The sequence below is a fragment of the Struthio camelus genome, chromosome 7, assembly GCF_040807025.1.
Source record: "Struthio camelus isolate bStrCam1 chromosome 7, bStrCam1.hap1, whole genome shotgun sequence".
Classification (NCBI taxonomy): Eukaryota; Metazoa; Chordata; class Aves; order Struthioniformes; family Struthionidae; genus Struthio; species Struthio camelus.
The window spans coordinates 30,672,000-30,799,782 of record NC_090948.1 but is presented as its reverse complement, the minus strand read 5'-3'; the positions used below and the strand labels follow the sequence as shown (position 1 = coordinate 30,799,782).

At 38.6% G+C, this 127,783-nt stretch overlaps 1 protein-coding gene across 1 annotated transcript; it reads right to left on the bottom strand.

The window, feature by feature from the left end:
* Positions 1-12,666: 12,666 nt before the first annotated feature.
* Positions 12,667-100,733, bottom strand: RET (ret proto-oncogene). The gene is made up of 20 exons (XM_068950583.1): positions 100,669-100,733; positions 54,066-54,317; positions 52,112-52,405; positions 51,350-51,591; positions 47,952-48,153; positions 47,279-47,478; positions 42,394-42,652; positions 41,260-41,385; positions 40,256-40,366; positions 36,394-36,513; positions 34,581-34,837; positions 33,761-33,908; positions 29,422-29,529; positions 27,619-27,833; positions 27,408-27,530; positions 24,719-24,789; positions 20,347-20,484; positions 18,391-18,490; positions 16,457-16,604; positions 12,667-14,524 (listed from the first exon to the last, which is right to left on the bottom strand). Exons 1-20 carry the CDS (start codon positions 100,712-100,714, stop codon positions 14,367-14,369), a joined length of 3,318 nt encoding a protein of 1,105 aa, XP_068806684.1. The 5' UTR covers positions 100,715-100,733; the 3' UTR covers positions 12,667-14,366.
* Between the last annotated feature and the right edge of the window lie 27,050 nt (positions 100,734-127,783).

Sequence of the window (127,783 nt, the reverse complement as noted above, 5' to 3'; positions counted from 1 at the left end):
GGCCGTTAGCGCGCGGCCGTTAGCGCGCGGCCGTTAGCGCGCGGCCGTTAGCGCGCGGCCGTTAGCGCGCGGCCGAGGGGGAGCGCGGAGCTCTCGGAGGGGCCAGCACCCTCCCGTCCCGTCCGTCCCGTGGGCCCCGCCGCGGCCTCTTCCCGGCCCAGCACCTCCCGGGGTGCGGGGAGACGCCCCCCCCCCCACCCTCCCTGTATCTTCCGCACACGCTGAAGTAATAAAAAGGCGGATTGGGCTTTGATGCGCCTTGGAAACGTGATGAAGATACGACGTTATGTAAGTTTGGGAGCTAACTAGTGAAGACAGTATGTTCCCACGGGGGATCCCACTTTCTGTCTTAATTAGCAATACCCCGTATTAGGAATGTAAAATACCAATATATAACTAGTAATATGTAACATTCAGCTCTACCAAGGAGCGTTCATCTAGGTAGTTTTTATTCATATATGTGTTATCGCTGTGCTACAGAGCAGGTATCATACATATACACCCCTTCCGCATACGGGGAGCAAGTTGCGCTTTGATCACCTGTCTCGTCCAAGCGCAGGGGACGTCTGAGCGGAGGACCACGTGCACCCACCACCTTCACAACGCGCTTCTCTCAGCTGGTTTTCACACGAAGCATGCCGAGCATCTAGTAATTGTGCCGCCGTGCACAGAATACCTGGAAATAGCTGCGCTGCTGAGGACCATATTTGTTTTGTGCTGTTTTGTACCTGCTGCCCTCTGTCTTATAAAGCTATTCATTTTGGGCAGGTGTTTTTTATTCTTTGGCACAGCACACTTGTTCTCTCTTTGTACATCCACAGCACTGCATAAATGCTAACAGCAGAAGCTGTTGCACCGGCCACAAAAATCAACTGCTAGTAAAAGTACAACGATAGCGCAGCTATGTTAACTTCTCAGATATTAACAAAGCTATTGAATTGTGTAGTGTTATGGCCTTTATGGTCACGATGGCGGATCTGTAACAAGCAGATCTGCTTGTAATTAGTTTCCGCTTACCCTAATAATTATTTACAGTTCTATATTTCCAGAAGAACATTTTCATTACCTTTTTAAAATTTTTTTCCTGCAGGGCTCAACCTGAGGATGCCAGGTTTAGGATCTCATTCAGCTGTCTTACATGAAGAGTGCTCTGTAACAACTTGGTAAGGCCAAGAACAATTCAGGAAATGGATTAGATAGTAATGTGGTTTCATAACTATAGATCAAATGGTTCTAAACCTCTAAATCAAAAACTGACTCATATACAGTGAAAAGCTGCTAAAGACATCCTATAAAGATTTGTGCTCCCCCATTTAACATCACTCAACGACTAGTAATGCTGATTTACCTGTCACTGCTTTACAGCAGCTGTTTACCTGCATGAGACAAAGGTAGGTGTTAAGTGCTTTCAGTAGCAGAGCCTTACTTGCTCTCAACAGGAGAGGCTGCCTTTTCTGATGCATTATTGGTATGCCAAGTCATCTGCTGTATCCAATATGGAACAACCTTTTGTCTTTAGGCACGCTTAAACTAGTTCATTCATAAATAGCTACACGCGCTGTATGCTGCACAACCTGAAAGAGGATTTAATGTTCAAGGGACTGATGTCTGTTCAGTCGCGGTTCCAGGCCCTCAAAAAACATGAGCAAAGATGGCCTTTCCAGAGAATGCCTTGGATGAAGTGTGGCTTTAAAGAAACAGGGGTTTTCCATATGGACTGAGAACTGCCTTACTACTCTTTGCTGTCAGGGTCCACTTCATTGCTCTGTTCTATTAGCATCTGATTTGCTATAGACAGCAAACCAGCATATAGGAAAAATACATGTTCACTACTGCTGGAAGAATGGCTTGGCTGGCGTGACCAGCCGTTGATGTGGGTCCTTTACTATCGTTTGAAGCTTGTCGTGAAGCTAGGTTCTCAAAGTTAGATATCCATCAAAATAAAAAGAGGCTTATGGAGAAGAGACACATCAGCAAATTTTAGATTTCCACATATGCTCTCCTGAAACTAGGTAAATGTGGGTTCACTCTTCTTTTCTTAAACAGCATGTAAATACCGTACTATTTTAAGTCAGACCTCATGCTAGGTTTCAGTATTACATATTACAGATCACTAAGCATCTCCCAGCTCGTTTGTGTTTCTGTGTGCTGATAAGTGGATAGGAGTTTACTGGACGCTTACCCGTGTTACTTTACTGATACTGGAGACAGCAAAGTTCTCTAGACATAATATTCTTTGCAAGTACAAGGAGATAACAGAATAGAAATAACCACTGCCACCAAGCCAGTTTCATTAACTATTGCTCTAACGTAGGTCTGAAGCAAACTCTGGCAATCCTGAATCACCTAGTGGTTTGTCTATAAAGAACAACCAGACTGAATATTGTGCCTCAAGCGTCTCAGCTGCCAGTTTGCTGTGCAAGGGCTAGTTTACCACTTATGTGGAGAGATCTCTATAGTGACTTACAGGAGATTGTCCATAGGATACATTTCTTCAAGTGCCAGCTTCCTCTAATTTACGGAGTGTTCTTCCACTTCCAGAAAGATTATTTCTTTTTTCTTCAGATCAAGAGAAGGAAAAAAGAATAGGTTTCTTATACTCCCGTAACAAGAAGTTGGGTGTTCATAGCCACCTCTGTGTGAGGTCTACCCCGACATGAAAAACGATGCCACTGCAGTTACATTAGGTATAAGTTCCAGACTCTTCTATCAAATGAGCTATTCAGAGATTAGACATTCCTTCATAACTCAGACCTATGTTTATGCTGACAGATGGTGCAGTTTCTGTTTGGTCTTAGTCTTACAGGCCGACGGGGGGAATTTCTAGTTTGTTTGTGAATAAATAATGCAATAAAAACATTTAGGAAATGCCTGTGTTTTAAGAAGCAATTCATTTTAGCTGGGAATTCTCCTTAGAGGGGTATTTGCAGACCTCCTAGCATCTGAAATCAGTAAGTATGGATATAAGGGTGACACAACTTTGTATTTAATTAAAAATATTACGATGGGATGATTATTTCATAGACATAGAGACAGACTTTAAAAATGTTTTGCTAAAACTTTAGGCAATGGTGTTATTAAATTGCTACAGTTAGGAGAAAGGAAGTGGCTAGCAATAAGTGATTCTAAAAAGAAGAAGAGTTTTCCAGAACGGCATTAGCTGCAGCCTCTAGTGGTTTTGGGTTTTGTTTTTTTTTTTTTTTAAGCGTATGCGTGGGCTGGAGGGGAAGAAACAATAGAAAAAAGTGAGAAGAGCTCATCTGAGAACATGATGCCAAAGTGAAGGAGTAATGTAAATGAAACCAAAGAGAAAAAAAGCAATCCTTCCACACTAGATATTTTTTGCTCTCTTATCCTCTTGAGTCAAAATGAAATGTGTGTGTGAAATAAGAAAAATGGTCTGTTATTTTGCCTGGGATTTTAGAGCTTTAATTGCCAAACAATAGTCATTAGTTTGCCTTGACTTAGGGCTTTTTGTCAAATACCACGGCTCAGTCTTACTGATGGCACAATTCCAACATCGATCCCATGTGAAGCTGCTTTCTTTATCCTCGTTTTAATTCTTGCACATTATTTATAACAGAGATACTGAACAATGCAACCAAAAGTATAAAGAATTTTAAATATTCTGAAATAAACCATCCTACCATATTCTGATCATCTTGGATTCTATTTTGTTCCCTTAAAAAATTATATTCTATAACTCTTTTGTCAGTGGTCCTGTCCAAATACCTCTTGTTGCTATGGGCTATGAAATAAGGGGTCATAGAAGAGGTAAAGCATTACGGGAGAATTAATTTATGCCTGAACTGCAGAAAGCTAAACTCTACCCCAGGCTCTGCTAATGACTTTGAAGCATTGGCCTCAACCAAGTCACTGAAAAGCTAACTTTGCTCTTTATACATGCGTTCCTCCCAAAGTAAAAGGGACGCTATTGCTGTTTTCTCCTCATCATGGGACAGCTATTGTGAATACTGAAAGTTCTTTGAAGCTCTGGATATTTTACTTCACAGCTTTAGAAGCTGAAATTATCTCTTGAGTTGTGAACAGATATAGGAGACAGAGTGAATATGTAAAATTACTTTGTACCAACCCACCAGTGTAACTACACTATGCATTAATCTTTCTATATTTAAAGTTACTGTTCCCTCTGCATTACTTCCACATTTTGATCTTGGCAGACCTCAAACTTTTGGCATATACATCTTTGAACAATGAAGGACTGCATTTGTTTGCACAGTGTTTTGGTATCAAATAAATGCCAGTTCTTTGGCAACATAACACGCCAAATTTTGGACCCAGATGCTTAAAATTCATATCGTGTTTGGCAAATGAACTGCTATAGATTGATTTTTGTTGTGTTTTGGGATCAGAGTTGCTAAATGACTGCCTTTTAGAAATTCCCATTAGAAAACAGAATCTGTACAGGCTTGCACCTGTATCAGCTAACTTTAAATTCCTGTGTAGTCCTGCTGTACATTAAAGCAGACTCATCAATTTTTATACTCCCTGATGAAAACAGAAGAAGTTCTGTTAATCCTTCTTAGGGAGGATAATTGATACGATCACAGTTCACTCTGTAGGTTAGTAGAAGCAAGAGTGAATAACTCTTTTTCTGCTGTCTGAAAAGGCTTCCTTCCTGGTGACAAGAAAGCACATTGCAGTCCACTTGATTCTTCTTTGAGTAGTGGCAGTTTAGTTTAACTTCATCAATAATATGACTGGCAACTTGAGAAGCTTACAGAGCAATGTATTAGAATTGTTGAGATCAATTTCTTAAAATAACTTTTCCTTTGAAACCAATATATAGTTACTGTTTACAACTAGTGCTTGCTGAGCTCTTTGATGGTAGAAAATGGATTCCAGAAACAGTACTGTATGCAAAGTAAAGGTGTTTATGCTGCAGAGGAACAGGAACGTACAGCACTAATTCCAAAGTGTTGTATTAAGAGCCCAGATGCTACTCCTTGTTCCAGCTGAAAGCAATAGGCAATATTCTGCGATATTCTGCAGTATTCTGCAACTGTAGCTGATCATTTTCCTGGCCACATGGCATTGTTTGTTCTGGCAGGCACAAGGGGTCATGTGGTGAAGGGTTCCACCCCTCATTTTCAACTGCACTAGAGTATTCCCCCCAGAATAACCAGTAAAGAGCATGTATAGAATGTAGTCCAAAGATGTAGTGCTGAATTTCTGTAGTGGTTTATTTAAAGATTCTAAGGTGCCTTTATTATAGAGCCTCTTTCTTATGACACCAAAAAGTACTTTGGGCATTTTTTTAAAAGGAGAAGACAATTTTGTTACAAATATACTGACTACAAAGCAGTTCTGGAAGAAGGTCCAAGCAGCTGTATTCTGTACCTAGAATGGAAAACAAATTAAGAGGACTTTGACTAAAAGATAAACTCGCTACTAGGAAAAACATACCAAAAATGATATATTCTTTTTTGCCTTGTCCAGAATTATGGAACAGTAACCCATTAAAAGTATAGAGTATTATATTTTATAACAACCCACTCTATGAAATATATATTTTTACCTCTTAAATTGTAGAATTCACTGTCAAAGATGCAGTTGAGAAAGAGTGTGATCATTGCATACATGAGGCAATATCAGTCACATTTAGAATAAAACAGGATACATGAAAAGAAGATTTAAGCCATACAATCTGTGGTGAACCATACTAAACTCAAGATAACAGTATAAATTATCAAGATCTTTTGGTTGGTTATCTGCTTGGGTTCCTTCTCTTGCTTAAAACTTATGTACCAAAACTTAAGTTATTATGATAACTATTAAATATCTAAATTAATTCAGTACCCTTACCAAGGGAATTAATTGTGCTTTAACCTGAGATGCTTCATTTTTTAATACAAAATACTCAACGTATCAATATTTAATACACTTTACTGCATAATCTGTGTCATACCCTCTACATCTATTCAGCAGATAGAAAAAAAAACAGTGCCTTCCACGCAAAGCAAAGACAAAACTACAAAGAGGTACAGCATAGACACTATCATCCATGCTGAGAGATTAGCCAACATCTGATACACAAGTTATGGTTTTTTTGTACAATACAGAGGACCAGAGACAAAAAAAACTTCTCATGTGTTCAGTAAAATGGATTAGAAATGCCAGACACTGTTCTGTACAACATTGGCCCATTTTTGACAATATATACATACTCCACTCTCGCTTTTGGCTAGTGTTAGCTACAAGCTTCTCTGCAACCGCCTACAAACTGCTCCATTTCTTTGAGTCCAAACTCCAGTCAGTTCATTTATAAACTAAGTTGTAATGTTCCTGTTGTTACTTGCACCATTCATTGTTGCATACACATCATTAAAATGTTTCTAAGTGGAATGTCTTCAATCTTTTTAAGCTATTACTTCCATAATATGGAATGGAAATAATAAATTCACATTATGACTTTATTAGTAGTAGTACTTTACTACCAAGGGTTGAAAAATTAATCTCCGTGTTAAAACAGTGTAAGATAGAGCTACAAGAATATAGGATATAGCCTGCTTGGGTTCTGTATCAAAATACAACCAGAAACTACCAACATCATATCTCAGTTTAACAGTTGAAATCACTGTATTTAGATTTTTGTGGAAATCAGCATCTCATCATACGTGCATAAAAACAGTAGCTGATTTTGAGAAACGAGTTCAAGCACACTGTTGAGACTTTTCTACTATCATTGTAATATCCATTGGTAAAGATGGACTGATCTGTAAAGCCACGATCACATGTTCCTGCACTGCCTTCCTAACTGTCTCACAAGCTCCTCTTTAATTTGTGACTTACAGTTTTGTCTTTATTTTTTTAAACAAAAATCTCACCCCTGGCTCACCAATGTAAATAAAATAGAGAATCACATCAAATTAATTCAAAGGCAAGATTTTACATTAGAAATGCAATTTAGAGCCGATAATAGGACAGTTGAATAGCAAGATGCTTTCACATTTTCTCGAATTTGTTCCTGCTTCTCCTCAAGAGCAAGGAAAATTTGTTCCTGCTTCTCCTTTCCCGCTTCTGTTTTTAGAATAAGAATGACTTGCTCTGCCAGCCTGCTACCCTTTTAAATAAAGGTATATATGAGTTCAGCAGAAGGAACTGAATGTTTATAAATGACATTTTTTTGTTCCATGATTTAAAAAAAACTGGCATTTTCTCTTTAATTTAAATGGCAAGAATGTTCCAGTTACCTTTGCTAGACTAGCAATGATTTGTAGCCTTGAATAAACACGTTATACCTCTGAAAGCATAAACACAGAGATAAACAGGTTTTTTTATGTTGATAGTGTTTCTGCAACTCATACATCTTAGAAACTGAGCCATTAGTTGCCAGGTTGTGTTACAGCCACTCACACATCCTCAGAACATAAGGATCTTCATAATAAAGACAGACTGATGTTTAATAAAATTTGGCCCAGTGTCTTAGGCAAAAAGCTAGCAGGCTGCTGATAGTTGTATATATGTGTGTAGGGGGGGGGAAATGTTCAATATTGAAACTTTGAACTCTGAAGCACGAGCCCACTACACAATAGATGCAACTGGTACGGGCTGGTTGTACATTTTGATAACAACTGAACTGAAGTGGCACATCCTGAATCCTGCAATTAAAAAAGAGACATGAGACAACCAACAATTAGGATGCTGCTCACGTGTTGTGCTTCTGCACATACGCTAGTCAGATTGGGAAAAACTGGGGGCTAGGATTCAAGAGGTGGTGCTGAAAAGCAGGGGTCCCAAAAAGAAGTGATTTTGGAAAGAAGAAGGGAGCCCAGAAAGAAGAACGTCAAGATTTAGGCTGGAGGAAAGATCCTGGAAGCGGGGGAAGATCCTGGAGATCAGGGAGCTGTGTGGAGACAAATGCTGGGGGATGCCCAGGGACTTCGGCCAGTAACACGTGAGACAGGTAAGCGCGAGCAGTGGCACAGCACGAACTCACACCACTGTCTGCCCCATCTTCCCAGGCCAGCAGCGATCTCCCTGCCGGAGAGGGAAGTTGAGACAGTAAACGCAACGCTAGGGGCAGGGAGCGGGTGAAATAATCAAGTAGGAGGTAAAAGCTCTGATCTTTCTGGTCCTTAAATAAACTCCAGTATCCAGATCCACTATGGGTTGTCATTTACTCTCCCATAAAGAGAGCCTGTGACACTTCCATAAAGAAAGGCTGCTTAACTGCTGGGAGGAACGTGTGCTATTTTTCTGCACTTGCTGTTGTAACGTGGATTATAGGGTCAATAATATGAAGTACAATACCTTCTCCCTCTGATCCCCTGACCTATGTTCAAATTTTGTCATGCAAGATCTTTACCAGATTTTTAAAGCCTTTTACAGCAACAGAGATAATATGTGGCCTTCACATTAGCGTATTTCCAAGTCTAACAGTGCTATGAGTAGTGTTCTGTGTTGCCTAATATATAAATCATTATCATTTGAAATGGCAACTCTTACAAATAGTCTCTTATTTAAAGCTTAGTTTTTCAAAATATTTATTTAAAAAATAGTAATTTTAGTAAACCATATGGAGGATTCAGTTAAGCAAATTAAAATGATTTAATAAACATTTCTTTTTGGTTAAAAAGTTGTCTCTAATAACAACTTGTTGCAATCTAATTTGATTATTTACAATATCTTTGCACCTGTAAAACTGATGATAAATATCTTTCAGTACAAATTAAAATATTTTCAGTAGTATTTTTACAAAAACTCCCATCATCTGTTTCTGCTTAGAATTTAACTAATCGTCACAGTTCATTTTAACAAATGATCCTGGAAGAGCAACACTGAATGAGATTTTCAACTGTCATTTCTAAAATAAAAATCCTTTTAATAGCATCAACTATGTGCTATCTCTGGACCAGGCCACTGTTCAGAAACCCGCTCCATACAGGAAAATCAGTTAAGTGTTTAAATGATTTCCTGACTCAAGGCTAACATCTCTATCAATTATTTATCCTACAGCAGAAAGAGTCATTCTCGTCTTCCACTGTCAAATCAATCACTGACGCTCCTGACCAAATGACATCTTGGAGAAATCTTGGAGAACAGTGAAGACTTTGCTTGCCTCTTGCCAGCTGATTCTTTCAGCAGCATACACACTTAAAAAAAAATTGCATCTGGTACTTATCTACCCCATATATGTCCATGGTCTTTTTGCACTTCTCTGTCTTTACTATGCTCTTGTAAGCTTTTCAGTGGTCTTAAAGAACCAACTCTTTGCCAGCTTTCTCAGGGAATGTTATGGCCTTCTTGCTGACTCAGGATTCCACCCTTTTAACGTTTTCATTCCCAATAGTTGTAAGATTGCAATGTCTATGTGAAGTTACTCCAGATCCCTTCCTCATTATTTTAGAACTTATGTGAAATATTCTGAATACATGGATACTATTCTTGTTATTGGCAGTGCTTGCTACCCAAGTAGGATCAGACAATCCTCTAGATTTTTGATTTGAGTAGGGCTATGGCTTACTTCTCTCTTAATGAAATCTGAAACACTGAGAAGTGGGATTGCGGGTTTTTTTTCTCCTCAGAATAACTCAAAAAAAAATCCTCAAATCTGGGCAACCAAGATTTTTAGTAGGAAATTACATTGGCAAGAAGTTATGAAAGTGGCACATGTAGAAAATAGAGTTTGATGTGTATACTGATTTACTTTCAGCTAAGATGTAAGGAGGGAAAGCCCTGTTCCCAAAGCCGAATAGCTGAAACATTATATAAGGGCTTTAACGAGTGCTTATGTGACTTGTGGAACGCTGAAAATTCAGACTAGAAAGTGCAACGTTAGAGAGAGATCCACATCTAGACTGAGTTTCTAGAGGAATTCAAACCACAGGCTATATCACAGCAAGGGCCACAAATTCAAGTTTAGCAGTCCAAAGTTTCTCAAGTTTTGAATGAGATGTTTACCAATGTAAGACAAAAACTTACGGAAACACCTGTGTTCTACCAAAATTACCTCTATTGCATCCAAACACAGATTGGATTTTATTTACATTTCTGAAGCTCTTAAAGATGTAGAAGCTTTATTTTGGCATTTCTAAACCTTCCTTTTGCTGCTGGGAATTTGTTGAAATTAAAAATCCAAATGTTTTCAGCCAATGATAATTGCATTTTAGGAAAAGTCACAAACTAAGACGGTTAACAGTAAGAACCTAGCATCAGAAGTGCCAAGTGGTTTTAATAACTGCAGCTTTTAATGGGATGTGTTAGCTACAACCCCACAGAAGGATAATGCTGTGTTTTCATAACAACATCACAGCTCTGAGCGTATGCAAACACAAACCATAAAGCGTAATGTCTTTTAGCTGAAAGTAAACTGAAAACTAAACAATACTTAACATGCTCCAACCACTAGTGTGTTTTCAGTCTGAGACCCCCACGGTATGTCTTGTCTGAAGTAGAAGACATACTGTGAATGTTAGATTGCTTCTACTGCATTGCATGGTTTGCTAATGTAGACACATGATGAGACTAGACTTGCACTTCCCTGCAAGCCCTGAACTGATCGCTCCTTTGCGGCCTGGCTCCACTGCGTCCATGTGCCTGGGAGACGGGATATTTGTCTCCAGCCTATTCTGTCTGTAGCTTGTCAGTTCACAGGGTTAAAGAGTGAGAAGGCAGAGAAACCCATCCTGCAGAATACGAATAAAAGAAGGGATCTCCATTAAAATCAAGAGAGATTTTATCAGGGGCTTTATAGGAGATTATCTGGCTAAAGCTGAAGCTTTTTAAAAATCCAATCTTTTTTTTTTTTTTTTTTTAATATTTGGGAGCCAATAAGAAAACCCAGAAACACCTACTGTAAACATCAGTATATTTATTCAAAATAAATCACTTACTATCAGTGAAATGGTTTTAACTTCTACAAATTTCTGTGCTTAACTGATTAAGTGGAAACTTGTTTCTGGTAGCAAAGTAAAATGCACATAAAACATTTGTCTTGTATGTTAATACACGCTTGCTTAATCAAGTTCTCAGTCCTATGCCTACATTGTCATTCACTTTAAAAACTACAAATTTTATAACTATCTTAGAAATGAACACACTCTTCTTGCATTCTCTTTTTTAATGCAGAAACTGAAAGTTATTTCCTGATATGTAAAATGCAAATGCAGTACTCTTAAATTGTTCATACAATTTTGGATTGGCCTGTAATGCACATGAAACAGCTTCCAGCTGAGATGAGGCTAGATTATTATGAAATGTACCTTATTAGCCCTAAGTAAGGAACTAATTATTTCAGATAAGCTTAAGGTGAAGTGTAATTGTCTTCACTTAGCTAGGGAAAATGATTATAGTTAATTTCAGGAAGTTACCAGTAAAATGAGTTTCCATATCAGCCCAAAAGAATGTACTTTAGCAAGAAATTTGTTGTGTTAAGAAATCATGCAATCCTTTATAAAACAAAGCAAAATCAAAAAATACTCCATGAAAAACGTCATCATCTTCCAAAAGTACATTAAAAGTATGTATGCATCTATCACAACTGGAAGACACAGGTTGCTATCCTATAGGATTAGAAACGAGACACAAACATGAAATGCTGCTCACAGCTAATCTTTCCTGAAGAACTCGGTAAATATTAAAAAATATTCATTCACTGTCTCTTCTGGATGTACATTAGAGATATATTTGTGTTTACCTGTCTACTTGGGTGTACCTACTTCGAGATACTGCTTCTAGATAGGCAACTTAAATGCGCTGGGGATGGGGAGACCTGTGCTATTGCTTCTTTGTCTATATTATCAAAGCAAGCACACTAACAGCGTATTGCTAAGCTTGAGCCTAGACCTGCAAATATTTTTACTGAGTGGTCCCACTAACTTCAGAGGGTCTATGAAGTGAACTTCTATGAAGTTAGATGCCATGGATGGAACAGCTAGGCGCTTTGGAGTTTTTTTTATTAATAATCATATACTTTTATACATCATTAGGGAAAGAAAGAGTTCTTTTTTAGAAAGACAGATTAAGCTGAAAAGGTCATATTGTTCATCTCATTATGAACAATCTGCCCCTTGTTTACAGGGATTGCTGCCTGCCTATCCCTAGGACCTGGTGCCACTAAAATTAATGTCTACTATTCTGTTATAAATTTATCATTGTGCACTTCAGAGTGCAAGTCATTGTTTATGGCACAACTGTAATTATGAACTGTGTATGCATTTTATATGTAGAATCTATGTCAGGTGTCTAGGTACAAAATAATGATTAGTGAAACTTTTCTACAGGAATTAATGATTAAAACAACCTTAGATCATGTTGAAAGTCTGAAACACCATGATACATTTTCTTCTTATACTGATTATTTCAGTATTAATTACAATGTCACTCACCTATTGTTGAGCAACGCTGTCATAGGACTTTTCAGATTAGAAACTGTGTACTTCGCATCTCCCAGGTGAATACTGTTGCTGGAGATAGCTGATGAAAACAAATTCTTAACTTAAGAAAGAATAAAAAATAAAAATAAAAAATAAATCTTGGTGCCTTGACTGCTCATAGCAAATAAAGAATTCTCATTTACAGATAGAAAATACAGGAAAAGGACTGGACAAAACAAAAGTTACCACAGATGCTGTTTGTTCTTTCCCTTTTTCATAGAGTTCTCTCAACAGAAAAAAAAAAAAAAAAAAAGCCCATTTAATGGGCTTAATTTTCAGTGCTATTTATTTTAAAGGTATGCATTCTTACAGTGTTCTGAGAGTTGTGTCATGCCAGTGAAGATCACCATGATATCACAGCTGAACCCTTTTTATATACACAGCTAAATATGTTTTCTGTACAGAAGTTTTACACAACACGGTAATTGTTTGTACCAAAAAAAAGCCACACTTAGTGCTTGTTGAAAACCAGGACAGACTAAAGTATGATATACAGCAGTGAAGTTGTTTTTAAATTCCAACACAGCGCTTTATATCCCAGTTTTTGTCATATGAGAATCTGTGTTGAGATTTTGGCAGTCTGACTCACTTTTTTCTGGAATCACAGACTTTAATGGAAACATAAATTTGACACACAAAACAACATATGAAAACAGCTAAACTGGATTGTAAGTGACAGGAGCAAGCTTTGGCAGAACTTGATTATTTAGAATAACCATCACATTGCTAACAATGAGTCATTCAGGATTTATGCCCCAATATTTTTTGGCAAAGAAAAAGTTATCTTTAACCATATTAGATTACAAATAAAGACAAAAATAGTGCTGATCATTTACTCTTCCACATAGAACACGTGACCCATAGGCAGATCATTTTCCTAAATATCAAGTCAGTGTCATAGCACGACATTTTTATATTTCACTCTATCCTTTACAAATTTGTATGGGTTAACTAACAACAATAGTATCGGACCAATTTTGCTGTGCAAGTGCTGCTTACTCATGACTTCCAAGACAGTAGGTTTATTCGGAGCTATGTCACGGCAGTGTCCTGTATATGGCAGTGCATCCAATTTTGAGCTGAGAGGAGGACTCCAACCCACCGAACATGACTGCAAACAAAATCTCTTTACTATAATTCAGTCTAAAAATCCTGTACAGTCTGTATTGAACTCATAAGAGGAATTACAATTGTACAAGATTGTACATTTTAACGTTAGTAAGATGTATGTGATGGAAAGTAAATTGTGTCAGATGAGCACGGTTGATTGCCATCAGTCTATACAGCATATCTTTTATCAAATTTATCTCCATTGTGCTAAAGGTAAAAGTAGTTTAAGACTAATAAAACAAACTCTCTTCTCATTAAGACAAGACAATACATTTTACAAGACTTCAAATGTTGAATCTCAAGTTCTCTATTGAGTTACTTAATGTTTGCTTCCAAACCAGGATACAGGCTTCATTAGCGCCAACATCATTGTAACACTTCTCATTCGATAACAAGCTCAGTAATTTGGGAGCATACTCTCCCCACCCCCATATATTGTTTGTGCTTCCTGCTTAGATCAAGTGGTCGGTCATATGCCAACAGCCACTATAAAAGTAGCAGTTCAAGTACCTTTTCCCATCCAAGAAAGTTGTAATACAGGATGGTTAATCTAAAAAACGTTGAGAACAAAGTGCAAGGCCATTTGCAGTAAGCAGTTGCCAAATGGAACCATATGCAAAATGGCAGTCTAAAACGAAGTACTGGAACTACAACTCTTATCCAGCTTGATATGTTTTCTGAAAGGGGAAATTACCAAGTAGAGTCTTCAGCATGAATAACACACTTTAGAAACTATCAGTAAAAGAGTTTGCCAAATTAAAAGGTAGTTGTTGATTGTACAAAGAACGAAACAATGGACTTTCCATTCTTTGCATATTTGTTCCCCTCATGAGTCCATTACCTTTCACAAAGAAAATTTTAACTATCAAACTTGTCCATAAATTTTGCCGCTGAGTGTGAAACCATCCAGTTAGCATATACACTATCATTTGCATATCTTGAAAACACAGAGTTAGTGCCATCGAATCTTGTGAGTGGAACGGGGCTCTCCTCAGGCCAGTTCGGGTATGACATGCCTAAAAATGAAAACAGATAATTTTCTGCACTGAAGAACCATAACTTCATGTGCAGACAGTAAGGCCCTTGGCAAAACTCCCGTCAGTATTTTAAGCTAGTCCACTGGATTTTGTCCCAAATCAATTGATATAAATGGTGTTTCAAAGTCCCTGAAGCACAAATTCAGTTGTAGGCAAAAACCCTGAAAAATTAAAGTGCTCTCTTAAAAAAAAAAATAAATAAATTGTGTGTGTGCGCGTGTGTGCGCGTTGTGCATGCATTTGTGTGCATGCACACCTGCATAATGAAAGCTAGTAATTTTTCTTCAGATGAGCCTCCAGCTTTCCGTAATTTTCTATTTTAATGATCATGTAGCAATATATTGCTTTGCAAGAGGAAGTTCTTGCTGCACAGGAAGTACTCCAAGCATTAATAAACCTCTTTGGGACAGGATTCAAAGTCCATTCCAATGACAGAGTATTTCCGTTTACTTAAATAGGTGCCTTTCCTTAGCTTCAAAGAGTTTTGGGGGACACTCTCATACCCTCATCAGGGATCCCCTGCTTAATTTTAGGAAATCTTGGGAGCACAACTGAGTCAAGTCCAACAAAGTCCTGAGCACTCTTGTCCTGATGCAGCATTTAAGTGCATTTCAAACATGTAATTACTTCCATTGAGTCTCAACTTCTCAGTTTAGGTACATGTGATCACCAAATTGGAAACAGAGTGCTTAGCACCGCGTTGATCCAGCTGTACAAGCAGAGAACCGTACCAGGGTCAAGATTTTCAAAAACAGAAATCCGATTTTGTTTCTTATTTAAATATTCAGCTTCTGCCATCAACCTTCTTGGCAACTTTTCAGATACTTCATTCTTTTGACAATCTGGCCACTAAGTGCCTGAGTTGGGGGAACCTATTAAAGAGAATTATAGCTATGAAATTTCAGCTAGGGTGTAGATCAAAAATAGACCCCCAAGCTATATTTTAATGACAACTTTTAAGCTAAAAGATCCAGCTTTTCAAAAGTTATACTGCTTGAAGAATAAAAAAAAAAAAATCTGTAATGTTAGTAAATATCTAAAACCAAGTAGAATATTTAATCAGGAGACAAAATGTAGGAGTTTTGGCAAGAACCATTTTTACTGTCCATCTCACCATCACAATATGAAAGCATATGTTCTTTTTAAAAACACTTGCTACATCATTCAATCAGGATTTAGTACTGACATTTTCATAATAAATCAAAGGACGTGAAAACAGTTGAGTGCATTTTCAAAACGCCCATCGTTAATTCAATTTCCAAAAGACTTTATATGTTGATTTTTCATCTGTATATAATAGTTATATACAGGTTTTGTACCTTCTGTATATAATACTCTAATTTCATTCTATGACACATTAAATAGATCTTTCAGCTTATGACTCCAAATTGCATTAACAAGCATCTGAACTTCAGGAATCCATCTTGATAAACTAAAAATGTTGCAAATGGGTCCTATCATTGAATTGTGGCACAAATGGTATTAAAAAGCAAAGTCTATTGCTTAAATTAGAGGTGCAGAATCTAATATACGTTAAATGTTCCTAGCCCCCACCCTCCAACAGGATAATTGAATTAGACACTCATTAGCATTTTATATTTCCCCTGAGAATACTTCCCTGATCTTTTTTCTTTTACTGTATGATATCTAGTAATTTTACTTATTTTCACATCCTTTTAAAAATATTTTAAACACAGCTGCAAAATGACTAAAGGATGATCCTGATGCAAACTTTGACATTTACCAAAAGAAAAAACAAACAAAAAACCCAAAGGAAGCTTCCAAGCAAATTTTGATTGGCTTCATTCAGACAAGGAACACTCTAATGGGGTTACAGAGTCTGAGAACAGTGCAGAAGAAAAATCATTTTTTTGTGTTGCTAGAATCTAGTAAATGCATGTGAAATTCTACCATAGAGTTTGTTTTCAATCCATGTGGAAGGGAGGGTTCGAGGGAGGGGAGCATTATTACAGTCCACGAGTGGTGTCTCCTCTTCTGAGAGCCCATCATCGTAAAGTAAGGAATCAGAAGGTGTGGAAGCCGCAAGATCTAAGTAATCCTAAGAAATAAATACATAAAAGGTGGGGTTAGAGTAAGTGGAGGTGTTACTGGTCAGGTATAAACGCTAAACATGCATCTGGTTTCTCTAAGCCAAGTAACTAGAGGCGCCACTGCATTTGTTTTTTGATAGTACCTGCAGCACCCGACTACCTTCTCCTCTTCTGCAAGCATAGCATCTTCAGAAAGATCTTATCTACCTAAACAATAGGCATACTGCATACATATTAATACTTCCCTTACTTACCTCTGCACATCAATAAGATAACCAAGTTAAAGGGTTGTGCTAACTGATTTGTTTGACCTTCAGTTCCTGTTATGCCTGATATATATGTAAGCCTGAAGGAGAATGTATTCAGATCTTCTCATCATGGTAATCTATTACAAATTGCGTATGAAATTAGAGGTGTGTAAATGCTTTCAAATAAAGCTGTTGCTGTTGTTCTGTTTTGTGTCAGCCATAAAAATCTACAAGTTCTCATCTATGCTGCTGAATGGCTTTGATAAAAAGGGAAACATTTTCAACTATTCTGAATTTTACTTTTTCCTTTCAAAATGGCTTTTCATTTGGAAATTTACTCAAATTTAACTTTAAAAAGACAAAATTACCCAAATGTGTTTGTAAATTGAAAAATATTTTTTAGTCCAGAAACCCAAGAAAAAATGACTAATTTATAGAGCTTTGTTTAGGATTGGCTTTGGTTTTAATTATGATGTTTATTTCAGAAACATCATCAACCTCTGTATTACGAGTCTGTCACTGGATATGCACATCATTTCCATACTGAATCACAGCAGCTATAAGGTACTACTTGACAAGTTAGAGTGATATAATTTAATGTACAGACTAGACCTCTGACTTTTGCCATTTTTAACTTAGAATTTATCTTTACATTCACATTTGGAACACAATTATTCCCATTTGTTTACTAGTCTATTTTGCACCCAAAGTAAATGCCATCACATTCTCAAATCTTATAACGGTTATTTGTAACAAAAAGAAAACTAAGAAATAGATTTTTTTCTAACATTACATATGTATGTGCAAGTAGTGCACATGCATGTATGCATTTTATACATATATGTAACCTGGGCTTATTTTTAGACCTCAGCATACATTTGTGCATGCTCTTCTCATGGGCCCAGAAAAGGAATTATCAAGCTGAAGCTCTATTCAGTCAGAGATTTAATGACACAGCTAGGTGTCAATTTTGGAAAAAAAGACACAATTTGTATATGTATGTGTGCGGTATGCATATAGGATTAGAGTTTATCAACTGGTATGTGTAAGGGATAACCGAAGCCAAGACTGTATTGCTGAGCAAGCTGGAAGGACAAGCCATAGCTGAGACTCTCTAAAAAATATCACGAGTGATTTGGTGCTTGAAAATTCCAAGATAAATCTCTACAGAATTCTAACAGCTTTAAAGTAGCTCAGATTGGTGGAATCACACAGCTCTCATTCCTCTGTTGCTATCATCATATTGTTAAATCACATTCAAAGCAATATTGCATTGTCTTAGTTCAAGGCTTCTCACTCATGTCAGATTAAGGACAATTCATCTCATGCATTTAGGGTTGAAATCACCAAAGCCAATGTACGAGACAGAGCTGCTTTCAAAAAGCTGGATGCATTTGGAGAAAACTAGATATTTACATGGTTTAAAACCTGATGAAAATTAAATTACTTAAAAGAAAAAAAATCAAAAAACCCAGATCTTTATTTCTGTCTCTGCAAACTTAGCTGAGCAGAAAACTTTCAAAAACTTAAGCTTGCATACACTTACCCTACTCTTTACCATCATTTTCTCTAGTTCTTTGCTGATCTCAGCAAATGTTGGTCTTTTATCTGGCTCTTGCTTCCAACAGCGCAACATCAAGTTGTACCTGAGAACCCCACCGTCATGTAGGGGGAAGAAGGGGAAAAAAGAAACAAAACAGTATTTGCAACTGGATCATATTTCTAATGCTTCTACTCAAGTAATTTATACTACAGAAGTTCAATTGTAGCTTGAGGGCCACTCACAAGTAAATGAATGTCTTCTTCATTTCTGTTTTTTTGTTTAACACTCCCCTGAATCAAGAACTGACATTCACAAGAACGGGCATTTATTTTCACATTTTCATGAACTCTCGATGAGTTCAAATGATGAGGCACTCGGCTCTCCTTGAAAGACTGGGGTCTTTGGATTCTTTCACCATTTTCATTTTCTCAAAGGACTGTCTCACATGAAGGCAGCATGCCAGATTTCAATTTGATTGTGTTTGCATATGACTTTGAAGAAGTCTGTATATCACCAGTGCAGTGCATCTCATAATTTGATTATTATTCTGCCTTTAATTTCGTAATTTTTCCACAGTCACCTTGCCTCCTCTCATGTACAGCATGGAAACAAAAGGGAGCAGAAGTAAAGTTTTATAGTAAAGTGAATATCTGACATTTTCTAAATTTTGGTTCTGTGTTTCTCAACCTAATGCTCTGTTTACATTACTTTTCTAGCTCAAGTATATTCAAGACTAAGTAATCTAGTTGCAAAAGTGTTCCTAATTGGGGAAAAATTGGCCACAGGAACAAGCTCTGGAAGAACATCATGTTTTTTGCCATTATCCATGATCTCTCCCTTACTTGACTGGATAACGCAAAACATGCAATTTAAGAAAAACGGTCCTTAAAGTGGGCTTTCGAAGACTGTCAGATAAACGTCTAAGCAAAACAGAAAAAACATCTAAACCAGTCAGAAAGTCATGATGTGGTTTGAATAAAAAAACTTCAGACGTCATCAGCTTGCCTAACCTAAAAACTATCAATGTTACAATGTATGTTGGAGGACTGAGGTCTTGTTGAAAATTTTAAATATTAAATATTTGCTGGAGGATATTTAGCAGTGAAACTTTTAAATTTATACTCTGTTCCAAAATCAGAAACCTGTAATGTTTTTTTCTCTGTATATGGTATACAAAAAAAGATTAATTATATTATTTATGCTGTATTTTCTCAGCCCAGATGTGACTGAAGCATCCTTCATATTGAAAATAAGTCAAGAGAGGCTTCATGGCGAATCTAGCCTGGTAACCTTCTACTAAATTGGCCATAAACAGATGTGCAGGCTGAACATAAAACCAAGCCTCATTTGCAAATGCCATGGAAGAACCATGGAGATGAGATACTTCCTATCGAGGGTGTTTTAATAAATAAAGCCAATAAAACATGAGCCATCTCCAAATAGTGAAGAAATTGCAATGGCTTATAAAGTTGGAGGAATCGTGTCTTGCAGGGTATAGACTTCTGGGTCAAAGTACCTCTTCTCCTGTGTAATGCTAGGACAATCAGACAATTAACGATAACTTCAGTGGATAGAACATCTATTTCATTTGCAGAAAAGTACTCAAAACATTTTCTTTCATGTTTCAGCTACCACTATGTTTTACGAAATTCTCCTCTTCACCCCAACCCTAAAAATTCTGAATATTCAAGCAATGTTTTTATTTTTTGCCGAGTATGTTATTTGATATCTTACAAGTATTTTGGCTGTAGCTGCAAGCATTCAGCAGGTAAGTCTTCTCCTACACTTTAATGTTCACTGCTTTCATTTCGTTCTTTCGAGTACTACATCCTTTGATTACATTTCTGAGCTATAAATGCAAGTTATATGGAAGAATATCCACGTGGTATTTATTTAAACCTTTTTTCTTCCCCATTCAAGAGACGTTTTACGAATCTGATCAAAACAAGAATGACTTACATTTCTTCACTGCAGTTTTCCGGTCTCTCCATTCTGTAGCCTGTTTTTAGGAGGTTAAAGAGTCTTTCAGGAGCAATACCTGGGTAGGGATTGCCTCCTAAAGTTACAATCTCCCATAGCAAAACTCCAAATGACCACCTGAAAAAGAGGAAAATGAGCTTTCATTTAGAGTGGTAGGATTCAAGAGCGTAGCGTGGCCTTCATTCAGCAAATCTCTCTCTAGCATTTTAAGAGTCCAACCAAATTCAAGACGCTCCAGAAGTAGTGGGGCTCTACAGATGGCTACAGGGCCGTCCCTCTTTCCAAATACTGCAATATAAAGAAACAAAACAGCCTGGGGTAATATAAAAGCTCTCACCCATTTGGTAAAAAGATTAGGAACCAAGATAGGAGAGATGAGGGATGCCCCTCTTTGATCCATTTACAAAGACTAACTGTATCCTGGGAAGGCCTATCTTCTCCAGACAGCGGAAAGGAAGGGTCCTTCATGTAGAACCAAAGGCTGGTTCCTGTCCCGTACAGCGCTCCAGCAGGTGCCTCTCTTCCTCCACTGACTATAGAGGGAAGCCAACCTCCTTAATTAGCCCTTATAGTTCTCTTCAAAATGAATTGTCTAAACTTACAGAGGGTGGCTCAACCAGTTTCCAAGGGCCTGGTTTACTGTCTTAACTAAGGGGTTGCTTCCTTATATGCACTAGGTGTTTATTTCAGTCACAAGCAACACCTTTGATTTCAGCCGATCTATATGGCACGTTCAGTGGTTCAGGACTTGATTTACTTCTTAGAGATGATGAAAGAAGTAGTAGTGATTTATTCTGGAAATGTCAAACGCCTAAAGAATAGTTTAAAGTTTAACTAGGACAAAAAACAGAAGAAAATTTTTTTTTTTTGCAATAAACAGAAGAAATGACTTTTTTTTTAGACTTGCGCTACTGAAGAGCTCAAAAAAAAAAAAAAGGCATTGGTCAACGGGTTGGAAACGTACGTTCAGACAGACGAAATTAGTCAAACTTTGAAGGGCCGGCCAGGAGAAGGGAGGCAATAATATTTTCTTTTCCTTAGTGGAGGAAGCCTTATTCCAGACAGAGAAAAGCTACAAATTACTGTAAATCTCCTTGACTGATAGGACTTGCCAAAATTTAGATGTTCACAGTGAAGGAAACCAGCCAATGCTGTGTTTCACTCAGAGATGCTCAATAGGATGCATCTGGAAGGAAAATTATATACAATTTATGACAAATGTCAGGTTTTGTACTTTCATGGTTGGGTATTTTCTGTGAAAACTCCACTTTTAAGAAGGCTTTTGGAAGTATTACACACCTAATGTCAAACTAAAAAGCAGTCTCTAATTCCCTTTGAAAAATGTCATCTCAAAATTTTAGCAAAAAAACCCTCAGCTCTTTCTGACTACATGCCACTGGTATTTCTCACATGTTAAAGAAGAAAATTGGTAACCCGAAAAGTACAGCAATAAAATCTCCAAAATGACTGTGCAGAGAAGCCAAACTGCCAGTCTCACAGTCTTAAATGGTATGTAGCAGCTTTTCTCCCTTACGCCAGTCATTGAATTCATTTTTCTTAATTTGCACATTCTTGAAAGCTAATGAATATTTATAACATTTTGATATACTTTATTAACATACCTCCTCATGCCCTTTACCAAGCCAATTATGCTCTGCCATCAGCTTATAATTCTGCCCATGATCAAGTCAAATAAACTTCGTTGTGCTGCAGGTTTTATTTTTAAAATCCACCTCTTTTGCTTTAAGAGGCATTTTTCAGAATGTGGAAGGAGGCATCAAACGAGTAATTTCTTAATTAATTCAAATTGTTTAGTAAATAGGCATCTTAGAATAGAATGCTATAGAATGCTGCAATGTTTTCAAAACATTATACAAGTTAAGTACTATGGAAGAAGAAAAGGGAGATGAAAAAATTCCCATTGTGCTATGCTTATTGAGGAATAAATGTGTGATCAGAAAAAGCCAGAAAAGAAAAAAAAACCACTAACAGGAAGACAGTAGGCTAGCTTTGCACTGATGTCATCACCCTCTGAAGCAAAAAGGAATTTTGTAAATGCTGGCAAGTGGTCCTGCTATTAAGCACTGCTAACCACTAATTATACAGAAAGGTTTTAAAAGGAAGAAGCTGGAAAATAGAAACACAGAGAAAAACAGCATTCTGGACTGGTTATTGAGTATACTATTTTATGTTCACCTAAAAGATAATTGTGTCAACACAAACAACAAAGAGTATTCCTAAAATATTTCCAGTGAGTGCAACTATCTAAAATAACAACCAGTACTGCAAAAAAAGTTATTAATTTTTCAGTTTGCTATACTGCTGGAACGGCAGTTGAGGAACCTAGTACTGGAGAGGATTTCCTTTACAGCTTTCTGTATATGTCTCAGTACTGCTCTGGAGGGACTTCGCGAAATGAGGAGCTGCTTGGTAACAATCTTAGATTACGGACATGTGTAATGACATGAATAATGAGGGTGACCTCACCAGTAAGTCACAGGCACTGTTTAACCCTGGCAGATAATTAGACTTCTTATGCAACTGCACAGTGCAGTGCTCAGTTAGGAATACCTGATGTATCTCCAGGTCAGCTGGCACTTCAGCATGGCCATACACAGAGGTACTAATCTGGATCTGGGCAGCAGTAAAGCTGCACAGACCAGTATGCTGCCCAGCACTTGGAGCTAGCTTGTTTGACACCAGGAGGGCAATCTCTGTGCTATGTTGTATCACATATGTGAGAGATGAGTTCCTGAGCTCAATAGCAGCCCACCAGGAAAACAAACAGGATGCATGGCAGTGGATCCAGAAGATCTATCAGCAACCAAAGAGGAGGCAACTACATGGCAACACAATCTGTTTTGGCCCCAAATCATCGTGACACATCTGCTTTGTAGAAAATGAAGAAATTGAAATTATGCTAAGACTTTTTCTCGAAGAAATTTACACATTCTCTGGGAAAAGTCACTGCAGAGAAACAGGTCAGCACAACAGATGCTTTGAGGAAGGATGCAAAAGAGATCCATCAAAACCTGCAGACAGACCTAAGTAAAAGTGGTATTTTTCTGGGAATTACACTGTATTTCTTCCTACTCCATATGAAACAAAGTAAATGGGGATGCCCCACAAAATGAAATTCCCAAATATTTTGAAGTCAAGCAATAAATTTTATTTCACTAAAACATTCTGACCTGCAGAGAGAAGAGTATAAAGCGAATAAAAAATAACTTCAAAGGTAAAAAGCAAGAGGTTCTTCTTTGCACTTACTGCAACAGGATGTTATCAAAGCATTGTCCTCCAAAGCAAAATGTCCTTGAGATTTGTACGTGTTACACCATTTGAGTTTAATGAAAACATTAATCGAGTCAAATCATCTTTCAAGTGATACGTGGAAGCTATCAAAGTGCTACCTTGGGGAAAGCCAGGCATAAGTATTGCTACTTTTGCCATCTCTTAGATATTTTTCTCCTAAATAAATATTTTGTTTTACAGTGTCTGCCTGGTCACTAGTCACCACCATCACTGGTGGTGAGAGAAAAAGGAGCAGCAGTATCTGATCCTCAGTTGAGCCTAACACAGATACAGCATTCAGTCTTGGGCAGCCCTGTGTCTTAAGCCCCCTCCCACCGTGTGTGGGAGCTCTGTGGCCTGACTGAAATACAAAAGAAGCCAGTGAGTGCTCTGTGGAACTCTTAAATGCATCCAAATGCTCCCCTGCCTGGCTCCCTGCTCTGTGCATCGGGTAACAAAACCAGGTTAGCTGTGGTGGCTTTGCCACCTCATCACAGGTGAAGAAGGAGCACATCTTCAAGAACTCAGTTTTCCTAACTATGCAAATGAACTGGCATCTTGGCACTGGAACCAGACTGTTCCCCTGAAGTCTGAGCTGGCTATCATTAAAATTAATTGGACTATGTCATCGATTTCAATGGGAGCAAGGCCAGACCTTAAATTCTTCCCCCACCCTGCTTCTTTGTCTGCCAACAGGTATTGCAGACAAACGAAGAACAACAACTGGACAGTTTGGGTACAGTCATTATCATTAGCAAAGGCTAATGATTTGTATCTATATCTTCAAAGGCAGCTAGCTCCCACTTACAGATCCAACAGTCATTGGTTTCAAATAGAATAATGTACCTAAATACCTCTGACAATCTTCCTCTTAGATTTAATTCAGTAGCAAAAATTCCATGTATCCCCTCAGTACCAATGAATGATTCCATTCAGACTGTGTTCTTTATGTTCCCATGTAAGTGTAACAGCTTTTGCTTCTGGGTACGTTATTGTACTTCCTGCCTCATCTCCTTGAACAAACACATAAACCATAAGGCATGCAAGAATTTACACTTACACATCACTCTGTGTTGTATAAATATGATCAAATAGGGATTCTATGGCCATCCATTTGACAGGTATCCGACCCTAGGAGATGAAAAGCAGCAACATAATTACTGGTCAGAAAATTAAGTTTCCCTGTGGAAAATCAACATGTTTATCTTCAAAACTGTGACAGATTCTATAGTCAAGTATACCTCTCATCTTTTCCAATGGACTGAAAGACTTGACATTCCATAAAATAAGCTAAAGAACAGAACAACTGTAACAATCAATGAGCTTCATTCATTCATTTCATTCCACCCACTTAAGTTATCTAATTATAAAAAAACAAGTTTTTTTTTTTTCCAGATAGTCACCAGTTAAAGGCAGGTAAACTCAATTCGCTTCTACTGCTTTTGGAAAACACGCAAGATGATGGAGAATGATGATTAAAGAGGAAAAGCCATCTCATTCATATGAATAATGATGCAAAAATCGAAACATTTAGATGTTAGACAACTTAGGTTTCTGAAGGCTACTGTACCTGGACAAGTATATTCAGCCACTAGGTACTAAACTGAGTCTACAAGTTGCTGCTTTCCACTGGCAGGAATTAACTGATAAAATCTCAGAAACCTGTCCTGGATATTCATGATAATCTTGGCTGTGCAAAATATCCAAGATGTTTCATTACATTCACAATATTACTGGCATTCATATTTCATAGATCTTCCTTGTTCTCATGAAATTCACAAATATGCAACAACTGTTTTAGCAGAATTTGAAACATCCTTTTTCCTCCCTCTCAATTCTTTCTCTCTTATTCTTGTTTCCCTATGCAAGCAGATAGATGCTTTTTATGCTCTGAAAACTGTTACGGTGATGACGGTCTCAGAAGTAGAGAATAGTTATTCAGTACATCCTCCCTCCTCCTCTCACCTCCACTTTCATAAAATGAAAGGGCTTTCCATCCTCCCCCTTCTCCACTTTCAATCTGTCTCCATGAAAGGCAAAACTTTAAAACATCTAAGACCCAGCCAAATATCACTAAATTCTGCTGATTTGACAAATCAGCAAAGAATTTTTCAACAAAGCTTTTTCAAACTTCTATCAATATCCTTTTTAACTTATCAAGAACATTATTACATAAAAGCGGCATTCTTAAAACGCAGAGTAACTGGTACAGACAGCTAACAATCAATGTAAAACACGTATCAGACAACTAACTAAATATGACAAAACTTTTTTTTGCATATGATCGCATCTTCCAGAGGGTTTTTTCTTAGCAACTTATTTTGACTTATGAAACATTCAAACAAATAACATTACTAAACTGAAAAACAGAGAAAGCTAAACTTCAAAGTCATAGTATTTATGGAAATTTTTGCATAAATTTATAAAATTCTCACATGCAAAACATTCTTTCAGCAATTCTTCAGCGTTAAGTCATAGAAGGAACTGAACCAGCACAACTAATCTTATAAACAATCAATATCTGGCCTTGGACTGACATGCAAAAGTTCCACCGATGTCTGACAGGTGGATGCATACATGCATGCAGAAAATAAGATTTGGCTTGCTGTATTTGTCAGTATTTTTAACAAGAATACATACATGACAAATTTCAACTTGTCTTCTTAGTCTCAAAGTTATTGCCCCTAAGTGTTTCTTTTCAGGCAAGCAGTGATACGACTCAACAAGAGGAGGAACTCTCCTAATGCCACAGGAGAGTCTTTTCCATCAGATTTCCTTTACACAGTCCTACAGATGAAACATTACCACATGCTGAATTCTGCCAGGAGCACTGCAAGCAGAAAGAACTGTATTTCTGGACAGCTGATCATAATTTACTCTGACAGGTAAAATACAATTGCTTTAGAGACTCTCTCGCAGGTAGCGCTAGCAGACTCCCTTCTTTCCCTTTGGATGGCATTAGAGATGGGCCTGTGATCTACTATTGTGATTAAGATTTGGTATTTTTCATATATCTGGAAGCGTTTGTCAGAGGGCTTTGCTTCAAAGCAGGGTCAACTAGAACAGGTTGCTCAGGCCTGTGTCCAGTCAGGTTTTGAGCATCTCCAAGGATGGAGACCTCACAGCCTCTCTGGGCAACCTGTTCCAGTTTTTGAGCAACCTCACAGTAAATAAATAAATAAAAATAAAAATTCTCGTATTTCAGTTTGTGCCCCTTTCCTCTTGTCCTGTCGCTGGCCGTCACTGAGAAGAGTCTGACTCTGTCTTCTTTACCCCCTCCTAAAATCAGGTATTTATACAGATTGATAAGATCCTCCCTGATCTTCTCCAGGCTGAACAGTGCCAGCTCTCCAAGCCTCTCCTCACATGTCAGATGCTCCAAGTCCTTAATCATCTTAGTGGCCCTGCTATAACTTTTATTAAGTAGCTTTCAACATACTAGAAATCAATCAAGTTTGCTGATGAGCAGGAAAGTTAAAATATATAGCTATATTTACAAATGAGGAGAATGAAGAGGGGGAGGTGATAATGGTGGCCTAAATATGATATATTTTCATACTTATGTTATTGTCTCACTACTTCAACTCATCATTTTGCTTCATCTTCATGTGTTTTCCTTTTAAATAGACAATTATTCATAGTTAATAACAATTAGCTATTATTTTTCTTCTGTGCTTAAGTCCTGCAGTATAAATTAATTCTCTCAATTAGGAAATAATTCCCAGTACTGTTGTCAATATGCACTATACCTTGCTCCTCTTGACATATGAATCTTCTTCATATACATCACGGGATAAGCCAAAATCAGAAATCTTCATTTTGCGTCCCTCTGCCACCAATACATTTCTGGCTGCTAAATCACGATGGACAAGCTTTTGGAAGAAATCAACAATAGCGTTTATTCCTCTTGTGGAGGAACTGATTGCTGATATGTACGTCTATCACAAGGGCGTGCTCTACCTTCATTTCTGCGAGGTACTGCATTCCCCGTGATATCTGCCATGCAAATGATATCAGGTCTCCCATTGTTAGAGCTCTCTCATCAGGGTTATCCAAATAACTTGAATTTCTGTTGCCGTCACTACCCACGTAGCTTGGTCCTACTTTTCGACTTTCCCTGAGAAAACTGCGCAAGGAACCATATTTAGCATATTCCACAATTAAATATAGAGGACCTGAAATAAACAAAGAGATAGGTTAATAAACAAATACATAGCCATTTCTTATTTTTTCAAAAAAGTCTCTTCTAATCAGTACAGACCGTTTTTAACAGCCAGAGTCTCCAGACACGTCTGTCCTTCAAATATAAGGCACTGAATCAGCCATAGAATAATTGTAGCCTACATCATCCATGCAAAAGTAAGCAAGTTTCAGCCTAAATCAAAGCAGAACTCAGGCTGTAACCTATTCCCTCAGCTGGGTAATTTGAAACTAAAAAAAACCCAACAGCCTAAACAAAAAAAATCAGATCTGTAAAACCACCTAATTTAGAGAAACTTAAAACAAACAAACAAACAAACGACCCCAAAGCCCCCAAATCAAAATTCTTTTCTGGAGTGTGTGACACTGAGCTCACAAATCATCTGCTAATTCCAGTGTTTTATTTAAGGTGACTTTTCAAAGCACTTAAAAACATTCTGACATTTCAATCCATTAGTGAGTTGCTCCTCCCCACTATCTGCATGAATAATATCCACTCAGTGCTTAATGCTGAATACATTTGTCTGCTATATCAAAGCCCTCCCACTCCATACATTAATGAATTAACTTGATACTTATTAAAAGCCTGTGACTCAAACAGCTCACTTTCCTAGTGATGGAAAAAATATATGGTACTGAAAAGAAAAAACAAAACTCACTGCTGGTTCATTACCTTCCTAAGACTCAGAGATGACTCAGTCCTGAATTATATTCTCTGTCTACCGCTAACACTGCCATCTGCAACACAACTAGGTGGGCAAAGAAGTCAGGACCCAAGTTTGTAACATATATACTGTGATTTTAGGCTGCAAAAATCACAAACTATTTAAGTGAGAAGGACTAAATAATTACAGATACAGTAGGAAAAAAAAGGAAGTTGCATGGCAACATCCTACCATGAACAGAAATTATCCAGATAAATCCCTAAGCACAGGAATGAAAATTTGCCCTGTTAGCTGTTTATAAATCCACCTTTCAGAAAATTACTTCTCCAGTAAAATAAACCTTTCAATGATGATGACTTTTAGCAAATATATCACAACAAGAGAGATACGGATATCGTGACAGAGCAGGAAAATGGAGTATCAATCTGACTAGCAAGCTATATTTTAACAAAGGGATCTGCAGGGTAGAGTTCTCTTTTTAAAAAAGGAGATCCCACTCCTTGACTTAGGACTCAACGCCTTGTTATAGTACAAAGAATAGCAATAATGAAAACCCCATTAAACTCGAAATACAATCCATAACTGAAAGCATTTACTGAGCATCAGCAAAATAAAAAAATATATATTAACTGGAAGAGAATTAGTAATACAATGGTTAATTTTAAAACAGCTGCAGAATCAAAAGGCATATTGAAGATATCCATGAGAAAAACGCTCAGTTACACCGCATTAACATTTCCCCTTCCCTTCAAACATTGCTTGTCCTTACATGACTTCATTTTTCAGCTAGCAGCAAATTTATAAGGTGTTCTGCATTTTTAAGCACTGCTTAAAAAGAACTGCTATTTATTTCCTTTTAATTAAAATCTCATCTTAATAATGAGCGTCTAATATTTACCATCTTGACTGCAGGCTCCATACAGCTTGATGACATGAGGATGGTTCACCTGTTTCAAAAGGTTGAACTCTGAAAGTAGATCTCGCAGCTCACTCTGGGAAGCATTTTCTGCAGAAAATGTCAGGACAAAATAGTGTGGTTAGGAAAGCATTATCCCAGAATTTTATACATAGAATCTAAAGAATGAGATCAATCTTTTCTCTTGGAATTAGCTTGGTATCCTGCTACAAGCCTTGCTCTGCCCTGATACAAATGATACACAAAGAGCAGGTCATGGAAGAATCAGGACCAGAGTCTTCTATGCCTTGCAGATGTCATCATGAAGTTATGACAGACTTTTTCTAGTGCTCTACAATAAGTTTTTGGGGGTGAATCAGAACAATCTAAACCTCAGAAGTCTAAGAAAACCAAGATTTTTCTGTTGATCAAGCAAAAAAGGACTTGGTCAGCTGTCTCCTCATGATATAGCACTCTTCCTCCCAAATACATTTTCTGATGAGGTAAAAATGCACTTATCAACTAGTTTACACTTGTAGCACACATCCACATTTAGAGTTCAGAGGCTAAACATACAGTTCAGATTGATTTCACTGGGACATATGTATGCAGATTTTGCTATGCCTGTGGGAATACTATGACAATAGTATTGTCCCCAGAGGTTTTCTTAGTCTGTCAAGGATTTTGGTTTTGCGGGGTTCTTCTGACTAACAAACTTCCTCTTTGAACACACCGGGGCTCCAGGGAGATATTTAGTCACAGGACACCAGATTTCAGAGATAAACCTCTCTAACTCATCCTTAATCTCTCTGACATACAGAACCTGCCTGCATAGTTCCTAGAGCGTTACTACCAGGCAACTGACAAATACGTGGTAACCCTTACTTAAGGCTAATTAAAAAAAAAACTCAACTTCTGATTTTTCGTACCATACTGTTTGTTAATTAATTTATTTGAGGATAATTGGTATATTTATCCATGAAGGCAATTTAGGCTGCAAAGAATTTATTTACTCTTTAAGTGAGTATTTAAAATACATGTGCTATTTAATAGCTTGCCCTGGTAATGACAGTCTTTGATTCTGTTCATATATGTTGACATATGTTCATATATGTTGATATCAGCCTGCCATATCCTGTCTTTGAAATGTGAACACAGGTTCAGACTATGAGTCTCCCACCCCAAGAAGTGCAATATCAGATGGTTTAACACTACTGACGGTGACTATGAGAATAATACGTTTTTATCTAAACAAACGAACAAAGTCAACAATATGAACTTAATGACTGTGGGAAAGTTCTGGTTTTCTAGCTTTGGAAATGTGAAAGCACTTGCAAGAAGAGAACAAAGCACCCCATGCTCCCCTGCCCATCTTCTTCTGGAATAACTACTCTCTATATCCCCCAAACGGAGACAATTAGCTCTGAAGCTTTATGACCCTTTGTTTTTAGTGCATTGGCAGTAACGTCTAATTACCTGTTGGTTGGTGTTTTCCCTTCAGTTTTATTCTGATGAGACCATTCATGTTATGCAGGAAGTCAGATAATTGGATTCATGTGAGAAAAGTGATAAATAACAGGCTGAAAAAATTCTCGTTCTGTTCCTTTAAACTTCAGTCCATAAGTCCAACCCTGTTTTGCCTTTGTGGCAGCTAGTTATTTACTCTCCTTGTTCACTCCCCAGACTGTTACACCAAGCTGACAAGCTAGAGACAGTCCTACCCTGTTCCATCCGTAACTACACATGGTGCCAATCTACACAGTTCAGGCACCAAGATACCTTTATGCAGTAAGCAGGAGGCTTTCTCTATACTACCAATGTGCTGGTATACGCGCCATTCCTGTCTAAAGGTCAAGCAGTATAGAGTCCTTAATCTGAGGTTGAGCTACCCCTACCATCTCTTCCTACGTCTCATTCTTTCAGTAATTTTAATACAGAAAGAACAGGTAAGGTTGGCCTGATCCAAAATAAGTGTCCTTTACACTTCCTAATAGCATTCTAAAGACCACTGTGAACTAATGTAATATTTCTTGTACTTGAGTTGCTATTTGTTAACAATAAAGTTAAAACAATAACAGTATATAAATATTTGCAGTAATGAGAAATGTTCTCTGCAATCAACTCAGAAAATGGAATTTTTCAGGTGATTGCTTGCAAAGAAATTTACGTTACAAAGAACTCCTTAGCACCTGAAGTATTACTCCAAATGTCAGATCAATTTATTAAAATAAGGTTCTTAAAATAAAAGGTTATTCTTTCCTACTATCAATTCTGACCCTGCTATTATCTAGGGAAAGCTGAATGTTAAATCATCTGTGAGTAAAAGCAACATTTTTACCAACCTATCTTGGAATCTTAGCTCAGTCACCTGTTGTTGATGAAAACGTGCTAGCAAATCATTGACACGAAGCACACAGATAAATATTAAATAAAGCAATGACTATGACCATTCCATTCAAAATGACATACAGGAATTTACTTGAGCATCACAGGTAGTGCTTGACTAGTCTTCATCTCTGAAAAGACTTAGGACCGAGATCTTCTCCTTATAGCATATCTCCACTGAACCTCTTAGACTCGAGGCATGCACTTCAGAATGCATTTATTCCTTTGGAAAACTGATGGAGCATGCAGCAGCTTTGCTCTCAAGCAGCAGATGATGGATCTTTTTTTAAATGTGCATGTAATAGAAATGGTAATAAGATATATAACACTTTCTTATAATTACATGTGTTTATTTATAAGCAGCACATGGATGGGATCATCCAGCTAGACCTAGTTGCCTAGCAGAAAGAATCTTCTAGTATCCATAAGGTTCTAGCATTTGAAGGTTCTTGTGTCTCATCTTTGTCTCATATATTCCTAGGGGCTTGATATATAGGGATGACACGCACTTAAGAATTAGTATACAAGACTACAGAGAAGTGCAGCAAAGGGCTACTAGGATGATGAAGGCACGAGCATCTCTCGTATGAGGAAAGGCTGAGAGAGCTGGGTCTGTTCAGCCTGGAGAAGAGAAGACCGAGGGGGGATCTCATCAATGCGTATAAGTATCTGAAGGGAGAGTGTCAAGAGGATGGGACCAGACTCTTCTCAGTGGTGCCCAGCGATAGGATGAGAGGCAACAGGTAAAACTGAAACACAGGCAGTTCCACCTGAACCTGAGGAAAAACTTCTTTACTGTGAGGGTGACTGAGCACCGGAACAGGTTGCGGAGTCTCCTTCCCTGGAGATATTCAAAACCTGCCCAGATGCGATCCTGGGCAACGTGCTCTAGATGACCCTGCATCAGCAAGGAGGTTGGACTAGATCATCTCCAGAGGTCCCTGCCAACCTCAGTCATTCTACATTCTGTGAATCTGTGATATAATTGCGTTTTCATATCTGTTTCAACTTTCAGGATGTGGAGACAAACGACTTTTTGAGGGAACAGGTTTAAACATTTCCATTGACCTTCCTCACTACCATTGGATGTCCAGTGATGTCACTATTAGAAATCAAGTCCACGCATTAGATATAGTTATATGTGACTAGAGATTTTACATAACAAATAGCACAAGCTGTGGGTTTCAACAGCTTCTACCTGAGAAGTACAGTAACACTGGAGACTTTGTATATTGGAGAACAAGCAAAAAATTCATTTTTTCATCTTTTTCTTTCAATATAATTTTCTTTTCAGTATGGGAAAGCAGCAGGCACATGTGGGGCTAAACACAGTACTAAACAGAGATAGGACAAGACCACAAGGTCTCACACTGTCATCTCAACTTGTCTAGGTATACAGCTTTACAGCCTCAGAAAAAACTGAGACACCATGAGACAGCGCTGGGCAATGCAAGCCAGTTTGGAAGAGCTAGTAATTGAATAACACATCAAAAGATACAAAGGTGGCTGGTATTCACAATCAGGAAAGTAAGTGGATAACTTGATAGGTCTATCCTATCTCTGGACATGAATATAACAGGATCTACTTTAAAAGCCATCTCAGAGAAAACTGAGGTAGAGGAAAAAAAAAAAGTCAGAAAGCTTTAACAAACCCTTGCAATGTTTCCATCAATACCAAAAAAAAATTAAATGCATTTGCTACATTAAAGACAGATCTGGTCCTTGCATAATATGAGTTAGAATTACTTGTGGAAATTACTTCTTTCTATGAACGTGCTGCTAGCTCCTACAATCAGAAATCTGACAGAACATAATGAGAACGTTGAAAGAAATGGAGGCTATGGCACTGGCTGTTTTCAGCTGACCTTTTACTTTCATGATAGATTTTACTTTAAAATCCTTTCAGAGGATGTTCCAAATAGTTTCTAAATCATTTCAGACCCAGATAGAAATGTACCTTTTAGCATTTTCACTGCCACAGTGGTATAGCCAGCTCTTCCCTTGAGTCTGAATGCTGTTGCCTTAACCACCTTTCCAAATTCTCCTTCCCCTAGAGTCTTGCCCAGAACCAGGTTCTTCCGAGGGAATTCCCACTTTGGGTCCTCCTGCAGGAGAGAAAATGAGTCCTATAAGATGAAGCAAGACAGAAGCAGCTAGCTACACATGAACCATTAATGTTTAATAGGATGTCATCCTTCAGGAGCCGGCACGCGTTGGTGTTAAATTTTTGGTCGCTCTTTTTATCCATATCAATGTATTCGTACAAAAACTTCTGAACCTCTAAGCATTTGCAAATGTTTTTTTCATTACCTTGAAATCACTTCCTCAAAAACAGGCCTGTAAATGTAGCCTAAGGGTAACAGATGATATTTACAGGTCTGGGAAACAGGGTATAAACGAAACATGAAGTGATACAGAATAAACATTTGCTTTCAGAACAACTACGAATATGTGACCTTGGACTTCACAGACAAGTAAATCAGTTTTACCTGGGAAAGAAGACCTTCCCTTAAGAGTTCATCAGAAACAACAATCCTCTTATGAAATGAGTGTTACTGAGCCTTACAGTTGCAAAACGGTGACAGATGTACAAATCAAACAAGAAATTAAAGGAAACGGAGCACAAGGTCCCCCCACGTACGTTATTTCTGCTTCAGTATCTGAGTTGGGTACTTCTACGAATAGATTTCCATAACATTTTCTGTCTGCAATAAACAACCTTCCTTAGAAACAAGACAGGCATCCAAAAATAGCATGCAAAAGAACATCAAACTTACTGGTATTTTAAAGGTATCTACAGACACCTGGTTCTCCATGGAATCTAAAGAAGGTCGACGGACATTAGTAGAAGAATAACTGATGGGATAAGACTGGGCTGGGCGCCGGAAAGTCATTTCTGCCGAGGCAATAGGCGGCTTTGGAGAATTCTTGTGGTAGCGATGAATAAAATAAGAAGAAAGCAGCACAGAGATGATGAAGGACAACAGCACTGCCCCTGCTATCACAGTCTTGCACACATCATCACATAGTTGCTCTGTGGACCAAGAACAGCTTATTAGAACTTTACCGGTTGTTGCCTCCTTCCTATTTGGCAGTTCACATGACACACACAGCTGTCACAGAAAAAGAAATCAAAATTATTTTAAAAGCCAGAGCAAAACCTAAGTAGCTAATTCTCAAAGAAACGTAGAATGGGTCTATGCCCACTGCACCTGCCAATTCTTTTTTTATTTTGGACACCAGGTAATTGCTTCCTTATCTGCTGTTGAAGTGTAAGGAGAGCTAGCGAGCTTGACCCCATATTTCTTAGTTTTATAAGTGCAGGCTACTTCTGAAACTCTTCTTTAAAACTTAGTCTCCTAGATATTGATGTTTTGATAACACTTACGTCTCTTAAGACCTATGACTGGATTTTGCATGTGAATAACAGTTTATGGCTGTAGCCGTTCAGCCCATCAACTAAAATCTTCTCTGGGTGTGATTTTTAGTTTATTATGATAATTGCTAGATGTTAAAAAATGCTTCTCTTCATCTTTTTAGATTCAAAAGAAAGTGACTTAGAATATTTCTGCTTTGTGTTTAACAAAATAATTGTTTCTGAAAATATTGCCTAATGCTACAATCGCTTCTAAAGTGATATTAATTTTTTTCTCTCCGTTTACTACTTCCCCTTTTGCAGAAACACTTCTAGTGTCTTCCTCTGGAAACTAAGTGCCTTTAAGTCTAAGTGCCCCAGGACATCATTCCTAGGACATCACTTCCTGAAAGAACTGTGAGATCCAAAATACTTCCCGTGCACTGTTGTTCATCAGATGATCCTGACTTCAGGTACACAGCTACCTCAGATACATCAGTATGCCCTAACTCAGAAATTAAGTGGAAACAGCATAATATACGTAAGTCTTTTTGGGAAGAAAAAAAAAAAGTCAGAAGCTTTACGCTTCCTCCTCCTTCTTACGCCACAGAGTAGAGTAAGTCAAAATATATTAGCAATATATTATTAATAACTCAGTTTTAGAGATGCAAAACACTTTACCTTATTATAACAATAATAAAAACAATTTACAAACACTTTAACCTCCATCAATGTGTCTGAAAGGATTATATAGAAGCTTTTATGCTTTGAACAAAGGCCAAGGAATAAAGTAATCCACTCCTCCTCCTAACACAATAAATGCTGGCTCTGACAATTTGAAGCGGAGATTTTCAGAAACGATAAGGAGGCTGGAATTTCATGAAGGTAACAGAAGTTGTTATTCTTATTGTCCTAGCTATCTTTGAAAATATCAAGTGAGTCCCACTGAAACGCAAATGCAGTAGGAAAGCAAAGGACAGCTGACCTGTTTGTCAGGTAGTAACGGATAAAAGAGAAGCTTTAGCCAAGGAGAGAAGGAAACCCCCTGGAGATTTTTAGTTTCCACAGTAGAAGTTAAGGTGTCAGTTCTTAATGAATTTTATATTAGCAGGCTCTGACCAAAGATATTGCTCATTAACCTGTCCATGAGTTTAGATTGTTGTATGCATTATACAGGGCAGATGCAAAGAGAGGGAAAGATTAATATGACAACAGAAGATAATGTTGAGGCTTACCCTTGATATCAGCTTTCTCACAGTAACAGTTCTGTCTCGGGAAGCAGTAACAAATCCCATGTCCTGACTTAATTCCAAGATTTCCAATGCCTTTCCCATGACCACCAATAATGTTTCCACCTAATCAAATACAGACACAAGCTCAGATTCGCACGTGCAGTTAAAGGAGAAAAAAAAAAAGGCTCAGAGTGTTCCATGTGCTTGTCCTATTATGCAGCTGAAATTTGACTAGGCGGCACAGCGTAGCAACAATGATGATTCCTGAGAATTAGGGGAGATCCTTAATTCTGAAATTTCTGAGATCCTAAAATGAGGGCACCTTGGGCTACTTGAGCATTAGCCCTGATTAGCAGTTATTCCCATCATGGAAGAGGTAGCTTAAATAAAAAAAAAAGTAATAGTTTTCTTTGTATAGCTGGGATACCTTACGGTTTCAGATACTCCTTAAACAGTTATATATAATCTCATTATTTAATGCTAAAATTCTACATCAAATGATCATCTCATACCTTACCTGGATGTCTCTTCCTGTTACTGTTTTTTATTAGTGAAGTGGTCTTACATTTTAAAATATTCCCCAAAATATCTTCTATTATTTTTTTTCTATTTAATTTCTCTCTACCATTGTCTTAAGTATTTGTTATGTATACGAGATGATTAATGTTTCAGTGGTATAGAGCAGAAAACCAGCCATCTACAGATCTGAGTTCTGTTCCTGGTTCTGACACCAATTTCCTCTTATATTGAAAAAGCCAGCATAATGTTCTATACATCACTTGTTTCACTGTCAAATGGAGATAACGATACTTAATCGCCTCTGTAAAATGCCGTGGCATAGTCCAATGAAACCACTAAGAGTAAGTACCAAGTATAAGGGAAAAAATGAATCTTTTACTATCTTAAAGGATGCATTACTTAGTATTAGGAAAAAAGTGTAGTAACTCACATAAAACTACTCTTGATTTCAAACAGTTCCCCATGCAGAGTGATTGAGCAAAAAAATAATTTTTTTCTGCATATAGTATAAAAATGACTATTAGTTGTAATATTTTTCACCTGTAAAGTATCTCTGCTCACAAACAGCATTTTACAGACAGAAATTGCAAACAAACCAGTCACGTTCTATAAATTTAGTTGTGTTTCAGAAAGATCCTCTAAACCATAAAGGGATTCAAATGGTGAACAAGATATTTTCAAAAGTCTTCTTTTTAAATTCAGCTCCTTTTTCTCCATCCCACTTACTTCTGTAGCAGAGTGAACGACTGTTTCTTTCATATTTCTTTGGATGTGCAACAAAAATTGAGGAAGAGGACGTTTTTTAACAACAGGAAGGCAAACATCCTTTTTTAGACAAAGTGAAACAGGGACTTGAGTATCCAAGCAAAACAGATTGTGACCATTTTTCCAGAGAGGCTACACCTACTAAAATTGTCTGCAGCTCAGCTGGTTACAGTCCAACTTTCTCTCTTCTGTAAAGGTGATGAAAAAAGTGTCCATTAGCCTCAGGAAAAAAATACATATTTATCTGTTTATCTATCTATCTATCTATATTTGAGGACCTGGAGGTAGGGGGAAATGGAGGATGAGCAGGTTCTATCTAAATAGCTCTTGAGTGAGGGATTTGAAGACAAAGGTCTCTTGTATAGCAGGGAAAGGAGGAACACAGTTTCACCTTGAGTATACACTGGAAACATGGAGATTTCTATCCACGTTCCAGAGACCAAGAAATGCACGTTTCCCCAAGGAATTGCTATTAGGGAAATTTCATGAGCTACCAGCATTGTTCAGAACTGTGTAGTATTTTACATACTCATATTTTAAATCGTCAGCTGTTTCCATTGCCCTGTGACGGAAAAGAGCTTTCCCTGCTTCAAGATCATTTGGCAAAAGGAACAACAATGGTCCTATCCCATACCATGTAGAAACTCCAAAAATCCAAAAAGCAGAAACACTGGTTCTTGGAAAAAAACAAAGAGAATAAGACTGATTACTGCTGAAGATTACTGGATGCAAAGGCATGCAAAGCAAGACAGAGTCCTAAAAACTGTATTTTCTTTCCACTATTAGAAAGCCAAAGTTCAGGTGAACCTACAAAGATTGGTCCTTTACAAACGTTTAGCTAGATCACACTGTGCAACCAGCCCTGAAGCAGTCACTACAAGAAAGTCTCTTGCTTAGAATGCAGTCAGGTTGCCTCTATTTGATAGGCATAGCCACAGCACCAGTTGTTTCAGCTCAGTGCCTTTGAACGTAATATTCATAGCTTTAGTGGGAGAAAGCAATTTTGGGACTCAAGTACATAGCCATCATAATGACAGATGAATGATAAAAGTAAGTATTTTAGCAAGTGTCTATACTTAAAGAACATCTTTGATTTTAAGGCAACTGGAGCTTTGCTATTTATTGCTTGCCATTTCCAAAGAAACGTCCTCTGCCAGTAAAAGTTGATATAACAGTACTCCTGCACCTTTGAGATCCCAAAATACACTCGTTTCCTCCATCTGTAAATATACTGGCTATAGGCAGCAGCCTGGGTTCTGAATTGCTTCATATAACATATAACATTTTCCAGGTCAGACGTTAACAAGGCATACATAACATCTTGAAAGCTTGTCTTACTCGCCTGCATCCATAATCTAATACGACAGTGTTTCTTTCAGGCTTCTGTCAAGTAAAACATCTGACGCTACATGTGTTGCACAAAACACGTTATAGCACTGTAGCCTCTGGCACAGAGATTTCCACTTGTGCAATGACAACTGATTCCAGTTATCGCCAAGGAAGAATTCTTTTCAGATGGTTACAGAAGTTTCCTGCATTCGCTTCAAGCATTTCTGCCACTTTAAAGATTGTTTTTTATGCGCTCTAACGAAATAGTATTTCTTTGTGACAAAAGTCATTTAGAATACACAGTCACATACTTGGATGTAAGAAATACAACAGTTCCTCTTTGTTATTTCATATTATGGAGAGACATAAGTCCTAGACCATAAAGAAAATACTAGTTCCTCAAAGACTCCATTTTAAAATGTAAACTTGGAGTATACAATGCCAGAGCCAGGATAATTTTTCAGGGAACCTTAAGATGTTGCATCTTCATTTCCAAGTTAGATCCTGGATGCTGCCTAAACAGTTCCACTTAAGAAATAATCATCTTACGGAAGAATGAAATTGCCTAAATACACTACATTGTTTCGCTAACCTTTATATCTTCAGGGTGATTTGTGACCTTGCAGGTATGAGCAGGTACGAGTGAGTGGAATGAAGACAGACACGTTCGAGAAAAAACACACACATACGTTTCAGTTCTTACTTGGTAAACGCTGTTCATATGAACCTCTGCCTGTATCTTCCAACAAATATGGCATTGGATCATTTTGATGGTCACCTGTCAAATAAGGCCAGGCACATTTCCCACCTAAAGAGACCCTTTTTTAAGCGTATTTATTTTAAAATGAAATTTGCTTCTTTTTACCTAATTTAAACTGGAGTTCCAACAGGCTCGGTTTCTATTATATTGTGCTGAATTTAGGAAATATGGCATTAACTTTCCTAAAACCTATACTTGGTTTCAGCAATTACCTCTGCTGAACAATGCTACCAGAAAATTAATAGGGGGAGCAGGAAGAGAATTACTGTGCAAACTTCATCTTTCTGTCATTGAGTATCAGCCAATAGGCATTGGCTGGCTGACTTCAAAAAGAACAAGATAAGTCCCCACAACCTTAACTCTCTTGCATGATTCAAATGCAGGTATGCCAATGCCGAGCCGGTAAAATTATATATAGGATCATGAAAGTGGAACTTGGTGAACAGTGATTAGCTGTGACACAGAAAAGCCAATCCTAAAACATTTCCTCACTTGTGCAGTCTTGGGGGCATACAGCTGGATCTCTGCTCTCAATCACATCACAGATGCCATCCGGACAAGTCTTGATACTCGGTGTGCACGTGGAATAGTTTGTAGTGATTCCTGTTAACACAGAAACAGCCAGTTGCACAAATATCACAAGGCTCTGAAGAAATGCTTATTGAATTCTCAGTGCTTGCTGATACACCGAAGCACAGGTCTCTCTAAAATAAACATCCATGGGCTTTATCTATAAATACTTTACCATTTGCTACAATAGCAGACAAGACAATAGCTAAAAGAAACTGAGAAGAACGTACTTTTCACTGTGATTTCTGCTTTGTGCCTTTGACAGCCCTTTAGGCATGTCACTTGGAATTACAATGAATATTACTCGAAAAATAGCTAGCAGGCCATTTTGAGAATACGAGTGGCTTTCGCAACTGAGGATATCTCCACACAATTTCACACGTATTTGAATATGAAGGTTACAGGTAGCTGAAGAGAATTTGTGATACTCATGCAGATTGAAGGGATAAGGCATCAACACAGAAGCATTGCTCTGGAACAGTCAAGGGTGCCATCACCCATTAGATCTGTGTTACAGGCCACCAAAAACAGAGAGACTACTTCTGTGCTAACTCTATCTGCCCAGTCATATCTGCTCACAGGCTTATTGGTATGCTTCAAACTCAATTCGTGTTTGCAGAGATTATCACTGCATGCTGTAAGACATTCCTTCCAGTTACGATGGTACAAACCCAATAACAGGGAATTTAGTATCTTGTATTGTATGTATTGTATTCAACGTCACCAGGGACAAGATTAAGAATGACCATTCCCACTTCCTAGTGAAGATTTCCTTTGGGTATCGTCACTACTTTTTTTTCAACTACAGCTTCTGTGTAGTTTACAATACCATGTTGTCCAGCTGGAATAAATAGGTGCATGTCCACCAAAGTCAAAAGTGCAATAATGGCTAAATAGAAGTTTGGTTTCACACAACAGAAACATACCTTTTCCACTCCCCTGTCTCCACTGACATCTTCCTGTCAACACTCCCAGGCCACCACACTCTTCACATTCAGCATGGTGCTTACTCACAGCACAAGAGTCAGGGCAGTCCTCTTCTTTTTTTAACACTGTTGGGAAGAGGGTATGCTGTCAGTACAGTACAGGGGAGGTGAATACACATGCAAGTCAGCTCAAGTCAGAAGAACAAAATCCTTTCTTGGGAAGGGATAGGAAAGAAGAAAAGAGAAAGGAAAAGTGCACAACCATGAATAAACTTAGAAAACAATTGAAGAAAAGTCTAGATGTTTTTCGCCTGTGAAATAAAAGATCAGCAGTATGACCACAATAGCACTGTTATCTCTGCTTGATGGCAGGCTGTCAATACCTGGAACGGTAGAAATACACTAACAGATTAATAACAAAAGGAAAGGGAATCCAGGTACTTATTGCTTTGTACAAAAACTTATAATTTAAGGGAAAAATTTAGTACATGGGCCACTTGGCAACAGAGCTATGATGTGATGCAAGGGAGCTGAAGCAACTACCAGGTAGAATTTTAAGATTCTGCACAAAGTGCAGTTTGATTTGGGAAGAAAGGATTATAAGTTTCTAGTGTAATCCTCCTCTGCCATGGTTCTTACAGAATTTCTTATATTTTGCTCTCGTGAACTTTTCCGTAAAATGAAGTCAGTGCAAGTGCTACACGAACGTTGAGCAAAATTTTTTTTTTTAAGTAACAACGGGGGGAAAAAGTGATGAGAAAAAGATTGCTGAATAAATATATTTAGGTAGAAGAACTGTGGTTTCGTATATATTATTCCATAAGAATACGTGAAATACAAAATAAAGGACACACACAACAATATTCTTCTAAATCAAATGTCATCATGAACATTAGAGGAATTGTACATGATCCACCAGCTTTACGTACATTAGTTATTCAAACAAATATCTACTGCAGATAAGTCTGACTCAAAACTCCAAATGAAAACACTGACTCTGGGTCTGTATCTTGTAGCTCAGGCTCATTTTCATTGCTATCATCATCAAGTTCATAGATCACCCTACTAACGCACCACCTAATACTGGTAACACTTGTAAGCAAGTAAATTGTTCTAATTGACGCAGATACTTACGAGTTCCTTCCAACACAACAGTGAGAAGGGTTTTGGCATGTTTCCTGCTCTGCCTGTCCGTAGCTTGAATAGTGTATTGTATTTCCTTGCATTCAGGTCTGCGTAGCACAGAGGAATCATTCACATAAAGGCTTCCATATTTGTCTTCTCGGCCTTGAAGTATGCTGACAGCATAGCAGCTTACATTGGGGGACAGTAACTTGTAGGTGATGTTCACACCACAGAATTTCATACAGTTTTCAATGCAGATTTTTCCTATCTAGGCTCAAACACCAACAAAGAAATCACAAACAACAGAAACAAAACTATACAACAAAAACACTCTGTGCTTCTCAAAAGTATCCTAAAGAAAACTAAGTAATGCTCAGCTTGCAGAGATCACATGATATGCTATTTTACCACCAATATAGTACCTGAATGCTTCAAATGTGACTTATTCTCAGTAAAACTGAGAGGTAAAGTAGTAGCATTGTCTTCAGGTAACAGTGCAGACATCAAAAGCCATGACCGGAGACTCGGTGATATTCAGGTGCCCACTGCTGATAGTAAGCAATAGCAGTTGGAACACAGTCTTATGATTTGGGAAAATGTGGGCTCAGTCCCTGCTCTGTCCCAGGCTAATCCATGAGAAAAGCTTTGCTGAGAAAGCAAACAGTTCAGTGTGTACAAAAGGGAGACTCTTTTCAATAAGATAGAAATGGAAAATGCAAATACCTATGTTCCACAGTATTATAGTCAAAAGTTTCTGGCCAACACAGTTCTCAGAAAGCCTTAAAAGAAATGAGAACCTCAGTGTCTCCCACAGGCATTTGCATCTAAAAATGAAAATAATGTGCGGACTTGCCATATATGAGCATCCAGCTGCCAGAAAATCTATGCTAGAGCACTTCCCAGTCTGAAAATGTTTATCTAAGCAGCACAGGAATGTAAGGCCCTGACTCCTGTCCAGTTCCTATACGAACTCATCCAAAGCTCACTTTGCTTTTTCCATTTGCTAGAGTGGGATTCGGATCAGGTCCAGAGGCACTGGCTTTCCTTATGGGGAAAATCGTAATGGGAAGGGTGGGGTGTTATTTAAGGGGATTTGGTGGTGGATTCTTTTCAAATGCTGCAGTTAAGAGGTCTTTCCAAGTAACATCACTGCTAATAAAAGCATATCTGTACATTTTAGTTTTAGCATTTTTATTAAGGAATGTAAAAAAAAAAAAAAAGTTTTCTGTATTAAGCCTTCTTCCTATGGACTTGGACTATTTAAAGTCAGGAGGAGCTTCTTGCAGTTATAGAAACATCCTTTGTCCCATCATAGGCCCAATTCATCTAATTTATTCCTATTCACATCACTGGCTGGTCACCTGGCACCATGTGTTTTTTGTGTCAGGATAGCACATAGAGATAACTAACGCCATCAGAAGCTAGGCCTTTTCTGGTATTTAGCTTTGGGGCTATCTCTTCTCCACAGCACTCCGGGACTGGCAGGAAGAAAAAGTAGTAAATAAAAGATGGCAATTGTTCATAAACTCTTGTCTCAACACAAGAAAAGTAAGGTCCCTTCCAGAACCGAGTCATCTTAGCCTCGGTGTTGCATTGCAACTGACAGTGTCTTGCAGCTCTTGGCTTCTTCGATGCAGTAAGAGAATATAATGACGTCCCATGTCACGTTAACCACTGACATAGACTAGACTGAGACTATCCTCTGTCACTGTCTACTCTGTCCTACCTGCTTTTTCCAGGCAGCCTTTCGATCAACAAAAATTCTCTGCAAAGGGGATGGGGAAGACCATGGGAACTGGGAGTTCCTGAGCAGCAGATTATCCTTAGTGTAGAGCATATGTCAGTTTTGCTTTCATCCGTATCATTTACGGAGAAGCTAAAAATGCCCCTCTCAAGTAGTTTGTACAGGAAAGATAAGCTTTCTCTTTTTGCTCAGTTCCATTAGGAAATGCCAAATACTGTAACTTTGTTCTGTACCGCAGGTTCGGGAAACAGCACAGATCTCAAACGCAGGGGAGCATAGCCTCATAGGAACGCGGCAGAAAGCCAGTTCCTCCTCCTCATCGAGGAGGGTAGAAAATAGCATAGTAATCAGGACTGACATTAACATAAAGAACCAGCAAAGATGCATTTTGCAAGACACCCAATATTTAACACAGAAATATGATTATCAGAAACAGGAACAGAAAAATTCATCTTGTCAGCTCCAGAGTTTAATAAAGTCTGGATAATGATAATGTTCCTCTTCACTGAATTCCAGAGGCATTTGGACATCTAACCTCTTTAAAAATCTCAGCCTATATCATCCAGCATTTGTCTCAGGAAATGTCAGTAGGGGTCTAAGTCCTTTGATAAGTTAAATGCCACTGGGTGAGCCTGCACCGTCAGACCATGCTTCTGTTATTCAATTCATTTAGCTGCTCAAACAGACAAATGGCATCAGCCCAGCAGTTAATCATTTCTTCACACTCCTGTATTTTCCTTAGGGCAAGAGCCAGTTCAGCATTCATATTGATTTGGCCCTGTGCTTTTTCCTCGCTGCTCTGGCACATCATAGCTAATTATGCAGAAGACTTTAATAACAAGGAGTGCTGGGGCCTGGGCTGCTTGCATTGACTTGTGCTCCGGTCAGACCGCACTGAAATTCAAATTCAGTCTCAGAAATAAGTGGATGACACCTTAATTGATCAAGAAAATCATCTCCAGAGCGAGGATGAGTTTTGCATTTCCTTGGTTGAGAATAAGAACAAAATCTCTTGGTGATTTTGCATTTAGGCAGCGTAGAAAGAGATCTCTTCCCACAGGCTTGGAGCTCTTCGTGTAAGTTCTTCCCTGCTACTACTGCCACCCAGTGAAACTACACAGTTACTGTAAAACAAGCAGCATTATTTCCAGAAACCCTAAACTCCATTTCAAATGTTTGATTGTCCTAACAAAATGCAAAAATGGCAGCTTTAAAGCATTAACTTTTGGTTTTCCAGTCTGGAATGAGAAAATCGTGTACATCTAGACTTCAGATGCATGTGTGGAGACAATCTAGGGTATGCACCACGTAAACACGGCTTAACCGAATTTGGACAACAGAGAATTCATATTATTATTATTATATGCACTCACACACATGCATAAAATGTATGTATGTGTATAAATGTATAGACATATACACACACACAAATTCTACTAATTCATACATACTTTTATGTACACCCAATAGTCAAGTTTCCACATTTTTTACAATTAGTTCCTGGTCACTTGATGACATACATACAGCCAGGGCCCATTTCTAGATATTAAGAGTTAGACTGTGAGTGCCTTGCACATCCAAGTTATTATTTCTATTAGAGGAAACCCACAGGTTTCACCCCACCTCCAGACAAGAGTTTTCTACAGCACTGAGAATAAAGTATTTATAATCTGGTGCTACAAAAAAAAAAAAAAAAAGAAATCTAATGCTGAAAGTAGTGTTTGTCTGCACAAACAGCACAGATGATGTTCTGAAGCTTCTAACGAACTGATGTCTGCAAATTTAGAAGTTGCAGCAACAAGGAATCACACCAGGATGAAAATGACATAGCTTCTTGCAGGTAGTCCACTGTTTGAGCTCACTGGATATCCTTCTCTTATTTAGGATATTCAGTGCAGACTGTGGGTAAAATGACCCTTGACTGAGCAGTGGCATTTAATTGGTTATGCAGGGCCTGTTCTGTACTCTCAAGAGCTATCAGTCTATAGTACATTTCATCATATTAAATACAAGACCATGGAATACATCTTTCCTTTTTCTTTCTTTTTCTTGATCAACCAGAGGCTTAGAGATGAGTAAAATACAATTTCTTCTTAAAAGATGTATAATGAATTGGTCTTCTCTGCAATCGGGTTGATCAAATTTTAGTATCAATCCTTTTCTGTGCTATAAATACAGCAGCAGCCTTATAGCTCTATTTAGTTATGAAGTGTACATTCCAGCAGCTCCCCTCAAATGCCTTGTGACTGATTTTTTTAATTTTCACTCTCATAACATTAATTATCTTGAACTAGTTGCCTATTAATGTGCATGTTCCATAAGAATTACATTGCAATTTTCACCTGATTAATGTCAACCTGTTGGAAAGTGTTTCTGGAAGGCATTATTAATGGCAATGATGGTGATTAAGCTAAAATGAGGGTTAAATTAGGAAACACATTAATTACTAACTAACCATTATCTAGGGAAAAGCTATTAACATACTGGAATGTGTAGAGCTGGGACTTCAATAGCTGGGACAAATTCTTTTTTTGCCCTTGATTTTTCTTCCAGTTATTTATACCTAAGCTGCTGAAGGCTGCAAGTCCCTCTCTTTTCCTCTCTACTAATACTTCCGTGTGTGGCCTCCCTTCTGTGATTATATGATGGGAGAGGCTAGTGTCCAGTCTACCTGGAATCCTTTGTGGCTACATCCAGCAAAACAGTTATGCTGATGTCACATTTTTCATTTATTCTACTTAATATAGCTCAATCCAAAGCTTTATCCATAAGCATATCGGAGAAAACATTCGTGTCTGTTTAATTTGTAACTTCTTTAGGGCAGGGACTGTCTCCTACTCTGTGTTTGTGCAACGATGCACATGGAAGCTCTGATGCATAAAAATAACATCACTGCTTAGATTTTCTGTAAGGCTTTTCTTTAGTAGATCTTTAAGCAATTTAAAGAGGAGAACATAACAAAGTTTTACAGAGGAGCCCGAGTACACAAGACAGACTGATTTGCTGGCCAACGTCAGAATCAAGGAACAGAACCTACACTTCCTAGACCTCACTGTGGTGAGGTCTGTCTCTGACAAAACCTACTAGCTCACAAGATCTACTAGCTCTGTCTCTAACAAAAAGTAAAAATATAATTAACACAGTTCTTACTTGTGCAAAACGTTCAGCATTTCTGTTCACTGTGAACTGGTAAGTCACGTTTGGAAACTGAATGCTGACAGGGAGGATGGAGACATTGAAGTGAAGCATCACCGATCTTTCTGGACCATGATATTCTGTGTCATTCACCAAAACATCCAATTGGAAGGAACGATGCTCTGTGACTGAAATACTTTTATTCAGTACTAGTTCTGCAAAAGAAAAGATTAGTCATATCACACACCTACATTATCTGTAAGTGCATTTTTTGATTCTGCAATTCCAACCAAATTATAAATATCAAACACTTTCCTAACGGGAAACAAAAGGAGATAGTTAACTATGAAAATATAGCTTCTACACAATTATACTGTGTACCATTCAAGATGTTGTGTACCATTCAAGATGTTTGAAGATATGTTCTTCCCTTCTTATTACTGTTCTGAGGATTCTACAATCAGAACCTCTTGCTTATTGGTACACAAAACATCATCCCATACAGTCCCTATCTTAGGGATGCACAAACTCCATTTTTTCATTGTATGTTTAAAATTCACTGTTCTGCTATTGTGAAATTGCTCAGTTTTCTTCTAATCAGTATTTATATAATGCTTGGAAATGCAAAATGATTATTGATCGACTATTAACAAGAAACTTCTCCTTTATTTAAAGGAAGAGACCTTACTGTATTCATGTAGAGTTCCCCTCACTTGGCTGCCATTTGGACTGAAGTGGATTTCATGGAAGATGTGCTCCACCCGAAATGTTTCGTTTATCCATGGATCATTTGTAATGATGGTTCCTGTGTATTTCTTTCTGCTACTTTCAAGGGGATAAATAGGCGTGGTGTCTGCATCACACACAGTTAGCATTGCGAGGACAGTTCCCTGGAAGGAAATCATAAATAACATTGCTGAATGACCTTGAAGCTTTCTTCCTCTGATACATGATTGCAGGATTAACATATTGATCTGTAAGCCTTCTAAACTTTCATTCAAGTCCACTTTGATTCAAATTCTTTTTAAGCTTCAGGATACCACAATTTCACACCCATTTGGGCCTGCACAATATTTGTAGCAGCATTTTAGAAAGACAGTTATTTGTCCCATTCACTTTCAGCGCTTAAGCAGAGACAGCTTACCCAGCCTCAACATCAGCTTGTAGATACAACAGTCTCCAGCTAATGCAGTTTAAATATTGCCAAATGAGTAAATTTGTGAGGAGAGACACTCAAGCCTCAGAGCAGATTGTCTCCAGCTTGTGCAGCTAGAGTACTCTGAGTTAGCACAGTCACTTTTTTACTGATGAAACATATTTCCAAACAAATGTCTCATGACATAGACAATGCTTTTCTGGTTTAAAAAAATCAAAACAGAAGTGTTTAAAGACAGAACATACTAGCAGTGTACCCTAAATGTGATGGAGATTTTGCTTAGGTCATTGCAACTAGAAGAGTATTGCCTAGGAAGGGAATGCAGGGGCTCTAGTTGCTGTTTTGCATCAAGTCCATCACTTTACAGCTCCCAATCCTATACGTACGTGGTAACAAGACTATATCCACCAGAAATTGAGGGTCCTGTCAGTCAGGTATATAGGATAGACAGGTACACATGCTAATGAACCTCCCACCAGAGAATCCTTAACTACTTATACACAGGTGACAAAGAGTTAGAAGTCTCAAAGGAAAATGGCAATCACCAATGTAGCAGTGAAAAAGACCTTGTTATATAATCATTTCTGTCCATGTCCAAATACAATGCTTAACTTTAGAGGTGCAAAATGAGTTCACATGCAGCTCTTGCTTTTTTTTTTTCTTTTTTAAAATCAATAATATTCTGCAACACTACTAACAAAGCAGGTTAGTAACATGTGTAATTAAAAGACAACGAAGCACCTTTAGACAAGTCAGACTCATTACCCGACCCAGCACTGAGTAAGTGACACAGGTGGCCTGGGTTGTCTGTCTTCTGCTTATTCTACTAGACTGCTGTTCTCCAGCTGGACACTGAAACCATCAGGCCTTTAAGATTTTTATTAACATTAATTCTGCTGTTTCAAGCTTATCTAGTTACTAGAAAAGATTGAAAGTTTCCAAACATAATGCTTACTTTCACTGCAAAACACCAGTGAAATTCACTAAATTATGAATGCTTTGTGGGCACAAAATTTCAGAGAGAAATGATCAAGGTTTAAATATTGCATTTAAGCTTTATCATCTCAATTGCATGCAAAAACATCTCAAATCAAAATAAAGCAATTAGATTACTTTTCTTTATAGGACACTTTTATGAGACTTTCCCCTCCTCTCATTCAGAGCTAAATGAAATTCACAAGTTTCAAAATTTCTGAAAGGAAAAAGGAGTTACTTTATACCCTGACAAATGTGTTCACAGGTGTCTTGTCAATGCTTGTCTGCAGGTGGCAGCAAACTCCCCAAATCATACCTCTCCCTACCAAATACAGCATGAGCAAAAAGGGAAAACTGACTGCAAAAAAGTACCGCTGCTATGAAACAGAAGTGCTCTCATAAAAGATGTATAATTTAGGCCCATAAAGATGTGCCTTAACTATAACCTGACTTATTAAGGGTTGGTGCTGAGGGGTGAAGAGCTGGAGAGCCGAGCTGCAGACTTCTCTGCTGGGGCAAGGGGCGCGCGTGTGCAGGGGGCGCGCACAAAGGCATCCAGAGGTTTAGACCTCTTCAAAGATCACCTCGGCGTACTAAGGGAAAAGTGGGAGGTCACCTGCAAAGCAAGGTCCTAAAAATTTCCCTTAATGGCTTGAACCTGAAAACATTAAGTGAATTCTGCATAATCCATCATTTTGACTGGTTTCTGAAAAGGAATAGTACTACAATAGAAAACTCGTATTTGAAGAAAACTTCTCTTTCAGGATTTTTGGCTAGCTTTGTTTCAGTGTTTTGCTTCCCTGAGTGTTGTCGAGAGTGCCTGGAATAGCAGAGAGAAGCTGCTTCTGTTGACTTATAAATCAAAGTAACTGTCTCTGTACACGAGTTTAGGTAACAAAGGAAGCTTGTAGCACCCATATTTTTAGACTGCTTAAGATTCTACATAAATGAAAATGAACCCTTACAGTCTTTCCTTTGCATCAGTGTGTTGCTGGGGCTGGCGGCTCCCTGCCTGGCAGTGGTGGGGGCTCCCGGTGGTGCAGGGCTAGGCTTCGCTGCCAGGGCCTGTCCCACAGCTGGGGCAACCCCAGCCCGGGCATCGGGCACCTTGGTGGGGGTGAGCTGAGGCCAGGCAGGGCTGTTGCAGGGCTGGAGCCAGGCACCACTGCAGGGCCAGGACTGACAGCCCCAGGCTGGGCTGGGATGGGGGGAGGCCTGGAGGAAAGAGGTTCCCGGGGAGGGCCAGTAAGAGCTCATGGTGCCCTCAGGGCCCTGATGCTTTGAGAAGCTCTTATATCGCTTTGGGCTTTGATAATCTTGCTTTCTCTCCATTCTGTATATGTTTTGTGATCAGGTCTTTAATAACAAAATTGCATACTATTTTTTCTACCAAATATATTCCTCGTATAACACATGAGATAGAAGTGTGCATACACAGAATTAAGGCTGCAGAGACAGCTGCCTCTCATAACTTCCTGTTACTGGTGCAGCATCCTAATAAATGTTTGTAATGTATTTCTGATATCTTATATAGATTCTTATATATAGGAAGAATACATACATACATCTGGTCAATAACACTCAATTTCTGGTCACCTAGTGGAAGCAATCCTGAATAAATCCAGAGCAGAATTCAGTCCTGCAAGATACAATGATCCCTGCTGGGATATCAGCAGGGGTCTGTCCTGATCTGAGGAAATGCTCACTTTTTTTTTTTGCACTGTTTACTTCCTGACCTAAACTCTTGTCTATTTGGGATGTAAATAGATAGAACTGAGGGAAAAAAAAAAAAATCTTTTTATTCTACACACTCAGCACAGTACAAACACAGCTTTGAAGAGTAGTGGTATGATCATAAGTTTGATGTCGAAATTCGTTATACAGAACGTAGTTTCCCAGTACACGTGCCTCCCACTGCTGTGTTCCTACATCAGAGACTAGATAAAGAACATTACCTCTTTTCTGTTGAACTCCACAACAGCATCTGCAGTATTAGTGCCATTGGGAAGGAAGGGAGCAGAGTCATCTTCATCTAACACATTCACCAGGAAGGGCACCTCAACCTGCATTTCTCTGAAGCCCTCTCTCACGGTACATTTGGCAATCAGTTCATATCTCTCTCTTTCTTCTCGATCTAGACGCTGTATCACACTCACCCCCGTGGTGTTCTCATTGTACCGAAATGGCAGACCTTCAGCTGAAAAACACAGTCATAGCATAAACAGGGACAATCACTTCCAATTATAGGACTCTGGGACCAATTTTCTTCTTTAATGTTCTTTTGCAGTCCAGTAAATCCAACTGGACATAGCTATTACAGCTTAGAAAAGACGGCCATGACTGCATGATAAAAGGCAGACTCAGAAGCGAAATGGAAGAAAGTGGTAGAGCTATAGTAGGGTAGGCAAAAAACATATGGAACTGATAAAAAGATCCTACAATTTAGAAGAAGCACAATTTAAAGCTCAGGACATTGCCAACCTGCCCTTGCCAGGTACAACTTGTAAAATCAATCTTCTCCTCAGGGAGGAAGGTAGTCTTCCTTCCCATCCTCTCTGTATATCTCAAAGGCAAAATCTTCAGGCTCTGCTCACACTTACAATGGGATTTCCTTGTATATGATCAATTTAAAGCATCTACTACAAGAGAGATCTTAACAGTGCAGCTGTTTACAAATATTGCTGGTACCTGAGTGCTCGTTTTCAGTCCCATTTTACCTGCTAGAAGTTTGTAGGAAACACTGACATTCTGACACAGATGATGAACTGAGGGTAGCTGGAGCTGATGAAACGTGCCAGGTGGTTTATTCTCCTTGATATGAAAGGAAAGATCCATTTCTGTGAAGCAAAGTTGCCTTGCTGTCAGGGTGCTGCACGCTGGTGCAGTAGCATTGATCAAGGAGAGGTATACTGTGGCACGAGTAGCAGAGTCACATTCCTTCTCTTGGAAAGGGTGGGATGAAAGGAAGACATACAGCATCACTTTTGATAATGACATCCAATTTCCTACAGCTACAAAAGCGAAAAAAAAAACAGAGCAAAGGAAATATTTGACAGAAGACTAGCAAAGATTTCTTCTACACATTTCATGGTTTAGTTCGTTATTCCACAAACAGCCACATAGTTCTATTATGTAATAAAACAACTCTTGAGTACATCGCTTACTGACTGGAAGACTTTAAATCTTAATAACCTCAATAAGCCAAAATATAGGTGTTACCACCCAATTTTACGTTGTAGAATCCCACTGAACAACGCCCATGTTCTGTCTGTAGGACACTGACATAAAACAGGTCACTATTAGTAATCAGCTTTTTGACAGGACTGTTCTTGGATGGACTAGAGGAGAGTGGGGTGGCAGGAGGAAAAGAAGAGTGAGTGAAATAGCAACCAGGATCCCAGCATCCAGGATACACTCACAACAACTATTAGCTGTCTTTTAAGTCATATCATTCTGACAATTTATACCAGTTGAGAACATGTGGCAAACTGTATAGGACACACTGTTGCATCACTTTAAAATATAAAGAGTTGGCAAAAGATAACACAGAAGCTAAAATCAGCTTGTGGCATCTAGTAAGACATCCTCAAGTCCAAATTGATTTTATTATCTTAGTTCAACTACAGACAGAATGATAGTATCACTGAGACAGATCTAATTCACTTGAAAAGACTCTCTAGGTCACTTTGAGCCATATTTAAAAAAAAAAAAAAAAAAAACTTAAGACACTCAAGTTGTGGATAGCCATTCTTCCTCTGTTCAATTACAAATAGCTATCATATTCATGATTCATGAATTTCAAGTACCAACAAATACAGTGAAAATGGGTAAGATAGCGAGCATTTAAACTCTTAAAAACTAAAGCAGTAAGTGCCTGAATTTGAACATTTAAGCATTGTGGAACCTAAGTCAAAGGACAGTGTTGATATATGGCCCTTACAAACTCCACAGATACTACAGACTCTCTTAGAGCAGAAATTCTGCAACTGATCGCAGTGGTATGCCATTAACTTCTCACCCATTTCCTCCTCCACCACCTAATGATATTTAATTTCCTCATAGATCAAAATCACCAAAATCAATTTACTGCTAGAGCATAAAAGAGGGAAAAAATTGAGATAATTCACTTCTGTAGTTCAATAGTAAGGTTTTTTTTAAAGCTAAATCTCAAGAGATAAAGAGAGGTACACTTAACCATTTCTTCCAAGAACTGTTCAGTGTTACATGCAAACATATTTTGTGAGTCCATGTTGCCAGAGTTCAAGGACCTGATGAGAGTTTGAACCAATTTAAATATCTTGATCTGGCTGCTAAACCCCCAACATTACCACAGTGGAACTGGCTTCATTTGGATCCGGCAAATCCTAATGTGAAGCTGCGACTTACTAGAGCTGTGGATGACAGAAAATTTATTTCAAGTAGTACAACTTTCCTGCTATATTAGAGTCAACAACAAGAGTGGCAGGATCTGACCCAGTTTAGCATTTACTTTGGCATATGACCCCCTGCATTCACAGTTGGCTTTGCCGGGTCTGGCTCCTCTTTTAAAACAACATAGACGGTTTTTCCAAATTTGATGCTCACATGCTGCTGGATAAATCTCACGATTTGAACATACTTTGCTTTAACAAGAGATACTTCAACAAGAGCAGCTAGTCTTCTCATACTTACACAGCATATTAAAGTCTTCTCTGTCTAGGCTCTTGCTGAGGTACAGAAGTCCTGTTTTTTCTCTGATTTGAAACCAATGGTTTTCATGGGATCTTGCTCGAGAAATGATGAGATTCTGGCACAGATGGAAGTGGGCCGCTTCCCCGTGTGAATCCCTCAAGGCATGGATGTGCAGGAGTGGCGTACCAGCTGCCTGATCAATGTAGACATTCTCCGAGTACTCTTTCCTGGGGAAGTACAGACCAAAGGCAGCTGCAAAGGAAGCCACACAACAGGAGAGTTGCTCCCAGTTAAGAAAATGTCAATGCAAAACTCACTTAAGAGATGCATTTCCAAAGAACTGCAAGCTTCATTTTGTAAGTGCACTAAAGACGACATCAAAAAAGGCAGATCCTCATCCAGCGTAAATCAGTATGGTTTTACTGCATTCAGTGCAGAGAGATAGCCATCACAAATTTGGCCCATTTTATGTTCAAGTTACAAAATCTCCTATGTTTTGGAAGTAGAACTGCTTTACCATAAACATGGCAACAGCTGAAGCAGAATGCTTAATGAAGCTCCGCTTGCCGGATTTTACTCAAGTTAATGTCTGCAACCGTCAGCTGTTCTTCCATTATCTCACAGATTATATTCAGAGAAGAAGAACTCTACGATGAAATCACACGCTTTCAAAACCTAAAAACACTTTCCATTCAGAGAAAACATAGAAATGTATCAATGGTTCTCAAACATTGTACTGGATTACATAGAACCTCTCTTAAATACAAATTCTTTTGTGGCTCCCTCTCTTTAAGTAGGCCAACCTGATACTTTCAGTACAGAAAATAGGAGTTGTTTACATAAAATTAATATTATAGTCCTGTAAGTCCTTTACATTTTAGAGATGGGGGAGCTCAGAACTGATGTGCCTGAGCAAGGCAGGGAAAAGCACATGTATTTTTAACACAACGGCTAAGACTGACCCATTAATATTCTGTGATTTTTTTTCCTCTCTCCCATTGCAGACATTTACTTTGAGTAAGACTCAACTGGCCCTTAATGCCTGTCATTTCAGATACTCTCATCTTATCAGGTCACTTTGCGTTTGCTTCTCTACTTCTTTCCTACACCTCTCGTCCAATTCTACTACTTGCAAGTCTGATCACAGTGGAACAGCTGATATTCAATGAAGGAACAGGCAGTAAAAGCACGCACAAAAACACAGTGCAAGCAGTCTGACTGAGCTGTCAGAAACAGTAGCAAGCCTGGCAGAGCCCTGCATTGCGTTATCACCACCAAACAGGACCGCCCTTCAAAATTAAAAAAAAAAAAACAGCATTGCTGCAAAGAAGGCCCACAGATTAAAAATAAGTAAGGTTTGGGTGGGATTTTCAGAAATACAAGAGATAGGCCAACATCTGTACCCACTGCAGCTGACTGAGCAAGGTTTAGCATCTTCCTTGGGTGCACAGGCAGGCCACTAATGGAACGCATCTCAGTGAAATCTCACTTGAAACATATGTACACAGGGAGACTCATTGATATGTGCCATGCGCTCTGAGATACTGGAACAGACTGTCGCTCTTGTTCGTCGTCTGCATTGACAGCCAGCACTTGCTCCCACACAACAGAACACTTGCATTTTGCAGAATTTTGCATCATTTTCTCTGATATGATAAAGTGTAAGGCATAAAAAAGGTTCACACATCTGCTGAACAAATGTAAATAAAAACAATTTCCATATATTATTAACAGAAGACTATCTTAGCTAAAATAAAGCCAGATACAACTGGAAATGACGATAATACAGCAATAAAATGGGGGATATAATGCCAAAACCGCTTCAAAATAGCATCAGGCTATGGCATTTGTTTCATATTATTATTATTGGATACATGCACTATTCTGCAGAAGGGAGAAGACCACTAACAAACTGTAAACAAGAGACCTCTAATTTCATTTGGAAATACCACAGAAGCCACTGTACCTTGAAATGACTCATGACATCATCAGTATTCTTGGATGCAATTATATCCATATGATTTACAGCTGCCCATTGCTTGTTTTACATGTACTTTGCAATATACAAATAAAGTGCGAAAGTAAAACAATAAGTGAATTTTCTCCAAACTAATTAACTCAAAGAGAAGCCAACAACCATCTCCTATTTAAGAGTTTTAGAAAAGCAATTTGACCAGTGACTTCTGAAGGTTTTCCCCCCTACCTGAAGAAAACTTACTTGATTCCTGTCTCATCACCATCTTGTTCACAAGTTAGATTCTTGAATTTCAAACCTGTTTCCAGTTACACATCCTGTTAAAAGAATCTCATTCCAACTGCCTTTTTTAAAGTGTAGGAAAAGTTATGGAAACTGTACCACTAGAAATCCTAAGAAACAGGTTCATTAATAACAAGGATAAGATGATGTCCAAACAGCAAGTCCGGCCCTAGCACAAGGGAATGGATTTTCTCAAGGTACTTTGTATAAGAACTTGAATCTAGAATTACGAAAAAGACTTATTTCCTCACAAGAAATTTGACCCTGGATATTCACTGCTCAGGACAAAAAAAAAAAAAAAAAATCACTTGTAACCCACCGATATGTACAAGTGAGTTTTATGCAACATTATCCACAGGAGGAAAATTAATTTATTTATTTGCTTATTCATAAGATTGGGGTGAACAGTTCCTAAGGTCAGTGAGGAAGGAGAGACGAGACTGTACAGCATTAAAAACACATCATGTAGTGGGTGAAAGGCCACCACAGGAGACACACAAAAGCCTTTACAATAAAAGGAGTATACAGAAAGTGGAGTACATATAAACAGTACATCCGCATAAAGGCTGAAACTGGGAAAGACAAAGAAAAAAAAATAAAGGGTATTTTAGAGTTGTAACTACTCATTTGCTTATCTTAAACAAATGCGTTAATCTTTACATGCACAAAGACACAGGTAAGATCACTGTCTGTCTGTATACTAAATGTCGACTTCATATCAGGTAGAAAGCCTTCATTGAGAAGTGCACACAGAGTCAGTCCTGCAAACACTAATGCACGTAATGGGGAACAGTGACATTGGAGTGTCTGTTTGGATCAGAACGAAGCTTTTGAAGCGAATCTCCAGAGAGGCCCCACTCACAGAGCTTTGGCTCTTGTTGCAGAACGGTCTTGGAGCACACGAACTCAGGTCTTTCTGGATTAAACCAAACCAGAAGCTACGCCCCAACCATTAACCACATTCAATCCGTGGTGCCAGAATAGAGCTAGTCTAAAGTAAAAAGCTCTGAAATGTTGACAGTGTGGCCTTCAGCTCCTCAGTGCTGGCTGCTTTGCTCTACAAATCTACTCCTCTTAGTCTGTACTACATGTTAATGTATACACCACCGTATTTAACTTTGAGCACATAAATAATTATTACGGGCAATGCAATTTAAATCTCTGGAACTCTGCAACTACATTTCAGCACAGATCAGCACCCTGACTGCTCAGCATTAGGGAGAAAAAAAAAGAGTACATATGCTGCAGAATCTTCTTGGCAATTCTTTGGCATGGGTTCACAGGCTCAATCTTCTCCATTCTCAGAAACCCCCTCAGAATTTTCACACACCATGCCGGGGAAAAAATCCTGTAACATAAAAATCTGATTTGTCCATAGATAATAGAAATGGAAAACAATGCTTTGTATTTTGAAAAAAGAGGAGGATTCCTTCACAAAATTATTTAGAAGCTGCATTGCTAATTAACCTGCAATGCCCTTCACAAATATAAAAGCCACCTTGCTAAGTAGAAGTATGCTTTTTTTCCTCCCTGATTCAACTCAAACGCTGCTCAAGTTAAATTCTGCCAGTCAGAAGCGTTAGTTTTTAGTTCAGAGGATGCTTCTGTTCAGGACAACACCTAAGGATACTGTCAAGTGACAGCAGTAGATCTTACATGCTTTCACATTTTACTTAGTTATGGAGTCAATGCCTGCAACATTTCAAAGATGGTAAAACAGCATTTCAAAAGAAGAGACATTACAACACAGTAAAATCTTAGACAGTAAAATGAATAAAATAATTAGAAAATTATAAATTTGATTCTGCCTTCCTATTGTAACAAGATTCACCCAGTGTTGCTGATCTTTAAGTTACTGGGATTTTGTAAAGTGGTCACTCTTTAATTGCATTTCAAGTACTGAAAGAGAGGTATGCAACAGACTGCCCAGGTCACCACTTCACTATGCATATAAATCTACTGAGGACGATCTTAAAGGAGACCTTTGAAGTAAAAACGTAGCACCCACTTCGCTGAGTTGCATTCATTCCTTTAAACCCTAATAAGTTAAAAATAGATTCAATAAACTTCCCATCTGGCAACTATGCTGCAGGAGGAAGAAGTTCTAATCCTGGACACAGTCTCTTGTGTCCCGCAAAAAAGAAAAAAAAATATCAATTTTCAAGAACTTATATAAGCTTCCTATGGAAGCCAGATGGAGCATTTATTGAATCTGCCATTTAAATAAATAGGAGTTGAGATGGTTAAGCTCAAAACTGATGGTCAAAGTGTTTTTTCCTTATGAATTAAAAGGAGAAAAATATTTCACAACCTTGAAATATACCATGAGAACGTTTGGCCCTAAAACATACACCAGTAACATGTATGTGTATACATACACACACATATACATATATACAGTAGCATTTCAGCTTCTCTGAAGTATTTCCGTAGGATTATTTATTTACTTTTGCAGAATGCTCCAGTTCTCTATTCTGTAAACAATCAGCACAGAAACATTGCAAGCTCTGATGGATTAGCAATATAACATGGTAAAAGCATATCAGTAACATACAGATGAGAAAAGTGATCACATTTAAACGGATGTAATGCAACTGACTAATAGCTCCTACAGGAAAGAGATACGGTTATGACGGCATTATTCCAAGCCAAGGAGAGAAAACAGAAAAATGAGAGTGGAGAAATGAGATTTGAAGCCTGGACATAAACAGAGCCTGTGAAACAAAGCAATTTCTCATGTGGCTTTTCTCCTTGATGAATGAATAGGTAAAAAATGACTTTTTTGATACAGAATTTTTTTTTTTGGTACAAAATACATAGTGGAAAACTGTAGTGGAAAAACATGTTTTTAATGCTTTTTATTCTTGCCACTATAGACAGGAGTTGAAAATTACAAAAACTGATTACAGCACCATTCCTCTTGTCAGCAACTATGAGGAAGAAAAATATAATTTTAACATTTTAGTCATGCCATGAAGTGGCATGAAATATGTTTTTATTTGTAAATGGGAGGACTTCACTGTGAAAGACGGTCTCCGAAAGTAAGCAATCATCTTTCAAGGTAAAATTGCTGACTTTGGATAACACATTTTGAAGTGAAATAACCCAGTTACAGGATTTGCTCAGGAAAAGGATGTGCTTAGATAACTGGAAAACTGTCTCAGCTCCTTTTGGATCACTTGCAGGGTGATCTTTCTCTCAAAGAAAACAGGAGATGGTGACAAGACAGAACAGCCAGGGCACCGCCTGACCACTACTAAGAAGCATCCCACTGCTCTGGTCCACAACACAAAGGACCCCCAAAGGCAAACATCCTCTTCAGAAGAACTGAGGCAGGCTGTGACAGTGAGCTGACAGGCAGTGAAACGGGGCAGCCAACTCACTTCTGAAACTGGGATTTAGAAGGTAAGAGCTAAAACCACAGAAAAGGTCAAAGCACTGCAATATTCAACTTTACAGTCCATTATTTAGCCCAATCATTAGCTTCAGATTAAGCAGGCAGGTGTCTTATATCGCTCACAGAAGAAAATTAAGAGCTGAAACGACCAGGAATTGGCTTAAGTTACATGTATTTGAGAAAGAGGTCCAGTTCTGACCTAAAGCCTTCAAGCGACTGAGAATCTAATGCGCTGCTTGAGAATTATTCTGGGTTTAATTACCCTAATCAGCAGAAAAATGAGTTCCGTCTCCAGCAGGAACGCTTGTGACTTTCAGCTTCTTTTCACCAGCTCACGTCATACCCCTTTCCACTAAACGCAAAACCTCACAAATCTCATGGGGTGTCCTGGATTAATATGCATTTTCCACACAAACACTTGTTTGCATGTTAAAATCATAAGAAAAAAAAAACAGCAAAATGGAAATGGAATGAGGATGTGTTTCCCTTCGACAAGTAATATACATCTACATAACCCAAACAATAATCTTCAACAATCTTTACTCAGACTTGCCTCAGAGTTCTGGAGGACAACATGACAATTTATAAAGAATGGAACAGACCTTTCTCTCTTGCATTCAAAATCTGGAATGAAGAATTTGCACATATATCAAAGAAAAAGAGTATGTTTTTAATGCCACGATAACCCTATCATTGTAACATAAAGGAGATAATGATGTAACAGATGAACATGGGAGTCTGCTACTAATAATCCTCCAGTTGTGGCACAGCATCAGATTTTAACAAGCAATTATCTGGCAAGGTTAGTTTTGTGTTCCTGAAATAATTATCTTCGCTCCTGATGAGTAGCCATTAGGTTCCATTGCAAGTATGAATATACCCAGTGTTTGATTTATTGGAAAACAAGAGCAGCAATGCACTTGTGTATTTTCAATTAAGGGACTCACCCACTTGATGCCATTCTAGGCCTTCCAGAACGAAGAAATAAACTTATCCTCAAAAACCAAAAAGTCAGTCAGTCAGAAAAAATACCGTCACATGATGGAAAGGTGGCACAAAATAACATAGCTGGAAAAAACATTATGTGGATCAAATACCCTATAAGGATATTCATTCCAGAAGAGGAGCATTGACAGTACCTGCCACTTGACACAAACATCAAAATGTTCCTGCCAGCACGTAGATGAATGCCTCTCCAGTCGCAGATGGTTTAGCAGAGAGAAAAATCTCTGTCTTACACAGGGAATCGCTCCAACCTCACCTTTAGTTCTGCAGCAAGATTTTAAATGACGGACTCCTCACTGCTCTAGCCATCATTGGGACTGATTCAAAAGATAATCATAGAAGTAGAACTACTGCCAATACACCTGGCTGCACATCACTAGAGAGAACCAGGCAGAGAGCTAATACTCCTAAGGGCAAAACATAACTGTTTTAGCAAGGAGTCTAGTGCCCAAAATCCACCAAAAAGAGCTGCTCTGCAGCTCAGCTAGTACCTACAGTATATGCGAGGACACAAGTTAACTCGGTGCTGGCAAGCACCAGCTCCTGTGTCCCCTCTACCTTCCTGCATGGCCGGGCACCGAGGGTCGCCTGTCTTCCCCTGCCTGCGCTAGGTGTACAGGCACCACCCATGGAGGACTGTTACTCAGGCAAGTACAGTTATGCCTGTAACCTTTCAGCTGCTCTTACATGCAGTGCCTAGGCAAAGTATTAAAGAGTGCTCCTGACTTCACATAGATGGATGTCCAGCCAAACTCTGCCAAGCCCAGGCTGCAGCTTTACTGCCCCACCTACAGATGATTAAAGCATCTGTACCTCTCAGATGATTAAAGCATCTGAGAGCTACCAGAGCACTGACAAATACAGGAACCAGCAAACACAGCATCAACTAGTAAGCCATCAACGCAGCTCAGCAGCACGATATTACCACTTTTGGGTATGTTATCTTTAAGATAATTATCACAGAAATTGTAACAGATGTGAAGCAGAGAACATAAGAAACTGTTTTAAAGTGCAAATGAAATGAACTTGTTTTTTGAAAAGCTGCTCTTCTGAACCCTCAGCAGAGCAGCTTGGGGGAGGGCCACTGCACAGCTTTATACAGAACTTTCGGAAAGTATGCGCAAATTTTATGGAGCTGGGCAAGTAACTGCTAAGTTTCACCTGTTGTGTACATTTAAAAGTAGCACAATTGTTAGAGAATGATAGCATGCATTTCAATAGGAGCAGTATCAGCGGAATACATGTGTTTTTTAGAATATGATACTTCCAGAGGGAACAGGTCCTTACAAAGTGATGGTAAGCAGAAATAGTACTTCACCGGAAGATATTCCAGACTTGATAAACTGGCCTGCTTTAAGTTAATTGCCTCTCTTGTGAGTTCCTAACTAGATTCCCATGCCTATATTGAAAATAAATTCAAATTTTGGATTGAAAACATGGAAATTAAATAGATACAAATATAAATACTCCATCAACCACCTGTATTAACCTGCTAGTAAGGAAACTCAGAATGAATTCCACAAGATATTAAGAAAACAAACATGGTAAAGCAAAAAGGTAAGAAAGAAAAAACGTTTTGTTCCCATATCAGGCATTTTGAATACAAATTTTAAAAAGTCAAGATCAAAGACAGCCCCTAAAAAGTCGAAAAGGAAACATTTCAATTGGATTCTGAATTTGCAAGAACTGTCAACGCTTTGATTTGTGTCTCAGTTCAAGATGGGTAAAAGAGGTGCAACACAGTCTTCCAGGGCGCAGGACAAGCATTCTCCTAAGGCTCTACTGCTGGTTAACTTATGCCTAGTTCAGAGCGAGGGTCAAACCTGTGCTACACTTTCTTTCCAAAGCCCATGTTATTAGGTGAGTTTTAGAAAGGCATTTCCAAACTTCTGTAAATGATAGAAAGGCTGGATGCTTCCTTTCTGTTGCTTTCTTATGGTTTGTTATTTTTTATGTCAGCAAGATGGCAAATTTCTGATGCTTCACTGCTTTAAATACCAATGTTACTAAAACTTAAATGTTCTCAATGGAATAATTTTCAAGGCTTTATTTTATATTGAGAATTAGACACTGTCACAGGAAGAAAATGCCAAAAGGGGAAGATTAGTTGGTTTTAACCAATAACCAATTACTTGGTTTTAACATATGCTGTAGTCTGTATGATACTCTTTTGTGACAAAGGAACCAGAATTTTATAGAAAAATTGGCATTAACACACAGGCAAGGCTTCTCTGAGAGATTTCTGGGGGTCTCTGCAAATCCTTCAGATCCTGATTCTACTACTCCTCATTATTTATGGGATTAAAGTATGGCTTAATTGCTTGGAAATAAACAGGTATAACAACTCTCTGAGTACAGAACTGCAAGACTCTGAAGATCACACTGCAGAGTTCAAGTTACATTAATAAATAGTTTATGGAATTTACTCGCATCTGGGTCAAATTCAGGGGGTTTACAAGGCAGCAGAAAAAAAGTGAAGATGACATAATGTTTCATTTCGATACCACTCCAACTTAGCTCTACAAAGACACATTTTTTTGTGTTACGTACTTCTCAATTTCCAATGATCTGTGTGTGTTTTGCTCTGACAACTAACCTTAAGTTCATGAGTGTGGGAGAAAAGATCTTACAAAGGGAACTCATGTCAAAAGCTGCAGACCTTGAGGCTTCGTTTGGGTTTGCTCACAGTATGCCACAGGTACAAAACTTCACTTAAAACCTGCAAAGGTAGAGTGAGCGTGTGCACACACACATACATAGATATGTATGTATCAAGATTAAAATAAGATCCTAAAATTGTCAAAAAGAAAATATTTGTGTTGGATTATGAACATGCGGGAATGTATACACAAACACACAGAGCTATGTTTTCAAGTTACTCTTTTCCTTTCAAAAATTCAGCTAGAAGAACTGTCAGGACTACCCAGAGGCGTGTCTCCGTCTGTTCATGCAGACAAAAGCAAGAGGAAATAGTTACATTACAGTGCCAATATAAAAGGTTTTTCCATGCATCTCAGCTCAGCAGTCATCTGCACAATCATAAAGCCTGTGGTTGTAAACATAAAAGAAATGCTAATTTGCAAATTCAAAATGTCAAGGCATTATTTCTTGTATTATCTGATGCAGAAAAGATGTTGCACCTATATGGGTCTAATAGTTATAGAAACAATAAAAAACATGATAAATCCTAGGTTCAAATTGTATCCCCTCAGATAAACCATAGAGCCTTATCTAAGGTTAATCTGGAAGGTCAATCTGAAATATTTAAAAAATTGATTTTTCATTTTTACATGAGATAATGCAAATCATTTTTTGTCAATTAAATAGCACCTTATTTAGGTTCAACTTCCGTGCAAAGCTGTCTGAAACAAAAGCAACATCAATAGGAAATAAATTTATTTTAAAAAATAGTAGCTCAGTCTTTGGAGGTAGACAAAGCTTTCAGCAGTTTCAAGCATCGGAAATCAGGAAGCATCTCTACCAAGACGGCTACCCCTGGAAACATCTTGTATAATTCCACATACCTCTTTCCCCAAATATTAACAGCACTTTTTGTTAAAAGTATGTTGGAAGATTAGCGGTTCATAGCGCGTATTTTCTCAACATTGTCCATCCTAGCAGGAAAGAGAAGGTGAATAGGGCTAGGGGGCTGCACTAGCATAGGTGGTGATGCACAAATAAGAGAATCAAGAATTAATTGAAAGTTCTTCATTTTATAATTTAAATGGTCCTCTCTTTTCTGTATTACATAGGTTCATAGAAAGTGGTTAAGATTATCGAGAAAGAAGGCAAAACAGAAGACGTGTCACAACAACAAGTGTGTAACACTCCCAGCTCTGTTGTAGACAGGCTCTGCAAGCACTAAATCACCTTAGTCTACCATTTCTTTTTAGTTATTTTCTTTTATTCTCACTAGTTCCAATGAACTTAGACAATCCACCACATTCTAGGTTCATTCATGGTGCTCTTATCTCTGGCAAGGGCAATTATTCCGACTTATATGACAAGAGGTCCCAAGACAAGACTTGGTCTGCTGGGTTTTTTTTTTAAAGGGTTTTTTGTTTGTTTTATTCTCACATTAACAGGCTCTTTTCTATTCACCCTCTATGCGCCTCCTGGAGTGTGTTTATGCACTACCTACATGCAGAGATCATGACGTGTGAGAAGTCAGAGCAGACAAGCAATGTAGGTACCACTCACTACTCTGTGCTAAAACCGGCACTTTAGTTGTAAATCTCAAAACCATAAAATACTCAATAATGTGGTGAGATATAAGTGCTCTAAACTCCTGCTATACTTCAGCTAGCTTTCTCATATATGTACCCCCAAAAAGCTGAGATCATATGCAGGGTAAGCATTTTAGCAGTGTTTTGCAGAATAAACTACTGAAAAACTAAACAGATTATTAAATTTAATAAAAAATAAAAATAAATCATACGGCCACCTCATCCACAGGAACTGGGCAGCATACTTGGTGAAAGGATCTTTGAAAATAAAGACCAATAAGCTTAAATTATCTTAGTTAAAATGACATCAGTATTGCAATGCATTTCCTGCATAAGATATGGATTTAGACAACTGCGCTGCTTCCTTAATAAATACAAAATACTGAATTTTCACAATCATGAGACATGAAAATAAATGAAAAAAAATTAACTGCACATTATCTGTTGACTTATGACAGAAACTTGTATATGCACAAACTCCTGAACAGCATTACTACCTTATTTCAAGTTTCTCTATTTCCTTTCCTCCAGCTGCACCTGATCCAGAATCATCAAAATAAATGCAGGTTTTCCTGTCGATTATAAATAGTTGGAATCAGGCACCACAGGTAACTTTCTCACAGCTCACTGCAATTCTGTTGTTAATGGCCGCAAACACCTCAGTCTTTTTCCTTCTCCTAAGCCATTTTGACATGACAAACACAGCCCAGTGAAACACGCAACGATGTTTCTCAGAGGTAGCTTTTTCCCCCTCCTTGTCGCTGGATTTCAATAATTAGCCAAAAGGTAATCCTTGACCAAATGGTAACATTTTTAGGTTTGGATTTTGGTTTTGGATACAGTGGCCAATTCTTCTGATAGGAATCAACAGTGGTGAGGGTTCTCTACTCGACTCATGGTCAAAGGGGTCAGATTCTCAGAGAACAGGTGCAGGTGGCACCTTCTCATCTGCTGAACAGCGGACCACTTTAGAGCATCTCAATTGACTATACTTTGGATTCTTCACTGTTTCATAGGAAAACCTATTTTCTGTATTTAATGCAGCTGTGTAAAAATTATCCTGCTAGACCTTATGCAGTGATATGGAAAACAGATCAGCCTGAATTGTGTTTTATCCATATCTTAACATCTCTAGCTTCTCTCATTTTCTCCCACTCATGCAGTTCATGAAAGACAGACAGCCATATCATTACTTCCTTAAAATAGGAGGCAATCAATGAAAACTTTGGCTGTTGGCTGCTGAAAATTTGCCAGACAAACAATAATGACATGAATGTGCACCTCTCACAGAAAAGTGCTCCGTTATTAAGAGCTGCTATTCTCCTTCCAAACACTCAAGGGAGCTATGAGCCTGCAATTCAGTTTTTCAATCCAGGAAGTGAAGTATCCCTGTTACTTAGCCTTTTTTTTTTTTTAATTTAAAGTTCTGCTATTATGAATTATCTGAACATTCTGACTTATATTATATATTAGGTGATTTATGAAATGAAATACAGGAGAGAATGTGTTGTTGTTTCGTTATTTTTCATTTTTAATTTATATTCTAAGACATGCAGATGTATCCTTCAAATGACAAGATATGCAAAAACCTTAAATTATGTTACAGCACAGCTGTATTTGAACCTTTAATTCCTCCACACACTGTGGCAGAGAATACATTTTCTTAAGTGCCTTACAAAGCAGACCTGCTTTTAAAGCAGTTTTGTAAAAATTTATATTACACCTGCCATCATTAAAAAACCAGAAACTAAAATTGATATGAAAAACCCCTATCTCAGCTGTGAACATCACTGCTTGATTAAACAGAACAACTTTTCCTTTGGGGACGTTTAATCATTACACCATAGTAGTTCGCCATTAAGCTGTTGTCTTAAAGCATAAATAACATCAGCAAAATGGCAGAAATTGTATTGACAAGGCTTAGGGAAGGGCTGACATAATACTAATGATAAGCATTTGACACTGACAGTTTCTCTAGATTGCTCTTAGCAATTGACTTTAAGATAGATTGCATTTTAGACAAGTTATAAGGATAAATTAGTGAAGTGTAAAAGAAACAGAGTAATATTCAGAAATAGAAAGAACTGCCTCTACCTCTTCATACCCAAGGTAAGAACATTCACGCACTCCGATACGCAGTTCACTCTCACAGCACAGTAACACCTGGAATAGTGTTACTATACCAGGGCCTTTACAAAAGTTTTATTTTCCTTTAAGTGAACTTCTGGGTACCAGCCCAGCCCAGCCCTGCCCTTTTCTACTGGGCATGCCAAGACCCAAAACAATCCTCCTTTGATTATTAAAAACCAATTTTTCTTAAGATATTTCTTAGCCATTTCTAAGACTTCTTCATTATATAGTCCTATAAGTTAAAACTTTGTCCTACATTTATATCCTCTACTGCCAAAACAACAGAAGACAATTATTTTATATCTCTCGCATCTACGTTTTATAATCCCAGATAGCAAACTGAAAATGAGTAACAAGTGGGTTTTTTTGTACAGTCACTTTCCAAAATGGTTTCACTGATTAGAAAGAAGCAACATTTCTATTAGGAAACTGCTGATCACTTATCCTTAATTATTAGTAATTTCTACCACATATAGCTCTGAACTAAGTCCTGAACTGCTCTGATACACACAGATAGTCCCTGAGGTTGATATTTATTCTGAATTGTAAGACTAATAAAGCAGTCATTTTGACCACACTATTCGAATGGATAGACAAAGTCCAAGTGACATTCCCAGAGTCAAAGAAAAACTGTAGTAATTCAGTGACTTAGCCTCTGGGAAACCCTACACAAAAAGAAAACTGAAGCATAAAATTTATACCTTCAGATTTTTCTCAGATGGTGAAATTAACGACTTGTAAAGAGAGCAGAAAGACAAAACACTTCAGGTGGCATCTCTAGTCACAAAGAAATAATCAAGTCTTGTTTCAGCCCAGTATCTCCATTCATATTTAACCAAGGCATTTTGTTTTTCCAACTCTTCTGCAAAGGCGTTTGCTGCACATTTCACTTAGAGCTCACATTTTTAATGTAAGCATCAGAAAAATACCTCATTTCCTCCATTTCCCCTCTTTCCTATCAAGGCAATAATATAGACTGAAGGACAATAATGCATAATGAAAGTTCAGTGTTCAACTGAATACAGTAAATTCAAAAACTTAGGTCTGCTCAGAAACTTCTACCTGTTCCTTAAAAACAGACAGTGGCATGAGCACACCAAATATAGGCTAAGACTCAAGTGCATTGACTTTTCCATGAACACTTTTCACGAACAGCGTTTCCCTGGAGCAAGGATGAACAGCTGGCTGGCTTGATGCTTTTTTCCAAGAGTAAGTATGTATTGTAGAAGCTTAACAGAGCTTAATCTTAAAATGTGAATAAATAAGAGTATGTCCTACTATCAATGATAGTACTAAATTTCATACTAGAGAGACATGACAACATACAAACATTTATAATTTTCTTGTTTTTTTTCTTCTGTGCTGCAGTTACCAATAAAATACTTCCACTAGGAGGTACTCTTCCTTTCACAGATCTTCTCTCCTTACAGTTTCAGGACTCAAGACAAAAGCTAAATTTTCCGAGGATTTGCTTAATAGGTGTGACAGAAAGAAAAGAATTAGGAAAAAACAACCTGCTTGACTAAGCTCCCAGAATTCTCATGCCACATTGGATTAAGCAATACTGGATCAGGGAATTTCTGGTCAAACTTGCTATTTGCAGTTAAAATTAAAAAAAGGAGAGAGGCAAGCAGAAGGGACTCTAATATGATCTCTGCAACACACTGACATGTTCATAATAAAACGTTACCTGTATTTTTGTATTCAAAACTTGAGAAGATTTAGAGAGATGATTCTTCCGGAAAAAAATCCAACCCAAGGCATCATTTGGCAACCAAAGCCTTATGGAAAACAATGAAGTTGTTGAAGTTTCCAGTGTCAACTTTAACGTGGATTTGCATTGACTCCAAACACTGTCACTGTATGTATGATGCAAAAAGCATACACAACTGCAGACCAAGCCAGGTACCTGAGAACTTTTTTGAATAATATACTACTAGTTTGGGGCCGCAGAGGGAATGTCCAATGCATAAATCAATCTTCATGACTCACAACTGAAGAAAGCACCTACAGTCGAGTCCTCTGATGAGCATTACTGATGTTCCCTAGAGCATTAGCCAACCACACGGCTCAGTTTTTACACATATTTGGTGTGCATTTCTTTTGCTGATGTAAAAATGTTTCCCTGAGGGAAGGACAGCAAAATGTACGGGACAACTACATACTTTTCTAATGAGACTTCAGTTTGTGAAAAATAATGATAAAACTGCTAAAAGTATTTACGGAGCTCTCCTGCTGCTCCGTTCTGGAACAAACACTGACAAGTTTGGCTGACGCTGTGGGAGTTCCCATACACTGGCTGGCAATGATGAAAGAGGTCAAAAGGAAACTAACTAAATAAATGTCAGTCACTTGCTTATTTCTCCACTTTTAAAACACATTACCAATCTAATAAACATTGATCTCAAGGAATGAGATACAATTCTGGCTTTAGGCTTGCATGATCAGCCCAAAGGCACTGTAGTTTCCAGCACACGTTCCCTAGCTTTTATATGTTTTAAGAAAGGTTTTCACCTCCTATCTTTTTCTATGCACTGGAAAAGACTTTGCTCAGCTAGCTAATTCAATTAACCCCTGCATTTGGAACACAACACAGAACTCAGAACTTGGCTTCTGGTACAACGGCATTATTAGCTAAGCCTGGCACCTTCGCGACACCTTGGCCCACATCCTCTGGAGGATACCTAGGTCTATGTACAAGTATTTCAGCACATCCGTTCCATTTAATTCTGCAGGCACAGCAGTCCATTGAGAGACAAGACAATTGTGGGAAGCAATTCAGATGAAGGCTGTCGTCCTTCCCCCACTCCCAAGTAACATTTTTAGAGATAACATTACATGTACAACAGCTCTATATTACTCAGAAAAACCCAACAAAAAACCAAGAGCACTGAAAAGAGCCTGTGGCCTCATTTCCTGTATTGCAACTGCAACATGCCTCCTTTCTTGACTGCATGGCCTTTCACATACATTGTACACTTACACATAAAACTCGGTCCTTAGAAGCACAGAAAACAACCAACAGACATCAGGTGCTTACTGTTACATGGATTATAGTTAGCATTACATTAGGGATGTAAATTTTGGTTACTACCTGTAAGAGTAAGCATAAGAATAGGCTTGCTATCAGCCAAGACTTCTGACTAATTTTCAAGACCACCACCTCATAGTTTTGTTGGAAGAGAACCACCTTCAAAACCACAGACTGATGGCTATGTCTCACTGAAGGGCACACAGCACGCTCAAAAGCTTCCTTAAACGCTTCAAGCTTTAAGGATCACATGTTTTTCATCAGCACTCTTGGCTCTCAGACTGAAAATAAAAGAGTTTGAGAAGAGCTAGGTTGAAGCTGTATGCTAGTTAACCAGGAGATAACATAGCTGGCATTGCTGCGCCAAGAGCGTTCAGACTCCACAGAGGAGAGGCTGGGCACAATCCACTTCAGCTCTCCTCCTCAAAGAACACGGGTTAAATCCACATTTGAGTTCATGCTTCTGTGTAAATAATGCTGAGTATGGGACAACGGTATGGGATGCTGGACTCGGATCATTCTTAGCTAACATTGCAAGCACATCTTAAGAAGCTACCCATTTAAAAAAAATTACAATTGCTGGCCCTCATTCGAACTTGCTGAGGTCAAGAACGCTATAGACTTCACCAGGTTTGAGACTATAGGCAACACTTTGCAAATAGGATACACTTTGCAACAGGATATGAAGACAAATTTTAGTATATCTGCAGTGACATCAAATGTGCATGTGTGAGCATGGGTGGCACCTGAGGAGGAGATACGGATGCTTGGGGACTGTCACATAAAAAAGTTCAGTCAAAAGAAGAGAGAAAGTTCTAACTTTTAAGAACTTATCTTAAGAAAAACTCACGGCAAATTCTCAGCTCCTCATTCCTACTCCCGGGGAAGTGATATATGTTGTTTTAAACCTCTTCATCCAGAATTTAGTTTCAAAACGGTATTTGGACTATTTGCACTACTCTGAGAGTTTAATGTGCTTAATGTGTCTCTCTGAGGCTGAAGTCAGTAATATTTCGTTTTTAAGGTTGGACAATATTCTCTTCTCAACCAAAATTAATGCAGCACATTGATTATAATTCTTTAATGATCCTTATCCATTTGAATGAATGTTACTTTATCAAAAAGCCCAGTGGAGTCAGTCAGTCTACATATAACATTAAAAACACCATTTTTTTTATTGGCTACCATAATGACTTTGTGGACCTACCCAACTCAAAGCTCTTTGGCTGACCTAATTTTGCTAAAATACCACTTTTAACACAGATTACATTGCTCTGACTCTCAAATGCTGCTCTAAAATAACCATCTGATGGGAATGCCTAGTTGCATAAATTCTATTTTTTATTGTTCTTTATGCATTTGATTGGCAAACCTCAGAAAGGATCTCTCATGTTGTTGCAGTGATGATCAACAATGTAATTTTAAAATTAGATTTATTCATTATGGGTTTAATTCACTTTTCTCTGAATAAAGTCAGAGTAAATCAACTTATACAGCTGTGTGAGCAAAATGTAACTCTCTTCTGGAGCAAGAGATAGGGAGTGGAGCTATATAGAAGACTTCCATGGCCATAAGGCTAAGGTCTGGAACAGAATAGGAGACCTCCCACGGTCACAAGATAAGGCCCAGAATAGAAAGGCTTGCTCACCTGCAGACCATTTCTCCGTTTCTTCAGTACTGCCTCAGTAATGGCAGAGGGGTGTATTTTTGTCCATCTCTTAGGCATATGCAGTTGCCAGTATCTCTTCCACTTTTACAGGAAAACTCAGAAGGCATAAACAGATGGCACTTATTCAGTAAACGTTCTCTTGTGCTACAGATTTTTCAGAACCAACTGTTATTATGATAATCTCCTTTACCGTAAGTCCAAAAGAATGCTAAAACAGAAAGACATTTTGATCACATGGACTTATTTACAGTCACAATATTAATTCCTAGACTTCACCTTTCATTCAAGAAATTTAGAAAAGCTATATGGTAGGGACAGTTGACCTTCCTTAGAAATGTTTCATTTTATGAAGTAAGAACCACCTGCCAAAGATATATCATCATGGTAAAAGATGAAAAGTAACATCTCTCTCATGCAACTCCAGATTTAATATTTATACATGGAAACATATAAATAAAACTCACACTTAATAAATACCTATGATAATAGAGACAGCATTACATAGATCTTAATTATAAGCAAAACGATTTACTGAAGCGCTTCTTTACAAAGTAGTTACATTTCTTCTGGAGCAGATTGGATTAAATCTGTCTCTTCTTAAACATCATGCTTTCTAAAACAATTCATTTACTCTGAAAAGTTCATAAATGAAACCGTTAGCTAATATTCAGCACATCAGAGTCCAATGTCTAACATACGGAAACAAAGCAAGGGCAGGATTAACATTGCTTATATTCCAATTCTAAATTTCATAATTTCATAACTTAAATTTCACCTCTGTTCCCACACACTAGACTATGTGATAATACATGCTCATTCATGAACGTGAATCCACATCTGGGAAAAATCAAACAAAAGTAGTAACACAAATGCATACAGACAGACTTTGAACCTTAATCTGTTAGCTACAGTCAGGAAATGTTCAGTATTCTGTTTTGTAAACAGAATATTCATTTAGCATGTTATGTATGAATACACAACATCAGCCAGTGGACTAATTAGTTTTTCCTGTGTTAACTTTATAGAAGTCTTTTTTTCGTACTGTTTCACGTCCCTTCCAGCCTCCTTGGCAACCTTATTTCCTAAGCTTTCTTTTAATTGTCATAAGATTGGCACCCACAGCTTTCCAGAGCTCTGGCAAAACAGAAAGCCTTCTATGTCCATCTGAACTGGACTTCTAGTTATCAACAGATAAAAGTGAGTGAAACTGGACTGTTTCCTAAAATAATATTCCACAATGCAGTTTCTAACCTTAAAACCACAGTTCATGTGGCTAAATATAAGCAGCACATGAGTAGTTCCCCTGAAGTGAAGAGGTTACTCATCTGCTCTGTTTCAAGCATGCGCCTCAAGGCCCTGGGGCCTTAGTTCCAAGGCCCCGTTCTTTGTTGGCAGTTTCACCCTCAGTTAGTCTTTTCCACTCCAGCACATCACAAAGCCACGCTCTGACTAAAGCAGCGAGCTGGGTTTAAATCAACCTTGCCCAAAAGAAAGGTCTTACGGAAAACCCCACTCTGTGGTTCTTAGTGCCATACTAAGGTGTTCCAGTACAAAGGAGGCGCTGGCGCAAGGCCGGGAGCAGCGAGCCCGCCAGAACTTGACAAGCGATGTAACTGCAAGGCATCCAGAGAGCAACTCTCGGCACGGCAGCAGATTAACCTCAATAGCTGGAGTGGCTTCTCCTCCCTTCTCTTCTCCCTTTCTCTCTGACAGAGGTTGCCAGCCAGAGCTAGGGAAGCTGAACTGTTCTGTAAATGCTGCCATTTAACAACCTGGTCTATTATGATAAACCAAAATATCCCGAGTTAAAAATTATCATGGTTCGAAGACTTCTTTGCAAGTTTTTCACTCACCCTTCAGAGAGCAGCAAGTTCCCACGGAGGGGAAGGGCAGACAGCCTGGGGAGGCAGGCAGTTCAGACACCACATGGCACTGCCATCTGTGAGCTAACGCTTCACGTTTTTTGCTAGATCAAGCTCTTTCAATAGTACTTCACTGAGACAGCAACTAAGACACTTCATTTCATTGGCATAACTGCTAAGATTTAGGAGATAGCTGCACTGAGTTATTTGTTTGGGAGATATATGTGACTTGCCTGTTGACATGAAAAAAAGTATGCTAAGGTCTTTTAATGAGGGCTACATACAAGGTCTAGTAGGAGAACAGATTGCTGAATTACACCTCTTCCACAGTAATTCAGACAGATTGTCAAACACAGACTGGGTCAATTGTTTTTTGTTTTTTTTTTCAAATGATTCCTCTGAACACTGACAAAAGAAACAGCACAAAACCCCTGTGAACGGACTGATGGCTTTTGTATTTTGACATTACTTTACTCTGGGCTTGAGATGATAAACTTCCTCACACATTTGATTGATGTAACTAGCTTAACTGACTAATCACTTTGCCTCCTAGCAGTTCCTTCCTGCTTATATCCAAGGAAACAGTCAATTAGGACTATAATTAATTCTTCCTCTCATGATGGGGTAAATTTGGAAGGTTGTGACCACATGAATGCAGGCAGTGCAGCTGGTTAATCTGTAACTCTGAGCCTGATGCTCCTAATGAATAAACTACAGCTCTTGTACTTCAAACAACAGACAAAATACCCAAATCTTCTACAGTCTGTTCGGATACCTACAAAATAGCACCTGGAGGAAATGCAATATCTAATCAGGCAGTTGCACTGAAAAACAATGAACATTGTCTTATGTCAAAGATGCATTAGTGGGTACCTCATCAGAAACCAAAAGAACCTACAAGACAAAAGAAAATACTGAATACTGGTAAACAAAGATCAAACAAATCCAGCAGCTGTGGATTTGTGCTTAAAAACTTTAATTCTATTTCTCTAGTTGGGTACCACAAAACATAACATCATCGGAAAGCCTTATTTGAATATAAGGTAGATCTTCCACCATGATTTTTTAAAAATCTTAACTGACTGTTTTTCTAAAATATACTCCATCACAGCAATAGACCTTGGGAAGCAGAAATTCATTCAGGGAAGGCTGCACACGATAGGCTGTTCAAAAGTCAGACTAGATAGCTACCATGCTCCTTCCTGACCTTAAAGCATAAGTGTTCAACAAATGTCTAAGGAGGGATTCAGAGATTATTTCAGTAGGTTGACTGCACTCCTGTAATTTCCAATTATTTATTTACATTATAGGAGCTCCTAGAAGAAAATGTCAATTTGGTACCATGGACTGCAAAATACAGAGACCTCCTCCTCTAAGGTATTGCGTGGTTGGAGATTCTTCAGTTATTTTTGTGAAGCTTTTTTGAGCAACATGTTCTAAGCATCTAAAAATTATGCCGGCTAGTCAAATCACGTGAAGTTTATAACGCTTCAAATAATTTGAATGTATTTTTATATTGAGGGTAATTTATTTGTTAAATAAATCTGGTAAGGGCAAGAGATAGAGACAGATTAGCAAACCATTGGGAATAAACTTCTGAAATTTCAAGCAAGCTAAAAAAGATGCCTTAATGAAAAATTTTTAGAATGAGTGTAGAGATGATATCGAGTTCCATATATTCAAATTTGCCCTCAGAGTTACAGATCTGAATCAGACTTCAGACTGAGACTTTTGGTTTCCTGCCCAGATCAGCTGCAGAGCAATTTCATAAAATTACCACAATTCAAGAGAGAGATACGAAAAAGCTTAACCCCTGGTTTGCTTCAGTCTTAAAATGATTACAGTTTAATTTGGGTACGTACTTCACTCTTTGGAACATTCCAAATAGAAGTATCATTATCAACTTAATCCAACCAGCATTATCTTCACTCAACTACTTTGTTGTTTTTATTTTAATGCCAGGGAAATAAAAAATTACTAACAAACGTGCTATGTCATATCCTGGTTCCATATTGCTCACCATTATTTACATGGGAACATCAAATGGGCATTTAAAATAAAGATAACAGTGACCTGGTAATTTGACCACAGAACCCAGATGATTTCTAATGTTTAAGGCATTATCACAATAAAGTTTGATTTACTGTTACATTTTCTCCAGTTAGTCTCCCACGAATGGAATAAAACCTGTGTCACAAAGGAGCAGCTAAGACACAGATTACCTTTTATTACCCTACATGTGTTTAATTATGTCCACCTAGAGAAGCATTGGATGTACTTTTAATTAAAATCCAAAATATTTATTTTCAATCAAATAACATCTTAAATAACCACTCTGGGAAAAAAAAAAAAAATCAAGTTAACTTCATGCCAAATAACCAAACAGATGTCCCAATGAAATTTGCCATTAATCTTTCCAGGAGGAGAGCAGCCATGATTTTTCCACTAACTTTAACAGAATTCATTCCAATTCTGCTTTCCTGGACAATATGCTAGGAAAAAAAGGGAAATTTCTTTCCTGAACCCTTCTTATGAGGAAAATACTATTAAATCAACCTTCAATGATACTACAACAACAAATTGAGCAGGCAAGCGCCATACTCAAAGCCCTTTTCTATTCAATGAATTTGCTCTTTACTTTTCTTGAAACATTTAGGCTATTTCAAAGATTACACTTTTAGTAGTGTAAAACATCATACAAGAGATACTGCTGTATAGTTAGGTAGGTATAAGTACACATCATCAAATATTATGCTTAAGTAGAAAAATGTTTCTGCCTAATATCTCTGTGTCTAATCAGTATATACTACTGGAATATAATTGCTCTCCCAGTTTTCAGTCATCGAAGTTTTTTCTCTATTTGCCTGTACATCCTTAAAAACATTATGGGAAGCATACTGATGAACTCTTCCCCTTTTTAGCTTTTGATTTCTGAACTAAATTTGTAATGAATGTAAATGCAGTATTTGGCAGTCTTCCAGGTAACTACTATAGCTGTTCCCTGAACTGGTGGTGGGAGGGAGTCAAATATTAAGATATTTTGTTGCTACTGGTTATATACTATTATAGGAAATAGAAGGTCAAAATAAACTTCAGTGAACAGTTTATTAGGATTTTTGTCAAGACGACGTGTGAGGAGCACTGAGGACATTCTAATATCAACCTAAACACCTTGGAAAATCAAGGTATCCTACTAATACACGGCTGACATTGATGTAGGCTTGAAGCATAACAACTGAGCCCTGATTTTATCTGCACTTAGAAATTAAGGAAGTTCACCTCCTGTCAGGAAGTCATTCAAATAAGAAGTCCACTTCATTGATCAGTGTTCCAAGTCACTGATCTAACAGAGAAAGCTCCAAACACTGGGGAAGCTAAACACAGACTGGGAGCTCTAACAGCTACTTGGAAAGACACCTACTTAAAGTGGTCTCATGCATCATCCACCATTGTTGGCTAGACCATTTCAGCCTCCATTTGTTTGGGGTACTGTCAACTGGTTGAAAAAAGATAAACCTGAGCTAACCTGCTGCTCCCTCACGAATACCCTGGAAGCATTCAGCATGTTATTTCTGTTCTCAAACAAAGAACTTACTTTTAAAGACGGCTTTAAGGCTTGCGAAGAAGAAACATCATCCCCTTTGGGTTTGACAAGCGTCTGATGGCGTAGTACCATTTTGGGTGTCAAAACATCCACAAAGAATCTCACCCTCCAAGGTCTCTCAGTCCACATTCCCTCCTGCCTAAACCCCAAGAGCATAAAATGATCAAATAATTTTCATGACAACTGGCTGATTACTCCAATGTTTTACTAAGAGATGAACAGTAAAAAAAAAAAAAAAAAAAAGGAATAATGTTTGTTTACACATTCCTATTTGTTTAGTACTGTAAACAAACTTTTAAAATCCTCTGGCATATTTATATAATCCCTTTTCAGAAACCTTGTGCTGTTTTGACATCATCTCACTTCAGACAAGAAAAAGCATTCCCCAAACCAGGTTGATAGTTACGTGCACAATCAGAAAAGCAGAGGACAGTTTGAAATTACTGTTCTCCAAACAGCTATAAGCTATTCTAAGATGCAGAAGGTTTCTTCTATGCAGAAAGTTTTTATAGAACAATGAACACAAATTACAGGGGGTGGTTTCTGCATGGATTACTCTTCCTAAGCCCTTAAAAATACAAATTGAAATAATATCTCCCGGTTACAGAATCCTACCTCATCACGGTAGGAATAAACGGGCTCAGCATGTTTTATTATAACCATTCCCATTTCCTCTCCGAGTGATCAAGAATCTTATCTCCATTTTATACCTGGAGAACCGAGGCAAAGAAAGGCTAAGGACCAAATCTAAATGTCTTTTGCTGGCAAAATTACGTCCACCAAGTAAAATCTCTAACATAGATGTGCCTCCACACATCTTCAACAGACTTAATCCATCAACAAATCTAGGTCTTTAAGGGCATAATTTCCATTGCGAAGAGGATCCAGAAGCAATACATGGAGTTATGATTTAAATACAAATTTCCTAAGACTGCTTTGTATGGACAGTCCCAATACACTGCATACCAGGGGACATAGGGGACTTAATGAAAACCACACACCCTGCTTTGTCACAGGCACCTCATTTAACTGAGGTCTAATAAATAATAGATTAAAGCCCTGGCCACAATACCATCTCTCTTCTTGCTGTGATTCTTGTGAAATCATATAAAGAGCATTATCAAATAAAGGTCTCATTATGAAAGCAGATACAAAGATCTAAAAACAACAACAAAACCAAAGTGTGTTAGAACAGGACTTTGCTCAGATGCTATCTGTTGGAGGACAGGGTGCTCTCAGCAGTGAGCACTGTTGGCATCTCCTCACCAAGGATCTGGGGGAGATCTGAGTTCCACGCTCCCACGTGGGCCGGCCACCTATGGAAGTACCTATGGCTGCAGGGGGCTGCAGCACTCCCGCCGGTGGCTCCTCTGGTCTAAGGGACCAGGAGGCGAGGGCTGCAGCGGAAAGACTCAAGAACACAGACTGCAGGCCACGTTGCACAGATCCCTGCCGTGCAGCAGACACATCTTCCAACACTAACTTAAATTTGATGCATTAAGGCAATGCAATAGTGGTGTCACTGAAACAGCTTTGAAGTTGGCTCTTAGATGTCCCTGAGTTCCAAGACTTTAACTAATTTTTTGTACTTTTCTACCAAAATCAGAAGGGTCTGATAGGAAATGACCGTAACAAACATCAGCAGCTGCTATGCATAGATGCTACTGATATGGAGACAGCTGGATACACATTTCTGTGGTCATTTCCTTGATGAATAGAGAGTGCACTGTTGCTCATAAAAATGGCATTGTCAGCCTCTCTGAAAATGCTGTAGGTTCAATCTTGATCTGAATGACTAAGACTTGTCTTTAAGAGACAGAAAGACTCCAAAATCTGTCAATCCTTGCCCTACTGGCATTCCACTCCTAGGAAGACGATAGCTTTCACCAGCAGCTCTTCAAATCCGTAAGCCTTGTATCCGATTCTGCAGAAGGTCACAACTGACATGCCACTTAAGCGCACAGCGAAGAAAGGTCTTAAAAAGAAGTATCTGTTCAGCCAGTGAGGTCCTTGCACCATCAGGAGCCAGAAAAACATGTCTCAAGCCCTCTGGGAAAACCGAACTGAGCGCTCTGGGCAGGCAATCCAGGACAGTTGGCAAAACAAAATATGAGAGAAGGAGGAAATCTCCTCCTCAAAGGATAAAAGGGAAAAGGGGCAAAATGACAGCAAGCTGAGGCCTGCTTCTAAAATATCATTATTCAAGGGGAAGTTAATGACATCTACAGGATGTGTTCTCCTCCCCTAAGCTATCATTTAAAGAATCAACTAGTACTAAATAAGCACGCTATTAGCTGTTTATATTTAATAATCCAGCAACAGAAGCTGCAGTCCTGGCCTTGCCAGGCCTCTCGATTAAGGGCAGCACAGTAACTAACAGTGCCTTTGGCACTTTGACAGTTTCAGAAGGTTAGTGCAAATTTCTGACAGGATTTCCACATCAGTGCTTTACTGAATCACTGACCATTCTGGACAGAAAATTCCTGTGGTTTCAAAAATATATCAGCGAAATTATGAAGTTTTCTCATAAGGCACTGCTGCTGAACTTCAGATGTGGGAAAGAGCAGGGTGGCAGCTGCAAGTCTCGAGTAGCTGAATTTCTCCATTGTATCAGCAAAAATGAATATTCAGTAATTGATATACTGGTGCCACAGTCAAAAATTGCCAAAGAATGACTGATACACCCCAGTATCTCTTGGCACAAAGAGGGAAACCATCAGTGACACAGAGAGCTGATGAAGAAGAAGTGAGAGGCACTTTTAATAAGTTAAAGCAATCCAGGTCAACAAACAGAAAAGAAACTCGGAGCAAGTACACTAATTTCTTTCTATAGGAACCACATTTACTCAGTGTACCACACCCTGAATACTAAAATCAGATATGGACAGCTCGGACCTCAAAGAACCCAAAACAAATCCACAGAAAAACAATAAAACCCCTTCCACAAAGCAACAGTACAAGCTACAAAAATTTTGGAAGAACAGACCATATGCAGTAACCAACTAGTTTTTAAAGATTATAAAAACAAAAAAGTAGAGCTACAGGAAAACATATAAGCAGATGCAAAAGCAACACTAAAACATAGGAAAATATTTTTCAAACCTTCCTTCTAGTGAGATGTATTAAACTGTGAAACAGTCCTCACTGGGGACACTGTGAACCAAGTTGGACAAAACACTGGAAACGCATACTGCAGGGAAATGTTGAAACTGGATGATTTCAAAGGTCCTTTCCATCTCTAACTTTATTATTCTGTAATTATTCTACAACTAACGAGTCTAAAGTGCTATACCATTATATAGTTTCTAAATTTTCATTAAAAATAAGGAGGAGATTTTTGTCATTGCAGAGCTGCTTCTAACAGACGAGCCGCAGTAGCTCACAGAAACAAGATAAAACTGTCTGATGTCAGAGCTCTCCTGCTGAGTGCTTTAGTCCGAGCACTCAGTTTAGCAAAATGAAGATGTTTATGCTGGCTGCAAGAGGACTTCAAATGGCTTGCCTACAGAAATTACTTTAGAGGAATATTATACATGACATCATCCAACTACATTAAGTCAGTTCAATTACTGCTAATCAACTTAGAATATATCTGTGTAGTTATTTTTAGGGGCTTTACTGAGGTTTATTAGCAGAGCATATTCTAGCTCTCCCTTTACTAAGATGTCCTGATGTTCAGCTATTTTGAAATAGGACAATTTGATTTTTATGCCTTTTGTGTGTCATTTGGATTTCTCAACAGTTTTATCCTTTCTTTCTCTCCCAGGGTTAGTTTCTTCTGAGTGTAGCAGTCCATCAACTAACAGTGAAGACACATGGGTTGCAGAGAACCTAATTAGGGGAGAGACTACAGACTGCCAGGTCTAACTATCCTGGAATTTGCCTCCCTTCTCATCCAAAACTTGAGGAAAAGGCTCATAAAATCCTCACTGCACTCAAAGCAATTATGTTTCTTGTTTTCAGTGTTCACAACAATTCACAGTATGCAAAGTAAAATAAAGTTCCCAATAGACCGGGATATGAAGTTTATATTTTGGACACCAGATGCTACTGGGATACTGGGCTGCTGGTTCAGTTTGCTGAACAGAAACTTTTAAGTTTTCTTCTGTGATTTTACACTGCCAGGCCAGCAACCTGCTCTGGAACAACCCATGGAGCACAATCGCTGGGCATTGCAATGGCTGAGGACACTCAAGCCCTTTCCCTGTAGGCAGTGTGCCATGCTCTGGTGTCAGTAATTCAGTTACATTGGGGCTCTATGCATCCCTGACAGCACCGTGGTGAAAACAGCTGTGCCTAGAAACTTGGCAGTACAGAAATTAGTGTTACTATTTGCTGCTGTGCAAAAAATATTTAGCTCCACACCATTCTGGTAAACTCTTCCACCATACAACTACTATATGAGAAGACTTCTCTTGGGATTCTTGTGTGGGTAGGGAAGTGGAAACTTTTTTCAGCCTCTTTAATTTTCTCTCTCATTCGCTTTAGAGGAAGCATATTTTAGAATTATCTTGTGTTTAGCTATTCCACACGGATCTCATCTTACTTCTCATGCCACAATGATTCAGGAGTGAACCCATAAAAATAATTTTAAGCCAACACAAGTGGAGTGAGGATAAGTTAAAGAGAAGGCAAGTTTAAAAAAAAATAAAAGTCACACTCCCACTCTCTACTTCCACACACTCCTTAGACCAGCTTTTATTACTTGACCAACATTTTTTAAGGGTCTGTTTTGCTTTCTATACACATGTAACTCCCATTACTGTCAGTGGAAATTATATATGCACATCAGTAGCAAACCAGACCGCAGAATATTTAGCTCTCTAAGGTATCCATGTCCCTGTTACAGTCATGTTTCAGGAGAAAAGCCAACAAATGTGTTTGGAATTCTGCCTTTAAACAAACATTATATTGTAACAGACACAAATACTGCCCAATTCTTTAGAATGGAAGTAATACCCAAGAGAAAATACTACGTAGACCAATGAAAGAAAACTGGCAGCATCTATCCTTTTCCACCATTCCTACCCTAATTTTCACAGTCTCACATAATAGAAGTGATAAGAAATATAAATACGAGAAACAAATAAGGACAGAATTTTCCACTGAGCTGTACGCTGAAATGGTTAAACGTTTACAGCAATGCTTGAAAATAAAGAGCAAGAATATTGCAATATTTAATTGTTACAACTACGAGTCATCATTATATATGGTACCTTTCCATTCACAGATCACAGAGAGCTTTTACAATATTTTCTCTCTATCTCCATATATTAGAGGGGGAAATGAAGGGTGAAATAGAAGGTATTTGGCCAAGAACTCAGATGACAATAAAACCAATTCTCCGAACTCCTCGTCTGACATTTGGTCCATTGCAGCCTGTGCAGCACTTCTTGACTAGTCAGTGTAATCCCACCTAAGGGATCAAAATCCCACGAGATCATATAGGTTATTCATTCCCACATAAAGAATCCTGATATTCAAAAGCTCCCAACATACTGCTCCAACAATAACCTGTTCTTACAAGTTCTTATTATTTTCCACATCATGAACAAACCTCCTTTCTCCTCAGATACAGTATTTTTCCTTTTAAGGCATTTACATTCACATGGCTCTTAAGTGTTCCTATACTTCTAAGGCTAACAGTAAACACACTTCAATGTGAAAAAGTACGTTAGCGGCATCAAATTCATCACTGCCCTAAAATCAGAGGAAAGTACTTGATTTCCAGCAAGAGCACATCTTTTTATTCCGCCCCTAATCATCTGGCACTGCAGCGTCTTCCCTAAATCACGCTTAATTTTCTAATTAAGAAATTAAATCTAATCAGAAGTGCAGTCAATGAACTAGAGCATCTTTGGACATAGGCAGTCGTGCTACTAGCTTACATACCACATAACTATAAAAGCATTCATGGTTTCTAAACCTCTGCATTTCCTCACCAAACTTGTTGCACTCTATGTGCCAAATGAAATTCTGATAGGGTCTCAAAATCAACATGAAAGGTAAAACTGAAGTTAATGAGAGCCTTACTGCTGAAATCTATAAAGCTTGATCCTATCCAAAGTTATTTCACTTCTACCACAAGGGGAAAATTCATAATAGACCTTAAGCTCCCATTGAACACCTCTTTTTGAAAAAAATAGACCTGTATTAACAGTACATCAGAAGCCACAAATGCTAGTCTAGACAATACACCTACAGCCTCCTTTCTTTAATCTTCTCTGATTCACATACATCTGCATACACCAGATTGTGTCTGTCCACGTGGTTTTCTTGGTAATTTGAATATCTCAAAGACCCTGGCCTGAAAATTGCTCTATAAATATATAGTGCATCAGTTTTACTTATCAAAGTGATTAACTGAAGAATCTGAGCTGTTACTATCTTCAACAGGAAATAAAATATCACTCAGCATGCCATAAATCATGAAAGCTGCCAATAAAAAAGTCTGAACTATATACCCCAAGTTGTTAGCATGCAAGCCTACTACCTGGAAAAAAAAAACAACTATACATTCTTCAAAATATACCCATTACTTGTTTTATTAGAAAGCTGTAAATTTTTCATGCAATGGGAACATTTGTGAAAAATATCCTTTCCTGATTTATACTAAAACAGATGATGAATTTGTAGATGCAGACATTCAGAGACATGCACTGGGGGGAAGAGGAGGTTAAGGACTGATTCAAAGGCCCCCAAAGGCAGCAGAACTTGCCATAAGCTTTGAAACAAAACAAATCCTGAACTACATCTTTGGTGGATAGCTATCCTATTTCCTACCACTTTTTTTTCCTTTTCTTTCTATCATTTAAAATGCTGGCAACAAAGAACTGCTTCATTCTCAAGTAACATTTTGATTTTGTAAGGCTAAAGTAAAAAAAAGTTCATTCATTTAGTAAAATTCACTTGTAATGAAAATACATCTACCATAGTAAGATTAATTTTATGAAGCACTCTAACGATCAGCTTGTAAATAAATACTAAAAAATAAAAAGCACAGCCTTGCTGGTATAGCATATTATTTGCCATATAGCATTCACAAAACAACGTAGTTATATTGTGATAATGATTTTCACTGTGAACCTGCTTAGTTCGTTCATGTTTTTTCACTCCTTTTTCAAAAAATCTCTTCTACGTGTGGTAGCATAGGAAGACACAGAAATGTATCACTTCAATAAAGCAGCTCTTCTATTCTGTTTGTAGAATGATTGTGGAGGAACGCGAATATTTGAATATTTGCTTCATTTACCTTTGACAGAACCGGTTACAGGGAGACGTATAGCATGTTAAAATGCTTATTCACATTTTAACACACACACAAGCTACCATGTTTCCCACTTTTTCACAGGAGGAACAATACAGACCAATCACTAATAGAGTTTTTGATACATGGATCTATCAGTTTTCTAATAAATCAAATAGCCTGATGAAAAAAGATATCTTAAGTTGCATTATTCTCAGGAAATTAAAAACGGTCCACAGTAGATGATACATATAAGGAGTTGTGAGTAATTATAATCATGGCCCGACAGAAACAATCTACTTCAGACTTTTTTTTTTTTTTAAATAGTGTTCGTGACTGTCTTAAATGCTGCCTAAGTAAATTAGTTCTGTACTCAAAGACTGAATGGATATAATAGAAGAATCTGGTCTTTGCATCTGTCTTCAAACAGAGCTGCTTAAGCCTCTTTTTATAAGAGGTGGCTCTTTATAAATTTTGTCTTGGACACAGAATTTTCTAAGGTTTTTAGGAGTGTTTTGACAGTGGGTTGCTCCATCTCAGACCAGTCTTTTCCCAATCTGATCCTGAATTTTACTGTGCTTCACTCTAGGTCTTGTAAGACATATTGCACCAGAAGAACTTTGGAAATCAAGGGATAATGCTCTTGATCTAGACAGAGTCCAAACTTAGCAGGACTGTTTTGTTCATCCCACCCCCACAGCACAGTAAATAACGTCATTTCTCCGAAGCTGATAACGACAGTCGAGCTGTCAAGCAAAACAACTAGGCTTTGCTTCTGCATATCAGAAGTAACCCCAAATGATGAACAAGGAAAGAGGATACGGGATATGGCTCATTACTACATTAGATTTTCCTTGTTCTTTTACAGCAGCTGTCTTTAAAAATAAGCAAACATAGGTGTTTACTCAAGGATCAATTCACCTGCTGTTCCACCTGCCCCTGTCGCCTCGCTACACGGCCTGGCCTTACAGCTGAGATGGCTTGTCTTTGCATGAGTGCCCTTTTAAATGGTGTATTTTCAGGTCTTTGTTTCCGCCAAAGTAAAAGGAACAATAAAGACCTTTCCTTAATACCACATCACTTACTAGTTTTATATCCCCCCTTCACCTTCTTTTAGCAGAAAAAGCACAGTGGTTAAATCCTTCTGGCTTCTGAGTGCCAGACAGAACATGCAATTCACCCCCTGGTAATGAAAGGCATCATAATTCAAGGGCATCTGCATCCTCCTCCCCCAGATAACAATTTATTGAAGCAGTGAAAGGGAAAGAGCCTTCAAAGTTTGTTGCAAAATTTCAGATCTGTGTTTGAACAGGATTGATGGATTTCCAGAAGCAGAGTGGAGCGATCTGCTTTGAATTAGCCATTATCTTTTACATCCCTCCATGTTTCCTGTCATCACAAAAGAAGATGAGTTACCATTTAACTTACTGTAGAATAATCTCTGACTACCAGCAAAAGGGTAGTTAAGGCTATTGGCAAAGATGATTTAGGAGACAATTTCAAAGCTCAGTTAACTATAAAAACAGAAGTCATACTAAAACAGCCTCAGTCATTTGGCATACTGAGTTTGAGGAAAGCAAGGTTTAATAACTCAACCTTCTGGGAGATGTGACAATAGGAGAAACTGACACTTCTTTTCCCACCCCTTTCTCACTAGGCAAACGTGTCCTGCTTTACTGACAGGAGTAGGTGTTAATCAACAATTACTAAAATATGACATAAAAAAAAAGTGACAGCAGTGCCCAAAACTGCCCTGGACCAGATCCGACGGAGCTGAATGTACAAAGATGAAATGCTTACCCTAGAAATTAATCAGATTAATCCTTACCTTACAGCTTCCTAATTTAAACAAACCAAATAATCTGGCAGCTGCAGATATACTAGACAAACCTTTATTAAAGAAAATTTGATTCTAAATTTATTTTAAACATTTTTAAGTCTCCTATAATGAAGATGCTCCACTATTTCTTCTTCAAGTTACTTGAAAGTCTGTTCTGTGTGCCTAAATAATGGCAGCAAACAAGTGCCCTTGAAGTCATTTGCCAATTAGAAGTTTTTGTTTGTTCTGACCTTTTTTGCTGAAAGGTTTATTTGTCCTGGTAAGTATCTTGCACTATTAAATACAAACACTAAGTTTCTTCACGTACAACAAAGAAGGGTATGTGTGTGTGTCTGTGTGTTTCTGTCTGTCTATTTCTTTTAACTTCTTTTATAAGATGACAGTATTTTAATGACCTACAGTATTCAAAAAATGATTAGCAAAAATTTTTCTCTGGAAAAATACCACCTACAGCAGGGGTTCCCAACATTTTACATCACTCCATCAGTTCTCATTCTCTCTTTCAGACCAATATGCACATTCAACAAACTTTTTAATTGCAAACACTACTGAAAGTTGTTTAATATGGCTTCATGGTTCTTTACTAGGGCTAATGGATCATCAGTAGCATGAAACTCACAGCTGATGAACGAGCGATCAAAACAATGTATTTTCCCAGGATATTCAGCTGCCAAGGGCACAATACAGACACCACTGACATCTCTCGATCATGTATCATAATCTCGATCTGAATCGTAATTTAAGTATCACCACCACACGGTAAAACAGAACAAGAAACTTGCACGCAGTTGTACAAGCTGGCTCTCAATGCTGCAGTGAGAAACCCGGATTTCTACAAGTGTGTAACACCTTAAAATATAACTGATTCTCCTCCAGCACTTTCAAAGTAACAGTGACACTATTTAGCAAGATACAACTAGCAGAACCCCTCCCTGAATTTAATTTTTAGCATGCTCATTTTATGTCAGTTTGCAGCCTTCCACTTCATATATGAGAGAGCAAGAGAGAGCGAGCCTGAGAACATCTTGTTACTTAAAAACCACCAAAGATATTTGAAACAGTCTGTGCAAAATTTCCTTCATTTAATCCATTAGTAAGATTGCTAGTGACTCTTTTTCAAGGATTCGAATACCCAGTTAAATATCCACCTAACTCTAGCAGAGATCACTATGCCCTCCCTCTTCACTGCCCATTTGTTTCCCGCAAAACCCAAATGGGCAAATCGTTTATCTAGACAACTCTGCTAAAACGATCAGCAACAACAGAGTTGACAATGACCACATTTAAATGACTTGTTATGACTTAATGTTATTGCCTTGTTGAGATAAACGGGACAATCTCTCCCTTTCACAGCTTTCATTCCAAAGTAATTTGCAAATTCTGGAGGTTGTCACTAAATTTGGTTTTCACTCAATTACTGTTGGGAAAAGTTACCACAGCAGAAGGAATGCCACAGCCTCAATGAACATGCTCTCCCAAAGCAAATATAGTATCATAAAAAACAAAACAAAGATCTCCACTATTATTAATAACAATGACAATTTCATTCTTGTCTCAATTATTTTGCCATGTGCAGGGTAACTGACATCTAGAAGAGAAAAAAAAGTCTTCATTAATTGATGATGATAATGATAAAGACTATAAACCCATTAAATGCACTGATGTACCATTATATGAAAATCTTGGCCCTCTCTGCTTTTGACATTACTTTGTGCATTGAGAGGAAAATGGGAGATTTCCCCTACACACAGGATCTGGTTTTCCTGCTTGAGTGGATCTGACATTAGCAACAGGAAAAAAACATACACTTTAAGATTAACTTTGCAAGAATTTCCCCAAACACAGGATAAACGCAGAAGCTGAAGTGTACTACCTGAATTAATTAGTAATTCTTGTCTCATTGACAACTTTTTAAAATTCACTCTTCCTAAGCAGCACTATATATGGGGGTTTTGGTCAAACGAAATTATGTATGGGCTTCTAACAAACAAAGGTACAGGCAGATTTTAGAAAAATATCTTCAGCTTTGTTACTATTTAGGCTACATGTTCCATGTTGTGTAGATACTATCAGCATCTACTGTCTAGTGAAAACTGAAGGTAGTTGCAACGAAAGTCATTAAGAGGAAGTGTCTACCCTGAGAAGGGAGAGATGAGGTGTTTTGCAGTTTCTCCAAGTCAAATCTGTACGAATAATCCCCATCCCTATCTTTTTAATTAATGAAAAAGCAGTTACAGCTCAACGTTTTCTTTCCGTTGTAGAACAATGGTACTCACAAGCTATTCAAAAGCTAGATTGAAAAAAAAAAAAATTCCCAGACTAAAAATCATCATGCTGTGATGGTGCCTGTACTCTTTATCGGAACAGTTGGAAACCTAATCACCTAGCCTGGTGCACTTTCATATTCAATGGCAGTTCCACACATTTTCGGTTTCTGTCCTTCTAATGCCAGAAACGGTGATGAGGTAACAATTCTGCTTTAAATTAAAACTAACTAGGATTGAATTCAGTCCTTGGAAAGGAGCGATAATAATCTGTTCTTCTTCACACTGATTTCCTGCTTCTATCCAACATTCAAAATGGGATGGGATGTATTGTTATTCCATGCTGGCACATCAATGGGGTAAATGAAAACTTTCTCAGAATGGGAAATTGGATGAAAATATAGGATTGCACCATTTTGTCCTCATAGTATTACTTGTAAAAGATCTTATCAATTCTTTCCACGAGACCACTACTGCCAACGAAAGCAGTTAAGTAGCTGATGCCCAAAACCCCATCTTAAATTAAGATCATTTAAAATTGAACAGTCAATTTGAAAATGCTATGGATTACAATGAATGTACTGTTGCAGTGAAACATATTAACTATGAAACAGAATCAACAAGGAAGCTTGCAGGAAGCCTCTTCAAGGAAACTTGAAATACAAATTGCAGTTCCTCAGAAATTTAAAACTAGCAAAGCACTGCATTGTTAAAAGGGAAAATTACGGAAGAGTTCTCAGCAGAAGTCAAAGACAGATAAACAGTCCTGGCAAACTGCAGTGTAGCATTCAGGATGGAAAACACTGACAGCACATTTATAATGCCAACTCTGTTTTTCCATGGCCTTTGAGCTATCATTAAATCCTCATTTAAGCATAAAAACTGCCTACCAAACCATAAATCCAGTTTCTAACTCTTAAGAAAATGGATCTCCAAAGCCTGTGTCTACTAGGACTTCAACAAGTAGTAGTTATTTCAATGCGCTGCTCTTGCAGTTTGAAGAAAGTAGAGCTCCCTCTGCTCTTCTGCACAACAAGGTCAGGCCACGTGCATATAGACTCCAGCCTTTATCAGTTTTACATATCCCAGTAATAACAGATTTTCAGAACACTAGATGGAAATGCTCAGTACCAGTGTGAGGTCCTCTGCTCATTTACTGGGATTTGAGAACAATTAGCATATTAGAACTTGATTTTTAAAAAGAAAGACCACCACATATCAAATATATCCCAAGGGGTATTCTGAAAACCAGAAACTCTAGAGTTTGACATCAAAGGCATCTAGCTCCTGTCTATTCAGCTGTTGATGATTAACAATATATGTATTTCAGTATCAACTCTCAGATTGCATTGAGCACAGACCCCAGTTATCATGATCTCTAAAAGAGCTCTGATTAATTAAACACCAGGCATTACTTCACCAGACATACACAGATTATATTTGCCCTACCTCTTAAACTCTAAACACAAAATTATCAAAAGATGAAGTCAAAACTTTCCTCAAGAGGTCATATACCTTACCCAAGGTAGGACTGACAATACCTAACCAACCACCAGAGACTGCTGTCTCACCTCTTCCCAAAATACTCCCAGCGATGGGCATCCTATAGTGACTGCAGACAACTGATTCCTGTAACTCCATTACCAAAATGCTTCCTGAATCTTCCTTGCTACAATTTAAATTCCTTGTGTCTTATTTTGCCATTAGTCAATTCCTCTTCTGTCATATTTCTTCATAAATTTGAAATCTTGTATCCAGTATTTCCTCAGCTGCTTTGCCTCTGTGAATAAGTGTCTCCAATTATTTCAACCTTTCTTCAAAAATGGTATTTCCTAAACTTCTTTATCCTTTGCACTGCAAGAAGTATGAGGGCTAACTAGACTGCACCATTCAAAACTGGAGACTGCTGGTCATAGTCAAGAGATAAGACACTGTGCCAGATGGACACCATGAAGTAATTCTTGCATCATCATCATCAGCCAAGGATTAACAAGGAAATTAGAAAAACAAATCTTTTGTCATAGGGATTTTTAGCAACACATTTTATAAAATAAGAGCCACAATCTCCACGTCACTCTTATAGATTATAACTACTATATTCAAGCTCAGTTGAGTATGGAATTAAAAACTTAAACACTTATATAACATGCCTTTCCCTTAATGTGTCACAGAAGTCATGTCATGGGCAATCATGAAAGTCTAAAGCATGAACTTGTATAGGCTCTTCTAATTTGCTTTCCAGTTTTCAGGTACTTTGATATGCTATGTCATGATGCCAAGACTTCCTGTGCAGCGACAAAAGCCAGAACTTCTCAAAGTAAAACAAAATTGTCACCTAATTGCATGATGCCAAGAGACAAGGCTGTAATAAATTACAAAATTGTAGAAATCCAACAGAATCTGTGGCAGTCTGATTAAAAAAATAAAATAAAAAAAAATAAAAACCTAGGGCTTTCTACTCTTACTTACTTTAAGCATTTATTGCCCTGATACTTAGAGTTCACAATTGATCCAGTTTTCATTTCAAATTATATTAAACTAAACTTTAAGAAGAGCAAGAGTTAAATAAAGACCGTTTCCCCAAAAGCAACAGGCTGGCTTGAATGCCCCAAATGGGATAAGAAAATGATAATTTTTTTTTTTTTAAGTATTCTTGGTTTTTTACATAGGTTTTACAGGGCCTCTGTCACAGCCTCTTGAGATCATCCTGCTTGTTGTTGAATTGACAGAAACTGAATTTTAAATTACCTTTTTTTTCTTTTCTTTTTTTAATATAATAGAATGTGGAAAATGTATGTTACAACTGTCTGACTATCCCTAACAAAGCAATTTAGGACAACTCTTCTGATCTTCAAAAAGGTAAAAGTTTAGCAAAGCAATAAAAACCGTTTATAATACTTTCTCGTTTGGAGCATATCAGCAACGCTAAATTGAAGCGTGCAATAAAATTTATATTAGAACCATATTGTTCTCACCCTCATTACTTTAAAACTTATATGTTCAGAATCAAAATTTAAACATTCCTATTACTTTTTTTTATAATTGAGATTGAGATGAGTCATTCTACAGAAATATCTTCCTCAGTTTTATTTTAGCAACATCCACAGGCTCAACTACAGAAAGCCTCTAACCTGAATTGCTCAAAAGCGGTACCAGACAATCCTATTTCCTTCATATTTGTTTCTGTATTTATTTCCAAAGACATGGTATCAAAATTAAACATGGCACACGTCACATAAGCCACAGTTCAAAAGCAGCACAAGTGATCCAAAATAGTGGAGCACCACAAGCCGTTGCCAAATGTTTTCAGTTCAAAAAACCAACAGGCTTATACAGAGGTTTGGGGGTGGACCTTACCTAGTCTAACTTAAGGAAGTCAGCTACACCATTAAGAAGGCGGCTACCCAGTAAAGCAGACAACAATGAGTTTATAGATCTTCGTTCGTGCTGTCAGTGAAAGGTTTCTCAAGTATGTACTCAAACCTTAGCAAGGTTTGAGAAAGTGGCCAGGAGTGTTGTGTCTCCCTTACAGATGACAATGCAGGACAAAGATATCCAAATTAGCTCTAAATATACTAACCTATGTACTGTAAACTAACAAGGCAAGATGGACTCAGTGCAAGCTAACCTAATCTATGCTCCTGAGCAATAATAAGCACTGCTTTCAAAACAGCTGAATCTTTCTATTCTGGGGGCAGAGAAACATCAGCAAAGAAAGTTGGAGATGTTACATTTAATGGCAATGTGTTACTCATATGACAGGAAAGCCTGCATTTGGGAGCCATGACAGTTGCAAGTATAGATACACAGCAGGAAAAGGGTTCTTTGAACCTGCAGCAAAGGGTAAGGTATGGCAGTTTGCCACCCAAATGCCCTGCAACAGCTTTAACTTTGGGAATGTCAGTGCACTTCTTTGCAGCGCTTTGATTCAGCAGTCCCTTTCCATTCAAAGCATATAACCCTATTGCTATTCTAGAGTAGGACAAGCCTAAGCATATGTTTAAATGCCTTGCTGAGACTTGGCCTAATACTTTAGAAATGCGCAAAGGCTCAATTATTAATTCCTTCATAAAATAATGTTCTTAAGACCAGAGGTACAAAAGAAGAATTCATACACATGCACACACACACACATATGTATATGAGAAAAATAAGCATCGTATTTTTTTCCAAAAATGCTGTCAAAAATTCTCAGTTATCACAGTCCAAATCTACACTGAAAAATCAAGAGAGACAATATCCTCTACCCAAATCCACTTTCGTTTCCCTAGTACCAATTTTAATTTTTTTTTAAAATTTGTTCTGGAAAATTAACTTCTCCTTCTTTTCCTAGTAAAATCAATGAAAATTGTAAGCCTTTTCCTGATGAATGTTTTTTTGCACTCTCTCCTTTCTCCTCCCCAGTATTTAGATTTCATGAACAGAGCCCTTCTATCTTATAGCCTTGCAGACCACAAAGCAATAGCAATTTAGAAATATTTTCATTCAATTTGCCAGTGTCTGTTTTTATTCTTCGTAAAAGAAAGCTTGATTACAGCCCTAGAGCACACACACATTTCAAATCTCTTCCTACTTTGAGACAACTTACTGTCATAATGTATGTATTAATCATTCTATACTGGGTATTCCCAGCCAAACATACATAATTCATTTCAAACAAGTTCTGCTCTTTCGATATGCATAGATGAATGATATGGACTAAATTTCAGTACGCTTTTCTTTGATTGTAGCTTTTCTTTGACTTCACGTTTCATTTGTATTAAACCAAATTCTTTTTTTTCCTTCTGTGCAGAACAGCAGGAATGTCAGTGGTCAGCATCTTCTTCCCAAACACAGAGCAGCAATACAGAGAGCTGATTTCAGCCTCAAAAGTAACTCTGGAGGAATGCAGGGGGAGGGGAAGAGAAAAACCGTGTGAAAATGTAGAGAATCAAAGCCATTCTCACCGACATTTTGTAAACCATTCATACAGTCCACGTTCTCATTTCTCCTTGCATAGAAAGGCTCTTTGATGTCTACTTCTAGATGACATGATATGGAAGGCCACCAATCAATACAAAAAACCCCAGAAGTCAATCAACATGGAAGCATACTCTCAAGGAAGTCCATGGGAGCTGGCAAAAGGGAACTTTGGGAAAGTCAAAGGCACCATTTTTAGGAACCTATCAGAAAGTCTCAGCTCTTGATATAGAAATGAATAAAGAGTCACCTGAAATTATGCATCTATTATTTAGAAGAATACAGAAACATCTCCGTGTCTTTAAGCCACAGTGAATTTTAAGTCTCATCTCCAAGACAGCACTTGTAGGACTAAAGGATCACACACAGAATCACACAGAATCGTTTAGGTTGGAAGGGACCTCTGGAGATCATCTAGGCCAACCTCCCTGCTCAAGCAGGGTCCTCTAGAGCATATTGCCCAGGATCACATCCAGACGGGTTTTGAATATCTCCAGGGAAGGAGACTCCACTACCTCTCTGGGCAACCTGTTCCAATGCTCTGTCACCCTCACAGTGAAGAAGTTTTTTCTCAGGTTCAGATGGAACTTCCTGTGGTTCAGTTTCTACCTCTTGCCTCTTGTCCTGTTGCTGGGCACCACGGAGAACAGGCTGGCCTCATCCTCTTGACGCTCCCCCTTCAGATACTTGTACACATTTATGAGATTGCCTCTCAGATGCCTGTTTTAATTCAGTGGTGAAACTAGTCTTTAAGAGGCTTCAGAGATATGTGAAATTCTGATCTCCTAATGTCAAGCTGAATTTTGCCATTTCACACACAAATAGAACAGCTAATGGAAAAGTCCATACAAGAAAACCAGCAACTTGGCATCTATGAATTAGGAACAAAACTAGATTTAATTCTATTATCTGAGTGAAATTTGTCTCGCTTAGAAGAAACCCATAATGGACACTAAAAAAACCACCCATTACAGCAACACAAGCAACTTTGTTATATCAGTTAAATATAATGTTTAATTAGTTTTCTAAATACATGCACTGAAAAGCCATTAGACAACCATTAGGCATAATATATCCATTTTCTTTTTACAATCACCTGATTTAGTTTGCCAGATTCCTAAAGTAATTCAGTCAAACAACATTTCTGGCACTATTATCTCAGTAAAGTTTCTAATTCCCTTTTTTGATTGGGATCACTGCAATCTCCCCTTAAGCTTTCAAGTGCTGCTGATCATTTTCATTTCAGTAGATTTACATAGCATCTCTTTCAGGTAAAAAGGGCATCTGGTATACTTATGGTCCCATTTCAAGATCCAGAAATCTGAAACTACTCAACTATTATTTTGAAATGATCATTAGGAAAAATAGTTTTGTGTTCTCTTCATGTGGGGAAAAAAGATAAAACATCTGAAGAATAAGATGGTTCTAGATACCTTCAAGGTCCTTTTAAAAAACTGAGTTCTAAAAAGAGCAATAACCATCCGGCTATTCATGCCTCACCTGACTTATTTTCATTAACAAAAGCTTTCTTAATAACATTATTAATTGGCAACCTTCTCTATGTGAGAACTTGTCAAAAGGCTCTCAACGCAGTGAATTCTCTGCACTGTTGCAGAAGCAGCAAACAGATCTCGCTGACGAGGGACAAAATCTCATTGTACAAAGCCTCCTAACAGATTTTATTCTACAGCTACCTAGAGCTTCTCTGATGCTCTGTTTTTTTCTTGATGCATGTGGTGCACCCTAGAAATTCTGTAAAGTTTTTCAGTACGTTTTTCCCCCACTTTGCCACAGGGTTATGTTATATACAACCAACATTACATATGACATGCAAAGGAGATTATTACTACTAATAGTAGTACTCTACAGGAGAGAGATTTAAGACAGAATGAGTCAGCCAACAACTCTGTAGCACAGCTGTTAACTAAACCTGAATACTGGTCTACCCAATCTAATATGCAAACCTCAGATCCATCCATCTCATACTGTAATGACTTTTATCTAAAGAAGTTTATCTGGAAAACAAACAACAACTGTTAGAAAAGTTTACTTTGAATAAAGAAAGCAAAAGGAGCTAGGAACAGTTCCCAACACTGCACCATGAATGTGCCTCAGTCTTAAAACAGTGCGCTCTTAAAACAGTGCGCTCTTAACATACACCTTGCTCACTTCAGGGAATCACTGTCTATGTCAAAATAGGTATTGCGATATTACTAATATAAATGCTTGCACCCAAAAAGCAACGTCGGACAATTTGTTACATTTAAAATCCAGAGACAATTGCAGTCAATCACCAGTTGGTATCACTCTCAGTTCTGGTGCCAGAAAATCGAAGGATGCCAACATATGAATAGAGCAAACCTGCTGTTCACTGTGGACAGACTCTAAATGGCCTTTACACAAAAAGGCTCTGGGAAACACTGAGCTCCTACATCATGGATTTTTTCCAACCCATAACATGTCTGTATTTGCTAGTTCACATCATGGTGGAGACAGTAGGCCCATGAGAAGTGGGAATTACAAATTCTTACTTACAGGTTATTTTTGTCCATTAATACACGCCCCTTAAATACACTGCATGCACAACACAGTTAAGTTGCCAAATGAGGTACTGTGGAGAGGGTTACTGACTATTTGGTTTCTCCAAAACCAGCTACCTCAGTTCAAACCCTAAAAAAACTAGAACTAGCACCTGTCTCCTTACCAACCGGAGCGCAGGTGCCAAGAATGCAAACGCATCACTGAACAAACAAGTCTTTTCCCTCCTTCAGGGGCCAAAGTGGGAGAGAGAGGGAGAAACAGAGAGTAAACAATGTACAAGTTTCCTCACTGTGTCTATTGTTTCAGTAACAAGAAGAATTTAACAGACTATAATATGATAAACAGAAGGAAAACTGAATGCTGCCTTGCTACTGAATGCACATCTAAGAATGCAGGTGCTGAACCAACACCGTCATATGAACTGACTGCTTGTGTTAATGTTTCAAGAAGCTATGGGAAAAAAAGAAAAAAACCACCAAAAAGTGGGAAAGAAAGGTAATTGAACATAACACAAAATATGGATCCTATTAGCATATTGTTGCTGTTTAAAAATAAACAAACCAACCCCTCCCCCCAACAGTCACATAATTTCGTTATGAAATGGAAAAGACTGCAGTTTATGAACTTCAGTGCAGAAGCTGATTTGCAGAAGAACTGGAAGGCGAAGGAGCTGGGAACAGGAAGAGAGTAGGGACAGACACTAAGGCTAGAGGACACAGGGGGCCCAGCCAGCTTCCCCTGAAATTAGCAGGAATGCTGGGATTAACCCTGCAACCAATTCTGCACAGGTGGAGCATCGATTTCCCAGTCCATATTCGCAGAAGCTGGTGACTTTAGCAAGGGGAAGCACTAAGACCACTAGTGGGTTCTTTGGTGTCCATGAAAGAGCCGGGGTAGTTGCTGTAGTTGCTGTGCCTAGAGGCAGATAAAAATAACAGAGTACGAAAGAGTCAGTGTCCTATTAATCCTCTTTTTCCTAATAAGAAAGGTGGGGTTTGAAATTTTCTCATGATTTCCATACCCTCCCCAAATAAGACATGCAAGACTTGACTTAATGAAGTGCCTCACAGTTTTTTTTCTCTCCACAGATTCCATTTTCTCTTGGCCTACAGTCAGGGTTACAATTTAAACAAATTAAAATAGAAATCACATATTGTCTGACCAGATCACTGCCAAAATGACAGGCACACAGACAAATTTATATCCCTCTTTAGCCTGATCCTCGACTCAACTCAATGGCCTGCACTCGATCACCTGATCTGATTAGCACTGTTTTGCTCTAAAGATGTTAATGCCCCGGTAACCTTTTTAGAAAGAATCATACAGGTGTTTCTCCTATGGAAAACACCTTTTCCTATGATGAAATACAAATATACACAAAATATAGAAACTTTGGGGAGAAGAATGTCACAGTTGCACAGTTGGTTTTCTAAAGTCTGTCCTTGCTCTGAATGCACGAGTTGAGCCTGAACTACTTCTAAGTTGAAATCAGTCAAAATAGAATATTAGCAATAACCCCAGCAGCAGGAAACTGCACTGTAAGAACTGATCCAGTACAGTGCCTAAATGAATACGAAAACAAACGCATTCATCACTTTTTCATATCACAGTCAATAAAATAACAAAATATTTGAAATGGCTTATATATAAGAGCATTTTTGTTAAAGTTATTTCCATATAGAAGCATATTTTCCTTCCACTTTTACAAGTTACGCATACACTGCAATTCTTATAAATTATTTTACTCATTGACAATACTTTACCACTTAGAAAGTATTTCCTTTAATAATAAAAATTACTTTCCAGACAACGCCATCCTACTAAGTCACTACAGTCCTACAGCCACTCTTTTCTGTACTTAACTGAACAAGGTCCTTTTCTCACATCAATATGAGCTTTCAGAAATGAACGAAAACTCTGGTGCAGAACAGCCACGCAGTGCATTGTGCAAATAAACACCCTGAAGCCCTACAACTGAAAACATGTAAGCTTTTGAAAAACACAGGTCTACACTCCATAAATAAATATCTCCATTTCTTTTAACTGATGCTGAAAGACACAGAAGTCCTAACTTGAGGAAAAACATTCCTTTTATTTTCTTTATTTCTGGGTAGTCACATGCTAATATCATTGCCTGCAGGAGACTTATGCATTGCTTATGATGCAAAAGCAGCAAGGGTCCAGCCGTCGTGTTTCAGAACAAACGGTCCAGTGTGCTTTTTGAAACTGGCCAAAACAGAACCAGATCTAACCCTTTCAACTAACAGCATGCTCACCAGATTGTATTTTACCAATCTCGTCCAAGTTAGAGAAATCTTCAGTTTAATCATGAGGATGTGTTTTAAGAACTACTGCAATGTTAGGCTTTCAAAAAATTCCCACGGTCAGATAAACCAAAGACGTACTAACAGGAACCGAGTGCGGTGGGAGGTGGGAACCCTGCACGACAAGGTTTTGCATGGGTGAGAGATTTCTTCATACCCCCCAGTGAGAGCACGACAGAGCTACCGCTGCAGGATCTTTAGCTTTCCCTTCTGGGATGGAGTCCACTAAAGTTTCACTGTGTTCCTCCCCCCGCCGGAGACTCATACCATCACATGGGAGACAGTTCAGTTTCTAAAGGGGAACTCCATGCACTTAGGGATTTTGTCAATACCTCCAAGACATAACGATTCATCTTAACCCCTGTTGTCAACTCAGATTATATTACATAAATAGGAACTAGCGTCACACATCTAAACGACGTGAAACAGCGCTTCTCTCCAGCAATAGACACCCATACGACATTGCTAACATGCTAGACTTCTTGAAATAACTATGAATGCAATTACCTTAAAGTGTGATCTTTTGTGTGTATAACTTTTCTTCCCCATAATTTCAGTAAAAATTAAAGAGCATCAAATATTAAGCCTCACCAGTCAAAACTTGGGCAAACAAAATTAATATCTGCAATTATAAGTATAAATAAATGGTATACAAGTCCTAGCTGGTAGCCTATCATACTCAGATAAATTAACTCCTACAACATCCCTTTCCAAGCTATGGACAAATCCAGGAGTTAACAATTTATGGCCATATTTAATAATAAATATACTGATTTCACATAACTTTTCCCAGCTGCTTAGGGTTGATACTCAAAGAAGAAAACAGATAAAATGGGGAAGAGAAACGGAGAGAAGTGGGTTGTCTCTCTCTCCCCCCAACTCGAACTTTCAGAGTACAATTCATATCAGGCAGTTATACAAGTGAAAGTAAAATCAAGTAACAGTCCCACTGAAAGGGAAGAATTGAGGGGGGAAAAAAAGAACTGTAGAAGAAAGCAGCTCAGCACATCAGTTATGTTGAATACATACTATATTCTGGTCCATCACCAAATGAACAGTAGCAAGTTTACCTGTCCAGCTTAAACTGAAATCACAGAAGACCATTTTCAAGCAGATGCATGTGACCCGTTTTGGCTAAAACAAACATACCCCTCAAATTGAAGAGCTTAGCTAAATCAGATTTCTACTAATTCTGCCAAAAATATTAAAGAAAATAGATTTGCCATAAATACAAAGGTAAAAGTAAAGTAGATATGAAAGATCATCCATTAGTAATACAAGTATGGCTAATTCTTCCTGACAATGAACTGGTGTGTGATATAACCCTCTCTATTTGTTTATTTTAATGACTTACTAGATTCCACATATTTTTTCCCCAGACACCCTAGGTTTGGGTACTAGCAAGTTTTTATGAGGATCTGAAGGCCCTAACAGTAATGTATTACGGACAAAAGGAATAAGAGCAACTTAAAGTACTTTAACATAGTAAAGAAAAAATGAAGTAAAAACAGAGGTTTTAGAATCTTTCTGAGCTACTGACAGTAGCGTAAGATGGTGCGACCTACTACAAGTAATCTGCAGTGATAATGAGGAGCAAGTTGTTGCACATTTTACAGAGAATCACAAGTACTGAATTAATATTGCACTTCACTCTTACATCAACCAGCAGTCTACTTACTAGGCTGTTTTGGGGCTCACTTTTCTTCATAAATGCATTTTGGTGAATATGTAGAGTTGCGCTACGTTCTCTAGCGAACAACAACTTTGATTTATTCATGTAAACATCAGAAATGTGTTGGCAAACATAGCCATATGGAAGAGAAAGAGATATAATGGATTTTCTGTTTGCTTTAGAAACTTGACATCTGTGGATAGCATCGTCTAACTTACGATCCAATAACTTTTCATCTTTTGGTCATTTTCATTCATCAATCTAAGCCAAATTTAATTTGATGACACAAAAAGCTCGGGGGGGGGGGAGGGGAACACAGCAGAGAGGGAATAATCTTTTAGAAACTTAAAATAGGAACACGCTTAAAAATTATTCTCTTTCACCTCATAAATTTAAAGAACAAGGAAATTCACATCTGTTCTAACTTAGCTTTAGAGCTTGAAAAGCAAAGAAAAAGTATTGGGGTTATTTATACCATGTTTATATTTCGGAAGAGATCTTCCGATCCTGACCAGCCGCCGCGGCACCGATAACGTGCCCCGCAGCAGGCTGCGGGGCTGGCCCGGCGGCGCTTACCTCCGCACAGCAGGAGCAGCCCCGCCGTCCGCCCCGCGACGGGCATCGTCCCCCGCTCCGCGCTGCCGGGCCGGCGCCGGGCGCGCCCCGCCGGCTCCCGCAGGCCGGCTCCCGCCGCCGTGTGCCCCGCTCTCCTCGGCCGTGTCCTGCGGCTCCTCAGGCGGGCCGGCCCATGGCCGGGGAGCTGCCGCGGAGCGCCGCGCCGGGGCGACCGGGCTGGGCCACCTCCCGGCCCCGACACCGGCTGCCTTGGGCCGGGCGAGAGCGCGCTGCTCTTGGGGCTGCCTGCGCCCCGCGGACTCTGCAGGAAGAAACCCAAATCAAAGGGGAAGCGCCGCTCCGGTGCGGCCGCGCCTGGCGTCAAGCCCCGAGCGTGCTGCCCGGGGCGGCGGCACCGCCCGGCCCTGGGCCGGCCCCAGTCCCTCCCCCGGCCGGGGCGGGACGGGGCGGGGCTGCGCGGCGCGGCGCGGCTCGGCTCGGCGCAGCGCGGAGGGGCCGCCGGTCCGCGCTGCCGGTCCCTTGCCGCCCCGCCCGGAGGGAGCGAGGGAGGGAAGGAGGGGGCGCGGCGGCGGCGGGGGCTGCGGCAGCGCCGCCCCGAGCATCCCGCGGGCCGGCGGCGGCGGGCGAGGTGAGGGGGCGCCGGGCCGGGGGCTGCGGAGCGGGGAACCGCGGGTGATGCCTCCCGGTGCGCACCTCCCGCGTCCTCCCCCCTGCCTCCGCACCGGAGTTAGCCGCGTGCGGAGACGGGCCGGGAAGGCAGAGAGGTGTGCCCGGCGGGCGCGGAGCGGGAGGAGGAGGAGGAGGAAGACACACGAGCAGCACAAACGCTCCAGGTGCGAGACAAAGCAGGGACAGGCGCTGCGGCGCTAGGATGCCCCCGAGTGCCCCCCCCCAACACATTAAACATGTTGAATAATTAATCCTTAGGAGAGGAGACAATTTTTGCTTGATGGTAGGAGAATGCTGTAAGAGATGATCTCTACCTGGCAAGGCACCAAAGTAACCCGGAATGCAAGGCATCGCGCTGAGGAGCGAAACACCACTTTTAAACCGCAAGCAAAGGGGAGAACAAAAATACTCTTTAACAACAGGTCCGCCTCGCTGAGGAAAGCGGTCCGAAAAAGCTGCTGCCAACAAACACCGCCCAAAGCATTCGGGGCTCAGTGCCGTGAGCCGCGGCTGGACCTGCCGCCGTCCGGCACGGCCGCGGCCGCCCGCGGCGCCGGCCCGGGCTCCGCTCCCCTGCGCGGCCCCCGCGCTCCCAGCAGCTGCTCCACCGTCCGCGTCCCCGCCAGCAGGGCCGGCTCGGCCAAGCCCCGCTCCGCGCCCGCGCAGCCCTGCCTCGCCCCGCCACCGGCCCCAGCCCCGGCGAGGCCCGGAGCGAGCTCCTCGGGGCGGCACAAGCCCCGCAGCACGCTGCCGCCCCGAGCCCCACCCTCCCTACAGCTTTCGGCCAAAGGAAAACCTTTCGTTGCACCTCTCCTCCCACTATCAGTGGGGAGTTACGTTTACAGGTCATTTCGACCTGCTGAAAAGAATACTTTCTTCACCCCAAGCTGATGTTGCCTCGTCACCGTGATGCTGTTTGGGAGATCTGGGCATCAGGACTTAGACATAGATCAGCAACTAAAGACCTGATCTTTCCCAACCTTCAGACTTTGCAATGCTCAAGCAAGAGCAAACAGAAGGCTTTCCAACCCTTCTGGCCATTTGAACGAGACATACGCAGCAGAATGATGCTCAGTGTAAAATGTAATGTCACCTGCTATGGACTACTTTAAATACTAATCAAATAGGACATTCTAGTTTCTCTCTTAGCCCCGTGTATAAGGATTCTACTCAAGATACCCAACACTACACGATGCGACAATACACAAAATTACCCTACAGAGCCGATAAAAGTACTAACTTACTCTTAACTTTTCTGTTAGACCTCCATCAAGCATGCCTATGTTCTTAATCAGTCATGGGAAAACAGTAAGCCAAATGCAAGCACATAAAGGGGTAATAATGAATTTGAGATGGACAGTAGCAACCCTCATAAATTAATTGCATTTGAAGCTACCTGAGAGCATAAATTAAACTTCTGAGTACTTTCTCACGTGCCTAAGTCTTTGTGGGGCTTTTATAGATGCCCGATAGAGGGAACTAAGAAGCATATGTGGGATGTCTCCATAAGGCAAGGGAAAGGCTAGAGCAAAGAAAGCAACATACAAAACATTAACATTAAATCAATGCTTTGTGGAGCAATGTCTTATGTTAAATCGAGCTTTATCTTAAATCATATTTAAAAGCTCACACTGTATACAAATCAATATTGATGCCATCTAAAATACAGCACTATCATCTGCACTGATAAATGTCAGTTTCCATCCAGGACAAAGTGACTTCTTGGAAGAATTTCAAGGACTTCCAATCTCTTCTGGCATCTCAGCAACTGAAGCCAAAGCTGTACTCCTCTGCCAGCTTCAGGCTCTGTTCCAGCGCATTAAACCTGGTTCTAGATGCCATTGTGTTAGTCGCACAAGGAGAATAAATGAGGTCACCACAATCATTTTGTCATTGATTTCCAGGCTTTTAGGTTAAGCAGGTTTATATGCTCTTAGAGGATCATACCTTACACACGACACATGTGGGAAGAAGTTACCATCTTAGATAAGAAAGGGACCGAATATTAACATCTGCAGTATTCCAGCCAGTGCAATCATCACACTAATGCCAGTGGAGCCTTCATGGAGCCATTCTGCCTCACGGTCTCCAATGTGCTCCAAGCCTTCACCAAGAAAAGCTGATGGTGTATTGAAGAAATGTAGTTTGGTCTAGAAACACAGCCTACCGTCAGCAAGACTGAAATAACCCAACTGCTGCATCTCATGAAATGCAGCAGTAGCCTATCAAAATGCAGGTATTTGATTTATTCCTCAGAATTCAAACTTCAGCGGAAAAGAATACAAAACAGAACAGTTCCTGCCCGGCCCCGTTTCCACACCCACAAAGAAGCCCAACACAGACTGTGAAGACTCTGCCCTCGAGTTTAGTAGAGGAACACAAGCCTCCTGACAACTCTCTCCTTCTAGCAGCTAACCTTTGCTCAGATAGGCATAACATGCACATTCATGTCATTTACTTGGTTTCTTTGTCTGAAGGCTTTTTGAAAACTGATGTGAAAACCAGCACTATTAAGCAGGGAATAAAGAACTAGGTGCCCTTGATTTTCCCGACAACCTCAAGCTCTGTAATCTGTCTCCCATCACTCTCCTAGCAAAATACTCTGGAAATAAATTGGCACTTTCCTGCAGGCTGGTGCAATTGTGAAACTATAGCTCATACTCATTTATTTCTGCTTTGCTTTGAGTCATTCATTTGGCACTGCAGACTGAGCTATTAAATTATTGTATTTTTTTCCTTTATAAAGGCACCCTGAGATGTCCTCATATGATAATGTTCCCTGAATCGCATATTATTTGATAACTGTTTCTTAGTTTTTTCATCAGAGATCTTAGGTCATGCTCAGTTAGCACTGAGGCAAGACACGTGAGGAGTGTTCCACCTTTCCATGTTGTCAGAACATTCATAAATGAACAATGAGAAATATTTTTATAGAAAGTCCTCCTAGAACGTTGTGATTGAAACCTCATTCTTGACAGGTTCAGGACTTAAGAATTTGTCCTGAACCTTAAGGTTATTTGTTGTAGAGTCTCAGAAATCTGAAGTAATATTGCTTATCACTTTAGAAAAAATGAGTTAAAAAAGACCCACAGTTAACTTAGTAACACTTCATTCTACTTTGTGATCAAATTGTCAAGTCTTTCATACAGTTACATCTAGGACTGCACTGAATAGATATTCTTTCCAAGGTAGATGCTAATGGTAAAGGGACAGGTCATATTTTGATCCTGACAATCACAAATGATTTATCTGCATGGCAGACTTGATTCAAGCTATTGTTTACAGGTTTGTAAGACATATGGGTTTTATTTCCTATTCTTCTACCCGATACCTTCTTCTCTGCTTGTTATGTACAGCTACCGTTTAAACTGTCCAGCAATCCACAGCACCTATTTCATTTTGGCCCTGCTTAAATCACTGAAAGAGCATAAGAATAGCATGTTTTCCTAGAGCGCTCATCCGAAAGTGCTATTACCTGGTCAGAAAGCCTTGTTATCATAAGAAAGCAGCGCACCAATTCTGAGCGATCTTCTACATCACAGCACCTGGAGAAGGAACGAAGAAGATGTTTCTTTCACATTAGGAGAAAATAAAAACCAAATCTGCCTGTTGTGGAGAAAGAATGGCAGCAGCTGCCTGGATCTCAAGAATTTTAAGCAAGGGGCTCAACATTGTCCTATACGTAGCTTTCCTGGCAAACCAAGAGTCTTGTGAAAACTGTGAGAAAGGACTGGCAAAAGCAGTGGAGATGTTGTGACAGGGAAAGCAGAATAACAGATCATGGGCCTGGGTAGACCAGGAAGAGCCAAAATCCTTTGGAGACCTGACAGAGCGATCCCTTCTGTGCTCCAGGCTGCCACTGGGACCGAATGTAAACCTCTGGCACTGACAATGCACACCAGCCACATGCGATACAACCCACAAGCCATGATGTGCAAGTTGCAGAGCACCCAGTGGAGCTATGCCGTTGGCTTTCCATCACCACAGGAATATCCCCAGGCTAGTATCAGAGAGAGCAGCCATGCTGATGACTAACGATTATCTCATTTGCACAGACAATTTTTTTTGCTTGGAACCACACTACAAAATAATCTCAACAGTTGCAACTCGCAGGCACCTTGGCATCAAGGCTCAATATTCATTCTGTTACTCAAGAGGCATTAATTTCCCTGAGGTATTAACAGGCATTAATATGATAAATCTCTCCACATCAGTATGATCTGTAAAGTTCTTCCTAACTTGGAAGACCAGATTTTTCTAGCTTTTAAACAAACATTTTGAATCTGCCTGGAAACATTATGAACACACGCATGCAGGTTCACACCCCCCCCATCAGAATTTGAGTGGTAGGGGGTAGATATTTTTCCAGAAGTTACAGTACAACTATTTAGAGAAATGTATTGAAATTGGCAGCTGATAAATTAAAACCAGCTAACAAAATATAAAACATCCTTTGTTGACTTCTCCATGTCCATTGCCAGTAGATAATATACTATAATGATAGTAATGTTAAAAAGATTATTTTCATCCTTGGTTCTTAGAATTTGGTGTTGCATATAATAGCTCACCTGAGACTTAAGAAACCTGGATTCCTTACTCATTCATAAAGGATTTACAGCTCAAGCTATCACCAAGGCAAGCCTCCTGCTCACCGCCCAGCTGAAGTATCCCCATAGTGAGCTGGGGGAGGTGAACGTGTTAGAGAATGATTCTGTTCAGCGTACACTCAGGTCTGCCCACCATGTGTCACAACTCACCAGAACCTTTTCTGAAGTGTATACATGACCCTAAAAAATACTGCATTATCAACGCTAACAAAAAATGATAACAGCCAAACAGAGCTGTGATACTTCCTTAAATGCCCAGCAAATATTTGTGAATCTCAGCTTTCATTATATTTCTTCCTTAAACAGTACATTCGGTTGCAGAGAAGTTGACAGTGAAGTGGAAAACATGATCACAGCATACCCTAGGGGTTTCAAACATGTAAAAAAAAATCTAAGAAGTTTCAAATGTGGTAAGTTTTAATACACAAAAATATAGGGAAACCAACTCAAAACATATAAATGCTTGGGGTTCAATATGAAACATAATTCAATTAACCTGACAAAACCGTGTTATCTCCATTGAGCAGTATAAAATCTGAGTTGTTTTAAGTTCAACAATGAAGCCCTGAAATCTTTTCAGCTTTACCTTTGCCACATCGCTACTGGGAAGAGGCCTCACTCTCCTTGCACAGATGTCTGTGTACACAGGAACTAAGAGAGCCTTCCCAGCCATGGGAAGGCTGCGCTTCTTCCAGGCAATTTCTGCAGCCCACAGTACGATTTGTTACATGCCATGGTGCCATTGGCAGCATCGTCCACAGCCACAGAGGGGGTTCTGCCAGAGTCAGCAGTCTTCAGTCCTTATAGAATATGAAGGTGAGAACCAGGTGGTTAGAAAAGCATGGTCGCTGCTGGCCCACCGCCCTACAGAGCTCCCATACAGATAGGAACCCAAAAACCCATAGCAGAGTTTCTACAGTGCGCAGGTCCAAGGCAGGTAACGTTCCTGTTGGAGCAATTCCTCCATCATCATCCCATTTCAATCCTCCCCATTGTCCTGCTTACCATCCAACAGAGCAGAGGAACTGAACTGATGTGGCCCTTCCCAAAAACTTCTCTCTGACCTTGCTGGTGCTTAAGGTAGCTAAGGTCTGTTGTGGTGTAGGATACTTACATGCGAAACCAGATTTACAAACCAGACATGAACTCTCAAATCTTTCTGTCCTCCACCAAAGTCGTCACTGGTAGCAAAAGCATTAGACCTTGATACCCCAATGAATGATCTAGTCCCAGAAGTAATCACAGCAAAGTGCCTACATCTCATTTGTGACACAACAGCTTTATGGTAATAGCAGGCAAGTTCTTCAGCTGATGTACACTTTCACAGGTTCAGAATGGAGCTATGACAACTTATAATACCTGGGGATTTGCTCCTATAGCATAAGGGGAAACAGTGACCTGATTGTTTTTAGTGTCCTAAATTATCAAGTTGAATTCTGACAGGGAAGAGCTGACAAACTCGTGATCATTATTCAGTTATGAACATAAGCATGAAAGCACACTAAGGTTAATGAAGAGAAGATCACATTCAGTAGAATAAAAATTAATTTGGTCACTATAGGAATTAGTATAAAAATATCAGATTCAGGACTTACAAGGGACTTCACCCTTAAGTTAACCTGTATTGGGTTAAATGATCTACATAACCTGATTTACATTCAGCACCATATGTTACAAAATTGTAATGATTTGAGATCAGGAAATATGATCCTAGGCTAGTTTAAGAGATCTGCATTCACACTAAAACGTATCTTTAAATATATGGTACTATGGTCGTAAAAGAAAGCACTCAGATAGTCAGGGCACGCATCTTCATTCACGCCATGGTTTATAGAGTCACATTGGCCCCTGCATTCTATCGATCTAACAGGATATGTTTTTCTATTACACATATACACACTCTCTGCATTTAAAGAACATCACATTAAAAATGAAATCAAGAGCTTGCCTGTGAGGAAATGTGAGAAGGGAGTCTGGCCTATACATTTTTTATTTGGTCACTAATATGCCTTTTAAGTCTTATTCAGAAACAGTTAGAAGTCAGTGTCAGCAGTATTATTGGAGCGTGTAGATTCCTGGGGTCCAGGAATCAACAGTTTAACCAGTAATGATTTAAATAACACACCTGCAACTAATATAAGCCTCTGCTCTGTTCATCCTGTGCATTGAGTAAGGCTAGAGTCCTGTAAATGCAAGAATATGCAATAGCACATACTCTCAAATACGCTGCACAAAGGAGATGAATTCACATTGAAAATGTAAACTTTAGGTTTACTTAATTTGGTGTGCTTAATATTATAATACTGTCTCTGAATATAAACTTTTCCAGTACGTCATTTCCTAAAATCTTTTTTAAATCAAATTTCAGAAATGCATCATATGGAGCCACAGAGTACTGCATAAGTTGCCACAGAAGTTTAAATGGCTGAAAACAGCCATTGCAAAAGAAAATTGCAGTCTGTTAGACCAGTTACTATAGGTAGATAGGATATATTACACTTATACAAGATGCCAAGCACATGGGTATAGCTTGTTTTTTCTAAAAGAACGAACAAGCAAAATATCACCATGTGGCAGTGACTGATGAGACAGGAACTAAGCACGACACAAACTTGTGGTCTGTTTTAAGGTGGGCCAAAAGATTCATGCTTGCCCTTTACCTTTGGAATTTGATCATAATATGAGCTTTAGAAGGACCAGAAAGTTCTCAAAATCATTATGACCAATAAAAGGAGATGCGGATGCCAAGTCATGGCCAGCCCAGTAGAGATTCACCCTGAGACAAGAGGTCCCTGACCTTCCAACATCCTGCAAAGCCTTTGTAGGCTTTGTAGGGCCGAGAGCACATTATGGACAAATGGAGCATTCTGGGATTTTAGCAGAAAGTCTTCAGAGGTTTACACAAGCAGATGGGGGTTGACTTTCTTGGACATGGGAAAAATCCAGCCCTCTTTTCCCCAAGCTCCCTATTCAAACTGTCAGAGTCACTACAGCTTTTCAAGGAGTATAAACTGAAAGTGCATTTCCCACGATTTCTTTCAAAAAATACATGTTTACTTATGTACTAGCACAAAACATAGTATAAATTATATTTTGGGGGGAGGAGACTACGCACAACTGTAACAGAGACCCTATCTAGCACTAGGCTCCAGCTGCAGCTGCTGCAATACAAATAGCAACAACAGTGCAATGTAACTTTAAACTTCTATCCCTTCCTATTATACACATACTAGAAAAATATTATAAAATTATAAATGACTTTTTGTCTTGGAATTACAACCGGAATTTAGTTACTAACAACAGTTTACTATTTATTCTGTTATTTGTTTTCAGATAGAAGGAAGTATTTCTGTTTCAGTGGCTATGCCTACCTTTGCACACATAATGTGTAATTCAGAAATAATGTAAAACTTAAGAAGTTCATTTCTACTATTCCTCTGTGCCTTGACTTCCATGAACTTAAAGAGTAGGAATCAGAGCCCAGGGGAGAAAGAAAAGAGGATGCCTAAAGCAGATAACTAAAAGTAGGTTACTGTTGTATTCTCAATTTATGCATATTACAAGATGAGATGACAGTCATGTATGCCTCCTATCATCAATGGCAATGCAGTTTATTTTTTAAGTTGCATAGTCAGTTCAGCTAGTTAAATTCTGTTGCTATTTGGGCTGTACAGCTTCCTGTATTTTAGCTCAGTGAAACTTGTCTTGCTTGGAATTTCTCTGAAGCTGTATAAATAGAGAAAACAGTTTCTTGTTTCTAACTAGCAACCACTTGGTAACTCAAAGTAATTCAACACTGCTGTTTCCGTTTTGTTAGCAGGTACAGTAACATTCAACTAAAACTAAGAGCTCAGTAAATCCAAACTCAGCACTTTCTGAAGACTTTCTGCTAAAATCCCAGAGTGGTCCGTAATGTGTTCTCGGCTCTACAGAGCCTTAGGGCCATGCAGGATGTTAGAGGGTCGAGGACTTCTCGTCTCAGGGTGAATCTCTCCTGGGCTGCCCATGCAAGTGGTGTTTGATGATGGGTAGTAGTTGTGGAGCAGGCACACCCGCTTACTCTTAAAAGAGAACATTTTGGAATACTGACTATTGCCCTCCAGAATCCAATAAACAGAAATCATGCTAATGGGCAAACAGATATGATTTGAAATGATCTTTTATTCCATTATACTTATTGCACTGGAATGTGACTCAGGTAAGACCTGGAAGAAACTGGTTTGACTGACCCAGGTAAACAAAAAGCAGATCAATCAACGCTCTATCAACATGCAATCAACATTTTACAGATCCAATATTTCTAAGTTAACCCAGACCTTTTCAGCCCTCCTATAATACATCTCATGTAAGCTGGGCACAGCTGGTCTCTGCACCAATAAATCAGCTGCTGAAGGAGTAACAAAATATATACAGCTAAGATGGAGAGAGGATAAAAGATCGTGATTGAAAGAGAAACTGTGCAGTGAACCTAAGAAGTCTCTTTAGAGACTCTTGACATGTTTCATCAACACGTACCTAGGAAGTACTCCCGTGGGGAAGGTAGCTTATGTCTTAATTTTTTTTATGTTGGTTCCTCAGTTAATACTTTGCATAGGGCATCACTGAATGAAAGGCATGTCTTGTTTATAAAAAAGCTGCATCCTCCTTCAACCAGTGATGATGGAGACTGTAAGAAATAAAACCCAGAACAGAGAATTGTAGAGATGATGAAATACAGGATGTTGATTTCTGCAGCCAAGAGTGCTGGAAGAAGAATGCAGCCTGTTTCAATTCAGCCCTATGTCATACTGGCAGGCGGGGTCTCCTAAGGATGCACCAAATTCATAGGGCTAGGCAAACAACCTAAAGGGGTAAGGGTAATCTTTTTGATTTGATACCCTGTATAATATTAAGAACCTGTATGTTATTCTGAGGGAAATTTTAATTGGCTTCTGCTGACCACAACACCTGCTCTATTGGGAAAGTATTGTAGAGGGGGTGCACTTTTTTCTTCTTTTCTTTTTTCAAGGGGTACTGTACACCTACATTGAAAAGATGTTCGGCAGCATGCCAAATTAAACAAACAATTATGTATTGATGGTGCACAAAAAAATTGCCTGCCTCAAAAAAAGTACACCTACCTTCCTGTGCCATTGGCCAGAAAACAGAAAAGCACTGGCTAAGTGCACCTAAGCACCTGCAACTGGTTTGATATGGTCTTCTAAGAAGCTAGATGGGAGACTGCGTATCTTGAATCTACTTTTGTTATTTTGCATACCTGACACAATAATACTTGACAAGTGTCCACAGGTATTAGAACATGAGATTAAGCAGTTTACAGTGAAGTACAAGATCAGACATTAAACTGACAGTTGTCAGTACCCACAGTCTAAGAGGTTAGCAGAAAACAGTGCTAGAATAATGAAGCATTCACAAAAAAGGGCTGCAGAATAATCTTCAGCAAGTAAACTGCACTAAAGAAACACAGGTTGTCACCTGCTGACATTTTGTTCAACAGAAAAACTGAAAACAAGAATGCCTGCTGTTAGAACTAATTTCCAAGTCACTGGGGACTTGCAGAAATTTAAACAGAAAATGACAAGATGCTCCAGCACAATCCAACTGGAACCACAGTATCAGAGCTTGAAGTTCATAATACTCAGCACTGATGAGCATCTACCAGGTTCTTCTACGCTATTAAACAAAAAAAATCCACAAAATAACAAACAAAAAATCATCTTAAAGGACTTACTGCCTTAGATTTCAAGGGTTTGACATCACCTGATGGTGTCCCAGAGATACTGAATCTGTTGGTGTTATCTGATATGAGTCTTGCTTTAGAATATGAACCAAACCATTTGCTGGATGTTTTTAAACAGCCAGTTATTTTGCTCTCAGCTCTACCCTGTTTGTTGTGAATCCCAACACTTTGCTCTTTCTAAATAAATCCTGAACTGCCATTGTACCTGGGTCAGCAACATGTCTATTCCCTATAAACTTTCTGTTTAAATAAAAGACTGAAAAGAAGTTTTTATTGATTATTACCATTCAAAGCATGCAGTGACTTCAAAAACATGATTCAGAGCTTAGGCAGGTGACTTAATATTGGTACAAAATCCTACATGAATAACAATTCACAATACTTTTCTCTTGTGTATTTCCAGCTTCCTTCCTGAACTTTTAGGTGCTTCTTCTGTTTTTCTATGTCTTTTTGTTCTTCCCCAGATAATAAGCTGCTTAGCTGCACAGAGCCCATCAGGACCACCCGCAAGATGAACTCAGCATCCCAGGACTGAGCTGCCTCCCCTACTCCAGTACCAGGTGAACATAGCCCAGCTGGAAGCTACCAAGCAGGGTCAGAATGGCCTACAGCATGCTGACCAAGCCAAAAGGATGGCCTTGCTGCTCCGAGCTGCTCAACGAGCCTGGGAAAGTTGTTCTGCTGCCATCCCTGAGCCAGTACAAATTGGCTTGCAGCTCACATGTGGCTTGTATCAGCCTGCCATCTATGCAGTCAGCATCTAAAGCTAGCCCCAGGTGCTATACCCTGCAGCATTTGGGACAGGAATGATGACCGAATTTAAAAGCAAAGGGCAGAGAGTCAGGAAATTTATTTCTCAAACAGAATGTTTCACCTATTCAAATGTCTATCCCCTGCAGCATAGCACAGAGATCCCCAGCTGCACAGCTGGAAGCAAAAGAGCTTCATCAGCTGCAGTATGCCTCAGCAACTAAACCCAGTGAGTTCAGCACCAAGCAGCTAAGGTTCAGAGCTTGGCTGAGACAGCTGTGCTGCATCTGCACGGTGTGCATGGACACGCTCTAAAACACTGGACCTGGCAATGATAGTTTTCCCTTTTGTGCATTATCTGCTTCACTGCTCTTACAAAAGGCTGATCTCAAGCTTAGCAAATACTAGTAGCTAGAAATATTACACACATAATGTAGTTATGGTAATAATCTTAATTAGCAGAAAGCAGATCATTAATTAGCTATCCAAAATAGCCAAATGACCCAAGAACCTATTACCAACAACAGCCAGTTAAACCATCAGGTAGCAGCTAGAAGAAAAGAGCCATTGCCCCTTAGCAGTGAGGGAATCTCTCATTTACACAGTTGATGTGGCAAAAACTTTACTACTTCTTCCTCTCTAGATGTCAGAGGAAGAGCAAATATGCTGCAAGTATTAGGGTAACATACTTTGTTTTGCTGCTACTATGAGAAAAAGCTTATAATTTCTATTTCTATAATACAAATACAATTTTGCTCATGAAAATAACTCAGTGCTCATTGCTTTTAGTGTTCCATGAACATTGCCACATGCACTATCTACTCAGAATTAGATTTCTCAGCAGGAATAGGATTTGGTAAAAAGCACAGACCACAAAGGTGGACTGTGATGTACAGTGACATAAAGTGAGTTGTCCAGAGTTAGCAGCATAGCTGGGAACAGAGTCCAGAGTCCTCATCTACAGACCTGTTTGGTGGAACACAGTATTTGGCAGGCAGGAGGAGACAAAGAGTTCACCTGACTGCTGGAAGTTGTCAAGGAGCCCCAGGTAAGCTTTCCTGGGTACATCCTGTGTTTCCTAGTCTTACAGTCTTCAAAAAGCATCTCCTACTTCACACAGTTGAAGACTGGATACTAAGTTGCATTGGCTTGACTCAGCTTGATGTTTTTTCTTTAAGCCTCCATGCCTCGGAAATCATAAAAATGTAATTCATTCAGACCATGCAGGGGTTACTCACATTGCTAGGCCTGTGGATGAATTGATGCTAGTCTTTGGAGGACCTCAATCACATTACTGTATTGATGTCCTGGGTCACTAGTCTAATCAAATGCATGTCTCAAGAGGGAAACAAGTGAGTCTGGACATTTTCCTGATTGAGTGAAACAGCCAACATGGTCAGTGACAGTCACTGGAATGTAAAATAAAAAGGTATTCAATGCTAGAACAGTGTAAGCCACTGAAATGAAGAAAAATAAAATTGAACCTTGGTCCTTATGCCAGGCAGAATTGCTTGGCTTATTTGATTTACTTAGACTCTGTTTTATTCAAGGCTCACACTCTAAAATCCAGCATCCAAAAAAATGTTACAAAACTACTTGTACTACAGCTTAGTCCACTCCCTCTAGAAGACTTTAACAGCTTATGTTCTAAGTATACATGTAGATTGCTAATATCAATGGCAGCTTAACTGCTCCATGTAAGATAGATTGTTTCTCTTTCAGTATTTCCAGGCAGTCTGCAAACTCTTTTCTGGACTGGAACATATAGAACATATTTGCTACTCCATAGGTATTACCACAAGATATGACATACATGTGTGGAGAAGCCAAGTCAATGTCATCTCTTGTTTACTGTGGCAGGTTTCTCCTGCTAGCTTCAGCAAAGCATGGCTCAGATTTATGATGAGTAAATTCACAAACACACACACACACACACACACACACCACACAGAGTAACATAGCTTGCATATTCAAAGCAGAAAGAATGGATATACATGTATAACTGTGTTTGAGTCAAGGTGCTATCTAGCTAAAACTATAAATAAGACTGTTATATGCAGCAAATATATGAGTATTTATGGGACAGTTTAGCTGCAAAAGCAAATGATGATGCAATTAGCTTAATTACAGAGCATAGAAAAAGTGTTACAATATTAAACCCAATCCCTTACATTAGGAAAAAGGATGATTTGTGACAAATAGCAGCAGGTTTCAAATAAAAGTGTGGACCCTCACACAGTGTTTCAGTGTCTCCAAATAATTTCTTTTATTAGGCTGGCACTGATCAGCAGTATCATTAATAACTCTTTTCCTGACAGCCATCAGCATTCCTCCCCTTCCACACCCTTATACTCCCTCACTCCCTCAGAAATGATAAAAACCCTCTGCATTTTCGTAATAAAATATTTAGCTCAAATGAAAAATTACCCCTTAATAAAGGATGTGTTAGGCAGATCAAAAAATCAATTAATCAGTGAGGATTTTTATTAGTCAATCATGCAACTAATTAAAACCATTGATTGATAACAGACAACACTGAAACAAAGTTATTTCCCTCCTAACCCAGCAAAATGTTCTGCCTTCTGCACATACAGATAGTATGGGATGACCAGCTTACAGATAAGTCTGTAATGGCTGATCAATCTATTTTTACTTGGTCAATGGTAGCATTTCCCCAGCTCAGCAGTTCTGACAGATCACAGCTTTGAGTCTGAGACATTTGTGAACCATCTCTTTGTTAGTCCAAAGTAGCAAAGTGCACATCGATAAATCATACCCTTTGTGTCTTTCCTTTCCCTCCCCCACACAGTTGTGCTTTTTCTTGTCAAACCAACCCAGGCTGAACACTCCTGAATCATCTCTATTAACCTGTAACAAATTCTAGAAAACAGATCCTATGTAATAGAAAACTACCTCAAATAATTAACATTTTTGAAGTGGTTTTTATCTGAATCCAGTCCAAGGTCCATAAATCATCATTCATCTACCTCTTCCTGGCAGCACACTTAGACATAGCAAGTCTTAAAATGATGATATCACCATCCCATGATCTTTCATTATAAGTAATTAAAGTAGTAATATTCCTCTCCTCGTGCTCTAGACATCACGCAGACTTACTCGCATGGAATCTCAGGCATAGTGCACCTGAGGTGAATCAAGAGAGCACAGGACTCAATGTTTTTGGTGAACTGCTAGTAGTTTTGTGTGAATTTATTGCTGCTGAGAGAGTACTGCATGTTAACACTCAGGAAGACTAAATTCTGCTATTAATCCATAAGACAGGCACTGAAGAGGTGGTATTAGGTTCCCTAACCACGTACAGTATCAAAGGCTTGACAGGGAAGGAAGGAAGGAAGGAAGGATTTAGTTTAGTCTGTGCCTCTTCAGATTTTGGCCTTTCTGATAAACACACTGGCAAAGCTATCAACATTAACGTCTGGATAATATGTTCAGTGACAGGGACAGTACCCAACAGGAACTATGTTAGACTATCAAACACCTTTTTGCACACACTAATGATGATGAAAACTTTGTTGCACTGCTAAAGAAGCTTTGGTGTAAATCAGTGAGCCAGATAGGCTACCCAGTAACAGAATACCTATCAAATAATTTAGCCATTACTAGGTTGTAATCCGTTATTGTGTGAATGCCATATTATTATTTTAATTCATCACAAGGTTTCCATATATGCACAACTGTTTTCTCCATAGCATATAAAGAGGCATTTGTCCTTCTTGGGCACTTGCAACACCACGTATCACATCATATTTTAATTCACATCCCACTTGGTGTTCCCAACTATGTCTTTCTCCTTGATAGTGATTCCAAAATACAGTTTGTGTTGGTGGACACCTAGAAAACGGGAACACTCATTCCAGTATTAGTTGTTTGCACATACACAAACGTCTGTAGTCCAGCTGCCTTATCTGTACAACCAAATGTTTTGTGTATCTTTTTGCTGTCCCATTCTGGATACTGCTGTGCCAGCATTATTAACACCAGTTATGCTACCGAGCTTAGTTAGGTGACTACCATGGTAAGATTAACAATTGCTTGCATATAGACCTACCTGCATTTCCACTGAGCATGATGGGTTATAAGAAAAAAAAAGCATCTAGGAAAGGAAGATGAGAAAGAAATCTTAAGTTGTCAAAAAGTTATTCTTAACTGATCATTTTACTCACAAAAACAAGTACGAATAACTATTTTCATTGCTTAGATAACTTAATGGATTAAATGGAGCTCAGGATCAGAGAAATCTTGGAGGATTGGCTCTTCAGAACCTGATTAGCTAAAATAATACATTAACTTTTAACTTTCTCTCCACTTGGACAATACAAATAGAGGAAATCTAAGAGTACAGGGAGAACATAGAGGCTAGGGTCATGTTTCTGCATGTATGACCAACTTTGACAAGGTCCATGCCATGCTGTTAGGAGAAAATGGAGAAATTGTTCCATTTCATCCAGGGACCTTGAAGAAAAGTAAAAGTCATTCTACATGGTGAAAAATGATGAGAGGCATACTGACTTTCTTGTCAGTCTTTTAGGACAGGTAAACACACAAAGGTTCTTTCCATGCTTATTTCTCTACAAAGGTTATCCAGGCTATCTCCTGTCCAGAGAAGGATCAGCCATGACTGTCATTCCTGACTGATATTTGTCTAATTTTCTGTAGAAAACGTGAATTCCACAGCCTAGCTAGGCTTTCTGTTCCAGTGCTTCATAACCTTAACATTAGCAAATGTTTTCTTGTACCAAATTAAATTTTTCTGACTGCAGTTTAAGTGCACACTGCTTTAACAACTGTATTCCCACCTATCCACAATGGACAAGAAATTTAGTTTTTCTTCCTCTTTGCACCTATATTGCACTGATTAGAAGATCTGTAATTCCTCTGACCTCACTTTGTGAGTATGCAAACCAGAAAAAAGCTGACTACAGTGCTCTAAGAACAGAAAGGTAATTTTTATGTAAAAAGCAAGCAAGCAAGCAAATCAACTTGTCAGATAGTTTTCATACAAAAAAAAACTCCTGTAAGAATATCATAGGAATAATACTGAACTTGAAAAATAATAGATTAGATCTAATTTGGGATTAAAGATAAAATATGGGATCCTTTAAGAGCAGATATTATTAGTCACCCTTCAGTCTTCTCATGCAGTACTCAGAAAAGGTAATATTTCCATAGATAGCTGCGTTTCCCCGCTACCTGCAAGAAAAGATTGGCTGAAGAGCTATTTCTGGCCTAGAAGAGAGACATGATTGTTTTTCCACCTTGAAAAAAAATTGCTTTATCATTATCATTTCTTAATTAATCCAAGTGGCTTAATTAGTTGATTCTTTCATTTATTTAATCTATTTACCAATTAACATTTTTCATAAAGAATTTTAGTTCTCAAGCCTTCAAATGTAATCACGTCTGTAAGATTAATATGTGCAATACATATTTAAGCATATACTGTGCTTATAGATAACATGTAGTAAATATATATTTCCTAATTATAATTCTAATCCATTTCCTCTCTGTGTGAAGAACATTAATAAAAAAAGGGTTTATATTTCTTTGTTTAAATGAACATTCAGTTACAATTCCGGTTTATTTGTTCAGACTGCTGACATTTTCGTGGTCTTTTAGTAGAGACCTGATTAACCCACAGAAAGAGCATGATGTTTGTACAAAGCTTATGTTCTCTGAGCCCTCTTCACACCCACATACAGCCTTCTGTTAAGGGAGCATTGGTAATGTCAGCATCCGATATCATATGACAACACCTTCAGAGGACTGACCCTTATGTAAATGCAGTATGACTTATAACACTAAGAACTAGAATATGACTAATATCAGAGTGTTTGCCTGAGCCTTTGATCAGCCATAGCACTGCTAGCAGGTTTTGGCCATGTGGGAGATCTTTTGACTGCACAGCTCTGCTTTATCGATCACCACTTGCTGTCCACTGTGCCAGCAGTCGGGTGCTGTGCTGTCATCAACTTTCTCACAATAAGTTTGTCATTTCTAGACAAAAATACTGTCTTACAATAACCTAAATTCCTACTGCCTGCAACTTTTTGAGATGTGCTGCAGATAGTATCGCCCTTCCTGAGCTGCTCACTGTTTCCCCAGGTTGGGAGGCTTTGAAAGTGAAAGCACTGTCCACATGGCCACTGGGAAAATGACTACAGCTGAGAAACTCGCATATGCGTATTTATCAAGTAAGCTGTTGGAAAGATCTTGCATCAATTCCAAAACCTAGTAGTGTCTAAGATGACTAATGAAATCAAATTATTTACAAACTCAATATCCTTTTTCCTGTTAGATGACACTCAAACAGCAGCAGCATCTAACCAACAGATCATCAGTTTCTGTTTCATCTAAGCCGAGTGTTCAACGGTTAGAGATTCACACTTAATTCAGAGCGGAGTTATTAACACCATACAATACCATGAGGTCCACTTCAGATGCAGACTTGGTAACAGATTATAAAACATAAGATGTGACCCTACCAAAGTCATTGTCAACTAATTCAAGATTTGAGAGGGTGAAGGTAAAGGGAAATAAAGTAATTGTGAGGGTACATAGACAGGGAGAAAGAGTGCAGAATTACATAATTACTGAGTCAAAGATAACTGCAAACCTGAACTGATGAAGCTTTCACCATACGATATCTTTCAAATTTTTTCATCTATTTTTCACAGGCTAAATCACTGCATACAACACAATTTTTAAAAATAATTACAGTCAGGAGTTTCATTTCTCTGGGCCGCATGCTGTTTGCTTTCCACTTGCGCATGTACTTATGATGTTCATATTATTTCCCAACTTCACTTTTTCTAGGAAAAAGCTGATTACAGTCAGCTCCCAGGAAAAATTTGCAGACGTACAAAATATATACCTGGTTTACGTTCCTCTGTCTATCTGCTCTCAATGCTTTCTTGTACATGAACGTGACTTAACATCCATCAACTTAGCCAGGTAGGCAAGGAAGGCATAGACTCACATACCTTGTGCAAGTCTTTTCTGTGACAAGCATCTCCGCTGAATGTAACATATTACATTTGTAGAGACTGTGAAAATCCCTGTTATGCAAGGGGAAAATAAACGCTAAGTTCTGCTTATGCATCCACACCTTCCCACTGCATATCTGTGCTTCAGTAAACCTCAGATCTTTCCTGTGACTCAGATAAACCTGTGCTGAGCCTCTGCCCTTGCCCGACAACCAGAGGTTCCACTGTGGACCCTGCCAAAGCTGCACAGCAGAGACACTGCGTGACAGACACATGAGACTTGGAGACTCAGAAGAGATTTTCATGCAAGCATGTTTCAAGTATTTGCTGTCCGCCTGTACACTATCATTTCTTCTTTAAACTCCTATTATTCCGTTTTCTTTCCTGTGCGTCTGTTAGCACCTCAGCTCAGGCTGCTTCCTGAAGCGTTAGCAGTCCCACAAGACAGAAGACGACAGCATTTTCCAGCCAGCAAAATATATATTTACAATATGAATGAATCTTTACACTGTTCCAAGTGTGAAGATTATACATACTGAAAGTACTAGGGTAGGAGGAGTAGGATTATATTTAAGGGTCAGCAAGATAGCAGCTCACATTATCATCCAATTTTTTAGGGTCTGGTGAGTGCAGGAGAACTCGGGGTCAAGCCTGTAAGACGCTACAGAGGTGTTCAACTTCCAAAGGATATGTACCTAACATTTCAAAAGCTAGATTCCTAGATCTTTAAATAACAAAAGTTAGTGGAAATTACATACCAGTTTTCTTAAGCATGACCCCTGCAAATGCTACATGTAAAACATATCAGATATTAAACCGATGCTAAACTTGATCTTGGCCAAAAGGGCACTTGCGTGTATGTGGTTTTGAATAACATCTATATCAGCTTTGCACTCATAGCCCATACAATGACCTTTTAAATATTCATTGTCAGTATTTGGTTTTATGGAAGTGGGATCAAACTTCTGCCCAAACACTGCTTTTAAAGGAATAGCTTGGTACTACAAAGCTAGGAGAAAATCTCTCATGAGAATAAAATTGTTACTCAAAACAAAAAATTATTTATATTATTTAAAAGGTATGAAAAATCTCTATGATATTAATAGTAAGTTTTTCTCCTGAAATAATTACCTTAAAGAAACAACTGGATATATGCTAGGGCTTCATGGTATGTTCGTATACATGTGCATTTTTGGGATACAAACATAAGAGTTCACCTAATTTGACAAAGTTAAAACCAAATACCTTTTCAGTAACTATTAGGGAAAGAAGCTGTGTTCCTCGGCCTGACTGGTGGCTGCAAAGTGCAGAAACAGCCGGACAGCCTCATTCATTTCTAGAATAGGGCAGGATATTTTGTGGCACTGTGAAAGGGCATTTCTTGCCAAGCAGGTTTTAAATGATCCCAAATTCAAAACCCTTTGGACCTTAATTATTCTGGCAAAGGAGGGAAGCGTTGGAATGGTTTAATACCTAATTCTTAATCTTGGTGCTTTCTGTTCTAAGGATGCAAAGAAATAGCTGTCTCAACCTAATAACTTTTCCATTTCTAAGTTCTGTCTCTCAGAGCAACAAAACTACAGAGCTTTCTTCTGCTCAGTCATCAAATGAGTTTAGGAAATGCAACAGCAAACCTTGGAGAGTGAATATTAAAGCCACCTTCCTGTCTGTACAGCCAGAGTTCCAGCAAAACACGTATGAGTTCTGCTAACAGTGCCTCCATGCTGGCTCCAAGGGACAGCAAGCCAAGTAACATAAGAAATATCTGTAGGCTTGTCATGTGCTAATATCCTTTTGATAATTCAGACTGTTAATCCTAACCCAGGTAAAGAGAATAAAAGAAATCGAATTCTTATCTTAAAGAGTCCACATTGGCCAGATGAACATTTCAAGGTCATCCAGTATCGCTATAAACAAAACAAACCTATCAGCTCTATTACATTGCTAAAATCTCATCTGGCTGACAACATTTTTGCCAGATACAACCAATTTATTTTTGTTTTAAGCTTTAATTAAGTATTATAGATTGAAGTGAAATAATTAATAAATTGAAAGTACACTGACCCAGAGAGCCAATACCTCAATCAGGTGAAGCCTGGGGAAAGCAAATGCATGAAACAAAATGGAGCCATTCTGTTCCCTCAATCTTTCTCAGTAAATCAAAGAAAGGAATTTTTATATTAATTGGCAATGAGTCTATGTCTAGTCTGACTGCTGACACAGTTAGCCATCATAATAAAAAAAATTTCTGCAGGAAGTGAAAATGCAGTTTGAATGTTAATAATGCCTTCATTTTCTGTCCCGATTGATTAGTCTGAATAAAATTCAAGCAGCAATTTCCCTGTTTCAATTGCTTATCTCTGGAAAATCACAGAAATCAAGTAACTTATGAGCTGGTAACGCATAAGTGACTTTCTGTATAGAGAGTTCCATTTCAGAAACAGTTCTGGAAAAACAATGGCGAATTAGGTGGTAAATTACTGCAGAACAAGTTTCAAATTCTGAGCGTTTTTCCATTTTGTATTACTTACACTTATCACAAATAGAATTTTCGTGGCAAATATAATAAGGAAAAGGCTACTTCTTGCAGTCTGGACAGTGAAATTAAAATTACTTTCCCTATGTTCTACAAAATTTAAACTATTAGGAACTTTTTTTTTTTTTTTTTAAGAATAAACAAACACATTCCAACTCTCTCTCTCAAACCACCCCATAAAACCTCAAATGAATAAGCATGAATTAAAGCTCTCTAAAATCTGACTCGGTTTGTCGATACATACAAAAGTCAATACTGGTGAGCAAAGCCTGCATGTTAGGTTTGTGTTTCATTACAAGACTTTGTACACCACACCATTAAAATATATTTAACATACTTCCCAAGCAGCTGAGGAGATAAGGGTGCTGAAATTGCATTATTAAAAGCAGTATTTTAAAATCTCCTGATACTGAAAACCTTAATTTCATTCTCTTTTACTTTGGTGAAATGCAAATCACCACCCCTTATGAAGTTCAGGGCATTAACTTCTGTTGTGCACATTTGTTAAAGGCCTCACAGGTCACTTGAGTTCTTATTAACATGGAATAAAAAGAGCTTAATATCATCCATGGCCCACTAATAACCTTTCTTAACATTACCAGAGTCATAATGTACATATAACGTACGTTTTCATACACTGAAGCCTAATAGGCAAAATAAATCACTGGGTATTTGCTGTTTATTCTACTCTAAAGAAAAGAGTTCTTCAAAATATGATTGCATCTGACAGAGATGTGCCCATCAGGTTGAGAAAGAGGAGCTGAGCCAGTCATATTTGAAAATTTCATTTCCTAGTTGAAAGGGAAGTAGCCACCTCAAAATGACAGAGTTCAGACCTGTAAAACTGTGAAAATTAACCACTTTGCTATTCCCCAGGAATAACTAATGCTGCACATACCAACATCACAAATGAAAAATCTGAAAGAAAAAAACTTTGTGCGTTGAAATATGAAAGTGTGACATGTATGGAAAGTCCCATATCTTTGCTTGCTGAGGTGCAAGAGGTAGACTGTCTAGACAGAAGATTTATATAGGAAAATAGGAATTAATAGGGAAGTGATCCCTAAGATGAGGGATAAGAAAATTGATAGATTACATAAATTTTTCTCTACTGACTTCAGTTCTAGAAATCAAGCTTTCAAATTTAAACCTCTTTTGGGGCTAAGCATCAGCAGCACACTGCTGTGTACTTGGATGCTTGAATTATGATCTATTGCAGAAACAGTACAGTTGGCATTATAATTTCATGAATTACAAATTGGTAACCCTGAACAAACAAACAGTTAAGCAGAGATTTTTCCAAATGACTCTAGAGGAGATTTAGGATTGAGCAGAAATGATGAGTGATTTATCCTTGACTTCCTCTGGAAATATTCACCCTATTTCCAAAATGGTGCTAGTTATTCATGTTAATCAGTGCTTAAAATACATCAAAGAACAGCCCTTCCATTTATTTGGAATGGATATTGTGACATCTTAGACTAGGAACAGGGGACTTATTCACATAGCAGTTATTTTTCAGCAAGCCAAACTGTTCTGGGAACAAGCTTTGGGTCCTCACTGCCGAGCAACTCCTGCATAATGCCTTTACTTCAGCAAGAGTTTAATGATTTAGCTCCAGCATCCTCTCTGAGATAAACGAAAGCCTGGCCACTCTACCAGTTTTTCAAATCAACACCACATAACATTAGTCCTAGAAGGATAAAAAAGAAACAAATCACTGTAGTCACAGAGGGCAGAGACATGATAAACAAGAACGTAGCTATATTGATAGCAGAGAATGCTAATAAGCTACCACCACTTAGATTGAACATTTAAATTTACTTTTCCCCTTTAGGAGAGAAGAGCATAAAAACCAGTCGTAACATGCATAGCAACAATATACAGTTGCGTTAGCATTAACAAGATCAACAAAATCCCAAGATCTGGATCTTCAAGCAGGTATAATCACAGCCTAGCAATGGCTAAGCAAATAGAGCTGTACATATTTACACTTGCTATGGAACTGAATGATTCATCTTTAAGAGATTTGCTGTCAGCTTTAAATTATTCCACCATCAAAGAACAGTCAAGCTTTCTTATCAGTGTGAGCCAAGCGCGTGTGCCAGGATTCAGACAGCTAGCTGAAAACAGCTGATTTTTCAGTTGATTATCACCACAGACAGTGGAAGTTATATGTATTCCACACTACCAGGAAACAAGGACACCATGGGAAAAAATATTCACAGAACCTTACTAGAACCAGAAACACTGGAAATATTTCAATAGTCTCAAAAAGTGCTTAATTCATATTTCCAGAAGGAAGGGATATAAAGTGTTTAAAGAAAGCATCTCACCAATTCGTGCGCCTGTTTCAATCACATCAACTCTTTCAAGACACTGATAAGTCCCTATTATTACGAACACTCACAAAACAATAAAGGCTTTAATAAATTAAAGCTCCAATAGACTTTTAGGTATCTAGCAAAAGCAGAAGGGCAACTTCAACAGCTTGAATCTTATTGACTTGAAAACTGGATTAATGTGTTTGATAAGTATCACTGCACTAGAATCATTTCTAAAAAGGCAGTTTGGAAAATCTAACTAAGCCTTTTGGAACACTGTCATTCTACCTTAAAGATCTTAAGTTGAGTTGTTCCCAACAAACAACATTTTGGCTTGGGTAAAATACCCAAAGTTCAGCTTTCAGGCTGACACTCAGGGCGTCCCAGGGCAGAAGTGCCTTATAGAAATATTTCAATCTGTAGTACTCTCTGAGGTGATGGGACGTGAGATGATCTGCAAGGATGGACAAAAGTCCAACTGAATCCATGGATCTGATCTTGGGCTTCTTACAGCAATGTAGCTTTTTGTTTTCTTCCTGTACTTCTTTTCCTCCCTTCAGTTTACACAGTGCAGCCAGGTTACCCAGCCCAATATAAACAATGCAATTTCATTTACACGTTACATTTCAAAATACCCTAGGAGCAATCTTGTAAAACATAATAAAAGGCTATATTTTTCAAAAGGGATCAGCTCTACTTAAGCACTAGTGTTCACAGTTTTTTAAAAAAAGGATGTATTTGAAACTATTTTCTCTCAAAATTCCAGCTGCAAGTGTCATTGCAAGTGTCACAGTGGGAATTGTTGGGTGATGAATTCAACCCTTTTGAAGATTATGGCATTTCCAAAAATCTGCTTGTGGGATGCTTGAAAGCTTGACTTTATATAGCAACAGCCTAAAATAGTGAAAGAATTGCAGCTCAGGCCAATCAAACCAAATTTTATTAAAACAACAAGAATATTGCTTAATACAGTTATTTGTCAACTACAAGTTTCTACTACAACTTTTCCATGAGTGAAAATAAATTTGTTTTCAATTTTATGACAGTATGTTTATTTACTCTCCATTATTCCAGAACTCTAAATGGCCGTGCTCCCCTGCCTCCCCCAATGCTTAGTAAAGACTGCTTGCTAAAAGATTTTTTCTTCTCTGGGCCAAGATCAATGCATGGAAACCTGCAATCTTTAGAAAGTTACAATTATCTAAAAATGGGATATTAGATTAAATCTAATCTGAACATTTAAATGAGAGTAGCTGCAATTGCTCATGCCACAATGAAGTGCCATTTTCATTATATTTTTAATTAAAATGACACTCAATTTTTTTCCTGCTACTGCAATAATCACAGTTGTAAAATATAGAAATAGATAAATAGTAAAAGCATTTAATTATTACATTTTCATAAAAATGAAAACATTTACTTTTTTGCTTATAATTTATCTAGCTAACAGTCTAGAAAGTATATTTTCTCTACTAGGGTCTGTGGAACTTTGGGAATCATTAAGATATTTACTCTCAAGACCACTGCTTCCTATGCTTATATTGTGTGTTTCATACCTCTTTTTCCTTAGTTTTTACAGCTATCCATTTTAAACTTAAATGTTGTCATTATCAATGTGTCCAGGACTCCTTTCATATAAACTAATTCTTGGTATTATAAAGGGTGGCCGATTTCTCATCCAATTTTAACTGTGGAATTGAAGAGTGATAGAGCACCAGTGCTTACTTATATGTAACAGAGCAGCAGAAGAATTTGGGAACAAGAATAATTCTGGTTATGCAAAGATCGGAGAAAGTTCAGTTTCTGGATAGCTTTTAAAATAACAAAAATAAACAAACAAAAAAAACCGCACCCAAAACAAAATCCCCAACCCTGAGGGAGTTTGACCTTAGGGAAGGTCAAACTAAATTCTTGCAGTGCTGTAGTGCTGTCACTGCTGGTTCCCAAGGTGGGATGGGATGCATGAGGCTCAGATTCAAAGCCTGAGCTTGCATGAGCAGGGAAGGGAAGAGGAATCACAAAGCTAACAAGGTATGGCAGCTCAATTTACAGGGGAGGGGGCAGCAGGTACAAGAAGCTGGAGCTTCCTAATGGCAGTTTTTTACGGTTAGTTCAAAGCCCAAACAACTGGTTTGACTGATCCAAACCAGTCTCCAGCATTGTTTTCATCTGTGGTCTGCATATTAGAAACACAACAAACTTAGCAAAACAGCTTTCAGGTCCTCCTCAAAAATAAGAGCCCAGAAGTCTGGCAGGTTATTAGACCATCCAAATGTAGGTATGAGAACACAGTATGCAAAAGATCGCCCAAGAACTTTCTGTGAGTCCTGTCTTCCAAGCTAAACTAGAATTTTCACAGAAACAGTTGTCTTTGACAACTGGAGTTAACTGCTTTGGCCCTGCTCAGCGCTTAGAAAGCTTTTAGGCTAGATCACTGTCAGTGACAGTGACCATTTTAGAAAGCTGAGTAAATTGCTAGATTTACAATGAATGATTTTCTTGAGGTATAAGGAGTTGGTACTTAAACCTGTAATACCTGGCCACATCCTCTCCTTAGGATAACCAATAACATATTTGTGCCTTCTCTACTCAAAAGAGTGGTGCAGTTATCCAGGGCACATGCCAATAGAATCCTTATTTCATACACTTAAGAAGGTGTGATGCACAAAATATTTCAAATCTTGTATGTAGGGATATAATTTACTTATAATATGTAAATTATCTCTTCATTTATAGACTTACTTGAATCCTATGGAACTAAAAAAAAATCTTTATTAATTCTCTTGACAAACCCTATGGAAATGCAGCCTTATTCAACACATTAGTTTTGTATTAGAAGTTAGTACTTCATATACATAGGCCACATCAATTCCTATGCCCTTTTCACTGAAGCAGTTATTCCTATGATTTTACTTGCTAAATATTTCAACACAGCAAATAACTCAAGCAGTTTCTTGTCAACACGCATTAGCACCTTTTACATCTTTGTTTGTAAGGGGCGTTTTTTCCCCTCTCTCTCCTCAACATTTGTACTGAAGTTTATTGTTCTACAAGTCGTATTGATGTTGCTATACAAAGTTCAGACTTAGCAAAGCTGCTTGTCTGCATACTGTAATACTCTAAGTAGCTGCCTATTGATTTTTACTTCTCTTTTCAAACCGTCATGACTTCTAACATTGTTCTTAGATACCCAGAGTAAAGTACTGGAAGGCAATAAACAGACACAAAGTTTCACAAAGAACCTCGCAAAGTCTTAAAACTAGTTAACTCTCCATTAAGAGAAATGCATTTCCTCCAGCTTCATGAAGAACATGAAAGAAATTCAGTATATTCAATGAAATTCCCTTTATTCATTAACGAAATAAACATTCAGAAGGACATTGTGAACCTATATATCATGTGCTAATCAATATTACATAAAAATAGTTGAATTTTTTTCCACACATAAGGATCTTCTAGAAATACAGTAGCCTCACTACAATTTC

Bases quoted from the DNA above. Each gene is read 5' to 3' on its own strand.
- RET (XM_068950583.1), bottom strand. From the start codon at position 100,714: ATGCCCGTCGCGGGGCGGACGGCGGGGCTGCTCCTGCTGTGCGGAG. The intron at 54,318-100,668 runs GTAAGCGCCGCC...CTTCCTTTGCAG, and splicing joins GCTGCTCCTGCTGTGCGGAG to CTGCCTTTGGTCTGTACTTC. The intron at 33,909-34,580 runs GTAAGTTTGATG...TCTCTCCTGCAG, and splicing joins TAGATACCTTTAAAATACCA to GAGGACCCAAAGTGGGAATT.